General features: G+C 39.3%; 1 protein-coding gene across 5 annotated transcripts; it reads right to left on the bottom strand.

The window, feature by feature from the left end:
• Positions 1-28,635: 28,635 nt before the first annotated feature.
• Ca1 (carbonic anhydrase 1) lies at positions 28,636-104,607 on the bottom strand. 5 transcript variants are annotated; one of them, XM_040741980.1, is made up of 10 exons: positions 104,476-104,607; positions 103,269-103,397; positions 63,109-63,243; positions 38,071-38,130; positions 37,446-37,643; positions 35,891-36,009; positions 33,151-33,246; positions 32,525-32,587; positions 29,833-29,988; positions 28,636-29,083 (listed from the first exon to the last, which is right to left on the bottom strand). In XM_040741980.1, exons 4-10 carry the CDS (start codon positions 38,105-38,107, stop codon positions 28,967-28,969), a joined length of 786 nt encoding a protein of 261 aa, XP_040597914.1. In that variant the 5' UTR covers positions 38,108-38,130; positions 63,109-63,243; positions 103,269-103,397; positions 104,476-104,607; the 3' UTR covers positions 28,636-28,966. The 5 variants fall into 5 exon arrangements, with proteins under 5 accessions (XP_040597914.1, XP_040597915.1, XP_040597913.1 ...); XM_040741981.1 differs by lacking the exon at positions 103,269-103,397 and adding an exon at positions 42,238-42,457; XM_040741979.1 differs by lacking the exon at positions 103,269-103,397.
• Between the last annotated feature and the right edge of the window lie 6,123 nt (positions 104,608-110,730).

Here is a 110,730-nt window from a genome sequence, read left to right as displayed (position 1 = left end):
CAATCAAAGGTTCTGCTAATGCCGTGCCACTACATAGAAGCACGTGGGTAGAGAGCTGTTTGGTCACCAGCCACAAGAATTGGAGATGTGAGCCCTGTTGATTCTTTTCCTAAAGACTTCTCCACCAGTGATGGGGAGAGGGGCCTAATCTCTTTATCTCTTCACTGTGAAGATCCACTACATGTGCCAATTGCACTGAAAGGAGTAAAGACCATTACCCCAATATTTTAATCAAATTAAGCAAGCTTTATTTTCTTTCAGACAGGACTGTCTCCCTAAAGTGGGGTTTGAAAGAAAAGAACTAAAGGAACATAGGAGAAAGTTGGGTTTATATAGCTCAAAAAACTGCAGGGCTAGGGGTTTTCCAGCAGTTGGAGATTTCCAGAGGCATGTTGGTTATATTAGAACTGGGCAGAACATCTCAAAATTATTAGGCAGAACACCTTATCGGGGTGGGTGTAGATGAAGACTCAGGTATGGACTAAGTTCAACTCCAAGAAGGTTCACATTACAGTCAGCTCAAATTCTAAGACATTGAAACTTAAATTTTATAGAAAAAAGAAATGAACTTATTTTGACTTGTAACAAGATGGCTACTGATTTTAAGATGGAATCAGGCTGGCTCATCACATGCCCATATAAAAGCTCCTTTGACTACGACAGAGCTGGCCAATAAGAAGCCCAAGCCACCAGCCAATGGTTTTTATAACTAATATAGAGTCCCTGTGTTTATTTGGGACTGAAAGAGCAGCAGTGAGACCAGTCGGGCCAGGAAGGTCCAGCAACACTCGTTGTCACATACATTGTCAGTAGGGTTCCCTAATTTTAATAAGCTATAAAGTAATTCTTCCTACAACAATGGATCTCAGAGACAGCTCTTTCAATATGCTAGTATTGAATATGTTAGAATTCTTTTATTAATCCTTATAGCTAGTTGTTTCTGTAGCCCTACTATATACAGATGATAAAAGGGCTGAAAAAGAAATCAGAGAAACATCACCCTTTACAATTGCCACAAACAACATAAAATACCTTGGGGTAACGCTAACCAAACAAGTGAAAGACCTGTATCGTAAGAACTTTGAATCTTTAAAGAAATAAATTAAAGAAGCCCTGAGAAAATGGAAAGATTTCCCATGCTCTTGGATAGGTAGGATCAATGTAGTAAAAATGGCAATCCTGCCAAAAGCAATCTACAGATTCAACGCAATCCCCATTAAAATCCCAGCACAATTCTTCACAGACCTTGAAAGAACAATAATCAATTTTGTATGGAAAAACAAAAGACCCAGGATAGCCAAAACAACCCTGTTCAACAAGGCAATGTCCGGAGGCATCACCATCCCTGACCTCAAGCTCTATTATAGAGCTATAGTCCTGAAAACAGCTTGGTATTGGCACAAAAATAGACAGGTAGACCAATGGGATCGAATTGAAAACCCGGGAATTAACCCACATACGTACGAACATCTGATCTTTGACAAAGAAGCTAAAAATATACAATGGAATAAAGAAAGCATCTTCAACAAATGGTGCTGGCATAACTGGAGACTGGCATGTAGAAGAATGTGGATCCATCCATGTTTATCGCCATGCACAAAACTTAAGTCCAAATGGATCAAAGACCTCAACATAAATCCAGCCACACTGAACCTCTTAGAAGAGAAAGTGGGTGGTACCCTTGAACGAATTGGTACAGGAGATAGCTTCCTGAGCATAACACCACTAGCACAGACAGTGAGATCAACAATTAATAAATGGGACCTACTGAAACTGAGAAGCTTCTGTAAGGCAAAGGACACAGTCAGCAAGACAAAAAGGCAGCCCACAGAATGGGAAAAAATATTCACTAATCCCACATCTGACAGAGGGTTGATCTCCAAAATTTACAAAGAACTCAAGAAGCAAGTCTCCAAAACATCAAAGGACCCAATTAAAAAGTGGGCTGCAGAACTAAATAGAGAGTTTTCAATAGAGGAGTCTAAAATGGCTGAGAGGCACTTGAGAAAGTGCTCAACATCCTTAGCCATCCAGGAAATGCAAATCAAAACAACTCTGAGATACCATCTCACTCCTGTCAGAATGGCTAAAATCAAAAACACCAATGACAATTTATGCTGGAGAGGATGTGGTGAAAGAGAGACACTCCTCCATTGCTGTTGGGAGTGCCAACTGGTTCAGCCACTTTGGAAATCAGTATGGAGATTCCTCAGAAAAATGGGAATAAACCTACCACAAGACCCAGCAACTCCACTCTTAGGCATATATCCAAAAGATGCCCATTCATACAACAAAGATGTCTGTTCCACTATGTTCATAGCAGCTTTATTTGTAATAGCCAGAACTTGGAAGCAACCTAGATGTCCCTCACCTGAAGAGTGGATAGAGAAAATGTGGTACATCTACACAATGGAGTACTATTCAGCAGAAAAAAGTAATGGAATCATGAGATTCGCAGGCAAATGGATGACACTAGAAGAAACCATCCTGAGTGAGGTAACCCAGTCACAAAAAGAGAAACATGGCATGTACTCTCTCATATATGGATTTTAGACATAGATCTGGGGAGTGCCAGCCTACAATCCTATGGCCAGAGAGTCTGGGAAACAGAAACTTCATTTAGTGGCTGATCGAAGAAGAGGCAGACTCCCTCGGTTAAGTACTGAGCTGAACTCAAGAAAGCCAGTAACAGAGAGGTAGGATTGATGATCAAAGGGATTAAGACTGGGCTGGTTTAACCCCCCAGAAACAGCTGACCAGACAAAGGTTAACTCTTGAATCCCAGGCATCAGCCTGGGAAGCCAGCATGGGACTGATCAAGACCCCCTGAATCTGGGTGTCAATGAGGAGGCCTAGGGAATCTATTGAGCCTTAGGCAGCAGATCAGTACCCATCCCAAGTATACACACGGACTTTGGACTCCCATAGAACAATGTGAGGTGCACTCTCACCCTGAACTCTTGGGGAAGGGCCTAGGCCCTGCCCTATATGAAATGACAGACTATAGACACCCCCATGGAGGGCCTCACCCTCTCTGGGGGAATGAGGGGATAACGGGGGGCGGGTTGGGGGGAGGGCACGGGAGGAGGGGAGGGAAAGGGAGAGGGACCTGGAACTGACTTGTGAAGCAACCTTGTTTCTTATCTAAATTTAAACTGGAAAATAAAAAAAAAAAGTATTCATATCAATGAGTCATTAGTGTGGTTCAAGGTCTCCGGCTTCTGCTACTCCATCAATACCAGACCCTCACTGGGTCTCTTCTTAGATATGCCGTTGTTGCCTTGTGTCATGGCAATCCTGCCACTCTGGATCTGCAGATCTGCCCCTTCTAGTGCTCTAGCAGTTCTTAGATGAGATGGATGTTGTGGTGGACCAACTCATTGCCCAGGTTCTGGGCCCGGGTGGTAGTTGAGTCGGTCAGCCTGCCAGGTTTCCCTCCTCATCACTACCAAGGCGAGCTCTCAGTCACTGCCCTGGCTGGTTCACCTAATGCAGCAGGCAGAAAGGAGTGGGGCCAGTCCTCCTGCTTTCACATCACTGGGGCTGGCTCGGCCATGCTCACACCACCCGGGTTAGCTCTACTGTTTTGCTCAGGTGAGGTGCAGGGCCTGCTCTCCCAAGTGCCACAGTCGGTGAGCGGGCAGAACCAGCTTTCCCACTCTCCGGCTCCTGAGGCCTGCTCTCCCATCTGCCACAGAAGGCAAGGAGCAGGGAGGACATCTTTTCCCTCATTCAAGTCTCCACAAGGCAGACGGGGGTGAGGGGCGTCAGCTCTACTCCTCTCACACCTTCAGGGCTGCCTCACCTGTGCCCCTGCCAACTGGGCCAACTGGAGTGTGCTGCCCAGGTGAGAGACAGGGCCTGCTCTCCCATTTGGTACAGGGTCAGCTCTGCCTTGTGAACCTGGAGGCAGCGTTTCTTTCCTCCCTCTCTCTTAAGGACAGTGGTTTTATTTTCCTAACTAGTGTTCTAGCACCAAAGCACATGGTAAATACGAACAGATTCTTATTTCATGAACAAAGTTTTCTCTTAGTCATTTGAAATAGTGTACAGATTGCAGTATAATTACGTTTCTGTTAGTTTTGTGTTTCCTATATATGACTGGCTGGGCATAGAATTAAAAGTATGTTAGGATTTCCTTTTGTTTGGAACTTTTGGTGTAGACCAGGTTGGCCTTGAACTCTCCAGTGATTTTCCTTGCCTCTGCCAGTCGAGTGCTGGTATGTGACATCACCCCTGTCTCTCTAGCAGTGCCAGCACATTAAGTGCACAGCTATTCTCATACTCCCTCAAAAGATACCAAAGCTTAAGCTGTTTTTGCAGCCATCACTTACATATGTTTACAAACTATTTCCAGTTTCCAGTATCATTTCAATACCTTGAACTGCTGTGGATTTTTTTTTTGTACAACATAACAAACACATTATTTCCTGACACCATACCTATCAAAACAGCATCATGATGAGAGACATATTTCGAGAAGGGATCACAGGAGAGGATGACAGAGGGTGAAAGAGAACCTGGAGTACAAGAAAATTTAGTCTAGCAGCGATTAAGGTAGCATTAGCAGGAAAAAAACTACCAGCTGATTTCTTTAAAAAGGAAAAGGAGGGTACATGGACCTCCATGTTCCATCCTCATTGTAACCAGAAGGTGTCACTGTTGGCTTATAAAATTGATATGTTCTAAGCCTGCTGGACAGGCCGATGGATAAGGGAGGAAGTGCAGATTTCTAGTTCTTTCCAGACACCATTTGCTCTTTATTGATTATGTCCCCAGGGAGTGTTCATTCATGCTCATTAGTAACACAGTCACTCACACTTATTGTCATATCATTCTTTTGTTCTCATCTCTCTCCCTCTGCCTCCTGCCCCCAGGTGCATCTCCTGGCCACCATCCTCCTCAGGGAGCAGTCTGCCACCTGTTCTGCTACCGCTCACTCCTCTGGGTACCATACTGATCTCTCTGGACCCTGCTTCTGCAGCCACCAGGGAGGAGAAGGTTGGAGAATAATTCAACAGTAAACAGCCTGTGCAGCCTCTAGGGGGTTGAGGGTGGGGAGGCTTACTAGGTGAGTAGCCTGGGTGCTGACAAGGTCGGGGACCCTTCACCTGCACCCTTGTAACTGCATAATCGTTCCCCATGTTTTCTACACATGGAAATGAGACTTATTTTTGAGCCTTGGCTCATTTAGGGAAGGCTTCTTTCTCGATGTCTCAAAGGGTTCCTCTCATCACCCATTCTCCTGTCTGCCATACTGTGCTCCTGTCCATTCAAGGTGGCAAGTCCAGCTCCTCACTTTTCTGAGATCTTGCCTTTCTGTCAGAGTTCAAAGATTGTATTCTAAGTAGCCTGCTGCCTTGCTCACCTCACTGCTCCCCCAGGATCCCATCCACACAGTTCTACTCCTTAAAAGACATTTCTAGAATTAGAGAAAGCTAACATACACATTTCTGGGAACCTGATTATTACTTTGTAATATGAACCCTCTGAAACTCAGGTTTTTCAAATAAATGTCTTTTTTTGTGATTTGAGAGGTCTCTGGATAGGCCTAACTCACCTTCAGAGGAGAAACCCGAGGCCAACCATGAGCACCATTGATGGAATTTTTGTAAATTTATTTATTTATTTACTTACTTACTTGATAAATAAATGCTTTTTTTAATGTGTAGGGGTGTTTGTCTGCATGCATGTGTGTGCATAACTATATGCCTGGTGCTGTAGAAAGTAGAAGAGGGTGCTATACACCCTGTAAAAGGAGTTACAGATGACTGTGAGCCATCATGTGGGTGCTGGGAATTGAACTGATTTCGTCTGAGAGAGTGGTCAATGCTCTTCACCACTAAGCTCCACCTCCCGTTCCCTTATTGAATATTTTTAAAGGAGGTTAATAGTAGTGGCTGTGACAGACATACTGATTCTAACCAGAAGGATAATGGGTAAAACACAAGGGCTGGAAAACACCACCACATTTTCTTACCATCTCCAGGCCTCAGTTTCTGATCATAAATGGAGGATAATAGTGACGGCAATGCAATTCATACACTTTATGTCATGTTACAGAAGGGGAAGTTCTTAAAGGAATTGCCATAGTGCTTGAGATGCTTAATAAACATGAACTGTTATATTTGCGATGAGTGTATGCTGCCAATCAAGGGGTCTGCCACCAGATCCCTGTTAGTTGACATTCAGTACATCTCAACAGATACTAGAATTCTGAGAAGGTGGGTGGGTGGGAGATTGATCTCTTAAACATATAAGCACGGGAGCATACCTTGAATATCAAATTACAGTCAAGCCAGTGCTGTCAAATCTGCAAGGCTTTGATTAAGCTAGTTAGACCTCGGTTGACGAAGCATGATTTGCTGATCTGACCCATCGAAGTTGATGTCAAAGGAGATGCTGATACTGTAAACCACTGCTTCTGGTAGGGAAAGGAAACAAGTGACTCTATCTCACATGTTATAGCAGGAAGGGGAGATAGCAAAGGGGTGCCAGCAAAACTAAGAATTGAAGAAGCAAAACACAGGTCAAAATCTAATGTCTTACTGTCCACATTGTCTGTATGTCAGGTGACATAAAAATATGGATTTTTCCCTTCTCATCAAATTTTAAGTCAATTTATGTGTCTTCCCAGTTTTCTTTTAAATCACATATCCAGAGCACTTGTCTAGGGGAGAATAGGTAACGCTACAATAGAAATGCCGTGTGCACTCAAGGAGAGTGGAGCTTTTGTGAATCACGTTAGAGATACGAAAGGGGAAATACTGCCTTTGGCAAGTATTAAAATAGGGCGGGGACCCTGGGAACAGGCCTGTCTGCTGAACTGTGGACCCCTGCATCTGATCTCGAGGGCTCTACTTAGAAACAGCACTCTTTGTCCTTTTTATGCACTTAGCAGTGTAGGGACAAACAGGGTTGAGAAAAACAAAACAAAGCCAACCAACCAAACAACCAACCAAACAACCAAACAAAAAAAACCAAGGAGATGGTCAGTTGATAAAATCTCATCTTGTTCCTTTGGTTTCCAAGCCATTCCTGAAGAGTTTTTACAGTTAAGCGTAACAGATGGCAGCATTACAAATGGAAGCTCAAATTCATGAGGCACTGTTCAAAGTACAGGAAACCTAAAACATGGGTACCACAAGGAGCCCCATTCTACAGATGACAATGCCACGGAAGGTCAGGCTAACTGCTCAAAGCAGCCATCCTGTTAAAATAGCATTTCTGTTAAGTAGAAGTATCTATTTATAAAATAGCATTGATAAGACTGGTGTTCTTTTTATCTACCGTCTTTCTGACCTTCTGAACTTGACATCCTTTCTCTGGTTTTGTGCACTCATAGCACTGGTGTGATCTAACTTATGTTAGACAAAATTGCCCCTTTAGCACACAGGACAGGATGGGCCAGCGGCTATCTCACTCTTCTCTCTGGTGAGATGTTCTGAGCACCTCTGAGAAATATCCCGAGCTCCTTTGTGGAGCAGAGATGTGTGAGGAGCACAGACACATTCAATTTCCTTACTTCCTTACTCTTCCTTCTACAGCAATTTCTCTGTAAAACTTGAAATTTAAAACCAGTGTCTGTGTTTGCTGCATGCACACTATTTTGTTGATGAGAGGAGCCCATAGAAAAATCTTTCAGATCTCACTAACTAGATTATTAGGTCTCAAATTCTGGGACAAATGACTGAGGAACCTATTTAACACATTATAGCAGATCTGGCCAGGTTCTCCCAGCATCCCTCAGTTTCTCCCTGCCACAGTGCCCTCTGCCTGGCATACACTACCTCCTACACTAAAATTTCCTTGGATGCCCTTTTCCTTATATAATCCAACCATTTTGATGACCTAGCTGAAAGGTTCAGGCATTACACTGGTCTACCCTGTTACCTGGCAGGATGCACTCAGGCAGTACTCTGGCCAGCCCAGAGTTCTGAGAGAACCACGCAGGTGCAAAGGACCCCTTTAAAGGACTGACCCCTGCCAGCTTACGCTGTCTTTTTCTCCCCTCTTACTCTCATCATTTCATCCTCTCTCTTACTCTTATTTCTCTCTCTTACTCTCGTCTTTCTATCTCATCCTCTCTCACCTTCTCTCTCTGTCATGTGTGTCTCCCCCTTTTGGTCTCGCTGTAATAAACTATGGTTAATAAGCTCTCCATGGCTTGTGCTCCATCCATCGCGTTGGTCCTTATTCCATATTTAACAACACTAGCCCTTTGTCTATTCCTCACCATCCTGGACTCATGGTTTGGCTCTTCCTTCTCCCCTCCTCCCTCTTTCCACATGGTCTAACCCAATCTGGTCATGGTCATCTAGACTCTCCCAGATGTCCCTGACTCTTCCTATTATCCACAAAAACCTTTCTTCTCCACCACACCTAGAGCTACTCATGACCTTTTCTTTTTGTTTATTTTTTCATTCACATATGAGATTTACAAATCTTTCTTTTTTTTTCTATCACCATAGACAGTATTGCTATGAATGACTTTCATAATCAAATTTTCCCATTTAATATTTCTTTACCTGGAATTTCTCAATGTAGATTGAGGTGTAGAGAGCACAGACATTTGTGTGTGAAGCGTAATTGGAAAAGTTGTCCTGCTTAATGGTGCTGATGGTCATATAAGTTCCCCACATCCCAACAGTAAGGGATTTGAAAACTTAAAAAGGGAAAAAAATGAGCTCTAATATATGCACAAAAAACCAAAGCATTAAAAAACTAACAACATATTAGTACGTTTTGATCAACCTAATTTAAAGACAGATTGAACCAAGTATGGTTGTGCACATTTGTAATCCTCCCACTTGGGAGCCTGTAGGAGGAAACAGTGTGCCGCCATTAACCATGTGACTTACTAGAGGTGCACACAGATGAGGTAATAAAAGGTCGGTTTACCGCACCACTAACCACACCCACTTTAGGCATGACTAAAGACGTATACGGACGTAGGCGGTGAACTACGTCACTAGCCAGGCCCACTTTTGGGCATGGCTAGGGGCATTACAGAGGAAGGTATAAAAGACTGAACAGCGGAAGTCTACCTCTCTTTTCCGGCTTTCCGGCTTTCCGGCTTTCCGGCTTTCCGGCTTTCCGGCTTTCCGGCTTTCCAGCTTCCAGTTCAGTGGTGGAAAACTACTCGGCTCATCTGGGTTACTTGTTTGTCTCTTGTGAGTAATTTCTACAATAAATACTTATTTTTACTTTCAGTAAGTGTGCCGTTTATCGTTGCAGCATCAGGAGCCAAAGAAAAGAGAATTAGAAATTTAATGCTAGTCTCAGCTACATATCGAATTTAAGTCCAGCCTGGGTTACATGATCCCCTGTCTCAAAAAGCCTAAACAAACACATTATTTAAATTAAAGTAGATAATTAAAGTAAGTAGCTAAATAAAATAGGATAAAATAGAAGGAAGATTAAACATCTTACTCCAAAGGGAGTCTGACTGTGGCTAAGCCCACTTAAGGACACTGAATTCCCATTCACTCAAGGTCTGCAGAGGCTGAGAAAAACCTGTCTCTGAATATGAAGTACACCAAGGTAGAACAAGTACCACTATGAAGGGTGTTTAGGGACTGCCTAGAATATAAGAGACCCCTTGCTTGGAATTTCAGGGGCTGCCACAAACCTGGGGACTAGTCTTCCCATTTGGCATGTTTCTGAAATATAAATAGGAAAGAATTCAACTGGTCTTGCTCACTCATTGGAGAAATGTTAATGTATTTAATTCTTGCAAGTAACAGTTTCAAAATTACCAATGACAAGAAAAAATGAAACAAGAAACAATCTTTTGTATGTCCATTTCCTATACCAACAACTCTTACTATTTCATCTTTCAGGAATTTTAAGTGGTGAAACTCTGTTATGTTGAGAGATCCCAACTCAACATTTTTAGACCCCTAGTGACTAGCCCATCACAGAGTGACTTGCCCTTCTGCCCTCTCCTGAGAAACCTGAGACCTCAAGATAAACTTAAAAGATAACATTCCTTGATCCAGAAACTAGCTCACCACATCCCTGCTCAATGTTTAACTGTACAATGCCCAAAGAATGCTTGCTTGAGATAACCTTCCTGTTAAGACATAAGCTATCATTTAACTTCCTTATCCTTTATGTTTATGATGTTTGCCTAACTCCCCCATTCGGTTTTTCCCTTTTAACCCCACCCCCACTGCAGCCCCTGCGAGGGTCATGAGCTCGGCCCCAGTGCACTGGTTCCCCGAATAAACCTCGTGTGCTTGCAGCAAGAAGGTCTCTCTTGAATTATTGGGGTGTCGGCTTATCCCGAGACTTGAGTGAGGGTCTCCCACTCTGGAGGTCTTTCAATGTCTTGCTCTAACAAAGTTTGGATAACTTATTTCCCTTTTTAAGAGTTGGACAAGGCAAGGGGAGATCCAGTAAGGGACAAGCTGGATGTACCTGTGTATTTACATAGCCTAGCTGGAGTAATTTATGCATACTTAGTACTGAGAAGTGTCAAGTTGGCCTTCCTCAGCTGTCATTTCTGCCTTCAAACTCAGCAGGGAGGACAACAAGCTATTGTTCTACTTCCTCCTTGCCTTCAAGTGTCATCACCCAGGCAGGGTGGTAGCAAATGGCTGAGGAATGTCATACAGTGGCTGAAGGTGCTAATCCGGCTTCTCACAGAGCAGAGACATTCAGTCTGTGGTGACACATAGATGTCAACTTTCAGGTTGGAGCAAGCAAGGGCAGATTAAATAGTAGCTCTGGAAGACACTGGGATTCTAATCAAAGCAACTCATTAACCTTTTCACAGAGAAACGTTTGCTTAAGCTTGATTCTGTCTAGGATGTAGAACTGATTGCATGACTGAGCTACCACTCCTCAACCAGAATTTGTGAAAATGACTCTAGAAATTGTGTCTGCAGTCAGCCCTCACCATTATGGAACACATTGCTGGTGGTTTCCTTGTCTGCCGTGCATTTGCTCAGGATTCTATCAACAGAAAATCCTGAGGGTCGGGCTTGTAGGCTGGAAGCCCTCTTGGTCACAGTTCTTGACTCTTCTTCTTGGACAGCTAGCCCTGATATGTGGCTCTGTAATCAGCCAGTCAACCTTTTGCTCTCTGACCCTTGCTTCTGCGGCCTTCGCTGGCTCCCTCTTCTCTGTCTCTTCTTCCCTCCTCTCTGCCCTCTTCACTTCCCCCTCCTTTGTTTTTTCAGTACTGAGGAACTCCACTACTGAGATGCATACCAAGTCCTTTCTGTCAGTATTCTGAGAGGTCTTGTTACATCGTCCAGACTGTAGCCCAGGCTGGCCTTAACCTGGCTATGTAGCTCAGGCTGAGCTTCACCTTGCTATGTACTCAGGTAGGCTTTGGTTTTTCAACCCATCTTTGTCAGCCCCCTGAGAAGTTGGAGTTCCAGGTATGTGCATCTATGACCAGCTTCATTCTCTCATTATTTCCTTTTAAGGACCACCACCAGAGAAACCTGTTTCAGAACTCATTTTTGGAGCTTTAACTCCACTGGGCATTCTTCATCTCTGCTTTGATTGGTTTGGCTTATAATCATGCCTGCTGCTCTTGTTTTTACAGCTCCCACTCCTTGTCTGTGTATTTCATGCCTACAGCTTCACAAGTAACACAGCACCCAGCTGCATCATCGCTGGATGAATATTTCAGAAATAGTGCATTACCATAAGTAGATTATTCATTAATGAAAGCAAACAATGGCTGTTTCAAAATATTTGTTATCTATTTACTTCTCTGCCCCTTCCTTAGTTCTGGCTGTGTTTCTGGTGTTGTGATGGGCACTGGGATAAAAAACAGTAGGAGAGTGTTTCTGATCCGACAGGGCTCCAAAACTCCTTTAATAGAGAATAACAAACAGTGAAAATCATGTTTAAGTATTATTTTTTAAATGGAAAAATACTCTTAGTAAATTTAGTCTTTTGCATTCAATTCCACTGTATAGTTACATTTTAAAAGTTTAAGAAGTAAAAATAAAGAAAGTAGCTCTAATTTATTCTTCATACTATTCCAAGATGTGTTTACACATCAAATCTTTTCTCTATCAGCAGGGACACAGAACCTGGTTGTTCTTGCAGGATGTGAAGCATTCAGATTCTCTGTGCTGTGCCATGGGCAGCTGTCCCACAGTGTACTACACTGCCATGAAGAAGAGCACACATATACATGCATATGAACACACAAATAAACACACACATACACATGAACACATACACAGATACACATTTGTGGATGAACACAAATACAAACTCATGTATGCATGCATACGTACAGAGATACTTACATGTGCGTCATTAGAAGCACATGAGCATACACCTGTGCATACATGCACATTACACATTCACATATATGTATGCATTTGCTTACACAATATACTCTCACACACAAATAATACACATGTACACACATAAACACATGCACACATATGTACACATACATATAAGTAGTGTAAATCTAGAATTTCAGAGTAGCAACAGAGGAATGGTGTCTCTGCAGCCACCTTGGCCACCTTCTCATAGAGTGAGAAAGCCCAGCAGAGCTCAACAGGAGATGCATAAGAAAGGCGTGTGGTGAGCTTCAATTTCAGTACTTGCCTATCTCTTGTTCTTGAGGTCAATAATTGCTTGAATTTCCACAGGTTTCTTCATGTGATGCAAGGAGTCCAGTTATTAATGACCTGAAATAGTCAGCTGGCATCTTGTAAAAGTCAGAGGTCAGGATTTTGTAAAGATCAGATGTCACTACAAAAACAATTTGTGCAGAGATAACAATTATTCCACTTTGCAAGGAGACACTCAGAGGCACATAGCCAGAAGACTAAAGAGATGTCCAGAGGGAAGATTCTTAGTGTGTGCCTACAACCTGGAGGACACTAGTTATTCATAAACACACAGAAAAAGGGAACTAAACCCAATAAGCTGAACACTCTTATGGAAGCTGGATACATTTTCTGTGTTGTATAGAAGTTAATACTCTAGAATAGCATGGAACCCATAAGGAATTTAGAATTTTCTTCCTTGAAGATTCCTTTTTTTTTTTTTTTTTGGTTTTTATGAGACAGGGTTTCTCTGTATTGTTTGGGAGGCTATCGGTCCAGCCTGGCCTCGAGCTCACAGAGCTCCACCTGCCTCTGCCTCCAGAGTGCTGGGATTAAAGGCGTGCGCCACCACCGCCCGGCGAAGATTCCTTCTGTATCTTAAGAATGATCATTTTTCAGATGATGAAAGACTTTCCAGGGGCTTGTGGTTCCATGATATGCCTGACAAGGATGCCGGCCTTGAATGTTTCACAGAAACAAGTCAGCCCTGTTGTAGATGGTGTGCGTGGCTTCTTCCCTTTCTGTACATGGGAGCAGGTATTGGCTCCTCTTCTGAGTCACATAGCCAGCAGATGCAGGATGCAAAGGAGAGTGAGAAGAGGGTGGTAGAGAAGCTCAGCATGAGCTGAAAGAGGGCACTGATAGCGCAGGCCAGCCCCCAGTCCTTCTGTGATGTTGCCTTCACTGTTCCAGTGTGTCACCTGTCTTCCTTAAGCATGATTCTAAATCATCTGATGCTTCTGGACGCCATTTTCCAAAGACGTGGAATAAACTCGATGGAAACTTGCTCTACTAACCTGAGATGTAGAAGGCCATAAAAATTGATGTATGAAATGACAGAAGAGGTCAGTTTGGCCTTGATAACTACCGACTGTCCAGTGGTAATGCAGACAAGGAGTTACGTTTGAGAGCAGAAGACATCTTTTCGGAACAAATGTCCAGAAAAGGCCTCAGAATATGCCCAGCACAGGCTCCACCCTCATTTTAGTAAAAGTTTTTAAAACTGCCTGGCATTCTTCTGTGAAGAATAAATGGTCCTAAAAGATGCCTCTATTCTAATCCTCAGAATCTGGAAACACTTTGCCCATCAAGCTTTGGCAGGCTTTACAGAAGATGTGATGGTTATTCCCAATGAGCAATTTGATCGATATAGAAATCACTCTGGAACCTCTGGGAATTTCTGTGAAGGATTTTGTCGATTAGGTCAACTTAGGTAGAAGACCTACCTACTCTAAATGTGCACAGCACCAGTCCATGGACAGGGGAACTGATCTGAATACAAAAGGAAAAGTGAGCTGAACACCAGCATTCATTTCTATCAGCTTCTTGATTGTGGATGCAATGTGACCAGCTGCCGCATGCTCCTGCTACCATGCTTTTCCCACCATGATGAGCTTTACGCCATCAAACTCTGAGTCAAAATTAATGTTTCCTTCTTTAATTGCTTTTACAGATGGGAATAAAGAGTCGTACTTTGAGATACCAGAATACCTTCAGAATATACAGATAAGTTAGTCAATATAACTACAGGAATCTTAAAGTCAAATTTTTCCTGACTGTAGTCAGATAAAGGAACGTGAAGTCAGAAGCAAGCTCAGCAAGATGCTGAATCATGTGCCTTGAAGATGAAAAAAGCCAGCCATGAGCCAAGGAATGCCAGTGGCTTCTGAATCTGGAAAAACCAGAGAGACAAATGCAACCCCAGAGCCAGCCAAGAAAATTACACCACTGATGACTGATTCTTGCACAGAGGCAGCCCTGTGCGCCTTCTGACCTACAGGGCTGTAAGACAATGAGTGTGGATTGTTTTAAGGCACTGGGTTTGTTGCAAGTTGTTATGGAAGCAATAGGAAATTTATAGAGGAATGCATTATAAACCTCTGTCTTGAGTCTGGCTTATACCACTGGCGTGGTTCTCATTTTAAGGTATAGTTCACTTGAAGGAAATTAACCCTCGACAAGTTATAGCCTACTGTCTGCCTCTGTTTTTCATGCTTTGAGAAAAGTATTTTTCCTTTTGCATTTGGTTTGCTTATCTAGCATGGTATTTTTGAGTTTATTTGTGTTGTAACATATATGAGAACTCCCTTTATGGTTGAATAATATTCTACCAGGATATATATTTATGTGTACATATGTATATATATATATGCACACACACACAGACACACAGACACACACACACATATATATCATTTTGTGTGTCCATTCCTCTGTTGACAGAAATTTAGGTTGATTATGTCTTTCAACTATTGTGGACACTGCTGCTTTCAATTCCTTGAATATGTATCTAGAAGAAGAATTTTTATGTCATAAGGAAGTTTCCTGTTCAGCCCTTTGAGGACCCATCAAACCATGATCTCTAGTGGCTGAACCCATTTTACATTCCTACCAGAAATGTATGAGGGCTTTGAGATTTTTCCATGTCTTTGTTGGTGCCACCTTAGTAGTTTACTTTAGTTATTTTTGTTATATTTCACATAAGTGAACTTTGAACTTATAACAGCTTGAAAACTTTAACTACAGTGAGTGGGAACTGCTCACCTTTTCTTTCTCTTATGCCGAGTCTGGGTTCTTGCTGTCCTTCAATTTCTCCCAGATCTGTGCATATTAAAATACTGTTAGAGTCTTAATAATGCTCCCAGTTACTCCCTGATCACTGCTGTTACAACTCTTGTCCTCTTTGCAAAAGCACAGCATCTAGGAGCCACTTGACAGGGAAAACAGTATAGATAGAGGAAAGATATGGTTTATAATATAGAACAAGGAAGGAATATGTGCAAGGAGTTATAGGCTTATAAACAGTGACAAGGGTCATTGCAGAGAAGAAAGGATATATACTTTCACAGAAAGGAACAGAGGATGTGAGCTCAAAGCCAACATGCCCATGACCTGTGGCTACATGATAGTACAGAGGACATAGATAAGGAGTCTATCCACACTACTGGAGGAGAAATGATCTTAGGGTGCTAGTTCCTAAATCCCTGCTGCAGCAGGAAGCCCACTTCCCACCAGCCTCACCTGTACAGTTGATCAGATGGAAGTACTCAGTACACAGGCTCATGAATATGCTTGTTTGTGAGATGTAAGAAGGCTATTTTATCAGTGTTCTTTTTTACTTGGCAGATGCTCTTGATCAAAATGTTATATCCCATGTTTGGTTGACTTTTCTTGAGCAGAAACAATTATTGCATTACAACAAAAAAGATGATTTCATTATGCAAGAGTATTCCTCGCCATCCCCAGGCTTGGCTTTCAAAAGGAAAATATTTGGCAATAGCTTGAAAATATGCATATTCTCTCTCTCTCTCTCCCTCCCCATGTGTGTTTGTGTGTGTGCCTGTGTGTAGCTGTGTGTGTGTGTCTGTATACACCAATGGCCCATACTGTGTGTCTTCCTTAATCACTCTCTATCTTGTTTTTTTTTTTTTTGAGACAGGGTATCTTATTGGACCCAAAGCTTACCAATTGGACCAAGCTGCCTGGCTAGTGAGCTCCAGAATATCCAGAGAACTCTAGTTACAGATGCATGTTAAGCATAGGTACTGGATATCTTACTTCAGGTCTTCATGGTTGCAATGGAAACACTTCACCTACTGAACCGTCTTCCCAGTCACCAGAAAACAGTTTTGGCATTAAAAATTAACTTGTAGAAGTGTATTAATTGATAAAGGAGATTGCTCGTAAATTACTGACAAATAAAACAAGTGAATTACAGAAGAATAAGGTAAAATTTTATAACATTTATCTATATAGTCTTTTCAGTTTATGACATAGTTGCACATTAGCTTTCTTTTTTCTTTTTCTTCCTTTTTCAATTTAAGTTAGAAACAAGCTTGCTTCACATGTCAACCCCTCCCCTCCTCCCCTGCGCCCCAACCAAGTCCCCCAGTCCCCCCACCCAGTCTCCACTCTGATTCCCAGGGAGGGTGAGTCCCTCTGTGGAAGATTTCCAGAGTCTGTCATTTCATTCAGGGCAGGGCCTAGGCCCTCCCCCAAGAGTCCAGGCTGAGAAAGCATCCCTCATTGTGGGAAGCACAGCCAATGTCCATTAGTATGCCAGGGATAAATTCTACCCAAGGCCCCATAGCTTTCCTAGGCCTCCTCACTGATACCCACATTCAAGGGGTCTGGATCAGTCCCATGCTTTCCACACAGCTGTCAATCTGGGGTCCAAGAGCTCCCCGTTGTTCAGGTCAACTGTTTCTGTGGGTTAAACCAGCCCTGTCTTAACACCTTTGCTCATCATTTCTCCCTCTCTATTACTGGATTCCAGGAGTTCAGTTCAGTGTTTAGCTGTGGGTATCTGCCTTTGCTTCCATCAGTCACTGGATGAAGGTTCTGTTTCCCAGACTCTCTGTCAGTGGGATTGTAGGCTGGCAGTCCCCTGATTCATGTCTAAAATCCATATATGAGTGAGTACATAACATGTTTCTCTTTTTGTGACTGGGTTACCTCACTCAAGATGGTTTCTTCTAGTGTCATCCATTTGCCTGCGAATTTCAAGATTCCGTTTGTTTTCCCGCTGAATAGTACTCCATTGTGTAAATATACCACATTTTCTCTATCCACTCTTCAGTTGAGGGGCATCTAGGTTGCTTCCAGGTTCTGGCTACTACAAATAATGCTTCTACGAACATAGTGGAACAGACGTCCTTGTATGAATGTGCACCTTTTGGGTATATGCCTAAGAGTGGAATTTCTGGGTCTTGTGGTAGACTGAGTCCCATTTTTCTGAGGAATCTCCATACTCATTTCCAAAGTGGCTGTACTAGTTGGCATTCCCACCAGCAGTGGAGGAGTGTTCCCCTTTCTCCACATCCTCTCCAGCATAAACTGTCATTGGAGTTTTTGATTTTAGCCATTCTGACAGGAGTAAGATGGTATCTCAGAGTTGTTTTGATTTGCATGGCTAGGGATGTTACACTTTCTCAAGTGGCTCTCAGACATTTTAGACTCCTCCATTGAGACTTCTCTATTTAGTTCAGCCCCCCCCCCACCCACTTTTTGATTGGATCCTTTGGTGTTTTTGGAGACTTGCTTCTTGAGTTCTTTGTAAATTTTGTAGATCAGCCCTCTGCCAGATGTGGGGTTGGTGAATATCTTTTCCCAATCTGTGGGCTGCCTTTTTGTCTTGCTGACTGTGTCCTTTGCCTTACAGAAGCTTCTCAGTTTCAGGAGGTCCCATGTATTAATTGTCGATCTTAGTGTCTGTGCTCCTGGAGCTCATTTAGCTTTCTGTACCTCTGCTTACTCATATATTTGTTTATACCTTTTTTGTTGTAAGATTTGATGTTTTTTATTTTATGCACATGTGTGAGTGCCTGTATGTATATCTGTGTTCCACATGCATGCAGTACAGAGAAGAGCGTTGGGTCCCATGGAACTGGAGATGGTGTGAGCTACCATGTGGGTTCTGGGAATAAAACCTGAGTCCTCTTGAATGGTAGCCAGTGCTCTTTCATAACCTCTGAGCCATCTCCCCTCCTCTCTCTGTATAGTTTAAAACCCCCTATACATACATATGTGTGTTCTTTTGCAATACCATAAAGAAAAACCTTAATACTGTTTTTTGTTCAGTGTTATTTGTTCAATTTTTATGATACTGGTATTTTTAAGTTAAACTATGCATATTTTAACTAATAAATATTTTGCATTCATAGGATGCAATGAGCTGTTTTGATACACTCATGAATTGTTAGATAGAATTTAATTGTTTAAAAAATCACCTTTAGGCCTATTTGTGTTTTATTAATTTTACATAATGAACTTAAGTTACAACCCTCATTCTCCACCACATATTTTGAAAGCTCCCTTATGGCAGCAACTTCACAAGTCCGATCACAAAGAGGAATAAATTTCTTGCACATACGTCTTATCATACCCACGTTGCCACATACTCAGAATAGTATCTGGAAAGTCTATTCTAAATTCTTTGAGACCATAAATGTGTAACTCTGCAGTAGTTCAGCAATGACAAATCTTACTAGTTAGGCTATAGACGTGGAGTGTTTTTGGTTCCCACACAGGATGTTTTTTCCCCCAGCCTCCTTTTCAGCCCAGATGTAAGGGTTCCATATTTCAGTGTTCAAACAGGTATCACCACCTACATTCAGAGACTGCAGCAATGATCGTCAGCTTTTAAAAATACTGTTAAGAACACAGCTCTTGCCAACACAATTTGTATTTACAGATGTCAGTCAAGTGACCTTAGTGAGAGCTAAAGCATTAGCTCAGAGGCACTTTCTGAAGCATCCAGTCTTTAAGTTGCTTTGACGTCCCCACATTGGCATTTTACATTTTGGGGGATGGTCTATGCCATAACATCGTGGTGTTCACAGATGACATGATTTAGCAAGTGCTGTTATGTCCCAAGTCATGAACAGTGGTATGGTGTAAGATCTCCATTCCTTATTCAGGGTGCCTGAACATGGGTGTCAGTTAGGCAGCCTGGGCAGTCTATTGGGCCTCTGGCAGTGGAACCATTATTTATGCCTGGTGCGCTAATGGGCTTTGGGAGCTCATTACCTATAGAGGGAAACTTTCTTTAGTCTAGATACAGGGGAGAGGGCCTAGGTCCTGTCCCAAATGATGTGACAGACTTTGATGATCCCCCATGGGAGGCTTCATCCTCCCTGAGGAGTGAATGTGGTGTGGAATGGGGGATGATGGGGGAGAATGGAAGGACAGGAGGGAGAGGGAACTGGGATTGGTATGTAAAATAAGATTGTTTTTAATTTAAATAAAAATTAATTTAAAAAAGACCACCATTCCTAAGTTTACATATGTGTGTATTTTAAAGATCTAAATAGAAACATAGAGATCACATTTTCACAGTGTAAACATTTGTAAAGTTAAATGTTTTATTGGACTCCGGGTCTCACTATGCATTCCAGGTGGACTTCAAAGTCATGACCCTCCCTTCTCAGCCTCCTGAGTGCTAGGATTACAGGTAATTATCACCACTGCTAGCTTTAGAAGTAATTTTTGAAGTTAGTTTTGAAACATCCTCTAAAGAGGATGAGTTGAGTGGGTATTCTGTCTCTGTGTTTTTGGATGCTCCCACTGAAAGAACTAAGAAAGAACCAACACAGATCTGATACCAGGCCGTAGATAGAGAAAGGTGCTGGAAAGTGGAAGTACATGCAAATAAGTTTGACTCTTTGCCAGATCAGATTGGGAGAATGTAAGAAATGAATATTTTTTAAAGGTCCCAGAAGTTTTATAGTTAGGGAAAGACTTAGCAAACTTTTGTGAGGGATTTGTTGAAGTGCCCCATACCCAAATCTCACATAAACTGAAAACAAGTTTTCTTTTAGACAGTATCTACAGTTAATAGGCTCACCAAACAATCATAGACCAGGAATCTAAATATAGGTTTTTTTATGTTTGTCATCTCAACATATCCCCCTGACCCTACTATGTAGTGTATGTTAACCCTGAACTTATGATCCACCTGCCTTAGCATCTTGAGTGCTGTGAGAACAGGTGTCCTACCATGCCCAACTAATATTTTAAAAAAAAGCTCTTGTTAATTTATACACAAGACAGCAAGGCCAGAGATCTGACTAATCTGAAAGCTGTTTTTCTTTCCTCTCATTTTCTCAAGTATAATCTGATGTCTTCCTTTCTAGTTGTATGACTGTGGCAGGACTAATTCCATACATGAAGTTCAGAAAATATGAAAGAACACCAGTGTATAATCTATATCACCTTGGCTTTCTCCTGTCACTCTGCTGCATTCTGTGCATATTTTCACTAACCACATTTTTTCTTCCCCAAGAACAATAAAATAGCCAACAATGAAAAAAAAAGGAAGAATTTTTATTGACAAATATACTGTCTACATCAATAAACAAATATTTATTAATGACCTACCATGTATAAAGCAGCAAAACATAATAACATGAAGAACAAGATCCTTGGTTTCATGGGATCTCAAACATAGGAGTTGGGTGAGTGTCAAGGAGTAGGTAACATGCGGGTATTGGCTGTTCTCTTTCTCTTCCTGGAGTGCCGTTATTTAAAAGCTGAAGATTTTGCTTGAGCCTGTGTGGTTTTGGGTCTATGACTATTGTGTGCAGTCAAGGTATTCTTACAGTATATACAGTGACTATATAAGGAGAGGATAAATGTGGATGGAGCACACAGCCAACAACTTAGTGCAGGAAGCATACATTGTACCTTGAGTTTTGGGACTGGCTTCTCTTTTGTCTTCCTTTCAATCCTATAAATCCATCTAAATTTTCTGCTGGTAAATAATCACTCTACAGATTTGGTACAGCTCTGTCGTATTTCTAATGCGACGTTGCCATCCTGGCCAAATAAATATACATAAATTATGCACTGAGCTTGCTTCCATGGGACAATCTCATTGACCTGTGTCTTTCGAGGGTTCTGCTTTCACATATCCATTTCCTCAATGTGTTGAGTATAACATTCAAGATCTTATGGCTTAAAGCTTAGGACCCTCATATTTCAATGTTAAGTAGGTACATACATTGACCAGTTTCATTTCCTATTTGAGTATAAAGTCCATGGTGTAAAAGATACTTCAAGAGAAGTTTATACATTTGACAACACAAAAACACAATGTCAACATCCTCAAGGCCCATAAGATTTTTTAAATAATATTTTACTCTAGGGGTAGGATGTTTTTAATTTGTTCTTAGAACAAAGGAGCATTAAGTTGAATTTTTTGTTGTTGTTCTAAAAATGACTCAGAAGAGTAATTCATTTTCCCTTACACCAGTGTAATTCTCATGTATTTTTTGTGCCCCAGGGCAGACACAATAATCCTTATAAAATACTTCTGTATTCATGGCCATTTTATTTGTGTTAAGCAATAAATTTTACATTTTTGGATATACTGTGTTCTAAATGTCCATTGGTTTTCCATTTAGCTTTCAAATACATTTTTCTCTTGAAAACTTTTAGAGCATTGTGTTAATTTAAGACAAATTATAATAAAGAAGTGAAACTACATTTTAATTATGTATGTATGTATGTATATATGTATGTATGTATTGAAAAAAGTGACTACATCTCAAAAAATGTTGGAAGTAAGGGGTCAGATTTAGCTGTTAAAAACGGGAATTCTCATTTTGTTTTAGTGTCTATCTGTTCCGAAACAAACTCAAGAGCTCACTAGATCCCCAATTTTCTCATGGTGAAATCAAGAAAATAATTATGTATAATTCATAGGATATCTGCGATGGTCAAATGAGTCATGGTTGGTGTAAAACACAATGAAATCTATTACTAACTTTACTTGGGTATTTATTTATCAACCAGTTAGCACTTGAAATGCAGTCACAGTTCTGAGTATTTGTTAATATTAAGTTATCTATTCCTTTATTGAATACCATAATATTAAAAACATTGTAAGGTAGGTGATTTTATAACCTCTAATTTAAAGATATAGAGGTCAAGGTGCTAAGAAGTGAACTATTCAAAGTTAATAGATACCATCATAGAAGGGTATGATACACACATTGTCACAGCACTGTGGAGGCTGAGGCAGGAGGATTGCATCTTCAAGGCCATTTTGGTCCATGAATGGTAAGATTCTTCTCAGGAACAAATAAAAATGGAGCCAAGGCACTATCAGAGCCTAGATTTCAATGGGGAACTAGTATGCTCAAGAATTCACGTTTCTATTAATTATATCAGTTTATTTCACTCCTACCTTATTCCAGGAATTGTCATTGGCATTTGGGTGACAGGTGATGAAACCTCTGCTCTTGAGAAGCTAATTTTTGAGATGAAAATATTTGGGAATAAGCAGTCCTTGCTATGCTGTGCATCAGTGGTTGACTTAGACTGGAGTCTCGGAGGCAGTCCACAGCAAACTGAAAGTCTTCTTACCATCTCTGAAAAACCCAGTGACTGTGGAGTGCAGTGGCATCTTGCTTTGCCATGAACCTGTGGTGGTGGCCCCACCCTATGCGCGTGGCTTCAGGTGTGCAGATATGACCTCTTATTAGGTAGAGGAGGGGCTGGTTCACTCTCTTGGGTTGTGATGAGAGCATTGGAAGGGCAGAGACTGCATCTTCTGGAGCAGGAATACCGAGGTGGTTATTTACTATTATTTGTGTAAGTGCTTCCCTAAAAGCACTTATTTTGGGTCTGGTAGACTCAATTAAACTCAGCCTTCATTTGGCTTCCAACGTGAGGCTATGTGGGGTTAAACATCTGTGGGACAAGGTGGGACAGAAAACTCCATCTACAGTCTACATTGGAGCCAGTATGAAGGGAGATCTGGACCCTATATGTTTAAAGCTTTAGACATGGTAAGTCAGTTTTCACAAAGCTATTCTTGTAGTGGTTAAGAATAAACTACAAATTTTATATTATTAAAAATTAGGTCATATAAAAACAACTGATTTTAAAATTAGTGGGTATTTCTGTATGTTTTGAAGGTCTGGAATATTTGGGAAAAAGACTAAAGAAAAATTAACAATTCATAAATAAAATTAATTTACTTCACAAATATTTTTGGATTTTAATAAAATGATTAATTGTGATATCCTTCACATAATTTGTTAACTATTTTTTTGTTTGGTTTTTAAAGACAGGGTTTCTCTGTGGCTTTAGAGGCTGTCCTGTTACTAGCTCTTGTAGACCAGGCTGGTCTCAAACTCACAAAGATCCACCTGCCTCTGCCTCCAGCGTGCTGGGATTAAAGGCTTGTGCCACCATCGCCCTGCATAATTTGTTAACTATTGACAGGAATGTCCTGACTGCCAAAAATACACTTGTGTCTAACATAGTATAAAATCTTGCTAAGTTTGGTGGCTCACCCAATGCTAGTGCTCAGGAAGGGCACTAGAGATCCAGGAATTCAAAATTTCCATGGGTACATGGCCAACCTGCACATGAAACCCTATCTCAAAGCAGACAAACGCCAAAGTGTATAAAATTTTAACAAATTTTGACAAAATATCAGGGAAGCATGGAAACAAAATTTAAAATTCTAAATTCTAATCCCTTCTTTTTTTAAACTTTTTTGTGGCAAGTTTTCATGCATAACTGTTTTGTAAGAATCTATTTGCAAATTTCAGCTTGCATATATGCCAGCAAATAAGAGTGAAGACTGTCGCTTGTTCTTGCTCAAACACTCTTACTACAGATCCTCCCCCATTCCCAGCCTAGTTAGTCTTCAGCATCCATGTTGGTGCAACCCAGTAACCATTGTGTCACTTAGTCATAGGTTGTTATTGTTTTTGATTTTTTGTTTTGTTTTGTGTTTTTGTTTTTTCACTCTTAGGGTTCTTTACTCTTTTGGCCCTTTTGGGGGTCCACAACCCAACACCCAAATACATATACATTGAGACTTACTACTTATAAATGTCTGGTCTTAGCTTTGATTAACTTAAATTATTCCATTTATCTTTTGCCTCTGGGCTTTTACTTTTCTCTTGTTTATGCATATCTTACTTTACCTTTTACTCTATTACTGACTGTGTGGCTGGCCCCTAGCATCCTTCTCTCCTCTTGCCCCTTCGTTGCTCCTTCTCTAAAATTTCTCCTCCTATTTATTCTTTCTGTCTGCCAGCCCTACCTATCCTTTCTCCTGTCTTGCTATTGGACGTTCAACTCTTTATTAAACTATCAGGTGTTTTTGACAGGCAAAGAATCACAGCTTCATAGAGTTAAACAAATGCAGCATAAACAGAAGCAACACATCTTTATATCATTAAATGTTCCACAGCATAAACAAAAGTAACACACACCTTAAAATAATATCACACAACATCACAGTTGCCTTTTGTTCCCAGAATACAGGTCTAGAGAAGTGCAGAGGCCTTTTATTGGAATCTGATCATGTTAGCCACCACAACCGATATTCAGGTCTGTTATGCTGGTCTGAGTGCTGAGAGACAGAGGCATCATAGATGCCTCAGTGACTTTTTCGTTGTTTCATTATGCTGTCTTAAGGACTTAAAATGCAGCATATAGCCTGAATCTCTCATTGCTTAGGTGTGAGGATCTATGCAGCTACTACCTGCAGGAATAAGGGCTGTTCTTAGTTGAAATAGGTATTTGTTTAGTTTTGAAGGAGATAAGCATCATGAAGCCTGTTACTGATAATGTAGTGTGAAAGACACCAAAGTACATGATAATATAATTCAGGGACTACTGGACATGGCTCAGTGGGTGGAATACAGTTCACTTGAGGGAAGTGGTAAGAGATAAGTCTGGAGTGTTAGGTTGGAACACGTAACAGGTCTTAAGGGCAAATTTTAAGGAACTTTGGATTTGCTTCTCTTCAAGAAGGAAATGAAAGGCCTTATACACAGTAGTTATTTAAAGTGGACTTCAGCGGCAAGCATAACTAAGAGTCCGGTAAAATTAGAAACAGATGAATGAGTTGGTGTGGATAATGGACTTTCGGGAGCAGTGACTTCTTTCCCCAATGACGACTTAGATGCCAGAAAAACAGAGAAAGATGCTAAGCCATATTATAGGGAGGTAGGGGTATTGTGATTGTTTAAATGTGTGTTATAGTGATATGTGTGTGTGTTATTTTTATGTCTATGGCAATTTAACCTCACCATAACTACCTTGGTTTAACTGAGTTCATTTGTATACAGTGTTTTTTAAACTCTGAGTTACAGAATGGTTATGTTCTTACAGTGAAAAGACTGATTCTCTCAGAGTGCCTGCGTACTCAAGTTCTCAATGACACTAGTTTGGTGATGTCCTTTGCAGTGTGAGCTACTCCTTGAGTCCAAGTTCATTTCACATGTGTTAGTTCATAAGCATCTGGATTATCATGCTGGCTACCCATTAGCTTTTTATGTGTGTAAAGTCAGACATTGGCTTTCAGTTACCTTTGGTAAAATTCTTGTCTATGTTGCCCAAGGGGAACATTGAAATTCTTTTCAAATGCTTTAAATGGATTGTGATATTACAGAATGATGCTTTTGTCCTACAGAGTGCTGAATCTGACTTAACTTAAAATAACTACTGCGCTGTTTTTCTTTGCTTCATTTGACCTTGTGTAACCTTCAAAAAACTGACTAGGAACAGATTTACAGAAAACAGCTTGAACTTGACTTAGGAATTTTACAGGGGATCATTTTTCTTGTCCTTTTGAAAGCCCTTCTTATTCATGCTTATTATATCTGTGTTCTCTTTACAGCTGGGCCAAATGCATTACATAATGCAAATTCAATTGTAATGGTTTCTAAAAATGCTGCCTTAAATGAAGGGTATGAGAAGGCACACTGTGACTCCACATCTGGTCAACCCAACCAGTACTTCCACTCTGGCTTCCGTATCTACTTCTGTAGACATATGGACTTATTTTTTGTTTTCTTTTTGCCTGTTTATGTATGTAGTATATGTGTATATTCATGCATGTGTATATGAATGCTTGGATATAAGTATATATGCACATGTATAGGTGGAAGCTGGAAACTCATGTTAGTTGTCGTCATGATTGTTCTCCACTATATTTATTGAAGCAGGGTATCTCATTTGACTAAGAGCCTGCTAGCCAGCTATCTTGCTCAAGGATAATGGATGGTCACCATACCTACTATTGCTTTTATGTGGCTTCTGGGAATCCAGACTCTGGTCCTCACACACAGCAAGTGCTCTATGTTCCGAGTCATCTCCTCATCCCAGGAACTATTTTATTTTATATTAAAAGATAGATTTTCTTCCTCAGTCACTGTATTAGATTTATTCTCCTATTACACTGCTCATCGCAGGAAAAGAGACATCAGTAGATCATCTAGATTAGCAGTTCTCAACCTGTGAGTTACAACCCTTTTGGGGTCGCATGACTCTTTCACCTAGGAGCACTGCAAAACATAGATATTTATATTATAATTCATCACAGTTGCAAAATTGCAATCATGAGGTAGCAACAAAAATAAGTTTATGGTTGGGGATCATCAGTACATTAGGAACTGTATTAAAGTGTTGAAATACTAGGAAGGTTGAGAGCCATTGATCTAGATCCTTCGATTGTGGAGAAGTCACACTTGTTAAGGAGCTGACTCTGTCCTGAAAGGCCAGATGATCTGGTGGAAGCACATGGTTGGATACACAGCAGAGGAAACCAAAGTTGAAATAAAACCATTTTTCTAGGCCTTTCAAAGAGTCCCAGGGAATTTGGAATAAAGACCAACCGCCAAACATCTTAAAAGTAACAGAATCCTGGCAGGATGTTCAATATTCCACCCGAAGTCAGCAAGCACAGAGGGCACAGAATGGAAGGGAAGTGAGTGAAATCCTCCAATGGTCTCCTCCACGATGACTGCTTTATCAGTCACTTTAAAGAAGCACAGAAGCTCCGTGAGGTAACAGTAAGGAAGACAGCTTCCTGAGAATATGCGGCTTAGGGGAAGCAGATGTGTCTCCTGTAACATTTTTTTATCTTTCCTATTATGAGGCACACACACACACACACAAATAAATTCTGGACTCCATGTTAACCTTAAACAAGCATAGAATCAAGTCATTTCTAGGTGGTTCATATGAGACTTATTTTAAGATTTCTCATTTTCCAGAAAATGTTTAAAACATAGATCCTGAGCATCCTTTCAACATGAATATCTCCAGTTAAGTTATATTCCTTTCTCTTTGGTCCTTGGGACAGCTTTAGACTCAAAGTGCAATTATTGGGGTTGGAGAGATGGCTGTTTCTGAAATACATGCTATATAAGAAGAGGACTTGACCTCAGATCCCTGGCACTCACAGAAGAACTGGATATGGTAGCACCGGGCAACAGAGACACGAGAACCCTGAAGCTCCTTGGTCAGTGAATCTAGTCAAATCATTGAACCCAGGCCACGTTCAGGAAAAGACCTTGCCTCAAAAAATTGGAGGGAAACTGAGGAACACATCTGATATTGGCCTCTGACCTCCACTCACACACCTGAACACACATGTGCATACACACACACACACACACACACACACACACACACACACACACACACCATACACATTCAAACAATAAATATGGCTCACGGTCTGCAGTTGGCTAGAAAAATCCCTGAGATAATGCCTATCTCCACTTACGAAGCACTGGAATTATAATTGTGCCAACAATTAGTATTCAGGAATCTGTACTGGCCTGCCCTTGGGGTCCTGACAGGATATGCCCTCAGCTGCTGGCACTAAGAGCACCATCTGTGCCTATTCACTATGTTCCCTTTTATGCCTCCACCTCCCCCTTGCTCCTCTTTCCTATCTCCTGATCTCCTGATACTTCTGTCCCAGGAGGCTAGGCTAGTCTCCCCCACTTTTCCCCTTCTTATGACCCCTTTCCCTAATAAAAACACCCTCTGCTTGAACTCTATCATATGGCATCTTTCTCTCTCACTGCTTTTCTTAAGTTAAAGCAATGACTGTATTTTTCATGTGGGTTCTTCAGATTGAACTCGAATCTTCGTACTTGAGTAGCAAGAACTTTACTGACTGACCAATCATCCCAGCCCCTTTCAGTTTTAAAACAGAATATCCAGACAAACTGATAGGTTAGAATGGCAGGAAAGCACTGGCCTTGACGGAGAAAGAATGGGATGCCAGAAGCACTATCTTCCTATAAAGAGGACATTTTTTTTTGTATTCATAGAGCTCAGATGAAGCCAGTGTTGTGTTAACATAAAAGCCCTAAATCCAGAGGCCATCTTAAGTCAAATAGATGAGTCAGGGTTTCATGCCTGGCTGCTCTTAGCTTATATTTGAGGCAAAAACAAACAAAACAAAAAACAAAAAAACTCAAGTAAGTCATTTAAAATTTATGACTGTGAATGGAGGAGAAACTTAATGGTTTTAATAAAATGCACAATAGACAAAAAGAAAGAGATAATGCTAATTTATTGGTTCAGTAAAAATGGAAAGAGGAGAAAGAACAAATACTTTAACTGTAATTATCTTATGAAACATTCCACAAAAGAAGGTGTATTTAAGCACAAGCACATATTTAAAGATTACAATGGGCAAACATGGATTATTTGCATTAAGCATCAGGAATTAAAATGATTGGTTTTTTTTAGTTCTGTGGATTAAATTTGCAGGTATGCTGTCTTGCTAGCACTAACTGAAATAATTTTGTTTCTTCAAAGTGATCACATTACTGGATGATGTCTCCAGAGGGGCCAGGTCTTGATGGAGGACTCCTTGCTGGGCCTCAAAATGAGGCTGTCACTGTTCTGCCCTTCAGGGGCTGGGTTGGACGGTGGTTGGTCAGAATAGGAACAGCCGCCTCTCCCTCTGCATTTGACAGAACACTGCGGAGCTGTGCCAGCTGTGGGGTGAGACATTTAAAGGATGAAAACCTGTTAAAGTCCCAGAAAGCACTTTGTTCCCAGAGAACTTAATGCTCTGTTGCTTAGAAAGCAGTTGAGGATAGTGGCTGTGTTCTTAGTGGGCAGGAAGTGACTGCACTCATTTCCCTGCCTCTGCACAGGTATTTTGCCTAAATGAGGCATAGTTGGCTCTGTCAGAACACTCGTTTTCTCTTTGTTAGCTGAGGAGGTTGTGTAAATGATATGTTATGCCAGCACTCCTTAATTTCATGTAGCTTCTCCTTTGGGAGGCTGTTGTTAAGACTAGATTGGTTAATTCATGCAAAGGGCCCATAGTAGGGCTTGGTGTACAAAGCATCAGTTAACAAGGGGGCACAATGTTATGAGAAACACAAGACAGCACAGGAAAGTAGCTGTTCCATCAGTCAGCATCAGCATATTTAGAAATAATAAGCAAGAAGGCACTTTGTGGCATATTTTAAGACTTTAGCTAGAAAATCTGAAACAATTTGACCAGCTGTTAAGTTAGGTCGAATGAGAGCATGATGAAAGTTCCCAGGAAAGTTCACTGTTTGTTCCAGACATTGGAAGAAACCTCCTAACAAGTGTTGGGTTTTCTTTATGAAGAACAGCAGGGATTCAGAACCTCATGCATTTATTTCTGCATACAGTAAAAATAGTTATTGCATGGGCATTTTTTTTGAAAACTTGGGATCCTTCACTAGAAGCAAATCCTTTAAGTTGGTACCTGCTCAGGGCTGACACTGATGCTCTCCTTGCAGATGAACCAGGTGACACTTTCATGAAGAGGAGGGTGAGTCAGAGAGCCAAAGTAAGTCCAGTAATCCAGGGTTGAAGGAAGGAGACAGGATGGGTCAAAATTTTTGAATGGGGCTTGTTTCCCCTGGGAACAAAAGCAGTATATATTATGCTATAAAATGTATCCATATATCCTCCCTTATATTATACCTAGAGATTTTAGGTGCATTAAAATTTTATACTATACTTGCTTTATGACAGATATGTTTTTGAATATGAACAATAAAAAGACAGAAAAGGTGGATAAGAAGAAAATCCTTAAAACTTTTCTGTAATTTACATTTATCAAAAGACACTTAATATTCATTAGGAAACATTTCAATTTTTTTGGATAATGCTCCATCCTGTTCTAGGGGCAAAGGCCATAATTGCATTTACTGTTACTTATTCCCATGATATATCTAGGATCAATTGTTATTTTATAAAGAAAATGAACTGATATTTGTATGGTAATTGTTTTATGCAACCGGTTTTGCCAGAATTCTATATCAATTTCATTTTTCAGTTGATTCTTTAAACTTTACAGGTAAATACAGTTAACATATCAACACATGATGATAACTTTGTCTTTGCTTTCCCAGTACTTAGCTTTATATTTTGTTCTTTATTGGTTTAATGGTTAAATTTTTAACTATTATGTTAATTGTAATGGTGGTAGACACTGTACTGTTTTTTTTCTTAATTACAGTAGAACAACTTCAGTTGGAGAAGCTGGTGATAAGAATTTTCATATTTAATCTGATCATACAATGCTTCTACTCAAAGATGTTCTGACACTAAGTCATCCACATCTAGAATGAGCTCTACTTGTTTAAAAATATGACTTTATCAACATGCTATTGTAATTGATTTGCTATAATTTAAGTTATTTTAGCCATTCTACTAGGAAAAGTTGTGGTACAACTTTCCTTTTGTAATCCTCTTGATCCAATTTGGATACTACTTTTCTTTAGACTGACAGGAGTTTTCTGTCTGTTCCCTCACCTGGGCAAATGTTTAGTTGATACTGCATGATTGATCCTTTCTCTTTTTCATTCTTTATTATTTTTTACATGTTATGTGTGTGTGATATGTGTGCATATGTATATGTGTGCTCATTCACATTCACATGCAGGCATGTGTGCAAGTGTGTGAAGGACTGAAGTTGGTGGCTGGAGTCTTTTTAGATTGCTCTTTACATTATTTTATATGCAGGGTCTCTCAGTTGAATCCAGAGCTCTCAGCTAAGACTAGTCCAGCTAGGCAGCTGGCTCAATTGATACTCTGTCTCTGTCTTCCAAGCTCTGGAATTACAGGTGAGACACCATACACACCTGGATGTGAGTAGGTCCTGGGAATATAAACTTTGACCATGATATTTGTATGGCAAATGCTTTTTTGTTTATTTGCATGACAAATCTGTTGAGCCATCTACCCCACTTTAAAGGCTGAGTAAATTTTCTTATAAATTGGACTGAGTATGGAATTTTGTTTAATAGACATATTTTATTGTATTTTCAAATTATTCTTAGAGTTTTGGTCTATTTGGTTTTTCTTTTGGTTCATTCTTACAATTTTGTGTTTTCATGAATATCACTTATTTTATCTGAGTTTTCAAATTTATTGATATACTGTTATATTGATTCAGAAATTTTCTTCCACATTTATACTGTATTTTCTAAGCTTTGAATAGAATTTCTTACACTTATTAATAAATTATCTTATGCATCTATCTGTAGGCATATGTAGGTGAATACACATGTGAAGGTCAGGGGACAACCTTCAGGAGGTAGTTCTTTCCTTCTACTGTGTTGGTTCTAGAGGCTCAAGCAATCATCTTTACCTGCTGAGCCATCTTGCCAGTCCCTCTAATAGCATTTGGTATTTGTGCCAGTTTTCCTTTACCAAAGCTGCCCAAATCATTCTTTTTTGCTGCTGTTTATTCAATAGAATAAAATGTTCATTTATTGATAAAATAGGGTTTTGTATTTATCAGTCATCTTACTATTTTCTGCTTTTATCCTCACTATTTCCTTTTAGTTTTATTTTTATATATTTTTGACACTTGGAGTAGAGTTTAATAAATATTCCATCTCTCACTTTACCATATGCTTACTCAAAGTTCTTTTCTGAACTCAGCATAAAACAAACTTATTTTACATAAAAACACAGTAGTTCTTCACACTGTGAAGGAAAATACCAAGCCACTTTGACCTTAAGAAAAAGGAATTAATATTAAAACAGTAGTGTTAAGGATGGGCGTTTCAGAAAAATCCATTAAGGGTTTTGCATTTAGTTCAGATCATATTTCTCAAATAGGGCTCTTCATGTCCATAGTTTTGCATTACTAAAGGAATCAAGATATTCCTTTTCATGAGACTGAAAGTATCACTAGTGCATGATTTAGCAGATCTATAAGTGACTAAATAACCTGTCTAATGAAAGGAACAAGCACCATGAAGACAAATTAAAAATCAACTCTTGCATCAGGCTCTCCAGTGAGAGTAAGCTCTCCATGGCACCTTGTGGCAAGTTGGCTTCTCCACCTGTTTTCCTGTTTCCCATTTCAAACAACTGGATGATTTATGTACTTCTGTTTGTTCTTGTTTTCAGAATTAAATTAGTTTACTTCACTTATTTACCTTAGTTTTAACTGAGTTTAAGGCATCAAGCACTTTCTGCACATTTGGGTTGGCTGGACCAACCTAGCAAATTAAAACAAAAGGAAAGAAAATATGAGTTGATTGTAATTAATAAAATACTCTTTATTCAAAATTTAATTTTTCAATTATCATCAATAACTGAAGAGAAAGATGTGGGATTTCTATCTGTTTCAAGAGACAAAATTTCTGAGGAATGTACTTTTATGGGATCTTATACTCTGCCAATTTCTCATCAGGCACAATAACTGACAAAGTAGTAAACAGAAAATATGTCTTAAATTTAATTGTGAACAAGATGGCCAATGGAATGTAACACAGACTATAGATGTTTACCAAAACAATGACACAAAATTGCACAATCATTTTTATCTGTTACGTTAGTCATACTTGATGCATTTTTGCTATATTTTGAATAAGTGTTTGGTAAAAGTCACCTTCAAATACTGTGATCTCAATAGTTACTTAGTCATTCCATCTTATCCAATTTAATGATGGCTTTCTTCAGAGCATCTCTTCAATGATAATATAAATTTAAATGATAAGAAGTTCACAGTATCTACCATTTTAAAAATCAAGTGACAACTATATAATTAACCATGACTCACCTTCAAAAAAACTCCAATGATTGCCATCCCATCAGTTTTTGTGAAAGCTTCAGTAACACTGGAGTATTTTCCAGAATTCCAATGAACTATGTGAAGCTAGAAGTGGTGGCATGTAATTTATTATTAATATTGATGCAAAGGAAAAGACAGAAGATTAATTACATGTTAATTTGTTATATTTAAAATGTGTTATGGTACAGGTGGATAAAAATCAATGTGAACCCTCATCTTGCAGGCAACTAACTTTAGGATAAAAGATGAAATCATTTTCTCTCACATGACACAATTTTTTAAAGAAGCCCCTTGTCTGCTGGAAAGCTTGGGCACATTGGTGTCCTTCCCAAACCCCCTCAGTCAAATTCTGCAGCCTAATCTCTTGGTGGAATTTTAGATTTGTACATCCACATATGCCCGGATGTGTTCTTGATTCTGTTTTGATATCTCCATGTGAATGTCTAACGGATATCTGTGGAGTCACCTGGCTAGCAGAAAGCTCGATTCTTCATAACACATCTGTCATTTTCTTCTCTCAGGAAAGGTAATACGGGATGCATAATTGCTCAATCAAAAAGTACCACAGTTATTACATATATCGGTTTTACACATTTATCAGCCTTCATGCCTAGCAGAGTATGTACCTCCTCACTTGGTCATAGCTAGGGGGTTTTTGTATTAGTTGCTGACTTCCTGGAATTTCCTTCCTTTGTCTTTACAATTAGGACTGAACTCAAATGCCAAACCTCAGTGAGTTGATTATACAATATAAAGTTGTCACTATAACTCAAATCTATTCTTTTCATGCGTTTATCTGATCTCTTCTTTCTCTCTACCCCATCACTTTCCTTCTTTTACCTCACTTTTAAAAACTTTTTATTTCTCTACAAAGTGTAGATTCTGACTCAGTTATTTTGAAAACTAAAATCTAATATATTTATAAAGGCTCAATAAATAGTTGATAAATAGAGTAACTCAAACACTCATTTTGAGACAGACAGCTCCTCAGTCCTCATTTAAGCTTTGTCTCATCGTCATTTATTCTTCCCGTTCACTGACAATTCTTTGTAAGCACTCACACTGCCATTTAGTACTATTTGTTTAATCCCACAATTGATTCACATGTTATCTCCTCTGCAAAACTAAAGGTAATGTTATTGAGCACTTATGATGTGGAAGCTGGCTTAAGTGTATGAGGAGATTGATGCTAAAGTACCAAACTATAGACGAGAAAAGTTACACAGCTAATAAGAGGCTTAGCTTGACTCCATGGAGATCAAGGGAGGAACTTGCACTTGTCACCCGTTATCTGTACTACCTCTTGAACCTGGTGGTTGCCCTACACAAGTTTTTGGGCTGAATATTAGATAACATGTTGAACTTTTTGACTAGATGTTTTTATCATTGAGTTATGTTATTTTTCTCAATTTAGTTGAGTGAATATAATCCTTGATTTAGATTTCATGAATATTTATAAGCATCCTTCCTAAAACATAATACTTTAGGCTTCCATTCCACTTTAGTCCACCTTCAGTTTTGCAGAGGTGAAACCAGGAATGAGTTTTTATAGTCTTCTGCAGCACTAAAAGGTATTATTTAAACTTTACAATATAAAATAAAACAAGGTATAGCTGTATTCAACCTCCTAGCATGTAATTTTATCACAGTAAACTACATATATTTTATAACCTCTTCTGCGAGAAATCTCTCTTATATAGTTACTTCAATTGGTATTTCAGATACAGGCATAATGTGCTCATTGAAGGATTTTCTGATAAAAACAAAACAACAACAACAAAACTCACAGTGGGAATATAATAAGCAAATACTATAATTATCCATCAATCGGGCTAGCTAAATAAATTCTGATAAATTTATACAATTGAAATACCAAGCAGTTATTTTTAAAAGAGGTGGTATTATACCTTCTGACTTGGAAAGTGATGACAATACATTGATAAGTGGAAAATGCAAGTTTCAAAATCATATGCATTATAAGGTTCATTTTGCCAACTTAAAACTAAAAAGGCCATTTCATCTGTATGGAGCCATACTTATATACACACACTGTGTATTCACACAAGTAGTGAAGAATTTTATCTTGTTTCTTCAAAAGGTGAAATTGTATAGTCTGATGCATGTGTGTCCGGTTTTTAAAGGAAATGTAGATATAATATCTAGGAACAAACCACAAATTTCCCTGGGAGGGAAGATCAAGAGGTGACAGAAAGTGGCCTGTAACCAGAGACTTAAGCTTCCTGAAATCATTAAATCTCAGGTGTGTGATTAAAGTCCAGTGTTTGTGCTGTGTTACTTCAGTGCTCCTGCCTAGATATGCACATGCCATCACTGTGTCCACATTTGAGAAGTTAAGGAGCACAGCGGGATGTCCAGTGCAGTCAAAGAGTTAAAGAATGGTAGAACAATCCTTGAATGGGGCAAGCTCTTAAAGTTTCTCATTAACTCTCACCTACAAGTTCAGGGTTTCTTTCCATAGAAAATTATCCCTCAGGTTGGAGAGGATGGCTCAGCCATTAAAGGCTAGGCTCACAACCAAATATATAAGAAAATGGTCCCTCTACTGCAACATATGATGTGCCAGTGTTAGATTTTAATGGATCTATGTATGTGTCACACAAAGACCAGCAAGCTCTCCTCTTTGAGATATTCTAACAGTAGCTTCTCTAGTACCAGAGCTGTTTCTGGGGTGCGCTCATGAGCTTCTCTCAGTAATATATCCCATTACCTCTCCAGAATATTTGACTCCATCCACAGTATGCTCGGATCCATGGTCGTCTGAGTTGCCCCAGTGAAAATGGAACTGGGTGAGCCGATAGCTATCAGAGAGATGGCCGCCTTTCAGAACTGCAAGGGAGGAGCGGTACGGTCAGACAGGTGATCTCTAGTTCATCTTTGCTATAAATCAATGCTCCATTGTGTTGTGTGAGATAGCAGCAAGCACCAATTGTTGCCAGCATTTTGCTTTCATTGCGTTTCCCCACTACACATCCTGATGATGACACCCTTATGGATAGTGACTTCCCGATTATGGCAGCAGCAGGATAGCTCATAAAATACGCACAAATTCCACCAAAGGAACCACAAGTTTACCTATTTATGCTACCAAGATGATATTTCAAAGTGAATAAGCTATATGATCACAGAGTTTTCCTTGGATTTGAAACTTTCCATTAATTTGAAAGTTTATTTCTTACTGTGTGGATAGTATGCACAATTTATATTAATTAAAAATTCCCCATCACCTGTTTTTTTTTAAATAGCTGTTGAAGACACAGCAATGTAGTTTGACAAATTTGTTGAGACCCTCTGGCAAGGGACCAAAAGATACTGCCTGTGGGGCAAGGCCACTGTAAAAACTTTTGCTCTGAATGACAGCCCATCCTGGGCAGTTTGTCCAATCATATGATTTCTTAAGCAATAAAGACACTAGATGTAACTCAGTGTTAACAAGGGGCACACCCCTAATGTACCTAAAATTTAAAATTAGAAAATTAGAACCTTGTAAGAAAGTAGGGAAAGCATAGTATTTCACATCACCAGAACTCTTACAGAACAATCCCTTAACAACTTATTCAATAAATATTGATGAAAAGCTGACCATGAGGCAAGAAACATGCCAGATTCTCAGGTATGAGGGGAACTCATGCATCACCTGTTTCCTCATTAAGCTCATCCACTGTCATCCCATTTAGAATATCTCCATTTTGGTTTCATGTTCATAATTATTTACTCACTATACTCTTTTGGAGAAAAGTTGCTTCTTCTGAGATATAAGGATAAAAATCCTGGAATGGCCAGAATATGTCAGATGTCTCATTACGAGAAGGGTTGTGAGAAAGCAGAGCTGAGAGCTCTGCAATCCATCTTACAAGTGGACACAATGCCTCCCAGCCATTGGATTTTCAAATACAGAAACAAATGTGCAAAAATGCACAGGATAGAGTGGTGTTTCTGAAACTACTCTGACTCTTTTGACTGATCTCGGAACTTTCTCCTATGGGGTTGCTTTGTCCAGCCTCAGTATGAGTGCCCTTGCCTTGTCTTTCGAATCCTGTTTTGTTGTGTTTGGCTGTTGTATCTAGAGGGCTGCTCTTTTCTGAAGGGAATTGGAGGTACCTCTGGGAGAGATAGGAGGTGGGGGAGGATCTGGAAGGAGTGGGGGGAGGAAAAACTGTGGCTGGGATGCTGAGATGTCTTGTATGAGAGAAGAATCCATTGTCAACAAAAATCCATTTAGTAGATTCTAAGGAAATAAGTATCATAATTGTCTTTGGGCTCACCAGATTGGTTATCACTGTCATCAAAAATCACTTGGAAGGAATGTCCCACGTTAACAATTTCTTTGGCAGTTGCAGGATTATAGGAGACACTGATAGGCTTCAGAGAGTTGTCATGTTTGGCTTCACTGGTTTTAATATCAATAGGAGACTGGTTGTTTCCATTGGCAATGGGATACAGCTTGCTCCATTGGTCAGGACCTGTCGGAACAAACATGTCCATGTAACCACAATTTTACAGAATTCTTCATTCCAAGTATCAGGACGTCACCAATTTGCTTATTAGATTATGGTTTATCCAGGTGTATTAAATGGCATTCAGTGCTTGAAAATTATCTTTCATTACTATAGTAATAAACAGTATATCTAGCAATAGAAACAATTCAGGCCTAATTATACTGTCTGTACAATTATAGTATAGAAATAGTATGTATAAACTAAATACATTTTGTAGATCTACATACCCAAAGACCAGCTACTAAAAATACATAAAAGGATATTGTAATTATTCAAAAATGACTCAAACCATTTACCTGTTACTATACAGTTAAGTTAAGTGATTAGTAAACTCAATATTAGAAATAGGAATAAGCTGCTATTTAGATACATGTAAAAGAAATACTCTTACCATTTTTGCCATCATATCCCCAGTTTGCACTTGCCATGATATTCTATTTAGTTTTTGTTTCTGAAAAGAGAAATGATACGTGGAATAACCAACTGCACTTGCCTCTGCAGCAGAGATCTTAAGCAGCACCATCGGTTTTTATAGAAACTTGTCTGCCTGTAATAGCACACTGTTTCATCATCTCTGCTTATCAGGAAGTATACATATAAAAATAAATGGTATTGTAAAAATGTATCTATGGGGTTAGGTTAGCCCTGATTGTTTTATTTTATTGTAATATAAAAATGAAATAATCAAAATCATAGATGTTATTAAACTAGTCTTGTTCTTCTATGTTTGTGGAAGACATGAATGAATATTAACTGAAGCTTATGAATTTTCTAGAATAAAAAGTACCTTGTGCACTTACGATTTCTAGTAAGTTTACAGATGGATAACTAAACAATGTTAGTAACAATAATTTAATAAGGAAATAAATTTGCATGGTTATGGACTGAACTGAATGAGTCTCATAGTGTTAATTTAGAATCAGGTAATAGAATCAGTGATTAATTATTAGTAACATAATATTATTCTTAATGACACCTTTTATAGAAACACAAATATATTTTATAGATAAATTCCAAAGAACTTGTCAGAATGTGAGACATTCTTCCAATGTAAACTTTTAGAACAATAATAAAAGGTCAGATTAGAGAAAGGTTCTTTATTCTGGAGAAATGTTGGAATTCATAAATGGGGAAGATTATAGTAATATGAAAGTTGAATATGGTGTAATATTTTTCTACCTAGAATAAAACATGTCTTCTTTATAGTTCTCTGCAATTTATGCACCGTTTTCATATTGTTATGTTTTATTATCATACATATAAATGCTATAAGGTAAGAATTACCATTTTGTAGCTAAGGGATGTTAGCTATACAACTAGCAAGATATCAGGATCCCAGCCTCTAGTTTAGTTGTCTCCTTCACTCCACCCTGGGTCAAGCATGGATTCATGATCCCTAGTTCTGCTAATGGGTACACAGTGCTCATAAGCTCAGTCCGTGCATGCACCAACGTGAGAACTCAGCTTGCTCACTCGCTCACTCATGCACCGTTGAGTGGTGAGAAGCTGCACAACCCTTTCCAGAAAGACGAAATGAAGCTGACCGGTATATGTCAGGATTTGGCTAAGCCCTTCTTTCATGTCTCCAAGTAATGTACTTTGGAAATAAAACCATACCCATAAGCTTCTGAAATAATGAGTTCCTTTCTTCCTTATTTGCATGCAGAACTGTCTGAACGGTCATGACCTACAAAGGAAGACCTACAGACAAACATGTATAGCGAGGCCCAGGGGTCATGCTGTTGCTCTTTAATGCTGATGACTGTGTTCTGCTTCAGGAGAAAGTGGCCAGTAGCTTGTGGATATCCAGAGGGCAAGGAGACTACAGTTACCACCCTATGATCTTAGTAAGTATTAGGAGGCACAGCTTGAAAGTTACCTTATTCTTATCTAAATTTTTATTTTTTTAATCAGATGAACAACATTATGGATTTTTCAATACAACATCATGTTTTAGAATACATGTGCATTATAAAAGACAAATCCAGTTAATGGTCACATGAGCTAGAGTTGATTTTTTTGTGTCAATAGTACTTAATGTCCACTCTCTTTATTTTTAAGAATATAATCCATCACCATTAACTATAGTCACCTTGCTCTACAATTCCTATCTAACAGTAATTAAGTATCTTTTATTCATCTCTTTAAACTTAAATTGAACTACAACATTAATCAATGCGTTTGAAAAGGAATAGCATTCTTGTATTATTACATGATGATTCAGTATAGGAATGACTTAACATTTATATGGTATGGTAATTCACTTAAAGTTTTAGGGTCAAAACTGCCTTGACTCTTACCTTCATGACCCTTTATTTTATTATGTACTCAGGGCATGTTCAAGTGTTCTCACAAGAAAAGAATTAGAGAGAAAGAGAGAGATGTAAAATTTAATAGGTTTCAACCCTAGCACTACTCCCACTTACTCTTACATTCATTAATTTCTTCTCATAAACTGACTCCCTCATTTTTTTTACATGTAAGATAAAGGAAAGGTATTTAATCTTTTATCCACAGGATTTTAATCCAAAAACCTTTTCCATTGTACTTTCCAAAGATTATAACTTTTGCATTGCTTCTGCATTCTGACAAGATGCTCAATCTATACAGAATTTGCTCTTCTGAACAGCTTATTTCATGAAACCATTAAATGTACATACGGAAAAAAAAGCTTTTTGCTTTTTCTGATAGACTGTTCTGAAGGAAGCCATATGCTCCTGAAACTTAATCATCAATCACATTTTAGAAAAGCAATGCAGAATTACATAAGTAATTTTTCCTAGAGAATTGTCTAACTGATAATATTTAGAATATTCAAAAGTGCTAAAAGTTTTCCATTAATAACAACTAGTGCACAGTATATTCATGCTGCACATTAGCAGTGGGGCTTAGAAAAGAGTACTCTTTATTGAATGGTATCAATCTTTGGGGCCTTTAAAATAATGATCTCATTCAATCTTCATAGCAGACCTTAGAAGTTAGTATCAACTCTTGCTTTTATTTATTCTGCATGCTGATGATTGGATCTATGACCTCATATATACTAAGCAAACTCTTGTGCCAAGTTGAAATCTTCAGTCTTCTTTTCCTTCTCTTGCTTTTTTTTTTCCCGATGGACTCTCACTACGTTGCCCAGGATAGTTTGGACCCATTTGGTAACTCAGTCAAGTCTTGAACTTGTGGCTTTCTCCTCAGCCATCTAAGTAGCTGTGGTCTGGCTATCAATGACAGTTGTAGCAAGGACATTCATGAAGCAGGACCAGCATTTGAATTAGTGTCTGGTTATTCCCACAGCCCAGGTATGTTCTGTTTTTTTTGTTTATGCTACAGCACCATCTTTCTCAGATGCATATAAGACATTTACTTTAAGGTTAGTTCATGGGTCATCACATTATTTATTGAATGATTTCACTTTGCTGGGTCCTTTAAAGTAATGGTTCAATTTACATTAGTCTCCTAGAAGTTAGGTTACACCAACTAACTCAAGGAAAATAATTTTTAATACCTGAAAACGTTTTCTTAAAAAAGCAACATCATTTAATGTTTTACAAGGTCTTAGAGTTGCATATTACCTGCTTTTAAAGGATACTAAAATGCTTTTTAGAATTTTAAAATTTTATAATTTTTTTGTAACTTCTTAGATGAATATTTTCCTCTGGCTTTACTTTATCATTTTAAAAGTAAATCACAGGCTACATAATAAGCTGTAATGAACATTAAATTTAAATTTGTAGTTAAAAATAATTTCTTGGTATTTAAGAAATAAAAAGGATAAAGAGCTTCATGCCTAGCTCTAGCAGTGACTTGTCAAATGCCACTGGAAAGAAAAATGCCTATCTTAATCCTAAGACCAAGGGCAACTGCCTTTCTAAAGTGTGTAGAATTCTACAAGGTTGCATGACTTTCTTGGGATTCAAATTGTGCTGGCCCATTATCAGCTACTACGACAAAAGAATTGGAAGGCTTCAGTTACAAAATGAGGTTTATTTGGGTTCATGGTTCTGGAGGTTCCAGTCCAACATAGACTGTCCCATTGTGTTTGCTCTGATGAGACGTGTCATGATAGAGTGTGTGGTAAGCAAATATCTCACTTAAGAGTCTGAAAGCAAAGGGGTAGAGATCCAGCAGTGTTCTACAATCCTCTTCTAAGTTGTGCCCCAATGAGTGGAGCGTTTCCTGAGGCCAAGCCTCTTAATGGTTTTCCCTAATTCTCCATAGGTGTCTCTCTGAGAATCAACCTTTTGATACATGGACTGTAGATGGTTTCAGTATCCAAACGATCAAACACGTTTTTGTTTAAAATGATTCACACATTTCCCAAATCAAGGACTATTATGCTGACATTAATTTCATAATGCTCCTTAAATTTCATGTCCTTTCAGAAATAAAACTTTTGATGTTGCTGTGACAAAATCAGCCTTATTTTGAGTGAATAATTGGACCACAGAACATAGCAATATTAGCCAGGACATTTCTGCATTAAGATAAGTGAAAATCATTATAAAACAATTTAAACGGCTTATCTGAATTTAATATATTGGTCTTTCTCTTCACTTACATTGGAGACTTGTTGCTAACTTTGTTCTTCAAATGTCCATCTCAATGTCTTTGATCTTGTGGACCTGTCTCCTGGAGTCAGGACTTTCTAAGGATCCATGTTGCCCTCTCACATTTGACTTTCAAATCCACCACTGTGTCTCTCCTTCACAATTCTCCACTGTGTCTCTCCTGTCCCAGTCACTCTGCTATACCATTCTATATCATTTATTTTGTAGTCTCTGTAGCATTAGAAATTGTTTCTGGTCACATTCTGAAATCAGCAGATTTACTTCAATCTCAGATTTTGGAGCCTGCTTGGCTTCAGACTATTGATACTCAGCTCATACCTGAGAAAATGCTCTAAAAATTGGAAACCTCCAAAACCTAAATCTTTTTGTTTCCACCCCTTCTCAGTCTTTCCTTCATTTACTGGCCTAGTGTCTGCAATGATCACCTAAAGAGAATCTCTGTAAGGCCAGGACCTTGGCCAGTAGTGTTTCACCGCCATGTTCTCTCCCTTTAGCTTCTGGCAAAAAAATGGTGTTCAATATTGGTAGACAAAACAAATGAAAGGTTCCTTTAAACCTCAGTTATTTTATTTTAATAAAGAATTCAACGGGCAAGCTGTTCATAGGGCTGTCTGATCTAAACTCTGGGGTGTGCAGAGAGTGGATATGTGAGCATGGGAATGAGCTTTGTTGAAGGTGAACTCATGAGCACATTTGGACTAAGCAGAAAGAACCTTCCCCTCACACTTCTATTAATGGGAGGGTGAAGTGACCAACTGCCTCTGTCAGTCATTTCTGGGAGTGTGAGAACTTCGGTTCTTAGAAGTGTCAAATACTTTGACACTTTGAGTGTCAAAAATTTTTTTTGCACAGCAATTTTAATTTTTATAAAGTTCAACTTGACATTTTTGTGTGTGTGTGAACTTGTTTTTTTTAAATTTATTTTTCAGTTTAAATTTAGATAAGAAACAAGGTTGCTTCACAAGTCAGTTCCAGGTCCCTCTCCCTTTCCCTTCCCTCCTCCTGTGCCCTCCTCCCAAGCCCCCATTATCTCCTCATTTCCCCAGGGAGGGTGAGGCCCTCCATGGGGGTGTCCATAGTCTGTCATTTCACACAGGGCAGGGCCTAGACCCTCCCCCAAGAGTTCAGGGTGAGAGTGCATCTCACACTGTTGGATGGGAGTCCAAGAGTGTCAAAATTTAAGTCTTCAATTATAGTTTGAATTTTTATCCTGCTGAATTGAAAAAACTCCATGATTCTTAAGGTTCCTGGTGCTATGACTAGTAAGACAATTTTTAAAGATCCCACCCCGCTGCACACACATGTATCTTAGAGCATAGCACTTTTGAGGGCAACTTTTAAATATGGCAATGAATTTTTAAAAATCAGTGACCAACTCAGCTCTACAAAAGTACTTTAATCCACAGCCTTAAGGAGTTAATAGTATCTTGTAATTTCGTGTGCATGAAAACTTTAAAACTTAAATATGTTTAGTTACTGTCATGTTCACTAAAATAACACAACTGGAAGGCCCTCTGAGAAGAGAATTTATAATAATTTAAGATAATAACCAGAAATTTCTTCTTTGCTAACTCCTCATATTTATCTTTAAAGCTGAGAAGTATCATTTGTATCTTATCTTCTATAGCTGATTAGGGAATTAATACGCCCTCCAACCAAATAACATAAATAAGCAATATTTTCACAGCAAAACAAGATATGTGCAATGCTTCATAAGCCATAAAATATATTTAAACCACCAAATGAAGCTTTGAGAAGTTTAACTTTAACTCTCAGGCAAGAGGTGAAGTGATTGCATGTGACCTCAAATCCAAACAATTACACAACAGATTTGCTTACCACCGCTTAAACTAAATGGCACAAGCTAATCTAAAAGGAGATAAGCTTTCAAGTGTAAATATAAGGAAGGCGAAGGCCATTTTTGTCAGTGATTTCTGTCATAAAGTCTTTCATGTACCTCTTTGGGGTTTCTATCTCAGATCATCTTGAGATTAAAAGAAAAAAGTTCTGCTGTCCCCCATTACCTTTATTAGCTCCTGAACTCTTCTGTCTTATCATAATGGACTACTATAGTACATTTGGAATTAAATTTATCTTTTCTTAAATCCCTTGTTTCTTAATGTATAGTTTGCAGAAGACATGGTGGTGATAAAAAAGTGCTCACGTGTGAGTGGTATTCGTTCATTACTTTTATGAAAAGACAGTAGCTAGATTGAGTGATTAACAAATATCAAGTGTGTTTCATAAGCATTGGTAGCTCATTAGCTGTATCTGGGAACTATGTGAACAATCCCCCCATCTATTTTCCAAGAGATATATTTAAGTAAAAGCAAGTTTCTGACAAAATTCCTCACTGGACATACATATATTATTATCAAGCAGGTAAATAGAATACACACCAATATTTGTGTACAAATACATATAGTTTAAATGCAAATTTTCCATATGTCAAGAGCCACAGAGTATCTAACAAAAACCCCAACACCAGGCATTAGAAGCTTCCCTTTGAGTTACTGGTCATAGTTATCCAAGAGACTCTGAAAACATTATAGGCAATTGATGTTGCCTTTGTTTGCCTCCCAGAGGTGAAAGGTTAAGTCCCTATTGCTGAAGACACCAAGAACTTTGGACATAGGACCCATTGGACCTGAGCTGGATCTGATCTAAAAGCTCCTCACTGGGGGCTAGCTTTCATGGTATCAGAAGTAAAACAATCCATACTTCTACCCAGCTGTGGTGCTTACGAACCACAGCAACAATCAGCATGGCACGCACACCTTAATGTTAGCCAACAGCTCTTTTTTTATCATTTTTTATTTTAATTTTAAATAGCTTGTTTTACATGTCAATCCCAGTTCCCTCTCCCTCCCCTCCTCCCGCACTCCCCTTCCCCCCCCCTCCCACCCTATTGCCAAATCCTTCCCCATAGGGGATATCTAGAGTCTGTCATTTTACTCTTGGTAGGGTCAAGGCACTCCCCTAAGAGTCCAGGCTGAGAAAGCATCTCTCTTTGTGCTATAGGCACATGAAGACAGTTTGTATACCAGGGATAGACACTGATCCACAGCTCAGGGCCCCATAGGTTGCCCAGGCCTTCTCACTGACACTCACATTTGGGGGGGTCCAGATCAGTCCCATGCTGGCCTCCCCACTGTCGGTCTGGGGTCCAAGAGCACTCCCCTGTTCAGATCAGCTGTCTCTGCTGGTTTTGCCAGCCCATTCTTTGCCAATTTGCTCATCACTCCTCTCTCTCTGTCACTGGGTTCCTTGGGTTCAGTTCAGTGCTTAGTTGTGTGTTTGCCTCTGCTTCCATCAGTCACAGGATGAAGGCTCCCGGATGGTTATAGACATCAAGTTCATTATCAGGAATGGGCATTCGAGGTGGTCCCTCCACTATTGCTTAGCTTGCCAATTGATGTTATACCTTTAGATCACTCGAGGTCACTCTGGTGCCTGATCTGTATTCGATCCTATGATTCCCTCTTCCCCCTATTCTACCCTGCCAACAGCTCTTTTATTGGATATAAAGCCAACTCAAAAGGATGGAAATTGGGACTGATATTGGAAACTTGGCAAGCTACCTAGGGTTAGTAAAGTGATGGGTATTGGAAGAGAACTGACAACCTCACTTTAATATACCAGCATAATCCCTAACTAGATTCCCCATATTTATCCTTATACCCACAGGTATGTATGACTTTCACCCCCATCAAGGAAACTTCTACTTGCAACAAATGGAGGCCATTATAGAAGATTACAATGGATCAAAACACATTGGTTATATCTACAACAAATGGGTCATTTTGAAAGAGGGGAGAGAACGACTGCTGTGAGATTGTGTCTCTTTGAGATGTCAGAGAAGTTACACCTATGAAGTCTCACTAAAGGCACTGCCCAAGCAAAAACTTGAGCAAGGATAATACCAATAAACATGCTAATTGTATAATCTTCTGAAATTTTAAATGTGAATGCAACCTAACAAGCTGCTTAAAGCTACTGCTGCTTCTACTTCCCTGTTGTGATATAATTTAATCCTTCATCAGTGGTTCAGAAAAATATTTCTCCCTTTAAAAAGAGTGAGAATGGAATGATTACAAGTGCTTTTCAGGAAAGAAATTTTCTTTTATGCAGTCCCATGAAAGGAAGCTTTGAGTCACTGTAGCTTTACTTGTATGACCTTATTTGCTATTTTTAAGTATTCTGTATAGTGAAAGAGCAAATATCAGTATTTTCATTTCAAAATGAAGGAAGAACCCTTCTTAGTTGAGAGATTAACTACTTGTTAAATGTGGGCTATACACATCAGACTTAGAATCTCATCTTCACACTATGTCAAGAATTCTTTTCATCATCATGAGATACTGAAAAAAATTAACATAAACAACCTTTCTTCCATTACAGTTATTTCATTATCACCAAAGAGTTTGTTTAAACAAGGAGCTACCTCAGAATGCTCACTGTACTTCCCTCATGAATAGGTCACACAGACTCTTGTCCCCTCTTTGGAGCCTGGTGTCCTTCCTGGTCCTGTCTGTGAATATGAGTCCTCCTCTCCCGCAAAGGAGCCTACACTGTACCCAGACCCAGAGAGCCAATCTGTTGCTTGCTTTTCTACCCAGGTTCCCTCAAATGCTCACACTGCCTGTGATTTTTGTGTAGAAACCAAGCACAACCAGATTCCCAGGGTAGCTTGAGAGGACATTTTTCTACTGTTCCACAACATTTTCTTTAGTTCTTCCAGGTCTAATGGTGAGGTGAAGGACAGATACTTCCCCTTCTGCTTCTTGGACAGGTGGTTAAAACACCACTACGTTTATATTTGAGTCATTACCGAAGACAGCAGGAAAGATTTCCCTTCCCATAGCTGACAGCAAAGTAAACAAGTTTAAATGAATGACCTTTCTGAGCCTGCTTTCCTTAGGTAAAAGTTTACTTGAAGGAAATAATTTAGTTGATAATGTGTGTCTCTTATTTTGAACTTCCTGTTTTCCTTTCAGTTTTTTTTGTAAGCTGTTCTAGACAAAGGAACATGTATAGCATCTATATTTTACTTCGAAACAGACTTAAATATTGGTTTCAGCAAGGAATGCTTGGAACTCTCTTATATGTGTGAATCCTCTGTGCAGAGAGCAAACGCTGTTTCCTTCTTCTTTTATGGAGTCATATGTTCCGAATAAGCCATGTAGGCAAGAGTTCTCAAACGTGACTTGGAGACATTGGGTTTCTGAACTCCAGGGTTCTGGGAAAGGTATCAAAGGACAATATGCCCTCTACATCCCCTGGGGACAGCATTTGACCTGTCCCAGAATTCCTTAATGTGCAGTGCTTTGATAGTGCAGTAATATCCTTAAGACTATTTCCAACTTTGCCTCTGATGAGTTGGTAAAGTTCCACATAACCTTTGTGCAACCTCCCAAGGATTACAAAAGCGGGGACTGATGCTGGCTAGTGCCTTCATTTTCCATCATCACCCAGGAGGCAGCCGGAACCAGTTTGATGAGAAAGAACTCCAGGAAAAACAGCTCTCAGGTTCTTGTCTGTGTTTTTAAATGGACACCCATGGAACCCAGGGGCCCAATTTGATAAGAACCATGTTCCCGAGAAAGTGGACCTCATAACTATGGATCTCTTGGGACACAAAAGACTGTTTTTATATAGTGGAGTGACTTGATCTGGGAAGATAAATTCCTGGCTGTGTTCTCAATGCCTCCTGTTGGTAATCCCCAGGGGAGCTTGCTAGCCAGGGCTCACAGGGACATTTTTACAATGAGGTCTTTTGTTGCTCCTGTGCAGGGCTCTGAAAATTCTCGTAAATTCCTCTGCAGAGCAGGGTAAGATTGGACTATGTGGTTGCTCACAGATGGCACCAGCTGTAGCTGCTCTTTTCTGATTTGTTGTTTCAAGAATTTTCTCTGTAGTCCTCATTCAACTTCAATTGCTGATGCACATGGTTTTATCAGCAAGGGCCAGTGGCTTCTTCCAAGGCAGCACCATCTCGTTGTAAAAAGCCTCCCCAGGTATAGGCTGATTGAATTGCTTATTTCAGTTAATAAAATGTTTTTGAAAGAATCATTGTAGCTTTAAAGCCAGAGCCAAAAAACAGAGTTTTGGTGAATTATTCCAGATCTTTAAAGTAAGGGTAAAGTAGCAAGGAAAGAAAAAGTCACCATTATTCAGCAGTATCTAGATATGATTGAATTTGAAGGAAAGGGGGATAGTGTGTCTTTTATTAGATCAAATACTGACAGCAACATTCTGGCATGATGGACATGCCTTCTGCATGAGATGAGTATGACATCCTCTCAAAGTAGAGCCCTGGGAGCTACATGCCAACCATAATAGATGTGACCTTTCAGTACTGTGGCTGCTGGCACGGCCCTGGTGTAATCCTAGATCACCCATTTTTCCATTTGGATGCATCTGAGACTGACAGAGCAGGTGTGTGGCCCAAAGTAACTGATTTATAGTCAGCTTTCAGTCTCTTTCCTGCTTGTCTCTTCCAAAATAAGCTGAAAAATCTGCTTCTTTTCACTGCTTCTGTGGAGGACCTGGAGGCAAGAGTTGTGGTATTCCTGATGCTTCTGCTAACCTGATGTGATTTGGATCACTTGCAGCACTGCTGTCAAATGCTACACCACAAGTAAATCTGGAGCTTCGTCCTACAGAGGACCTGAACCGTCATGTGTAGACAAGCAGTCTGCAGTGCATGTCTGTGGGGGCACTGTCTCAAGTATTGCGACGTTTAGGGGTTGATTTTGTAATTCAGTGACACTACCAGGACACCTGCCTGCAGAGATGTACCCAAATCACCCAACATGGAGAAAGCTTGTATGTAATTCAATGGCCTCTGGCTTCCTAGGATAAAAACTTAGGTCATATAGTAGTGAAAATGGAGAAGGAGACAATCATATTTGCTGTACCCTATGCTGTAAGCAGGGAAAGTGTTTAAAACCAGTGTAGGGCACACTTCAGGCCTGTCTTTTCCTGAAACTGACTTCATGTTAGCTTGAGCACTGAACCCACATTGGTCTCAGTTTTGTCTTGGACCACCAAATCTTTCTGGACCTTAGCCCTGCTCTTTCAGCCATGACTCTGACCTTGCCTTTGTTTGGATTATATACAACTCTTATGACTGTATGCCTCAGGATTCAGGCTCCTGCCCCGCCTGCCTCCTGCTTGCCAGGTCAATCCAGCTCTGAGGCCAGGACCCCTTATTCTTTGTATCCCAGGACCTGTTAGTGGCCATAGTTGAGTTCAGGCAGCCTAGGCAACTCTTTGGACTAGACCCTGAGTTTATGCCAAGGAAGAAAACTGTGTACATGGATCTAAGCCATGGAGGAAGAGGGCAAGCCAACTTGTGCTAGGAACAGAGGGCATGCTAAACTCTCCAGTGGTTAAAAAAAACCTCAAGGGATCTTTGGCTCTTAAAAGGCATGCTCCAGAGAAGGGAATGGAGTCTGGTGATACCGATGGCTTCCAGGGGCAGCTTTGTTTTGTGCTCACTTACCTACACTTGCTCAAATTACACTAATAATCTTAACAGGGAGGTGAGAGTAGTATATGGATTTTTTGTGTACTAGGAAAATCATGTTTAACGAAAAGTGATACAGATAGCTTTTTCCAATGACAAAGCTGGACTCATCTTCTGTAGTCACCCTGAATAACACTTTTTAGTGGAGAAGTCCATTCTAATTTCCAGAAAAAGTGCTAAGATGGAAACGTTTTTTTTTTTGAGATAATCTTCCTTTCTTTAAAAACACCTGTTTCTTTCCAAGTGCACATAATGAAAGAAAGCCAATTGCCGCAGATGCGGAGAGAGGCACTTTTAAGTCTTTGAGAATAGACTCAAGCTGTCAATTGCAAAGACAATAGAGAGAACTGACTGGAGGAAACCACGGATTTTGTTGCTAACCACTGATTTGGTGATGGAGGGAAGCAGGAGGAAGCAGGAGACGAGAGCTGATGTATTGCTGCCACGCACTCTAACACTGCTTCTCTGATTAGCGTGCTCTGAGTAGAAGGCACACGGTGAGTCACTGCACACTTAGCCTCAGGTCTGCAGCCATGAACTAAAGAACAGACTGAAATACACATGGACACCGAGAACTACTCCAGAGAAGCTTCATCTGATGGCAGTACCAGATAAGTCACCAGTAAAAAAAAAAAAGAAAAAGAAACCTTCAAAGGCCAGTTTGCAGGAGACCAAACACATTTGATGTGCCTACTCCTATTTATAGACTTAACTTTATTTTTAAAAAGATACATGCGAGGCTGGAGAGATGGTTTAGCAGTTAAGAGCTCTTAGCAGCAGACCCAAATTCACTTCCCTGCCCCTATGTCCAGTGGTTCGTAACTGCTTTTAACTCCTGTTCCAGGGAATCTGATGGTCTCTTCTAGCCCCTGAGGGCAGATGCATTCATGTCCACATACCTCCCCCAACACACATACACATAATCAAAAATAAAACAAGTCTTTCAAAATAGCAAAAAAAAAAACCCCACATAATCTGTGTCAGGAGCAATGACAATTGCTGTAAACCTGATGATCCTAGTTCCATCTCCAAAGCTCCACACTGTGGAAGAAGAGAAACTTGTGCTCTGACTTTCATTTTTGCACCACGGTGAGCATTTACTTATACATGAGCACACATGTGCGCGCGCGCACACACACACACACACACATTCAATTTTAAAACAAAAATTAAAAGCACATATCTTTGTAAAGCACCTTACTTTCTTATTGTAGCTTGAAACCTAGTGCATAGTCTGAAACTGGGCATCTGTCAATGTTAAATTGTGACAAATCTCCTCTTCTGTTATGAAGGGTCAAGAGTGCATGCATGGAGTGGCTTCTTGGCTTCCTGTAGCACATGATGCCTCCAGTATTTGACACTATTCCCATGACAACACGCGAACTCACTATATGACTCTCCCTTTTGATGGTAGGCGTGGAATACATGATGACGTACTTCAGGTCTGGGGAAGTAAGATTTGATCCTAGAAAAAGGGACTGAGTCAAACTGTGTTTTTTACCACAATTAGGAACTTTAAGATCACACTGACCTTTGCCATATTACACTAGTAAGAAGAGAAGCTCTTCCAGATTTAACCCTCGGAATGTGTTGGCCTAACAGTTTAATTGTACAAGTAGAAACAAATATTTTAGCCCGATTGGACCTCAATTCCTTTACTTGGAAGGATTGGTAATGGTGTGGAAAGGGCCTGGTGAACATTCTTTTAAATGCTGACCAATTAGTTTTCTGGAGAGTTTCAAGTAGTTTACAGACAAGACCCTATCTTGGTGGCGATTACACTTTACTGTGCACTTATACAGGAAAACAAGAGCAGCTTCTTATGCACTGTGGCAACTTCTCTGAATGGAATGACAAGGCTGAAGAAGACTGGCAACTTTAAGGGCAGAACAAACAGGCAATTCAGAGAAAAGAACCAGTGAGGAGGTGAGGCTTGAGGCAGTGACCCGGCAAAGGAGAGGTTTCTCCTGCCTGGGACGCGCCTCTTTTAACATCACATGGCTAGTTCCTTTTCATCTTTCAGATTTTAGGTCTAGTGACATTCCTCCAAAAATGTATTGATCTCATTATTTCTCCATCTTTGCCAGATTGCACCTACTCATTATCTCAATTTATTTCTTCAGACCATCTTATGACTGTCAAAATAATCTTGACTTTTTTTTGGTAACTTGTTTATTATGTGCTTTTCCTCTTTGGGAAAGAGGATTAAAGTTTTATGTATTTTATTCACTTATTTGGCTAAAAATATTACAGAAATGAGACCATGTAAAGAGCCATAGGGAGAAAAGAGCACAGCACACCAAGCATGATGAGTTGTTGTGGTCTTGCAGTTGCTTCTCCTGAGTCCTCTCTCCTGTGATTTCCTATATCTACTACTTCTAATGTTGGCTCTTGGGTTGGATAATGGGAAATAAGCAAACAATGCAAATACAGGCTTGGTAGGTGCTTGCTTAGAACAAAGGAGTCATGGGAGGAAACCTGCTCTGGTTCCATCTCTTCTCAGTAGGAAATATGGCTGGGATATCAAACACCAAGAGTCCTAGCTGTGTAAGGAAAACTTAGAACCCTCCCTTCCTCTATGACCTTCTAACTAAATTTAGCTACATCAGTAAGTCCAGTTAAAACCAATGGAATGATTTACTGACCCCACAGAACTATGATCAATTAGAAGAGGGGAGCGTAGGAAGTTCAGAGTTCAGAGAGGCCAATATGAACCTTGCCCATGCAAAGCCATTTCATATTACAAATTATAGGAAGATATTAACTGATTTAAAAGGAAAGTGTTAGGATCAAAGAAGCTGGTTAGGAGACTATTTCAGTCATCCATTGCCACTGAACTAACAAAATATGGGAGAAATTCCAGGATCAGGATTGTAATGACTTCAGAGAAGCTCTGGTGCCTTTTCTAGGAACTTTCTTTCAGGAGCCTAAGCCTCCATTAGAGCTTTTAATGGCTTCTGGTGACTGAACCCATGTCCGTACATGTTAGACAAGTGCTCTACCACTGAGATACAGCTCCAGTTATTGAGCCTTCATTTAGAAACCTGGTCACTATGCTTGGGAGATCATTAGAAGATGTAGAATAGCACCCAATTCGAGAAAAGACACATTCATCTCACTATGGGAAGAGACCTGAATCTCTGAATAAGCAATACAGTACAATCATGCATATCATCCCTGTCCTTTACAGATCAGAAAATCGAAGCCAAGGTGAACATTGACCTGTATTCAGGGATTTACAAAGGAGAGGATGGATGGTAAATTAATTTAGGCTGCCTAATTGGGGAACAGGTTATGACCAATGTAAGAAATCGTATGGCTCTGGGTTGGAAATATGTGAGAATGTTGATGATATGGGACAGACACGACATGAAACCTGATAGTAGAGTTTAAAAAAAAATGAAAGGAAAGAATGGATTTTATTGGAAAGCACTCTCACCTTAGCCATATACTCTATTCTGTATCCTACCCCAAATAATGTAAACATCTGTAACAATCTTGACAAAATATTTGAAGACTCATACCTCGCTTGTCTGTTTTTCACACTTACTTTTCTTGAACCTGATTTAAAAGAAGGTTTTTTTTAATGATTTTTCTTTATATATGAAGATAGACCTCAAACACATATTCTGAAAAAGAGGGACTCTTGATAACATATCAGGTGTTAGACAATTATTCAATGAACTGAGTTTTTCAGAAAAGTTAACACATTTTGAGTATTAATTTCAAGGGCTTTTTAAAAATCCTTTCTTACTATCTCATTTTCACACAGTGTCTTCTGAAACCTATTGAACAGAAAATTAGAAAGAAAATGCTAATGGTGATCATAATTTAAAAGGAGATAGTTTTTATTTTAAAAGAATATTTTTAAACATGTGTTTTTATTGTAGTTTATGGCCAAAACCAAGAAATGTTTTAAGTATCAACCAGTAGCAAAATGCAGAAATGTATTTGGCATTGTTGCATTGTGGAATATAAACAGAGTCATGTGAATCAACACAGAAAAAAATCACAAAATTTAATCTATCAAAGCAAGTTACATTGGAGAAATACATATTCTATAATACTAATACATGAAGTTTAAAAACTCTTAGCTGTAAACAGACAGATTTTAGGTCCTTGTTGTGCAGCAATCATATAAGCAATGTACTTGAGGAAAGTAACCACCAAGTAAAGGCAGCAATGACTGCTTCTATATAGGAAAAATGGGAAGAAAAGGAAGGTTCTCAGAGACTTCACCCTAGACAAGAATGACACTTTCCCATCATGGTAATAATCTGCCACACTGAGAGAAAGCCCACATCAAAGAGAATGATATCAAAGGCTTAACAGGAATGTCAGTGGAGAGCACATGTCCAGAGTTCTTTCTGAGCACATGGTCACGCTGAAGAATTTCCAGAGCCTTCTGGGTGAAGGTCTGTGGGGCAGGGTGGGAGGAATATCTAGTTGCAGGATATCAGTTGCCATCAATCAGTTACTTCATTTTGTAGACAAGGTGTAGGAAATTCAAGGAACATTTAAAAATAGAACAGTCTAGGTCAGCTAACTCATAAATAAATGTAAGATTCCATGAGGTGCAAATGATCATAGTGGGACATTTCTTATTTTACATGGTAGAGAAGATTCAAGGAAAAGAAGATGCCAAGTCTTGGTTTAAAAGAGAGGTTGTCATGGAGCTAGAAGAGAAGTAGGAAGGGATGCTGGAGAAGCAGCCTGGCTTTATTAAGGTCATCTTATTTTCTTTATGTATTTAAGAGCCTGTTAGAAGCAGCTGTAGTGGGATGTCACACACCGAGGACAGCCTAATGGCCAGCAGGGTCTTTTCAGAGGCACATAGTCTGTCTCTCACCTGAACTTGTTGGGATAGTCTGGGTCACACATATACTTTGAAAACTCAGTTCTATCTGGTTCAAACATGTTTGTTGGTATTGTACATGATACACTAATGAGTAGGCAAAATTCCTTGGAGGAACATGGAGAACGAACGCTGATGTTCCATGAAGATTATGTTTCCTGGTTGTATCATTTGGAGGAATGAAATTAAATAAACAAACAAAATACATAAAGATACAGGAAGAACCATTTGAGCCTTAATAAATCATTGTCAGTATTCCGTAGTTCTCTAAATCCTTCCAGAAAGATCAACCATATGAGATTTTCATCATTTTACTTCCTTTAGCCCTATTTATTTGACATATTCACTAACTTCTCCTATTTAATAGAAAATCAAGCTCAGGTAGACCTTATTCATAAGATGATAAAATAACATATGTCTATATGAAAGACACTACTGACCTTTATCAATCTACAAGGTAATCAAAATTGTTCTGGTCACTCAGTGTTAACACTTTAAAGGAATAAAAGTAGAAGATAGCTAAGTTAGCAAAACCAAGTGTAAAACCCAAGGCTTGGCTCACATACTCCTACTTGCCCTTTCAATTTTACCTTTGCAAATGGCATTCACATCATTCTTCTTTCTTGAAAAAAACTCATAATCTTTTATGAATATTTTCTTTCACAAAACCTACATATCCAAGAGCCAGCAAGTTAGTGGCCTAAATTCATCTCCTTTCCTGCTATCTTCTACCTCTGCCTGCAGCTCCACTAGATCCTGGGAAGATATTCAGGAAGTACATGTGTAACTCAGGCAATCATAGATCTTTCAGAAGAGGAATTTGTCTCTCATAGCAAAACAAAACTCCCCACAGAGGGCTTGTGTACAAGGGAGGTGTGGCTACAAGGTGAGGTGAATGCTAGTAACCACTGTGATTTTGGTCCAAGGGGAGAAGGGTCTGAGCTTGTGAGCTTTGCCCTTGGAGAATAGATTATGACAGGAAATGGTTCTGGCTCATGATTGGTAATACCCAATGGTAATGATCTCTCTGAATGAAAGTTGGCAAATCTGAGGATTCAGGACAACTAGAAATCATTAAGCAATGAGCGCACAATAAAAGATAAAAAGTAAGACACAGGTAAGGAGACAACATATAAAACACTTTACAGGATCAGTGAAACTCAGTGGGGCTGTCTGTGTTAAGGTTCATTCAGATACCACGTCTTCCTTTTGTCTGTAACCCAGGCTACAAGTGCTACTTCTCCAGCTATCATGACCCAGAGGTTTGTGTTGGTCATGCAGTGACCTCTCCCTGGGCAGGAAATCTACAGCTGTGCAGCCAAAAGCTCATGGCAGATCATGCAGATGTAAAGGAGTAACATGTTACTAAAACTTCAGTGGTGTTAAAAGAATACAAAATCCTTCTCTTGATATTTGTGAAAATCACAGGTCTGAAATGCATCTTACCAGACTCAGTTCCATATGTTGTTGGACTCTATCTTTTCTAAAGGCCCTAGACAGGAATGTTTCTTCCAGCTTCTAGAAGTTGTCTGCATTTCTGTACTCCAGCTTCAAATCCAGCATCTTAGAATCTTCTCTCCTTCTGCTTTTTACCTTCTTATAAAGAATCTTCTTACCTCAGCGTCCCTAACTAAACCACATTCTGAAGTTCCCTTCCCCATGTAAATTATAGTCGAAGGTGTTGGGGATTCCCCTTGGACATCTTAAGGGCCACCAGGGCACAGAGGGTATTTACTGAAGGATTCATAAAACTATGATAGAGATTGGAGATGGGGAGTAGATGGGGTACTCTATTGAAAATAAATCAATGAGGGGACAAGAGTTGAAAATGTTTGGATGGTATATTTAGGATATGATGCTCAAAGGAATTAACTGAATTTTGATTGAAAAAAGACCTAGATATTTTATGCTAAAACACAGAGATAAGACCAAGGGTTTGATTCAGCAGTAGTATGTCCTTAGAAGGTGAAGGAAGGACCCTGGGTTCAACTCGGCAACCAACCACTTGACTAACTAAATGGTTAAATAAAATGTGAGTGTAATTGTGGGAAGGGCAACAGGAAAAGGAAGTGATAATTGGGATATAATGATGAACTAACAATTCCATTACCACCATGAATAGCATTCTGATCTTTTTCAACTGAGTGTAGTTAGTGTAACATGTCTATCCATTACTCCATCTGATTTTTAGGCAGTCTATATAGCATACTATTTGAGGAAAATATCATTGCTAATGTCAGCAACTGATGCATGAGAAATGACTAAGAAGAACTGAAAACGTTTGTTTTGCCAAAATGATTGCCAATAAAACAGGTTGTGTGGACTATCCACTTTAATCCCCCTATGACACAATAGCACAGAGGTGAGTCAGTAGGATTTTCAGTTTTATTTTATAGGTGCTATTATGGCTACAGAGTTTTGCTTAGTCACTAGGGTCACTATTTTGTCGCAAATCCATCACTACAACTTGATGACACAACAAGGACACATTTTTTCCCCAATACTTGTTTTTGGCAAGGCGGAGACTCATTAAACTCCAGTTTTCAAAGTGAATTTCAATATAAAATTGTCATTCTAAGCTCTGGGGCATCATGAACAGGAGAGCAGCAGAGTAAATACCTCTGTTCACACAGCTGCAGAGTGATGCCAGGAGCACCACCAGCCAATCATTGTAAAACATGCAGAATCACATCTAAAGGGCATCCGTAAAAACGTCTTCAACATCTATTTAGCCCTCCTGTGAAAAGGTCAGCATGATGGGAGTGACTTGTCTGTACTCAGGCCTCTTATCTCCAAGGAGACATGTGATTCTTTCCTTCTGCCTTTGGTGTCTCTATGAACAGGGTCACTGTGATGGAGAGGCAGGTCTAGACCCACAGTCTGGGGATTCCCTGTGTCTTCCTCCTCTTCTTTATGCTCCAAAGCATGAAGACTGCCAGTTTTATCTTCAAAGACCCCCTGGTACTCTTCTTCCCTTCATTTTCCCTTGTTGACATTGCCACTTACCTTCTGACATCAATTCACAACCTAACTGACCAAGCTGCCTGAGCCTTTGTTCCTTTGATCCGGCTCAAGTCCTACTGAGAATAATGATCCTGAAACTCAATTCTGATTGCCTCACTAGCAGTTGCCCTGCAAAACCATGAACAGCAGCTCTGTCAAGTACTTTAAATCCATTCTTTTAGAATATAGTGGGAGTTTCTTCCTATGCTTGGTTTTTCCAGTAAAACAGGACTTCCTGTCATCTCTAAATGTAATCTGCATGCTTCTCTCTGCCTTCAGGTTTTTAGTCTCATTTACTCTTGTGCTGACTAGCATCCTAAATACATATTCACTTTGGAAAACATAAGGATCTCTTACATGGTGGGCACAGTAGTGCTTTATTTTCTATGTGGTAATTCCAGGATCCTCTGAAAACACACGAATGGCACAAAAACCTATGACTACCGTTTCCCCTTTTTATGTGCATTTACGATGTATTTATAGTTTATTCACTAGGCATGATGCTAGAAAAAGCTAATAGTAAACTAAAATACTATGTTGTCATAAACTTTTGTGGATACTTATTATACTGTCATCATTATTTTTCCTCCTTGAGGTGACATGAATAGTACAATATCTACATGACGTGCTGCTCTGTTAGTTTAGGTCATTATGTTAGAGTCACTTGAGGACAAGCCTTGCAATTCCAAGTAGTCAATTTGATACCAAGAAGCCTACTAAGTGACTAGTTGATGGATGGTGTGCACAGCCTGGGTATACAGACTACAGGGTTAGTCCCATTCCAGGAAAAATGAGAAGAAACAAGAGTTTTTTTGTTTGTTTCTGTTTTCACAACACTGAAAATAGTGTGTCATTTAAAACTTATGAATTTTTCATGTCTGTAAATTTCTATTTAATATTTGAGGACTGCAATTGGCCACAGGTAACTGAAACAGTTCTAAGAGGGGAACTGTTGATGGGGGAGCCAGATAGTATTTGCTTAGTGAAGGCATTCATGAAATTTATACTGTCCCAAGTTGAAAGTTACCTCCTCATTGCCACTGAATGTTTTGCATCGTTATGACACTTTTCATATTGAAGCCATGATTGCATTCATGCATACACCTCTCTCTCCTCCACATGAAAAAAATTGAGATTAAAAACTGAGTTTTATCACTCTTAGGTGTCTTGTATTATTCTTCATGTATAGCCTGTGCTAGCATGAATGAGTGAGTTATTTTTGTTTTGTTCATTTATTTCATGGCAACTAGTGAAAATATGAACAATTCATTTGGGCCCACTCAAGAATAAAAGTCACATGGACCTAGAAGAGTGGATTATTCAGGTGCATAAAATAGTATTTGGATACACTAAGCCAAGAGAAATCTCATCACTGGAAACTGGCATCTTAGTACACCATTTTCAAGAAAAAAATATATCCTCTCACAACCTAAGACTCAGTCTAATCTTAGCACCAGAAAGCTGAAACCTCCTCACTGGAGAATAAGTAAGTTTCAATTTTTAATAGATGATAAACTGTCACAGAACTAGGAGTATCAAATGAGCCCAAGCATTAACCATTTTTGAGAGTCAGCAAAGGGGCATGTGGGGAGAGGGTTAGGGTTTGGCCTCCAGTCAGGTATTGGCAGCAACAACTGCTCATGTCTATGAAGGCAGCCCTTGCTCTCCCTAGTCAGAGAAGAGATTGATGTTACAAGCTTTAGTAACTAAGAGCTCTCAGATGAGTGGGAATGGTGGATAGTCTACCAGACAGGGTAACTGAGGAGGCCTCCACTCTCTTCCGGAGATGATTCAGAATGCTATAGAGCAAGGTGATGAGTTGGGTCATTTCTGATTTATAAGTGGACCAGGAAATTTCAAATTGAATTACAGCATTGAATCGAGAGGCTACATTGCATCTATTAAGACAAAAAATGGAGGTCTTCCTAGGGGCTACATTTGAAGGTACTACATTTCAGAGCACTATGAACAAATTTTATGCATGTAAATCTAGAAGGAGCTGGGTTGGGCTCTCATAGGAGATGATGAAAGGTGAGATTACATGAAGCTGAAACTTTGCCTGACCTGATAAACCTCAGCAACTTAAGAAAGAGAACTTTGTCTGTCTGCACTCAGCCTCACTAACATTATCATGGCAAAAGGAATTTCTCACATCGCAGGCTGGGCAAGCCAAATATGGTCTTCATGCAGCAGCATTCTGTACTTGAGCTTACACAGGCACGTCTGCTTTCCAAGAGTGTTTCAGAGAACTGGGATACGGCTTTGTGGATTTTTATTCTTTCTTTTTGAAATTTGATATACTTTGAGTATTGTTTCAAATTCATCATCTCTTTACTTTCAGTATGATCTTATTAGTTTGTTACTAAGCAGAGGGTGAAGAACTGAAACCACATGCTTGGATAGTAGCTAAGATATTTGGAAAGATGGCAGTGTGGTTGTACGCTCACGACCCCTCTCCTGGCCAGTGTTCCACCCAAAAGATTCAGATAGTAGAGCAACAAGCTCAGTGAGCATCGAAGATACAGCCTCAAAACCAAACAGGCATGCACCTTACTCTTTTAGACTCAGGCAGAAGACAGGAGCACCTGGATGGGTGGAAGACTGATCCATTAGCTCTGGTAGCAACTAAGAGTCCCAGCTCCCTGACTGGGTCCAAACAGTAAAACCAAGGCTATCCTTCAGCCTGGAGAAAATACACCTCTCAGTTTTTAGTGAGAACACTAATAGCCCTTGAGAGGAACTGGAACCCTGAGTCAAATTGCTGTCTGTCCACACTGCTGAGAACTGGAAGAGCCCACCACGCCCCTCCTTACTAGTAACACTAGGGCTTCAGTCTACCTCCCACAGATTCAGGGAGGCATTTTGACTCTTAGGTGAAATTTTAAATGATAACAAGGGGAGAAAAGATAACCTTGTGCACCCAGGTCAGGAAGTGCAAAGTGGAAAATTGGAAATTGATATTTTTCCATATGGAAATCCAAAGCACACAACACTTCCTTGAAAGAATATTTCTAAATTATAAATTGACATAGAATAGGACCTTCACACCTCATTTTTAGGAACCCACTAAAATCTAAAAGGAGTAAATGAAGATAAATATGTCAGAATGCCAACTGTGTTACTGACATTCAAAAATCTCATGGGGGTTGGTGTGATAATTCAACTGGGCTTCTACTAATTTAGATGTAAAAGGTTAGTTTCTGAGTACTCACATACAGTGATCCTGTATTTGAATATAAAGTTTTCTGCACATATAAGTTTCTCTACTTAGTGAAATGAGAGTCCACAGATAGACACAGTCAGGTTCTATGGCCTTGAAAGGCCCGTGATTAGAAGGAAGGGATGGCTATTAATTTTACCTCATTCACATCTGAGTTATCTGATGGTTATAATGGGCATATATTTGAAATATTTGTATATTTTCTCAAACATCTTACATTTAAAAACATAAGAGAAAAATAGGTTTCTATGTTTTTTTTAATCTACTGATGTTAGTTCAGATGCCACTCAATTTTTAAATACCACTTTGTTGTCTCATAAAGCAACCCCAGATTTTTCTCCAAACAAGTCCTTCTTTATCTCCCAAGGGTATCATCACTATCATCTAAACAGAATAAAATGAAATTTCTTCTCCATGTGTGCACTGGAACCATCTGGAAGGTTGTGAAAAGCCACTGCCCCACTTCATCGTCAAGGGAAATAAGTCTGGGTGAAGACTGGGAAGGTGTACTGGTTTCCCAGTGAAGTTGGTGGTGCTGGCCTCAGGATAGTACTTACAGAACCACTGCTTTAAAAAATATTTTTAAATATTTAAAAATATCCCTTGTGACAGAAATGGCTAAAACTTCTAGAAGCAAAAAAAACTTCATTGACAGGAAGTCTTCTATTGTTAATATGACCCCAAAGCTAAGTGTTCAAGACACGAGGCTACAGAGTGTTCACTATCGTGTACCTCAGAAACCAAATCTGACTTTCTGTGTGGACTGGTACCATTTTCCTGGAGTAAGTTTCAGAGAAAGGATCCTTTTTACATCATACTGTGTCTACTGGGAGGTTCAGCAAAGCTTTTCCTTCAGTTTGGGTTTGATGCTATTGTTCGACACCATTTCAGGAGACCTAAAAGTACTTGCAAGCAAAGTAGCCTCCTCCTCTCCCATGTCCTCAAATCCTAGTCTTTGGGCTCTTCCCATCCCATTATATTGTACAGTATAATTGCATGGCCATTGCAGATACACTTTCAAATTGTATGTTTACTTTGTGAAAGCAATTGCTTTAAGGAAACCAGAGGTCAAACTTGTAGTTGGTTAACAGATCTGAGAAAAAGAGGCTTTGCTCTCCTCACTCATCTTGCTTGCTCCAAGCTCACTGTTTCTTAACACTGTCTCTTAGCTATTCTACTCTGGAGAGGACCAAGCTTGCCTGGATGAATCTAACTTACTTTTGTTCCCAAACTAAACCTCCCCGATTTTGAATATTTAACCATCTTGATACAAATTCACAGCAGGTTATTAAAGGGAACATAGCTTTAAAAGATAATTTCTTCCCATTCAATCTGTGTTTTACATGGACGTTTTTAAACTCAGAAACCTTCATGTAAGGGAATACACTTCCAACAATGGAGTGTCACAATCAGTTGCAGCCCAGAGAGAAAGAGTATCAGAGCAGTTTCCCAGTATACTCACATCACAGTACATCAGCTTAAGATGCTGTGAGAGCTGTGCTTGTGACCATGGGAGCTATGCTCTCCTTTGAAAGACTCCAAAAACATCCCTATTTAAGAAGGAAGTGAGTGTTACCCTACATAGTAAAAAGTCATCCTTATGTTGTTATCCCAAGAGCTGGACCCACGCTAGCCTATTTCCTACAGCTAGAAGTAACATTTAATTATGGCTAAGAAACCCTTTGGCTATAGCTCTGTAAGTAGAGAGCATGATTACAGTTCAACAAATAGCCAAGGGTAATATGGTTAAGTTAGGTTCTAGGGCCTTGTGGCTAGATCAGAGGTAGGAGTGTAACAGGTCAGATCTTGTAGAGAAATAACAGAGTGCCTCTCTTTTGTAATCAGGACTGGATGTGAAGGGTGAGGGATGGATGTTGAACTCTCTAAAATGGCTATATTGTTTTATAAAACTAGCTCTTTTATATGTACAATCTATAATTTATAAGCCAATCAGGTTTCATTTTTCTTGTATTTCTTATAAAAATATAAATATGTTTATTTTTACTAATTACCTTACCTTGAAAAATCCAAGACCATCTTAGCTTGGCAGTGGGAATCATGACTATTTGCTTTGCTCAGACTACATTAGATATCTGGAAATAAGAATGTTCATGACCATGACCATAACCATCAGGGGACAGTAAATCAGGGGAAGTCACACTAAGCCTCTAGACTCAGAAATGTCTTTGGTAGAACAGAAATCATTCACATTATTGAACATATTTACAAATTTTGGCAGTGTTCTATTTTACCTTTGTAAACAAAAGGATCAAGAGCCCCTTCAGGGGTCTTTGGCAACTGCTTCAGACAGGAAGTAAAATATTCTGCCTCACTTTTAGAAGCACAGAACTCAGTAAGAACTGACCAGTTTACCCTTCTGGCTTGACCTAGAAAAGGAGAGGAAATTTTTATTTACACAGACTGAATAGAAAGTAACCCCAATCTCAAGAAAATGGCAATTACTGTCAAAATTTATGGCAATTGGGCTGGTGAGATAGCTTAGGGATTACAAATAGTTGCTACCCAACCTTGACAACCTGGGGCCCACAAACTCTTTCAAGCTGGTCTTCTGACCTCTACTTATACTCTATAACATGTATGTACACCCTCCACATACCAAATACATGAATACAGGTAAAAAATTTATAAATAAATGACACTGCACTTCTGCATGTAAAGATACATTATCACTCATGATTTTCATTCTTACTTTTTTCAGTTAATATTTATTTGGATTGTTTTTTCTCAGATAAAAACCCAAAGATAAACTAAACTATAAATGATATATAAATCAAAACCTTTGTTGTACTCACGTAGATCTATAAATGTGTTTTCATTTGAGGTCACAATTCTATAATTTTTGCATGCCTGCATCTAGATCCATCTAGAAGAAAAACTTTCTAGACATTGAAGGCTTTCATATCACATGCACTACTAACTAGCATCCCAAGTCACCTGAATCTGTGGCACTGATCACGTAGGTTCTGCCCATTGCAAATATTTGTCTCAGGCCACACCCACAGAGATACTGTAATTTATAACTTTATGAGAAAAATAAAAATCATTTTCAGAGCACAATTGAAGCTGCTTTAGGGAATGAGAGCGATAAAGGGTTTTCCCATATTGATAAATATTTCATTGCATTCAGTGGATTACAGAACAGCAAGGCTCTGATATTGACTTTCAGTTCGTCTTCAGTGAGAAATGCCTCAGGGATCACTATGGTCAAAAGAACATACTCTGGGTTTCACAAATTACTTTATGTACCACAGCAGTCAAAGAATACTGACTGTGTGTTAGGCCATGAGCTACTGTAGATACAATTATGCAAAATAGAGGTATGAGAACAAGTAAAAGTGAAAGACATGTTTTTCTAAGTATGGACTAACAGTTTTGCAAGTATTCTTTCAAAAGACCTTCAAGAGAATCCTAGAGACACATCTGCCATTCTCCTTGTTTTACAAGAGAGAAAAAGAGCACAGGAAATGGAGTCAATTGACCATTTTTTAACACATTTAGTGCCCACCTGAATCTGTTGCATGTAAAGGATTGTTTTGCTGGGGTTATCCCTAAAAATACAACTATCAACAGTTAGATAGTTATTACAAACAGCAACAACAAACACCAAGCACATTCTGGAAAACAGCAGGCATTGCCTGTGATTTGGAAGAGTAGAAAAGCCTGTTCATTCTATCAGGGATATAAAATGGTACAGCCATGGTGCAAATTGGAAGGCAATTCCTCACCAAATTCTAACACAAGATTACTACCCTGCAGTTACCATTTGGAAATGTACCTAAAAGGAGTGAGTGGAGACTTCAGATACTAGTGCACATTAGAACAAACCAGTGATTTCTGCCAGATACATGAGAAAGTGAAGTGTGATATATATATGGCCTTTAAAAGAGGGAAATGCACTTCAGCATATGCTAAGTAAAAGTAAGCCAGGCCCCAAAGGACCAACACTGACACTGCTCACATGTGGACCTGGAATTACCACATTCACAGAGAGTCATCACCGGAGTCTGGGGAAAGGAGAGATGGGAGTTCAATGGGTGGAAAGTGAGACTTTTGGAGAAAAACGGTGGTGAGTGTCACACAGTAATGTGAATGTCCTTCATAACACAGAAATTTTTAGTCAGACGTGTTTCCCAGGCAAATTGAATTGTATCACATAAGTATCAAAATAAAAAAAATAGTGTCTGTGAACCTTAGAAATTAGAGCTAGATAAGTATCATTCTCAAGTCAGCGTCCTCTCTCAGGATTTCGGTAATGCTCGTAGTCTGTGGAACTCCACCTGACCCAGGAAGTACAGCAGTTGGTAGGCAAACCAGATGATAATGACCTTGACTAGGTATATTTACAAATTTGATGTAAGTATGTATTAGTATAAATATGTCTGTAGGTGCGTTAGGATTATGGATGTAGACTGAGTACATAGTCCACAGGCTTAAACATCGTATTTCAGAATGACATCGTTCTGCCGAAGTCTGTTTGCTTTCAGCACTCTATTGCGCCACCTTACATAATTATGAAGCATTAAAGTAAGGTAAGGAGAATCAGTAACTAGACGGAAAGGAACATAGGCAACTGTGCCGAGGAGGCTGGAGAGTAAAGGGCCCAGTTAAGGCTCACTCTGACCTTAATTGGAAGGCATGGTCTTGTTTTATGTTTTTATTAGCACTTTCAGAAAATTAACACAGCCTCCTCTGCCTCCCAGCACAGGTAATTTTGTGCCTGGTCCATCTGCCTACACTGATCAGTACTGACACAAAAGATTCATTTTTTTCCTTCCTTCCTTCCTTCCTTCCTTCCTTCCTTCCTTCCTTCCTTCCTTCCTTTTTCTGTCCTCCCTCCTTTACTTTGTCTCTTTTATCCTTTTCCTTCCATCTTTCCTAACTTTTTTCTTCTGAAGAGAATAATTACAAGAAATGCTCTGAGCAAATAGAAAAATTAAAATAATTAAAGTAAACGTTGGCAGGAATGGATCTGAAAATAAAACAGGGGGTTAGAGAGATGGCTTAGTGTTTAATAGCACTTGTTTTTGCAGAGAACCAAGGTTTGATTCTCAGCACCTAAAAGTTGGTTTACAACTGTCCATAATTCAGTTCCAGGTAATCAGAGGCCCACCACAAGCATCAGACAGACAGACAGACATACATATATACTTACATATATAAAATAAATAAATCTAAAATATTTTTAAAAGGTCAAAGCATTTCCATGGAAATCTCACGTGCTCTAAATGAGCCCCATGTTCCATCTAAGAGAACAGAAAGACAGCTCAGGCAAGATGGAGGACCTAAGGCTGGTTTTGAGGCCCTGTGGAGACTTCGAAGAGCTATTGTATGGGCACATGCCAAACTAAATTTCAAAACAGGATTGTAGCAAGCAGTTAGCTGCAGAGCAGTGAACTTGGTATACATTTACACAACACTATAAAACAAAACATCCAAAGGATAGTGCTTATTATGCAGGAAACGGTCAATAAAATAATATGATTGTTATCTTATCAGTTTGCAATATATAAAAAGCTTACAGGATCCAATAATAAAAAACAGAGTTACACTTGAACACCAGAATGTAAACAGATTTTTATCAACTAGATTAGAGTAGGACTTAAAAATTTGGTAAAGATCTACAATATGTGGAAAGTTGTTATTGAGGATGGTGTGTCACATGCCACCCTGTGTTTTAGACCGGTCACCCTGGACATCCATCGTCTCAAGTAGGTCTCTAATCTTCTCTAAGTTTTTTATTGACACTTCACCCTTGACCACAATTCTCAGTACAGTAACCTCAAATGTAGGCTCATAAGTCCCTTCCCTTCACTTGAGTGATTTTGTAATCCTAGAAGAAGGGATAGATATCTAAAGGAATGTTAAACCCATAGAGTTTGTGTTAGTTAAGTTCAAGAATTTAATGTTTACAATCACTGAAGCAAGCCATTAAGGTTTGGAAAGCCTAGAAATGCAAAACAGAGCCTAACATGTCAAAAAATTAGATGAATGAGAGCCAGTGAACTGGATCAGCAGGCTAAGGAACTTGCCACCAAGCCCTATGACCTGGGTTAGATCCACAGGAAGACCCTCATGGCAGAACACCTGTTAAGTTGTCCTCTGACCTCTATGTATGTGCTGTAGCATGCTCCACTCCTCATCTAAATATTAAATAAAAGTAATTTAAAGGGAAAATTAGATGAATGAACTACCTGGTTTTCGTTTTTAAGAAACAATACTGTTTTCTTGTCTCTACACAAGGCTAGAAGCCACATAATTAATATACTGATCTTGTTTTCTTTTGGCTTTTTGAGACAAGACCTCACTGCATATTCTGGGCTAGGTTTGAGCTTGAACTCCTGCCTCAGCTTCCTGAATGCTAGGATTACAGAATTACTGCAGCATACAGAAATTGCTCTATTTTACCAACATTTCCTTAACTATTAACATTCCTTTGCCAAATTCAAGTTTGTAATAGACTAACTTGAAAAACATTTGGGATGCCTGAGAGGTTATGATAGACTAGATTTGTTACTTACATAGTTTATAGTACTTAAAAAACTTAAGTCTATTAGTGACATTGGTTGGGGAATGAGTGTTGAATTAACCAAGAGATAAGTGTAACTAATCAATCACATCCCTTCCCCAAATTTCAAGATTTTCTAAAGACTTGTTCATTAAACATAAAGCTTTGTACCTTTGATATTGAGAAATAGGTAGAATTCTGTTTATAGATGACAGACAGAACCCTGTGTTACTTACAGCTCCAGAGAAGACTGCTGGCCAGGCCACACAGTGGATTCCTCCTGAGGATAAGTACAGCAATATGGAGGAGTAGGAAGCAGCCTATATACAGTAGGCAGGGTGGGGTAAGGTAGGGGCCCAGGTTCGCTGATTTGAATAATACTGGTGGTCTGTGGGGTTCAGTGACTGCCCCAAGTTGTCTGTTGCCTGACCTAAGAATGATTAGGGTAGATAATAATGGGCCCCACAACATGAGACCCTGATAAGGGAAGTAGTTGGGGTGTGGACTTAATCAGCTATTCAAGAAAAGAAACTGCCTTGTCACTGTCAGGGTCTCAAAACAACTTCAAGAAGTCTAGGAAGTAAAGAAGCACACACACACATAGCTCTATGTGATACTGAGTCCTAGATATCTTGATATCAGTTTCAAACTCAATTACTTTGGAAATAGTTGAGTGTTTTGAGTGGGAGGGCCTCCTGAAGAATACGGAAATAGTTTCTAGAATGGAGAAAAAACAGTCACTTTTCTAAGATTGAATAGATGAGCACAGAAAACATTCTAATGTGACAGTCAAAGAAAATGACCAAGCAGAAACATGAGGTAACTGAAGCTTGACTGGCAGTTAGTTTTAGTATTTGGTGTTGGGCAGGTAAGTGAGTCAAGTGAGCCTTCATCATCATTTTGCCTAAATTACAGGTTTTTTTCTTAGAATTATAGAGTATGCTAAAGATGCTGGTTTGGTATAAACTTTGTTAGAGTGGACCCTCAGTTGGTGGTGTTAATCCACAGACAAGAACAACTAATGTTGTTTATATCAGCTGAACTAGATAATAGAGATTTGATGACAAATTTATTGTCAACTCTATTTGCTGAGTTTTCTGATCTTCATGAAGCAGGTCTAGTAAGTGTCATATTTTAGACACATGAGATCGCAGAGTTTGGGAGGAACTTGTTGGTTAGCACTGATGATATTCAATGTTGAGTTAGAGCATTGGTTCCTGTGGCAATTCTGGCATGTTCCCAGGCAACAATGAGGAACACTTTGACAGTTAAGGGACAATTGTGACATCTGGCTGGGTGGAAGAGCAATGAATGGTATTATATGTGGAAAGGCAGGAGACACTAGGGTGTTTCCACATGGCTTTATGTTTGAGGATACTGGAATTACAAAGTAGAGGAATGTGTAACTTTGCTGTGTAGCCACAGCATAGTGTGCTGTCATCTTTAGGTTGGATGATTGTACCTCATTTTATAAAGATTGTGTATGAAGGATGGAAACATAGGAGCACAAAATTTCTGTGACTCCTGAGAAAGCACAGACATATCTGTTGGAAGAAACATGAGGCCCACTTGTCATGAAGGGGCACCCCAGATATAGGGAGGTGGTGGTTTGAAAGAAGTTTTAGTTTCTCCACATATTGCATTTCTATGGCAATTACCAGCTTGGCTACTATGTGGTGTATGATAGAAGGCCACAGGAAGATAGCATATTAAACAGCTTTGTAGCAGATAACTTCAGAAAGATGACTTTGTATTTTTGGATGTCTGTTTAAATATTCAAAGTCTATAACGATTAAGTTTGAATTTTACTGTCTGTGTAGTTTTTAAAATGCAAGAGGGCAAGGTGCTTTTAAGAGAGACTGGGATAGGAATAGGGATAGGAGATATAACAATGACGAAGTTACGGAAGGATAAATGAGACTGAATGACTTGAACAGTAAAATGCCAGTAGAATTGTTCTGTGGCACCAGGGAAACACACAGTCTTGCAGCCTTTGGTGTGTTTATCCATTAGGTAGAAGAAGGAGGTGATAACAGCAGGAATCTTCATATTAGAAGTGTTATGCAAACATTAGATGTGGTCCCTTGGAGGTTTAACCTTAACATGCAATACTGTCAAATTATGGTCGCAGAGAAAAGAACTTGAAAGTATACAGGATCATAGGAGAGACTTAATTTGTTGAGCACACAAACTGCAATGTCTGGAAAGTTACCCTGTTTGGTGAGTCCCACATTTTAAATAAAATGGGGCTCAGTAACCTAATGGGTCACTGACAGTTCAAAGTCTCCTGGTAGTTGTAGATGTGACAAATTCATCACTAAAGATAAGTTTATGATCTCAATGGTGTGGTACTAAGGATGCCTTCCCACACAGAAACCATGAATGATATAATTTTGTGGCTTATGTTGTTGCATCAGTCATTATGTAGAGGCAGAGCCATTTGTAGAATCCAAATGCACTATTGGGTTATAGAAATTTGATTTGTCCTTTTAGTTGTAGACTTGTGGGTTTTTGGAGTTGTTACAGCTGTAAATGGACCCAGTGCCAGCATCTGACTGACACAATTTTAATCTCAGTCAAGAGTACATGAATCTAAATGTTTTCAACAATACAAGGTATTTTGTGGGTTAGTGAGGAGAGGTTAGGCTGTACTCAAGATTTTAGATCACACAGTGTAATTTGTGTGTGTATGGTGAGTAGGAAGTTAGGAAGATTGCCTGTTAAAATATCACTGGCTGAAGTTGGAGCTCTTACATAAGCCTATAGATGACTTCATTCCTTCAGTCACTTAGACCTTTCATCTCAGGTATTGGTTAGTAGTGATGGGCAAATCTTGAAAACATTTAGTTTTAGCACTTTTACTAGCCAAGTGCAGAAGCCACAGAATTTGCTATATCTTGTTAAAACAAGGGCTTATTTGGAAATTTTGAGCCTCTAATTCCTATCACAATGAAAGGAATCAAACCAATAACAAAATCAAAGTTCACTTGGCCTGTGAATCATGTAACATTTTATTTATTGTTTGGTATTATTTTCTTCTGATAGGAATTGTCACTTAAGTTATCAAAAAAAGGTACAAGATTCTTCTCATGGGTAGTTCATGAGCTACTATGCCAGGTTTCTATCATTACTTTATGATGGATTTGTTTTTCTTTCTCCTTGATAATCTATGCTTTGTGGAAACGTCTGTGGAATAGTAACTTCAGTTTCTTTGATAGAGTTAAGTAGGGAAGTGAGACTAATCATCCATCCCTTACAACGTGAATAGTAAGAAAGTTTGGGGGATGGTATAAATTTGGGTTCAATTGAGTCCAATAACAAGTGGGTGCAGTTTAGCCTATATGGCAGTATATTATTACTGGGATGTCTTGATCATTGGTGCACCCTGTGATGGTTAATCTTGCATAGATGTCAACTTGACTAAATATGGAATCAAAGAAGACATGTCTATGCATTTATCTGTAAGAATATGTCCTCTTTTCACTTCCAGATAGTCTTTATAGTATTAGAAGACTCTGTATAAGCTACTATGAGAACAGTCATCTATAGTCTTAGAGATCCATGGACTCTGTGAACTACAGTAAAGCCTGGTGTAGAAAGATTGAACCCTGGGTACAGTAGTGAAATGAATGTTAAGTGTATGGGTGCAGTGTGTGACTAACTCCTCTCTGATTAGTTGTAAGGTCAACTGCACAGGAACCGTGCCTAGTACTGTAAATCTGGCCAAGAACCCATGTTTGAAATATGGACTCATGAAGGGAACCTACAGCTATTATTCTGATAATGAAAGAATTATCAAGCTACTCTCTAAATTCATATCTTTCCCTATAGGTTAGTGCAGCTCTCAAACCTCATCAGAGAAGTTTCATTGTTCAGTGGACAGTGGTTACTGTAGACACTCACAACTGGTCAATGTGTAAAGAGTATCAGTAGAGTCCTTAGCTACAAATGAGGCATCTACGCTACCCCGTCAAGGCTTAGGGATCATCATAGAAGAGGGGTCAAAAGACTGTAGGATTCAGAACTCAGGGAAGACAATAGTAAAAACAGTGTCATCTGGACATGGTGAGGCCACTGCCATCATGAACTCACAGAACAGGGGCTGCCTGTATAAGGTCTGCACAAGATCAAGCCAGTCAACATTCCAGCATAGCGAGGGAAGGTATTCAGAAGCTTCAACCCCTAGCCAAAGATCTGTGGATTAAAGATCTGGTGGAGGGGGAGTCTGTTTACTTTAAGAGTGTGATCCCTGATTGTTCTACTGAGGTCCAGAGGGTATCTCATTCCCAGGAGGTAAAAAAGAAACAGACACAAAGTTGGGTGTGGGTAAGAAGGTGGGAATGTATCTGGGAGGTGCTAAGGGGGAGTAGACAGTGAATATGATTAAATTGCATTCTATAAAAATTTCAAAGAATTGACACTACTAAGCTAAAATATGTTTTAAAAATATTCACTCTGGAGAGGAGTAATTGAAAGGAAAAGACTTTTGCCTGTCAGCCCTCCCTTCTATGGATAAGTGCTTCTATTCTGAGGCTACTGCTCTTTCCATCCTTTTTTGACACTGGAGCTAAGCTTCTTTGCCCTGACACTGTAGACATAAGATCTGTGGCTCTCCAGGAATCCTTCAGGTCCTCAGTGCAAGACTATGACTGCTGAGATATCTAGCCTTGGGGACTGAACAGCTACTGGGTCCTCAGCCTCTGGGGTACACAAAAAGTCATTGGACTACCTATTTTATATCCTCTAAGTCAATAAATAACATTCCTTTGTAATAATTCTCATTCTATCCTAATACTGTGCCTTAGATGTGCTGTTCCTAGGATGAATGGAGACATGTGGGATCCAGACTTTAAGGTATCATGTATGTGTGTGTGTGTGTTTGCATTGACTGGACCAAAATCTACACTGTTGGTTACTGCCATGGAATTTAGGAGAAGTTGCCAGACTTTGAAGTTAATGCGGTGTGATAGACCAACTTATTGTTTGGAGTTGGGACACTGAGGTCTACCTGAATAGATGGCCTTTGATGATTCAAATTTGGGAGAATAGCATAATACAATGTTGGCAATGAGAAGCCAATCAATATGTGATCTTGATCACAATGGTTACTCGCCACAGCCAAGGTGTTTAAATATTTCATAGGCAGATGGGGAGAAGTCCATTAATACTGTGAAGAAGGCAAACTTGGACTGGCAAGCCCAGTAATTAGAACACACTAAAGCATACTGGCCAGCTCAGTAACTGTGTTTTGAAATTAAGGAATATTGAGCACAGCTACTTTGATGGGAAGACCTTCAGTGTTTATATCGCTATGATCACTAAGGAGCCTTCCTAAATTTGACTTGGTCTTAGTAGATGCACTTGGACTATCAGAAGGAGAATTTTAGTTCTCATTACTACTTTTAAAATAAACCATGTCAGGAAGAATGTTGTCCTTCTGTGTCTAGATTTAACTGGCGTTGTGGAGTTTCAAGTGTCTTAACTGGGACAGATAAATAAATGGGCTATTCTGACAAGGTCAACTCATAATGCTGTAGATATTCATTAACTATGGATGGCTTTGTGATAGTATGTATTATATATAAAAACTAAGCATGTAAATTTTGTGAAATAAACACTGTTGTTTCAAGAATACATCAATTAGCAAAATAAGGGTATGTATATAAACAGCATAACCCATTTTGAAATGTCTATGATCAAAAGACATGCATCATCAGATCAAAGTGGATATACAGGGGGAGTATAACATCATAGGACTTGGATGTGGAATGTTGTGCAGTATTTGTTTACACTGTAAACATGTGTCTCTGCCTAAGGCACCTTCTGCTTGGTATAATAAAGAGCTGAATGGTCAATAGCTAGGCAGGATACTTTAGGCGGGACTTATGGGAAGACAGAGGAACTCAGAGGATTAGCATTGAGGTGTACTAGATCCCAGGAAGACACTGAAGATGTCAGACATACAGTAAAGAGTAGAGGTAGCCAAACCATGTGGCACAAAATAAATTAATAAAAACTGGTTAATTTAAGTTATAAGAGCTAGTCGGACAAGCTTAAGCTAAAGGCCAAGCTTTCATAGTTAACAATAAGACTATGTTGTTATTTGTGAGCTGGCAGTCCCATCATGAAGGTACTGCTACAGCATACATTATAAAAATAATATGAGGAGGGAGGAGTTAAGAAAAGTCTTTTGGCCAGGCAGTGGTAGTGCATGCCTTTAATCTCAGCACTGGGGAGGCAGAGGCACGCAGACCTCTATGAGGTTGAGGCCAACCTGGTCTACAGAGTGAGTTCCAGGACAGGTTCCAAAGCTACACAGAGAAACCCTGTCTCAAAAAAAAATACAAAAGTGTTTTGTGAGGATGCTAATAATTTTCTCTACACTGAGATACAAGTAATATGAACTACTGCACCAGAGGAAAATTCAAAGTATAAAATATAAAGAAATAAAACATCCCTTCAACTTCAAGGAAAACATAGTGTATTGACAGGCAGATACAATGTGAGACACTCACTAATTCTGTGATGGATGGAATCAGGGCCTGCATGACATGGGTTTTGGAAAGCTCTTGTCAGGAGACTCATCTGGACATTTACCAGTTAACTAGGTGAAAGGGTGAGACAGAGCAAAGGTGATCCTAGACAGAATACAGACACACAAAAACCGTGAGGGGAGAGGGAATGTTTGAAATCTTGCAAGTATACACAAGATAATGTTTACCATGTGCTTGCTCCTTCAGTTATTTACCAGGAAACTGCTGTGAACCCAGCACTCATGAGTATAATCTGAATTTCAGGACATTTGCATTCTGCCTGAGATGGTAGAACTGGCTGGATATAGTATTCAAGTCCAGCCTTCACTAAGGCCCTGCTCTTTCCCTGTCTTTTCTCCTTCCCTGAATGCTACTGGCAGGTTCTTAAGTTAGACAGAGAGCTGGAACAGATGACACACATGCTTGGAGATTATGTTCCCTGAATGACATCACCAGAGTACTTTGAGCTTGCACATAATGCTTTGATGGCCTCTGATACTCTTTGGCTGGTTCAGCCATGACACCTGTCCACAGACACTTTAAAGAGAGAGCAGTTGCTCTAATAAGTTTCTGAAATAGCTGAGCTCTGAGTATCAGCTTCAAACATGAACAGGCAACATTTTAATGGCCCACTCGTGTAAATTCCATGGGCAGGCTGGCTGAAGGTCACTTGAGAAAACATGAGCAGGCTTGAGAGGGTTTGATCTGAGAAAAGTCTATGTATTGGGACCACATGCTCTAGTCAGAAGTAATGGCTCTATATAGGTTAAGCACTAGGTAGACTGTACAGAAGCAGAAAGGTCTAATCCAAGGCACCAGAAGTGAAAACATGGTTCCAAACTGACATAAATTACATGCAAATCAAAATCTCCTGTGTGAGAAGCTAGATTAAGGATCATTGTATCATCAATTATGAAGAGGATTCTGACTTACTCCTATGATTTTTTTCTTCATGTTCTTAGTTATTTACACAATGATTTCTTCAGTGAAAAATGTGTGGACACTTGAATTCATTTTTATACAAACTTAAACTCTAAAATATAAATTCAGGTATATTTTCAAAGAAGTTTTTCCAAACTTTTCCTGGAGGTTCTAAAAACTAGGGTTAAAATTTTAATTGACTGAAATGCAGTCATATTAATTCCAAGTTTTCTCTTTTAAAAATTCTGTCTCTGAAGCTAGGCCTTGGTGGCGCACGCCTTTTATCCCAGCACTTGGGAGGTAGAGGCAGGAGGATCTCTGTGAGTTTGAGGCCAGCCTGGTCTGCAGAGTGAGTTCCAGGACAGCCTCCAAAACAATACAGAGAAACCCTGCCTCAAAAAAAACAAAATAAAAAAATTCTATCTCTGAAATATTTTTTTCATTCTCTGAATAGCTTTTAATCACTGACTAGAGCCAGATTGAATCACAGAAGATCAAATACAGAGACTACCTGTGTGTAAAGTGCATTCACCTATTAGTTTAATTTAGCAATGATTAAAACATTTGGGAGGCAATTTATCCTACACTAAGATCATAATGCTGGGGGACTACCATGGCAGCTTTCTTCCCACCAGCAGGAGCCAAGGCGCCCAGGCAGCCTAGTCTCCTGCTCTGCCCACTGGACTAGGTAAGCCAGGGTCCATTTCTGGGCTGCCTGCCTGTGCTTGGGGACTGTCACAGCGGCTTCCATCCCAGCAGCAGGAGCCAAGGTGTCCCAGCAAGCTGGTCTCCTACTTCACCCTCAGCAGAGTGTGAACAAAATCAGAAATGTAAAGGGAGACATAACAACGGACAGTGAGGAAAGCCAGAGAATCATCAGGTCATATTTGGAAAGTTATACTCCAAAAATTTGAAAATTTAAAAGAAATGGATAATTTTTTGGATAGATATTACTTACCAAAATCGAATCAAGAACAGATAAACAATTTAAATAGACCTATAACACCTAAGGAAATAGAAGCAGTCATCAAAAGTCTCCCAACCAAAAAAGGCCTAGGGCCAGATGGCTTCAGTGCAGAATCTTACCAGAAATTCAAAGAACAGGTTATACCAATTATCCTCAAAATATTCCATGCAATAGAAGCAGAAGGGTCTTTGCCAAAATCTTTTTATGAGACTTCAATAACATTGATACCCAAGCCACAGAAAGACTCAACTAAGAAAGAGAACTTCAGACCAATATCCCTCATGAACATTGATGCAAAAATACTCAATAAAATACTGGCAAATGGGATCCAAGAACACATCACAAAAATCATCCACCATGATCAAGTAGGCTTCATTCCAGGGATGCAGGAATAGTTCAACATATGAAAATCCAGCAATGTAATCCACCATATAAACAAGCTGAGAAACAAAAAATCACGTGATCATCTCACTAGATGATGAAAAAGCCTTTGACAAAATCCAACACCCATTCATGATAAAGATCTTGGAGAAATATGGGATAACAGGAACATACCTAAACATCATAAAAGCTGTATACAGCAAACAAACAGCCAACATCAAACTGAATGGAGAGAAACTTAAGGCAATTCCTCTAAAATCTGGAACAAGACAAGTCTGTCCCCTCTCCCCATACCTCTTCAATATTGTACTTGAAGTTCTAGCTAGAGCAATAAGACAACAAAAAGAGATCAAGAGGATACAAATTGGAAAGGAAGAGGTAAAACTTTCAGTATTTGCAGATGATATGATAGTTTGCATAAGTGACCCAAAAAACTATACCAGGGAACAATTACAGCTGATAAACACCTTCAGCACAGTGGCAGGATACAAGATCAACTAAAAAAATCAGTAGCCCTACTATATACAGACAATAAAAGGTCGGAGACAGAAATCAGAGAAACATCACATTTTACAGTTGTCACAAACAACGTAAAATACCTTGGGGTAATGTTAACCAAACAAGTGAAAGACCTGTATCGCAAGAACTTTGAGTCTTTGGAGTCAAGATGTATGGAGTAGGAAGCCCGGAAACCTCTCCGGAAAGAGAAATACTTAGATTAGCAATTATGGGATAAATACTTAAGTCAGAGCTAGCCAGTAAGAAACAAGCAAGGCCAACAGCTTCATAATTAATATAGCTTCCTGTGTGTTTATTTGGGACTGGTGCGGCTCTGGAACTAGGCTGGCGGGAAGGCTTCTCTCAAGGAAAAGGTTTCCCTTTACATAATGGTGATCAGGAGTGGGATGATGAATTTCCACGTAGAATGACAAAAGCTTTAAAAGAATTTTAGAAACAAAAGAACGGAGAAAAACATGGCTTCTTGGTAGCAGCATTTTTCTTAGGTGGGCTCTGTTTTGCTAGCAACAAGCAGAGTCACGCTGCTTGCTTAAGGCAGTCATCCTGACTCAGCATTAAAAAAAAAAAAAACAGCAAGGTTCTTTTAAGAGGCTCTGCTAACAATTGAAAGATGTGTACGTACAGCTGAAAGTGAAGTGGTAGTGACCACATCTCCAAGCTGGCAAGCTTTTGCTGGATGTCAGCATAGACTGTGTGCTGGAATCACGCTTGCGCCCGCCATCTTGGAAAAACTGCAGTTTAAACAGCCGCAGTTTTAACAGATAAGACACATGGCCAGAAAAACATAAATATTTATAGTAAAGTCAGGGTTGGGTGAAGAAAAACCTCTAAAGGTTTACAGTGTGTTTAAAAATATACGTAAGATTGAGAGAAAAAGAAACGGCATGGTGGTAAACAGAGAAGCCGGCTGTGGTGGCGCACGCTGGTAGGATTTGCTGCAGAGGCAGAGGCAGGCGGATTTCCAAAGAGAAACCCTGTCTCAAAGAAAAATAAATAAAAGTAAAAGAAATAGAGTAATAATAGATAAATAAATAATCCACGTAAAGATGGAAAATACACAGAGAGTCTGGATACTATACTGTACGCTATTGTGTTTTTCAGTTTTTCATTGCTAAGGAAGGAACAACTACTAAAGTACATTTGATTATAAATGCTGCTGAATTAATTCAACTTATATCTTTTGAAAATGCCTTGACTTCATATTGGGGAAGTCCTTTGTCAATAAAGCACTGTATGGCCAATAGGGAATCTAGATAGGAGGGACTAGGAGTCCAGAAGGATTCTGGGAAGGAGAAACACAGAGAGTCGACATGTAACGCCATGGGGTAGGAGCCCAGAACTATTCTCCGGTAAGAGACATACTTAGATTAACAATTATGGGGTAATTGCTTAAGGCAGAGCTAGCCAGTAAGAGACAAGCAAGGCCAACAGCTTCATAATTAATACAGCGTCTTGTGTGTTCATTTGGGCACTACAATGAGGCAGAGCCCAGGCAGCTGGCGGGGGATAAACCAAAGAGGCTAGCAAAGAAAAAGCTTCACTTTACAACTTCAAAATTTAAGTATAAGGATATGTTACTTGGGAAAGGAGATTTTGTTTATGTTTCTACAGAAAATGAAAAGCTGAGGATTCCTTCCAGGCTTCTGTGGTTTGATGAACCAAGACCCCCGGAAGCAGTGGGCCAGGTGTTTCAACAATTGAGAAAGCTAAGATGATGAAGCTTTACAGACCACGAAAGTAAGGACTTATACAGGTTTCTGAGTTTTGTCATGATCCCCATGATATGAACAGCACCCCCTTCCATCACAAAGCAGTTTGGAATGAGCTACGTCCTAATTCCCATCTTGTTTATAAATCTTTGCTTTCATTTAAATGGGGTTGTTTATAATTAGCTAGTGATCACAGCAATCTCTTTTTAATGGTAAAAAGGGGAATTGTGGTATGGGTATGGGTTTTCATTTATTGAGACAAATTCAAGGTCAATTTTGGGATGTGTATATTTCTCCTCTTGATTAAGTATTGTGCTTATAATCATCTTTTAAAACATAATGCATAATTGAATACAAACTATAGATAGTTACTTATAACAGTCAGAACTTATAGTTAGGTAAGTTAGATTTTCTAGATATACAGAGATATATTTGAGATACATAGTCTTCAAACATTTCAAAGACTTTCAGAAAATGGCATTTAAAATGGTTTAGGGTTTTTTCTTGACAATGAGAAATGTCTGCTTCTGGCAGCAGCAATTACATCTGAGAGGAAGATGGGCATCTAAGAAACTCGTTATGGAGTTTGCTTTCAACATGACAAGATTAGCCATTTGGGCAAGAAACTGCTCTTGCCTAGACTGTTTGACTATTGCTGTATAAACTGGATATGCAGGACCCACAGGAAAATGACTGTTAAACTCAAATAGTCACTCATGGTTCCTGCTTCATGGAAAAGTCTATGAGACTTTCTGCAGGACACAGAAAAATGACTGACAGACTGCCAATGCAGATGGACAGTTTTGAAATTTCCTGCTTTGCTGAGAAGTCTTCCAGATGCACTGTGGCCTATGGGCTAAAGATGGATGCCCCAATGTTACAGAGGATCTTTGGATGACTGTCCAGGTAGCAAGATGTCTCTGTCAATCCTAGTGTTTATATATTATCCTTCTGTGGTCTTTGATGGAGTTGAAGACAGTTATAGTTTTCCTTAGTTATGATAAAAGTTAAGCTACATATAGAACTTTAGACTCACAAGGATGGGATGAATGATATTTTCTTTAAATCTTGCTAAATATTGACATAATATTGTAACTGTGTTCTTACTTGATAACTGTTCTGTTATATATAATTTGACTATATTAAAGTCAAGACCTTTCTTTTTGTTTAAACAGAAAAGAGGAGATGTTGGGGAAGTCCTGTGTATTTGTCAATAAAGCACTGTTGGCCAATAGGGAACCTAGATAGGTGGGACTAGGAGTCCAGGAGGGCTCTAGGAAGGAGAAACACAGAGAGTCAAGATGTAACGCCATGGGGTAGGAAGCCCGGAAACCTCTCAGGTAAGAGAAATTCTTAGATTAGCATTTATGGGATAAATACTTAAGTCAGAGATAGCCAGTAAGAAACAAGCAAGGCCAACAGCTTCATAATTTAAAAAAAAGAACTTTGAGTCTTTAAAGAAGGAAATTAAAGAAGAGACCAGAAAATGGAAAGATCTGCCATGCTCTTGGATTGGTAGGATCAATGTAGAAAAAATGGCAATCCTGTCAAAAGCAATCTATGGACTCACTGCAATCCCTATCAAAATCCCAGCACAATTCTTCGCAGACCTTGAAAGAACATTTCTGAACTTTATATGGAAAAACAAAAAACCCAGGATAGCCAAGACAACCCTGCTCAACAAAGCAACGTCTAGAGGCATCACCATCCCTGACTTCAAGCTCTATTACAGAGATATAGTCCTGAAAACAGCTTGGTATTGACACAAAAATAGACAGGCTGACCAATGGAATTGAATTGAACACCCTGAGATTAATCCACAAACCTATGAACAACTGATTTTTGACAAAGAAGCTAAAATTATACAATGGAAAAAAGATAGCATCTTCAGCAAATGGTGCTGACATAACTGGATACTGACAATTAGAAGACTGCAGATAGATCCATGTCTATCAACATGCACAAAACTTAAGTCCAAATGGATCAAAGATCTCAACATAAATCCAGCCACACTGAACCTGTTAGAAGAGACAGTGGGAGCTATCCTTGAACGAATTGGTGCACGAGACTGCTTCCTGAACACAACACCAGTAGCACAAACATTGAGATTGACAATTAATAAATGGGACCTCCTGAAACTGAGAAGCTTCTGTAAGGCAAAGGACATAGTAAGCAAGACAAAAGACACCCCATAGATTGGGAAACGATGTTCACTAACCTCACATCTGACAGAGGGCTGATCTCCAAAATTTGCAAAGAACTCAAGAAGCAAAACACCAAAAGGATCAAATTAAAAAGTGGGGGACTGAACTATATGGAGAATCCTTAGTAGAGGAGTCAAAAATGGCTGAGAGACACTTAAGAAAGTGCTCATCATCCTTAGACATTAGGGAAATGCAAATTAAAACAACTTTGAGATACCATCTTACTCCTGTCAGAATGGCTAAAATCAAAAACTTCAATGACAGTTTATGCTAGAGAGGATGTGGAGAAAGGGTATACACCTCCACTGTTGGTAGGAGTGCCAACTCATACAACCACTTTGGAGATCAGTATGGAGATTCCTCAGGAAAATGGATATCAATCTACCACAAGACCCAGCAATTCCACTCTTAGGCATATACCCCAAAGATGCCCATACAACAAGGAAGTCTGTTCCACTATGTTCATAGCAGCATTATATGTAGTAGCTAGATCCTGGAAGCAACCTAGATGCCCCACAACTGAAAAGGGGATAGAGAATATGTGGTATATTTACACAATGGAGTACTACTCAGTGGAAAAAAAAACAATGGAATCTTGAAATTTTCAGGCAAATGGGTGGCACTAGAAGAAACCATCCTGAGTGAGATAACCCAGTCACAAAAAGACAAACATGGTATGTACTCACTCATATATGGATTTTAGACATGGATCAGGGGAGTGTCAGCCTACAATCCCAGTACCAGTGAGTCGGGGAAACAGGGAGGTTCCCAAGATATATGCATTATACCCCAGAGAAGTGAAATGAGGCAGGATCTCCTGAGCAGATTGGGAACATCGGGGTAGAGAAGAGGGATCCAGAAAAAAAGAGAGGGGGATAAGAGGAGGGTAGAAGAAGTTATGGGGGAGCTGAACGTTTGAGTTGAGTTTAAGAATAGAGGAGAGGAGGATGAGAGATACCATAATAGATGGAGTCATTATATTTTTGAGGAGAGAGCTGACCCTAGTGAGATTTCCTGAAATCTACAAGGATAATGCCAACTGGCAAACTAAGCAATGGAGGAGAGACTACATTAATAGCCCCTTCCTGATGATAAGGTTGATGACTACCTCATATGACATCCTAGAACCTTGATCAAGTGATTGATGGAAGCAGACATAGATATCCACAGCTAAACACTGAACTGAACTCCTGCAACCCAGTGACAGAGATGGAGGAGTGAGGAGCAAAGGCGTCAGGACTGTGCTGGTGAAGCCCACAAAGACAGCTGACTGGACAAGGGGGAGCTCTTGAACCCCAGACTGATGGCTGAGAGGCCAACAGGGGGCCGATCCAGACTCCATGAATGTAGTGTCAGTGGGGAGACCACAGAAATCACTGGGGCCTTGGGTAGCAGATCAGTGTTTACCACGGTTTATGAATGATCTTTGGGAGCCCATTCCACATGCAGGGATGCTCTCTCAGCCTGGTCACATAGGGAGGGACCTAGGTCTTGCCCTGGATGAAATGACAGACTCTGGAGATCCCCTCAAAGGAGGGCCTCACCCTCCCTGGGGAATGATGTGGGGATTGGTTGGGGGGGTTAGGGAAGAGCTGATAGAGCGACAAGGGAGGAAGGGTGGGAGAGGGAGCTAGGATTGACATGTGAAGCATGCATGCATGTTTCTAAGACATAATTTATTTTAAGAAAAAATTTAAAAACATAAGGAAAATAGATCGCAATGCTTCAGGTATGTAGTACTAGGATAGAGACTTTTTGATGTGATATCATTATCCCAAAATTAGGGTATCATCCAAGCTAATCTGATTCCAGAATAAGTAAAACCAAGCCTTTAAAGACAAAAATATTCTTCCCATATCCACAATGAAAGGAGAGGTAAAAGCTGATTGTCCAAAATAATTATTGTGAAGGCTTCCATGTCTACAGGCGTACAATCAGTCTTGCTCTTGGCATCAGTGACCCTGCTTTAGAATTCAGATGAAGCTCTGATCTCAGATTTTAACCTACCATTTGGAACTCTTTGTCAGGGCTAATGATGCTGTGATCTAAAATCCCTTATCAGTAATGATGTCACAGATGAGTGACTCCACCTGCAACTGAAGTCTAGTGTCACAGGACTTAATATCCAGTATCATGTCACCATCGGGCCCATTCTATGGCTATCTTGCCTTTGGAAATGAGAGTATGTTCTTATATAACATCAGTGGTTGCTCCTGACAAAAAAGAAACAGGTGGAAGATCTATCAGCAGATAAATGACAAGTTAAAATAATCTCAAGTAAACAGTGTAGGAAAGGACCGTGTGTGTGTGTGTGTGTGTGTGTGTGTGTGTGTGTGTGTGTAACTCTATATCATTAGCTAAGTCATACACTGTTCATTGATAACGTGTTGACAAGTATTACTTGAAGGCAATTCATCTGATAGAATGATAGACTCCTCATGAACCAGCTGTGGCTGTGGGCCATTGATAAAGATCTCAGATTCAGTTTCCTTATCTGTAAAGTAGTGGTTATACAAAGCAGCTGCCCAGAGTTGCTTCTGAGGTTTAAGTAAGGTAAAGAGTTGACATAATTAACACCAGGCTGGGATCCACAAGCATCTCAGTCAACTAGAGCTACACGTACTTTTCTACGTTAAAAGAATTGGCATATTTATAGGCATAACTTTTGTGATGAAGCTATCATTTTGTCTAAACTATTTATTTAGAAGTGGCATTTTTTCCATAAATAATTATGACTTTGAGGTCAGAGTTCATGTAAAGACTGAAGAACTATTAACTTCAAATTTGTTTGTGATTTAGTGATTTTCACACAATTCTTTCCTCATCTTCTACAAGTCTTCTGAAACCCAATACATTTGTTAACAAAATTTTGTGCACTTTTAATTTAATTTTGTGAATTGTAATTTTAACCAAAACTCTAATATATGCAAATAATGCTGTGCTATACACACATTCACATTTAATACTGTAATAACTTTTTGTTTAAAAATTAAAATAAAAAATTAACTAAGATTTTTATTTATGTGTGTGTGTGTGTGTGTGTGTGTGTGTGCTTGCATGCCACACTGTACATACGGAAGTCAGAGGCCAATTTTATGGCATGCATTTCTTTCCCTTTGCTTTTACCTGTGTCTTAGGGATGAAACTCAGGCCGCCTGGCTTACACAGAAAATACCTTTACCTTCTGAGCCATGCTCCAAGCTCTTTTTCAATTTCTTATTGTTTGAAACAAGGTCTTGCTGTACAGTCAAAGCTAGCATAGAATCTGCTATGTAAAACTGATTGACTTTGGACTTCTGGTGGTACTCCCATTTTATCCTAACAAATGCTGAACTACAGGTAACTGACTCCACATCATAGTGTGTTTGTATGCTGTGGTTAGCTTCTTTTAATTGAAAAATAATTGTCTGCAGTTATAAAGTATAAAATGATGTTTGATCTATGTATAAATTGTATAATTAATTAATCTAGCTAACAGTGAGAAAGCTAAAAATATATTCTTGAGAGAAAATTTGAAATGCCCAATGTAGCTAGCTATAGTACCAATGCTGCACAATGGAGTCACAAAAGTTACCTCCCCAGTCCACTAGAGCTTTTGTGTTTTTTAAGTGACATCTATCCATGGCACCCTGTCCCAGAAGACAAATAACTCCATTTTAATGTTCTGTTTCTATGCTATTAATGTTTTTAGAATCCATTTGTATTATCTTATTACAAATGTCTTTCTTTACTTGTATTGTTTCACTTAGCATCACACAGTTCCATTCATATTGTTGTGAGTGACAGTATTTCCTTCATAAATAGTCACATAGTATTGTGTCCTGTACTACATTTTAAAATGCATTCATTCATCAACACTGAATTTGTGTCAATACCAAGCTGTTTTCAGGACTATATCTCTATAATAGAGTTTGAAGTCAGGGATGGTGATGCCTCTAGACGTTGCTTTGTTGAGCAGGGCTGTCTTGGCTATCCTGGGTTTTTTGTTTTTCCATATAAGGTTCAGAAATGTTCTTTCAAGGTCTGGGAAGAATTGTGCTGGGATTTTGATAGGGATTGCAGTGAGTCCATAGATTGCTTTTGGCAGGATTGCCATTTTTTCTACATTGGTCCTGTGTTTTAGTTATTTTGAGTAGTCTAAATTGAAGAGAGCATAGTGATTTCAATTTCTTTACAAATATACTTAAAAATGGAGTTGCTAGATCATAATGTAATCAAAGGTGATTTGAGGCACCTGTCCACAATTTCTCAAAATAACTGTCCTAATTTACATTTTGCCTACAGTGTCCTGTATAGTTTCATCATTACCTCAAGTAAATAAACCATTACAAAAGTTACAAATTAATATGCTGAGTTAAGTGGCAAAAATAGCCATTTAACATATGTAATGATACTCATTACTCCATTGAAATAGAAAAGCAAGACAAAACACATAGAAATCAACTTGAAATTATGAAGTATAAGGGGCACGAAGTGATATTTGAACTAATTTTGATGAGATGGTGCCCTAAAATGATTTAATTCTCTCTAGATTAATTCATAAGCATAATGTAATTTCAATAAGATAATATTGTGCACAGAAGAAAAGAGAATGATGAACGAAAATATTCCATAGGATGCAGAAAATGAAAGGCAATGCAAATACCTAGGAAGTCTTGAGGCTAGCCTATTGTAGTACTGACAAATAAGCAAGCACATCAGCCAGAGAAACAGAACTGCTTGTCAAGAAACAGACTCAGGTATGTCAGCTGTGGGGGGTGGGAACGGGGTTACTACTAATGAGACTGACATATTAAATCATGAGAGAAAAGATGGGCGTTAAATTGCCTGGAAGATAAAACCCATTTTAGAAAAGATGCAGTCAGATCAGTCTTCCATTCCTCACATAAAGTATATATCCAGTGGCCCAGATATTTGGAAAGAAAGGACTGAAGAAAAGAAAGAAGAAAAGGAGGAAGGATGAGAGAATCCCTTTCTTGGTTTTTGTCCCCAGCAGCAAGCACCTGTTTGTTGAGTGCAAGTCATCTCCTCTCACCTGCAGTCAGTTTTTTCCATTCTCTTAATCAACACAATAAGGAGATTAATGGAATTGCTGGCCCATTCAAACTCCAACCAATCAGCATCCCAAGCAGTCAGCCCTGTTTCAGCACCAGTGTGCAGAGACTGAGGACCCTATTGCAGATGTTTCCCTGCTTATGCACCAAGTGGAACCCTATCAGCAGTCCTTTCTGTGTCCAAGGACAGAAGCAAGAGACCCAATCTTCACCCTAAAGGAGAAGAGCAGAGGGAGTCACCCAAGGGATACTTAACCCCCAAGAAAGCCTTTGTAGTCAGCTCTGGGACCCGTTTTCTACTCCAGAAGTCATAATAATTGTCAATAGACTTTACTTTTACTTTGCTCTGAGCTATTTTCATGTCTCTGAATTCTTCAATTGAAAAAGAGAAAAAGAACCCTCCACCTAGCTGGTATCAAAAAGAAAGCAGGAGGAAAGAAGGGAAGAAAGGGGCATTTAAAATGTATGAATTCTTTTACATCTAAACTTAGGAAGACCTCCTGACTGATGTAAAACATACAGGTAATAAGAAGAAAAGATGGAAAATTTGGCTATGTAACAAGCCTTCAAAGAAGGAGAATTAGCTTCTCCTGAGGATGAGCCTCTTACTTAGTTGCCCAATTTAAGGTGGTCAGCCCAGAAATCATATACACACAGACAACAAAAACGGGCTCAATAGGATGAATTTACCTGTTTTTGAATATATATATTTGACACACACACACACACATACACACACACACACACACACACACACGAGAGAGAGAGAGACAGAAAGACAGCACAGAGAGAGAGAAGAGAGAAAAGAGAGAGAGAGAGAAAGGGAGAGAGGGAGAGAAGGAGAGAGAATCAAAATATAAAATTTAAAAGAACTGGAGTGAAAAAAAACTTCAAACAATTCTATGTAACAGCAGAGAAAGCCACATTTTTTAATTTAATTTACTATAATCATGAAAATAGAATGGCAGCATTTTAACATTTCCTTGGGTTGATGATCAATAACACCTGTATTTTTCAATTTTTGAATTCTTCAATCCTCAGTTCCTTAAGGAATATTGAAATAAATACCAGGAAGTAAATTTGTATTTTTCCAGAATAAACTCAACCTGACACTGTGTTATATTTATAAAGAACCAACTATTGTACAACGTTTAAAATCATAAGACAGTTCATGTTCATATTTCTCATTTTTGACTGAAGAAAAATTTCATTGTGCTCATTTTGTGTGGTTGTTGATGGGGTTTCTGTATTTTTCTTGTTTCCAGAGTACTCAGTGCCTAGTGAGTGTTTTGTTGATATGTTACCGAAGACAAACTGTACTAGTTGTTTGCCTAGCTTTTTGACATTATACCAAATTTCAGAAACTTTCTAAAGAGCAAAGGTTTATTTGGGATTACAGTTTCAGAGGCTGAAGTTCAGGATCTTGGCCTCATTCCCTGGAGCATGCAATGAGGCAGCCCAGTATGGTGGGGGCTCCTGGTATAATGAAACTTCCCAATTTGTGCCCAAGGCACAAGAGAAGGGGGCACAGCAGGAGCTTATCTGCCTCTCAAGATTATTCCCAGTGGCCAAAGACCTCCAATCAGGTCCTATGGTGCCACCCTGGGAACCAAGTCTTTAATAGACAGACCTTTGGAAGCCACATAAGAAAAAGAGATGTCTATTTACTTCTCTTAAATGAGATGCATTGAGAGCGTGATTCCCTACTCTATAGATTTAAAAAGGTCAGTGTGGATTCCAGAGCTGGGCATTTATAAAAACCTGTTTCTAACAAAGTACTATGTCTTGCCGAGGAACTAGCACTTTACATTGTGTTCTTAATTTACCATAGTATAGATTTGATTGTTTTGAAATGGTCTCATGTAGCCCAAATTGGCCTCAAACTTAAGTAAAGATGACCTTGAACTCTCCGTCTTCCCTCCTCTACCTCCCAACTTCTGGGATCACAGGCAAGCGCCACCACGCACAGCATTAGGACAGCAGTAGAGCTTTTCCACATCATGCCTTGACTTTCTGAAAAAAACAGAACACTTCTTCGGTGACTCCTTCCTTCTGTCCCTCCTTCCCCCTCCTCATTTTCATCCCTTTCTCCCTTCTCTGTTTGGACACTGATAGACTAAGCTATATGCAAGAACTTAAAATGTGCATACAAACATTTGTGTATATATGGTCCTATAGCAACTTATCTAAGTATAATATTGGAAGATTTCTAGAAAATAATAAAATTTATACTCAAAGATGTGTTTAAGACAATGACATTTCTTTTTGTCTATTTTTAGTCATCTTGAGTCTCTCAATGGCTACCCTTCTCCTTATAAGCCCTTTAAGAAGCAGTAAGCTTAAGCAGATTCCAAAATGGAAAGGGGCTGTTGTGAACACCATTGCTTCAGAAAGCAGAAATAGAAAGAGCTTTTTATCTCCATTGACTCAGCATAGTAACAATGAAATTAATCCATTCAGGAGTATTTTAGTCAAATAGACTGAAGGGACAAAGTTCTAGGCTCCAGTCAATGTTTAGGATACACTTGGCCAGTGAATGTTCTTAAAGCTTTTGTCCTCTAGTACTCGAACCTGTGGCTTAAAAACAAAGGTAAGGAGGACCAGTATTCAGAGGGATGAGTTCTGTTTTGCTGGAGCATACACAATACACTCAAATGTTCTGGACACGTGTATCAGCTTTGTACTTGAGGATGCCTCTGCTACCAGTATCCTAGAGATAAGAGAAACCAAACTTATGAAGAAAAGAAGAAAAAGGAGAGGAAGAAGATGACAAAGAGGATGAGGAAGAGGAAAAAGAAGACAAGTAGGAAGAAGAAGAAAAGGAAGAGAATAAGGAAGAGGAAGAAAAGGAGAAGGAGGAGAGGGAGAAGGAAGAAGAGGAGAGGAAGGAGAAGAAGAAGGGGAAGGGGAAGGAGAAGGAGAAGAAGAAGAAGAAGAAGAAGAAGAAGAAGAAGAAGAAGAAGAAGAAGAAGAAGAAGAAGAAGAAGAAGAAGAAGAAGAAGAAGAAGAAGAAGAAAGCTTCAGAAAAATCACTCCTGTCTGCCAGGAACTATTCAGGGCATTTAACAATGACACTGAGAAGATAAGGAAATATGGGGTAGGAACATGATGACATAGAAGGCTGTCCATAAATGACGAGCAGAGCATGCTCTTCTCTCTACCCTGGATTATAGAATCTTAGTGTAAGGAAAGGTCACTTCAGATCCCTCTGTCATTAGCTGGTGAAGGAGCATCAGAATAGATGCTTTGTATAAGCATCATAGTGGCAGATAAACTATAGAGTGCTGGGCAAAGAAGTAGCTTTCTGCACGATCATGTTTTTGTTATTAAATATAAACTTCATGGAATATGTGGATATATTTTATTCCTTTTTAAATTTAAATTAGAAAGAAGCTTGTTTTACATGTCATTCTCAGTTCCCTCTCCCTCATCTCCTCCCCTCACCCTCACCAACTCCCATCCCGTCCCCTTTCTGCTACTCAGGGAGGGTGAGGCCTTCCATGGGGGATCATCAAAGTCCGTCATATCATTTGGAGCAGGGTATAGACCCTCCCCTCTGTTCTAGGCTGAGAGAGTATCCCTCTATGTGGAGTAGGCTCCCAAAGTCCATTCGTGTACAAGTGATAAATACTGATCTACTACCAAAGGCCCCATCGATTGTCGAGGCCTCCGAACTGACATCATCATTCAGAGGGTCTGTATAAGTCCTATGCTGGTTTCTCAGCTATCAACATAGGGTTCATGAGCTCCCCCTTGTTCAGATCAACTGCCTCTATGGGTTTCTCCAGCCTGGTCTTGACCCCTTTGCTCATCACTCCTCCCTCTGTGCAACTGGATTCACAAGTTCAGCTCAGTGTTTAGCTGTGGGTGTCTGCTCTTCTGATTCCATCAGCTACCGAATGAAGGCTCTAGGATGCCATATAAGTAGTTATCAATCTCATTATTGGAGAAGGGCATTTAAGGTAGCCTCTCCACTATTGTTTAGATTGTTAGTTGGGGTCAACCTTGTATACCTGTGGACATTTCCCTAGTGCTACATTTCTCTTTAAACCTAAAATGCCTCCCTGTATTATGGGATCTCTTTTCATGTTCTCCTTTGTTCTTTCCCTGACTCTATCTTCCAGCTCTCTTATGTCCTTCTCTCCTCTCCTTTTCTCCCCTTCTCTTTCTCCCAACTCCCTCTCCCCTCCTACCATTCTCCCAATTAGCACAGTTGATCTTGTCCCTTTCCCTTCCTCTGGGGGACCATGTATGTCTCTCTTAGGGTCCTCCTTGTTTCCTAGCTTAGATATTAGGATAGCTGTACCTGCTTGCTTCTTAGGGCCATTTGATTGGAAATTCTTTTCCCAACCCTTAACTGTGAGGTACCATCTGTCTTTGTAGTTTAGGAGTGTTTCTTGTATGCAGCAGAAGGATTGATTCTGTCTTTGTATCCGTTTCGTTAGCCTGTGACTTTTTACAGGTGAGTTAAGACCATTAATATTGAGGGAAATTAAGCACCACTGAGTGCTACCTCTTGTTTGTTTTGGATTTGGTGGTGTTTGTGGAATTGTGTGTGAATTTCCACCCATTTTTCCTTTTGGCTGTTGGTAAAGTGGGATTATCTATTGCCTATGTTTTTTTTTTCCTGGCTGTAGTTAACTACCTTGGGTTGGAGTTTTCTTTCCAGATCTTTCTGTAGGGCTGGACTAGTGGATATTTATTGTTTAAATCTGGTTTTGTCATGGAATATCTTGTTTTCTCCATCTATAGTGATTGAAAGCTTTGCTGGGTGTAATAGTCTGGGCTGGTATCCATGGTCTCTATGTGTTGGCAGAATATCTATCCAGGACCTTCTGGAGTTCACAGTTTCAATGGAGAAGTCCATTGTAATTCTGATAGGTTTACTTTTACCTGTTACTTAGCCTTTTTCCTTTGCTGCCCTTAATATTCTTTCTTTGTTCTGTATGTTTGTTGTTTTTGATTATTATGTGGTAAGGGGGACTTTTCTGTGGCCCTCTACTTGCTGTTGTGTAAGCTACTTGTTCTTTCATTGGCATGTCTTTCTTTAGGTTGGGAAAGTTTTCTTGTATGATTTTGTTGAATATGTTTTCTGCACCTTTGAGGTGTGTTTCTTCACCTTCTTCTATACCTATTATTCTTAGGTTTGGTCTTTTCATGGTTTCCCATATTTCCTGGATATTTTTTGTTAGGGATTTCTTGTACTTAAGATTTTCTTTGGTCAATGAATGTATGTCTCCTAGTTTATCTTCGATGCCTGAGATTCTCTCTTCCATCTCTTGTATTCTGATTGTTATGCTTGCATGTGTAGTTACTGATTGTTTACCGAGCTTTTCTATTTCCAGCATCCCCTCAGTTTGAGGTTTCTTTATTGTCTCTATTTCAGTTTTCATGTCTTGAACTTTTTGAATTGTTTCCTTCATCTGTTTGATCATTTTTTCTTGGCCTTTCTTGCTTCTTTTAAGAGATTTTTTTGATTTCTTGGTTTTTTTTTTTGGTTTGGTTTTTCTTCCATTTCTTTAAGGGATTTTTCTCAGATCCTCTTTGAAGGCATCTATCATTTTCATGAAGTTGTTTTAAAGGTCGTTCTCTTCTGCTTCATTTGTGTTGGGATGTTCAGGTCTTGTTGGTATAGAGTTCCTAGATTCTTGTGGTGTCATATTGATTTTTCTGTTGTTGAGTGTATTTTTATATTGTCTTCTTCCCATCTCTTCTTCCAGTGGGTGTAGGGAGGAGTCTCCTCTCCTGGTGTGTATGGATCCAAGGTTCCCTTCTGGTGTGTGTAAGCAGGTTTAATACTCCCATGGCTCTCCTCTTCCTGTGGATGGAGGAGGGACTAGTACTGGGGTCTTGGCATTCTCTGGGTGGGTTGGACTGCTGGCATGGTTTTCCCAATGGACAGCCTCCAGACTTCAGATGGTTCCCAATCTGGATATATTAACTTAAATTATACACTAGTAATTTTATAGATATACATATGACCCAATAGAAATGTTTGCAGTGTTTCTAAATGTTATACATTGAAATCAGTGGGTACTTTGACCCCAAAGAGGAGTGAACTTTTACTAATGATAATTACAATTTATCTAGTGAAAGAAAATACCTAGACATCAACAACTAAACATGAGAAATGTAAATAAATTTAAAACCATAATAAGTTGAATATGTTATTTACTTGTTCAACAAACTTTTTGAGTTCCAGTAACATACCAGACTTGAGTTATATACTACTAATCTGACTTGAAAAAGGTTATTACTAGAGGAAAAAGCATGCTAATTTATGATGAGAATACAATGATTTTGCTGATTTGACAGTGCATTTTTTTAGTAACAGTGTCTTAATTTACCTAAGAGCATAAAAGCTATTCCTGGCCTGTGAAAAATGAGGAATGTCATGAGTCAGGAGGAAACTCTAAAGTCAGGAGATATTAAAGGGCATTCTGGCTACAGTAGCTCAATATCTTGTGCGGAAGCAATAAATATCAAGTCAAGTTGACATCAGTCAAAATGGGGATGTATTTTTAAAGTATTGTGACACTCAGGACCCTAAAGAAGTCTGAAGACCCAAGTTCAGAATAGAACAGAAAGCAAGGAGACAATGCCTCTTGGTGCTGTCACCTGTGACTGAGGAGACACCTTGGCTAGCAGGTCTGCCACTTTTATCCTACTGGCTAGCCACCATTAGCTCCTCCTGCAACAAATGCCCTTTACCACTGCAATCCAAGAACCATTTCCGTTTACCACTGCAATCCAGTGCTGTCAGCCATAGTGGAAGTGGATTTTACATTATCCTTTTCCTTTTGTCTCACTTACTCCAGAAATAAAATCCTGAGAAATGATTATGATTTAGGTAAGTGGTTCTCAACATTCCTAATTCCACAACGTTTTAATACAGTACCTCATGTTGTGCTGACCACAAACCACAAAATTATTTTTATTGATATTTCATAACTCTAATTTTGCTACTGTTATTAATCATAATGTGAATATTTTTGGAGATAAAGGAAAGGCAATAACACTGCTCCCTCTACCTCTCACAGTGAGAAGCAGGGTTCCTTAATGCTCATATAAGGAGACTTTCTTTTTATTGCTATATATTCAGGAATATTTAAAAGGAAGATTAGAATTCAGGAGAGAAAGAAGGGGCCTGTTCCTTTTTTGTGCACCCTCCAGTTACAGGCACTCCAGGAGTGGCTGTTTATCCTCTCAGAGGCAGAGTCAATTCCAGTTATGAGTTATTCTCCTTCCACTAAATTATTCACAGCCACAAAACAAGCATGGCTCTTGTTTTTATTTTCATTTGTTTGACTCCTACATGAAATAACATCTAAAACTCTAAATATCTTAAAGTTTCTGAGTTATGAATATGAGGGTGTGACCTAGCTTGACAAGAAAGGAAACTGTAGTCTGGGTCTGGGAGAAGAGTCTGGTGATAGGGACTCAGTTTCCATGTGGTGCGTATTCCATAGAAATCTTTCTGAATTAGGGAGGAGGCTTTCAAGTTGTTTGTTAGCATGCAGTGCTGGTAGTGCATTATGGGAGGAACTGTCGGGCAGGGTTAACTTTAGAGAAAATACTGGAAGACTGTTGCAGTAATGCTCAATTGAGGGAAAGCAAAGGTGGTTTAAATGATCAGAAATTCATTTATTCAGAAAGAGAGTTTTGAAGAAAGAGCAGAAAAGAGAGGGTGAGGTAAAAATTCCAAATGTGTTAGGGGTGCTTTTGAGAGTTAGATGCATAAACTTGTGAGCCTATGAAGTGAAGATGGAGTTGAAGTCAGACATCAAGAGTTTTGATGTTAAACAAGTCAGGTTGTGTATTCTCAAAGGTCAAATGTAGGTCCAAGTAGTTTCCTTGAGGCTTTGAAGAAAAAAATGCTAACAGAGACTTGAGTGAGTCAGGAGAGTAAGTCAGTGAACAAAACTAAAGGGTCGGAGTGGTAGAAAAAGTGGGAAAGAAGTCAGGATTATACAGAGAACAGCTGGAAGCCAGCCAGAGCAAGGCTGTGAAGCTCTAGCTGGGTTGTGCAATTCGTAGATAACTGCTGACCTTTGAGAACACAGATCCAGAGGAGGAAGACTCCAAAAGTCAGTGTGTGGAAGAGTGAACCACAAGGGAGCAAGTTAAGTTAGTGGAGCTGGCCCATTGTTTCTGGGGGAGAAGTTACAGAGAAAGATGAAATCTCATGGTTTCAATTTATATCTCTCTGGTGTCTAGGGATGTTGAGCACTTTCAAAAGCATTTATTGACTTTCTTGTCTTTACTTTGAGACCTGTCTGTTCAGTTTACTAACCCATTTACTGATTGAAAGGTTCTATAATTTTTTGAATATGTGGAGAACTATGAATGAATCATTATTCATTACCATTCATTACTGGTGGAGATGTAGAGAGATGTGAGGCACCACAATAGAAATCAGTATGGAGATTCCAAAAAAAAAATAAAAATAAAAGCACCATCTGACCCTGCTTTCTCATTCCTGGGTATATACCCAATTGCTTCTAAGTCCTGCCATAGAGATACTTGCACATTCATATTCATTGCTGCCTTCTTTTAAAAACATGAATCAATCAGCCTAGATCTCCACTCAGAAATACAGATACTGTCTGCTTTCACTCACATGTGAATCCTAGATATTTTTGTGTATATATGTATATGGTGATACATGTATATGATATGAAACTAGAAAGGGGATTATGGAAGGGCAAAAATCTTAAGAAAAAGGTTGGAAGAGAGAAACAAAAGAATACACATGACATGTAGTTAGAATGGTAGCTACTGAGAGGAGTAAAGAACCCAGAAAGAATGGACAGAGGAGGGGTAGAGTAAACAAAAAATGTACATATGAAAAGGCTATAAAAACACCCATTACTTTATATGGGGAGTGATAGTTAAGAAACAAATAAAACTATTAATGGATAATGAAAGAGGGAGAAGACAGGAGATGAAGAGAGTTAGGAGAGCATAACTGGAGAATTTCTGTGTTGGGTTTTTGGTTTGTTTTCCTGCTGAGAAGACATAGGTGAAGAGGAATTATTAGTGATATTAAAGGGTATCTGTAGATTATGTTTTGTTAAACATTTTTCTCTCTCTATTCAGAATCAAAGAAGACACAGAAAAGAAGAAAATAACTGCATGGTGGTACCAGATAATGGAAATGTCTCATCCCTATCATCCACTTTTCTTTGGAATCATAATTTGGGGCAACAGATCAGGGTGGGAAAGGAAAAGATTATGATGAACAGGGAAAGATGTAAGAAAGGCATTAGTAGAAGATTGCCCTAGACTAACATGAATGAAGTCTTATCTTTTACAGAAGAAGCAGGGATATTGGGAAATACAAAATGAAGTCAACCAACTGGAATACAGTTTGGCCATTTCTTTGAACACTAAAGATACTATGATCATCTGATCCAAATAATTGTCTTTGGTATTTAACAAAATGATCTGAAAACTTATGTTACCATGAAAATTATCCGCTTGGGAGTTTTGAGGCATCTCCTTGTCCAACTTCTTCAGGACCTTTCATGAATCTTCAGTGTCTTTGGAACAGAGGTGACTGTTTTGCCAGCCTACCATGTTTACAAGGCAGAAACTATTGTAATGTTTCCTGAGGTGATTGTGATCATGAATATTCTCTGTGAATTCACCTAACTGAGATAGACTAAGATGCGTCTTTACTTAGCTGCCTGGGGGTGGATGCTTATATGTCCAAGGTAGCATATTCTCGGGTGGCTGTCTCTGCTCTATGTGGACACCATCCTCCACCAAGGTAGCCTAGGCTTGCTGTCATGGCAGCAAGTTCCAAGAGAAATGAATTCTACACAAAACCTCCAGAAGACCCATGGTGCAATCATCATCACACCACATTCTATAGTCAAAGCAAATCACTAACCTGGGAAGATGTATAGAGCAAGTAAAAGACATAGTCATATGGCAAGGTATGGTGGATGAGGCAGGAACAGATAGATGTCAGCTATGGATCCAGTTGCTATGTGGTAATATAAGAGTATGTGTCAGAGGAATGACAGGTCTTGCAAAATTATATAGAACCACAAGTCTTATAGATGGGAATGGAAACTGTATACTGGTAGATAATGAGAGGCATGGAAGATAGAGTCAGAAAGGCAACAGGTTGGCATCTCACTTCAGGAAAATAACCTTGCTAGCAATAAAGTATGTGAACTGGAGGCATCCAGTCTTTTCCTTGTAAACAAATATCTGAGATGGAAACCTGCATAGTTATCTATGTATTTATATCCTATCCCATTCCAGAGAAGATATGACTCTTACATTTCTCCCGTAGTTACTTTCAAAATTGTATTTATTTATTCCCTCTTTGCTGCTAGAAAGAATTTCAAGCAGCTCTTTTGAATTCTGCCCAAAGGCCATCTTGGAAGAATGTCATGATCTGCCTTAACTGAGCTATCCATAAATGAAGCTCCAGAGCTCCCAGCCAGAAATATTCCTGGAGGCAAAGTAAACAGAGGTGAATTTGCCTGCTTCAAAACACATGTAAGCACTTTATTTAGAACTCTGATTCCATTATGGCCGAATGGAAAGAAAAGCAGGGGAGTTCAAAAAGAATATTGACCATTCCGGCTGTCTTAGAAAACACTGCAATGACTTCTGCTTTGCATGAACCAAAATAGGCTGCTAAAAATGGTCGTCTGTCGGTGGAGCAAAGCATAGATCGCCAGGAAGGCCCTTAGAGACCGGAGAGTGGCTGGCAAGCAAGGCTGCTTTCCACCTATTGTTGAAGTGAAGCAAACTTGACCAGGCCCTGTTTGCTTTCTTCCTGTGCAAGTGAAAGCCAAGGAAACCAAGAGAGGGTGGGATACTTCTGGGTTTTGTGTGCGTTTGTCGTCCTCAATATTACTAAGGTTTAAATATTTAATTACTTATTTATTATTATCTTTGAACCAAGACGAAATTTATCTTTAAGTCAATTATAGTCAAGTTGAGGTTAGGAAACTTTATCCTTCTATCGCCATTCACCTTCCACGGGTAACCAAATTTGAGCTATGTAGGTCTGCACTAAGCACGTTCTCTCTGGCTGCCGAGAGAACGGTGTAGCCTTGGGAGTTGTTTGTAGATAAAGGCCACAGTTCTTATGCAGAGCTGGTGTGTAACCATGAACTAAGTTCTGTGGAGTCACCGGTAACAGCAACAGTGTTGCTTTCTCTTTGGTTCCTACCGCTTGCCTCAGAACCCTGTTCTCACTTCTCCAATACCATTTCTTGAGGCTCACTTAACCATGAACTTCTGTTATCTACATAGCAGGCTTCAGTTCTGGAGTATCCCAAAGGTAGGCTGCATGCAGTGTGGTCCCGGGCTTCAATATTTCACGGCACATATACATGATTTAGATGTCTTCTCATTTATAGAGATGACGCCAACGCAATTGATATAAAAGCCTCCACTTGCTGCTCGGCTGTGTCGTATGCTCAGCATCTTAGAGTATTTTTTAACGACATATCCTTCAATAGCTCTGACTCCAAAGATACATTATACAGTCATGGGACTGATACTAATGACAGATCTTCTCACATCAGCCATGGGCTGGTGTTTTTCCAGTTGTGATTTTTTGCGTGTGTGTGCATGAGTGACCAGTTATCCACAGTCTACCCTCTGTTCTCTTTGATTAGGGATGTGAACTTTCCAGATGTCTGGCCTAGGTTAGGATTGGTGTGTGTGGTTGAGCAACAGTTCTCAGAACAGAACTGAACACTTTGTGTAGGGACCATGACCATGGGGAACACATTAGTGTCTGACATCTATAAGAATGATGCTGGCTTTCAGAGCCGCATCTTAACTCTAACTTGGTTGGAGAGCCACTTCTTGGGACACATCACACAAGAAATGAGACTCACTACTGCGTTTATCCCAATACTTACTGTACTTGTCATGCTTTCAAAATACGCTGAAGGCACTTGCCATGTTCTCTAAAAAATTCTGAGAAAAAAACTTTAAAATGATTTCATAAGGTAATGTGCAGCAAGGTTTTGTCTTTTGTGAGTGGTGGAGACTTTGCTTTTGCACATAACTGGACTCAATTACTTTAAAGTCACATATAACTCGGTGTTCTTTGATTAGCAAGATTTTGTAGTTGAGAATTCTGTAATAACTAATATTTCCATTATGATATGAACTACTGGAGAGATAGCCAAGTGGGCATTAGAGCACCACAGGCCAGGTTTGATCCCAGCTCTTCCAGTCTATAGGCTTGTGATCATGAACAGCTTATTTCCTCCCTCTCACTTGCATCATTTGCTGAGGGAGTCTGAGGGCTTACCCTATACTGTTGTGAGAGTCACAACCAGGCTCGAGATGCTGAGCAAATAAATGTTCATGTCTTTCATCCAGCCTCCCTGGAGAGGGTGCCACTCCCAACCTTTGAACCATGTCCACACTATAACTTAAGGGATAATTCTAAAATTAAAGGGATCTTATATTCACCTTAATAAAATTACCCATGATAAAAATAATCTTTGCCCACCAATAACCTTAGGTAATATAAAAATCCATAACTAATGACATGAGTGGTTCTTTAACCTTCAGATTTTGGGGATTTTTTAAAAATCTAATAAAAATTTCCTTCCTCTAAGGTAAGTAAACCAATGTTGGTAGGTTGTTTTCTATATGTACATGCAAAGTATTGAATTTAACATCTGACAATTTAAGTTTGTTTTTTTTAAAACTAGGTGAAGTTACTTAAAAGTTGTCAAAAAGCAAGTCACTCTAGTAGTATTGAACTGTGGACCTCATCGTAATAAAACTGGTACCTTGTTTTAGAATGAGTTGTGCTATGTTAGGGAGATTAAGAATGGTCAAATTAGAGGGCCTGCTCAAACGAGGAAATTCTCCAGAGGATGTATGTCTATTATAGCATGTTCATGATGGAAGTCAAAGGCCTTTTTAGAATGTCATATCTCTTGGTGGGAGAACACATCTTCCACAGTAAGCACATGGAAAGATATTTGATGAGGACTGGAAAGGGGACAAGAATGTGTGGAGGTGTTAGAGGCGGAAGAATGGCACACAAGAGACAGAGGGCCATTTGACCCCGCAGAAGAGCAGGTGCTGTGTATCACTTTGAAGTGAAACTTATGATGACATGATTTCCATGGGTGAAGTGCATCAGGAAAATACCTCTAGTTGTTTGTGCAAGTAACTCTTACTGGGAAACAAATCACACATTGTAAAACTGTGCCCTCCCATCTGCCTGCTTTATTACTTTCTCTTTATTCTTCAAAGCACTGATCATATTTATTGTGCTTTGTAATTTATTCATCAAATTTTAAATTGTCTTTATATCCCTTCACTAGTCTGTAAACTTCCTGAGGTGAGGGACAGTTTTAGTCACTTTTATATCCATGACTTTTTTCTAGAAGGCATTGGTAAATGCCCACATGCATCAGGTCTCTGAGGATGCAAAATCATGATTCTCCTTAGGAAGCTGATTCTATTTTATAAACAGAGTTATTAGTTCATTGCATAATTGTGAAATAGATGGAGAACTCCACAGCTGAGAAATACCATCTCAATGTATATCTAAAAATATCCTTCTCTGGAATGCTGTAAATTGATTTTGGGACAATTTTTGTGCCCTTTGTTTCTTTGCCTCTCACCCACTGTAAATATTATTGTTATGTCATATCTATCTTCATTTGGCAAAATGAAAATCATAATGAGCCTATTTCACTGTATGAGTTTAGTCTCCGAGAGGAACTAAAGGGAAGAACAAGCATTTGGAGCAAGAAGGAAACATAAACAGAGTTGAGGATTCCTTGGATGCTGGAAGGCATTTCCCATCTGAATCCCACCCTCTTCTCTGTAAAAGAACAGAACAATGAAAAGGAACTGGCTACAAAAAAATTTGAGAATTTTATCATTCAGTAAACATTAACCTTTTAATAAATTATTCTAGTTGAAGAAAAAAGTTTGGATTGTTGATTAAAGAAAACTCTAAATGTGCAATGACATATAGATACAGGAATTGAGTAGGAGTGTGTAGAAATAAGACTTATGTAGGAATCCTAGGATTCAGAATAACCCAATTATTATGCAAACATCAAGGAAAATATTAGTTCTGACTTGGGTGAAATATAACTGTGGCAAGCAACATATTTATGACTTTTACTAATCTAATATTTTGAAAGACTTTCACTGCTTCTTGGAGCAGATGTTAAAGTTTTAAGTGGGTGAAAGGAAAGCAACCAGCTGTCAAGGCGACCAAGTTTTAGACTGTGAGAATTGAATAAAAGGAAAGGACTATTTTTGCTTGTGAGCCTAGCCTTTAATGGCTGAGCTATCCCTCCAGCCCGAGAAAAGAAACAGATTATAAGGAAATGCAATGGGCAATTTTATGTCAGCAAGTGAAAAAAGCAATTAAATAAAAGTATTGGCCCCAGCTAATAAATTGTACAAAGCAGTTAAAGATCAACTAATAGCTCTCATTTAAAACTCATACAGGCCACCTACATCATGATATGGAATTCAGAAAAGCAGATAACAAGAAAAATAGACATAATATTTTATATGGAGATCAAAACCACAATGATTTATAGTTTCTCACTACATAGGAGAGTACAAGAGAAACAGAGAGAAAACAACAACAACAAAAAACAAGCCTGTACAGTTTTACCCCAAAATTTCAGCATAGATTTCCCAATGATTCAGGAAACCTCCTCTTAGGAACACCCAGAAGAATGACAGTGAAGAGAGATTTAAGCAGACATCAGGATTCAATGAAGTGTTAGTAATGATGATAATATGATTAATAATAGTAATAATAATAATAAAAATACTCAGTACTTGCTTACTTCTAGACAGGGCAGTGCTGGATAGCTTGTCTGCACAGTGATGATGAGGGAAAGTTGGAGGGTTGACCAACCCAGCTGCCACCCAGGACTAGAACCAGGGCTACAAATTGTCCTACCCCAACATGTACCAAGTCTGTGAACTATTTGAGCATGTGAAGGGGAAAAAAACCTACATATCCAAAACATCAGGGTCTCTACGACACAGGACAACAATAGGATACCCAAGAGGAAACCCAGTGATGGTATAGCAGAAACCAGGGGCCTGGAACCAGACCAACAACCGGAGACAATGAGCACTTGCAAGTAAAGATGAATGGACTAAAGGGTTAACTGTGTGACTCAATGAACCACACTATAGCTTCAATGACAAGATTCTTCTCCTTTTGTTTGTTTCTTTTTGGTTTTGTTTTTCTTCTAAATTTGGTTTTGATTTGGAGGAACAGTGAATGAGTGTGTGGATGAGAGAGTAGATGAGAGGGGACAGGGAGATAAATGGGATCAGAATGCATGACGTAAAATTCACCAAGAATTAATAAAAGTTTAAAAAATAAAGAAATAAGCCAAATGTTCATGAAGTGATGGTGTAACAAACAATAAGTATTATCTCAGCAAAACCAAAACCAAACCAAACAATCTATAAAGTTCTTACACATAATGAGCATAATGAAGCAAGAAGAAGAAGCTAGGCAGAAAGTGTCATGTTTGTATAATTCAGTTTATTTTAAAGATCCATAATTGGTCCTTGTACAAAGACCACAGCGAAAGCCACTAGTTCTGGGAGTGGTCAGAGTGGAAACAGAAAGTGACAACCTAATGGACTTGGGTTTCTTTTTGGAATTATGAGAATTCTCTGTTATTAGCTACTAGTGATGATTTTACATATTTATAATGTCACATAAAGAATGGATAAAGCAAGGTGTTTCTGAACAATGAAATATTATTTGACTGTTGGGCCCATATATTTTGGAAATCTACTCCACCCTGCTGCAAGTTCAGGAGAGCCTAGATGTCTATTGTCTTTAAGATGTCAGCTAATAGCTGCAGAATGTCCTGGTCTTGGTGGAGAATGGCTTCTATCTAAATAACAATAGACTTGGGCTAGGACAAGTTTATACCCACCCTGAAGGCTAGTAATATGTGCTGGGGTCAAGTTCCAGAGGCTTGAGTATGTGTAGCAAAGGAGTATCTTTAGGATTAAGGGAAATGAGTGTTTTCAGTCCTTATACATAATAATAGATGTCTTCTGCCATTATTCCACATTTGGATGGTTGCTTAAGATGATGCATCAATAAACTGGGCTTTCAGTATTAACTGATTGCCCTCCTGTTATGATCAGATGTCTCCATCTTACTTTAACACCACCAGACAGCTAGTGTTCCCTCATCCACACTCCCCCACTCAGGAAAGGACCCAGGGACGTTTGGCTGGCTCTGACTGGTTCCAACCACAGCCCTGAAGACATTCGTCCTCGACATTTGACCCTAAAATTAAATGAAGTACTTATAAATTTTGAGTCCTCAGTACACCTTGAAAGATGGACACTAACTGAAAGAATATAGTCATAAACATGACCAGAATAGCTAAATTCAAAGAAAAAGAAGACATATGACTGTCTTAGAATGAAATACTGAAAGGAAGTGCAAATGATCAATATCAGAGAATATTCTGATTTTAAATTATGATAACATTTACACAATTTTGTGAGGATACTCAAAGTAACTGAATTACGAAGCTGAAAAGGGTAAATTTTATAAGATAATGGTTAAATTCCAATAAAAATAGATACAGCCATTATTAATCCCAATAGCAAATCAATGAAGAATAGATGATAGTTGAATAATGAAGGTTTCTCATAATTGGGCTAAAAGAACAGATGCAGGAAAAGATATGAGCAATGTTTCTTGTCCAACCATTTTGTTTGTTTGTTTTTGTTCTTGTTTTGTTTTTCGAGACAGAATTTCTCTGTATTGTTTTAGAGGCTTTCCTGGAACTCGCTCTGTAGACCAGGTTGGCCTCGAACTCACAGAGATCCGCCTGCCTCTACCTCTCAAGTACTGGGATTAAAGGTGTGCGCCACCAACTCCCGGCCCAACTATTGTTTTATTTACTTATTTATTTAGATAAGTATTTATCTGTTTAATGCTTTAGTTGCCAGCATGAATCTGGGGGAGTGGGGCCTAAAACTAAGATGAACTTTAGCTGCACGCAATAGACAACTTTATTCAGAACGTCAGATAATTTATACTCTAGGACAAGACACATGTGGCAAAAACATGTTTTTCCATAGAGGCATATGAATAACAACATTTGAAGTAAATTCACACCTATGTTCTATACCTGGAAGGAGCATGAAAACACACTCCATGAACAATTCTATATTGTTGAAGACTATAGTCTTGTTTTCTTGGAATTTTCTCACAAGTGCTCAGAATTCCCTTTGCACAACTCCTTCCTTAAACGGTGTTCTTACAGATATCTGCTATTACTTCATTGAAAGTGCCTGCTTTGTTCTTGGTAATGGAGGTACAGAGGTCAGAATGAGACAGATCTCCATGGAGTTAGTCTACTAACTAAAAAAAATGTGTTATTTTTAATTAGAAAAGTTCACAGAGGTTAAATAAGCTAGCAATGACAAAGTGAAAATGTCTAACTATTGTATGTGACAATAAAGACCAGGCTGTTTCAGTAGGCCATGCTTCCACATGCAGCATGCTTATATCTGAGACAGTTATGGTATAGCTAAGGAGAGTTACAGAATTAAATCACCGTGTACCTGAAGCAGGAGCTTATAGTGATCTCGTTTCCAGCATCTTCACGGAGTTCTTATCCTGGTTGCATGCTAGTCAGCATTCTTATTGGCAACATAAATGAAGATACAACCACATTTGCTATTGACACAATGCTGGAAGAGACAGTTAATACACTCACGGAAAGGAATGAGGATTCACAGAGATCCATCAGACTGGAAATTAATACAAGGCTCAAGGAGAACTGGATTAACAGGAATTCACATGAAAAAAAAACTTGGATATTTTAATTGACAGCCAGCTCACTGTGATCCAAAGGTGTGAGCCAAAAGAGCTAAAGCACTCTTATCCTGTATTAAGAGAAAGACAGTATCCAGGAAAAGGAATGCAAGTGCATTTCTGGTCTCTGTTGTTGTCAGATTCTGTAGAGTTTGGCTGTGCAGGCAGCCATGTATAAGAGGAGCATCAACACGGTGGAGTGAGTTCAGAGAAGAGGAGTCAGAGCAGTGGAATTGTCATATGAAGAGCAGCGAGACTTAGCTTGGAAGAGCATGTGCCACATAATGGGAGGTGGAATTGGGCGAGAAAACCAGAAATGGTGTTTTAGGGTTGGTGCATTATTCTAATTTTTTTAAGTTTGAGGGAACCAGAACCCATGAGATGGTGATATAGAATTCTTCTCATTCAGTATTTTCTCATACCTGCAGGAGGGGGAAATGGACACAGCACGGGCAGGTGGGACAGTGACACAACTATTCATGGGAACTACTGAAGAAGAATCTGGGTGGCCATTTAACATTGTTTGATGGACATTCCTGAACTTCCTTAAGGATTGGTTCAAGTGACCTGAAAGATCTTCATGAATTTTTAAAAAGCAAGAACAATAAGTAATTTTCAGGATGTCAACTAATATTGTTGTTATCAGCCTCACAAGAGTATATAAAAACCCTGCCTGAAGCTAAACGAACCCGGCCGGTAGGAAAACACGTCACCCCAGGTCCTCCAGGCCTTGGGCACTTGGAAAATAGCCACCTGGGGTCCTCCAGGCCCTGTCTGGCAGGAAGACAGCCAGGGGTGCCAGGTGCCTTGTGGCGCCAGGCATGTGGGCCTTATTTCAATAAGGAAATATGTAGGGAGACATAGAGAAACAGAATGGTTCCTGCGCTATGGAAAGACACAGAAAGGAAGAAATGAATGTGATGAGGAATGGGCAGACATTGGATGCCTCCTTACCATCTGAATCCTTGGTGACAGCAGTGAGGAGTAGACTGAGGGGCAGGTCGTTTGCTACTTGGGGTCACGATGATGATGTTAGGCAGGGCTACTGCCAAGGGCCATATCAGGGCACCTGGTCCTACAGTAGCCAGGATCTATGTTGGTATCCATGGTTCCTGTTGCCATGGAGTGCTGTGCTGATTCCAGTGGCCTGGGCTGCCTCCTTGAACCCTGTTTGGGTTCATGATCCACGCTGCTGCTTAGGCTATACTGATCAGAGCTGCCTTTGGGACTATGTTGGCAGCAGCATGTGACTATGGTGACAACCAGGTCTAAGCTGCTGCCAAGGACTATGTCTCGGTCCCTGGTCCTACCACAGCCGAGGTCTGTGTGATGCCCGTGTGTTACGGTTCCACAAAAGGCCACATGAAGCCTGAGGTCTGGGATGCAACCTGTGGCCTTTTTTGTATTCAAGGGTCATATTGCTACCAGAGCCATCCTGACTGGATTGCCATTAGGAGCTAGGACTATGACTGGGTGACCTGCTGTCTGAGGCCATGTCTGGATCCATGGCCCATCTGCAGCCAGGATCTGTGTTGAAGTCTGTGGCCCAGGTTGCTACTAGGGCCTCGGATCTGGGCTGAAGCCTGTGACTTGGTTGGAGTCTGAGGGTCATGCCACAGCAGAGGCCATACAAATACCAGTGGACTGCACAGGATGAAGATGAGGGTCATGTCTGGGTCTGTGGCCCTATAGCAGTCAGGGTTTGCATTGAAGTTATGGGGCTTCTTTTGCCACTGGGAGCCATAAGGATGCCCAGAGTCAGGTCAGCCACGTGAGTCCAGGTTGGTATCTGAGGGCCAGGATGCATTCAGATCTGAGTGGCCTATACTGCTACTTACTGTCTTGGTGACATCCAGACCAGAGCTGCAGCTGAGGGCCATGCCAGGGTCTGTGGTCCTATTGCAGCCAGGGTCTGTGCTGATGTCCGGTGCATCTGCTGCCATTGAAGACTGTGTAGACACCTGAGATGGAGGGCCGTGCTTATGTCTCAGGGCCATACTGCCAGAGGAACAGTGATGACAGCCAGACCCAGTCAGTGTCTAGAACCATATCAGGATCCATCGTTGTACCATGACTGGGTCTGTCCATTAAGCTCATTTGGGTCCTGCATTGCCAGCAAAGGTCACATAGAGGCCCAAGGTTAAAGCTGCAACCATTCCTACCTGAGTGGCCAATCCTTCCACTCAGAGCCAGGATGTCCATCTGGCTCAAGCTGTTGCTGAGGGCCATGTCTGAGTCCATGGTCCAGCTACAACTGGGGTCTGTGTTGATATTTGTGATCTGCATCACCTCAGGAGGTTCTAGGAACCATGTGAAATGAAATCAGAGGGCCATTCTGAGCTGGCCATGCCCTTTACTGGCCCTGGGAAAGCTTACTTGCCTCTTGTTGGATTCTACACAAAAGAGCTAACTTCTGCATGCTGAAGAGATAACCCCCACCCCTCACTATAGACCAGGGTGAACCAGCTCTGAGGATATGCATGTAGGGGAGCTGACTCCACCCTTACCCAAAGTGGGTGGCCTCAGGGGCCCAGATGCAAGAGCTTGGCTGCTATCCAGACGCACAGCCAGGTCTTGGGTTGACCCACCCTAGCATCTACCTCATCTGGGACCTGCTGGAGCTGATGAAGGGACTTGTCCTTTAGAAAGACACCTACAAGTCTCCAAGACTTGTGTTAGCCACTGCGTATCCCAAAGGAGCTCTGATGGAGATCCAGCAACAATGGTGTACCAGAAGCCAGAGGCCTTGAACCAGACCAGTGACTCAATGCAATAGACATGTTCCAGTGAAACTGATGGGGCGGAGAGGTACACTATATGGCATGCCGAAGCCTCTATTGCACCAGGACAAATGAAAAGGAACTGGAGAAGCAGCAAAGAAGGAGAAGCAAAGAGATTTTCTACTGCTGTGGGTTTTGTTTTGTTCTTGTTTGGGTTTTTTGTTTGCTTGTTTTTGCTTTTGCTTTTGTTCACTTGTTTGCTTACTTTGATTTGGTTCCTTATGTGGTAGGAGGCATGGCAGGGATGATGGGAACTGGACAGAACTGGGTGTATGATATGAAACTCCCAAAGAGTCAATAAAGAAGTTAGGGGAAAAAAAGGGAGTTTATAAAGAGCTTTTACCTCTGAGGAAATTGAGACTTTGACTGAATAACTTTCCTCAGGACACATGAAGCAAACACAGGCTGTGGAATTCTGGCTATACATAACAAGTTCTCTCAAAACTCTCACTCTCCATGGCTTTCAGTGTACCTAATGGGTTGACTACATAGGGAGAAAATTGAACTTGAACTCTGTATGCTTAGAATGAATATAAATGAAGACTTGTTGCGTAGAGAACTTCTAAATAATTCAAGGTCAACTAGAAGCCCTAACTCTGTGGAAAGAAAGTGTCTTTCAGCAGAATTTCAGGATTCTCCGGTTCAGCATTTAAAATGGCAGATAGCTTAGCTCATATCTCATACTTGGATCATTTTAAGAAAGAGAATGCCAGAGTACACAAAAGCAGATAGCCTGGTTTCAGATTTTCATTCCTGAATTGGGATTCAGTATGCATGCCATGCTAGCAGAAGCCTAGCAGAGAATGGATGAAAAAAGAATGGAAATTACCGTATTCACTCACATTGTCAGGCAATTAATTTTCTGCAGTGTGTGTGATTTTATTTTCCTGTTCATAGCAGTTGAGCAACTGACTGGTGTTTTCCTGTAGACTTAAAACTATGTGTTTAGTTTAAATTTTTAGGCTCCTACACAAAGTGTTAGCCATTGTTAGAGAAAAGTGGTGCCATATCACTTCAGCAAACGCCTTTCTCCTTAATTGGTGTACATTCATTGGGTTTTATAAGAATATTTCCATACAATGTATAATGTACTTTTTCCGTATTCCTCCCGTATACCTCCCCCTTCACTCCTTTCTCTCACATCCATCTCCTGTCAGTTCCCTTTGTTTTTCTAGGAAGTTTTGTGTCTACATTCCTGTCACACACACGCAGGACTTTGTGTAACCATATAAAATTAAGAATCCATAAGTGTGATATAACATGCTGTATTTGCTAATTCTAACTTCACTTGATCTGATAATTTCTGGTGGCCCCAATTTTTTTCCAAATGACATAATTTCATTCTTTTCAGCTGCAAGAAATTATATTGTATACTTACATGTTTTATTTATTATTTATTGTTGATGGGCACTTAAGTCGACTTTATAACTTATCTTGTTAGTAGTATTGCAACAAACACTATGTGCAAAATGTCTCTGTGATATGTTCACGTACACTACTTCACGAACACATCCAAGAGCAGTAGCTAGATGATATAGCAAATCCTTTTTAAGCTTCTGAAAGAGTCTCTATGTCCTGTATTGAGGTCTTTACTCAATTTTGTAATTATTTTCTATTCAGGATTAGAGATGGAAATCTCATTTACTCTTCTACATGTAAATATCCAGTTTCTCATTACCACTTGTTGAGGAATCTGTCTTTTTGTAATGATTTTTTTTATTTTATGTGCATTGGTATTTTGCTTGCCTACATAAGTGTGTGAGGGTGTCAGATCTCCTGAAAGTAGAGTTACAGGCAGTTGTAAGCTGCCATGTGGGTGCTGGGAACTGAACCCAAGTCCTGTTTTGGGTAAGATAAATCTCAGTGTAGTTTTAATTTGCCAGTGCTCTTAATTGCTGAGCCATCTCTCCAGCCCCAAATCTGTCTTTTCTTCATGTATGTTTTTGGCATTAAAAAAATCAGGTGACTATGGCTGTGTAGGGTAAATTATGAATCGTCTCCTCTATTTCACTGACATATGTGTTTTTCTGTGCCAGGACCCTGCTGTTTTTCTTACTATTTTCTAGGATAATTTGAAATCAAGTATAGTCATACCTTAAGCATTGTTTTTTTTTTTTTTTTGCTCAAGATTGCTCTGGCTATCTGGGGGGTCTATTGTGCTTTGAATTTTAGGATTTAGTTTTCTGTTTCTGTGAAGAATATCCTTGGAATTTTGATAGGGCTTGCATTGAATCTGTAGACTGTTTTGCTATTTCCATTTCCCCAGTATTGATTCTTTCTAGTCCATGAGCATTGGCTGTATTTTCATGTTCTAGTGTGCCCTTCAGTTTCTTTCTGTAGTGTTTCACAGTTTTCAGTGTAGAGAGGTCTTTCTCTTCTGTAATAAAGTATGTTTCAAGGTATTTTTAAGCTATTGTAAATAGCAACTAAAATTTTTTCTTCGGTGTTATTTGTTATTGGTATGTAAGAAGGCTACTGATTTGAGGGTGATGATTTATTTGTATACTGCTGCTTTGCTGAAAGTGTTTATCAGTTCTGTTAGCTTTCTGATGGAGTCTTTAAGAGGTCTCTTCTGTATAGAATCATAGTATCTGCAAATAAGAATCTGGGTTATTTTCTATTTCTATTTCTTTTATTTTCTTATTGTTCAAATGAAGACTTGCAGCACTATAATGGGTAAGTGTAGAAAAAGTAGGCTTTCTGGTCTTATTCCTGAAGTACTTTTAGCGCCCTCCTTTACTATAACATTGGGCATAGGTATCTCACATATAGCCTTAAATATTTTGAAGTATGCTTCCTCTAGTCTTACTTTCTTCAGGGATTTTTTTCATGAAAGGTTATTAGACCTTTTATTGAACAAAATAACTTTAGAATCATGAAACCATAAATAAATTCATTCATTCATCCATTCATCCTGTGAAGTAGTAGACAAATGGAATAACCCTAGATTTTAAGAAATGGAGGAAAGAACGTACATATGAGGCTCTTGAGAAGTAAAAGGTACATATACAAATAATTCAATTATTGTAACTCTGGGTCCATATCCAAAAGAAATAGTGTCTTTACAGAAGAACCAATTGCACCCATTTCATATGTGTTGCTTCAGTCATAGCAATAGTTGACAACATTATAATCATAGAAGTCCATCTGCAAATTAATAGATAACAAATTTGTGGTATATACAAATGAAATATTGTTTAACTAAAGAAGGAACTGTATTCTGTCATTTGCTCTAAAATAGGTGGAAAGTAAATTCCCCATAATCTACATATGTGAGTTTTTCTAATAAACCCATCTGAGTGTACAACAGTAATTACTAGAATCTGGGAGATATGTGAAGAATTGGAGAAAGCAGAGTATTGACTAAGAACACAATTATAGAAAAAGTGAAAAGCATAATGTGCTGGCTGTAGTTCACAACAATCTACTATGTTTTTATAAATGACTACAGCAGATAGTCTCAAAGACTTTAATCACAACATAATGATGAAAAGATGGAAGTAATAATTACTGTGACTTACCAGTGCATATGGAAGCTGTATTAATATATTCTACTCACAAATATGCGCGATTATTACATGCTACTCAAAAACAGACATTGAAATGGATGAAAACTTTGACAGAAGGTTGATTTTTATGGTATATTTATGCATTGACTTATCACACTACATGCTGTCAAACAAGTATAGTAAGTACTAGAAAAATAAATCATAAATGGGAAGGTCAGGAAGGGAATTCTGAGCTTGTTATTCTTAAGCTAAAGCTAAGTGTTAAAGAAGAACCGAGCACAGAGAACTTAGGAGAAAATCATTTTGCATGAGTTAGGAAACTTCAAAGATCCTGCAGCAGAGACATTACAGCCACCCTGAGCAGGTCATAATAACCTGCATTACTAGCCTTGTAGTATGATGCCAGTAATGGAAAAGATGTGGAGCTTGCATTTAGATACTGGGATGGGCCTCATCCTTGTAGTTGATGATATAGGTGCTTCGCCTATACATGAGAATTCTGGAGACACTGCTCTGGTTCTACACACTCTCCAGAGAATTTTAGGGTATTTCAGTCTTTTATTAAAGTCTGGGACAGAGTAGTTCCTTTTCTCTGGTTTGAGAGACCAAGCCAGCAGTTCAGGCCACTCAACTCTGCTTGAGGAGTTCAGGCTCTCACTCTACTGCCTGTCCCTTCCTGCATTCCTTCCTTTCCTTACTGTATGCTACATAATTATCTGACATCAAACAACATATGCAGTTCTGAACAAAATCAGGCCCCAATTTATCTCCATGAAATTTTCATTTAATTAGGAGCTGGTTAACCAGAATGAAATGTATCTAATTTTTGTTTCTATTTTTCTTAGCTAGTACTTATTGGATATCTATTAAATTGCAAGTATGTTTCATATATTACATTTTAAATGTTGTGTTAATTGTAA

The sequence above is a fragment of the Mesocricetus auratus genome, unplaced genomic scaffold (assembly GCF_017639785.1).
Source record: "Mesocricetus auratus isolate SY011 unplaced genomic scaffold, BCM_Maur_2.0 Super-Scaffold_6730, whole genome shotgun sequence".
In the NCBI taxonomy this organism is placed as follows: Eukaryota; Metazoa; Chordata; class Mammalia; order Rodentia; family Cricetidae; genus Mesocricetus; species Mesocricetus auratus.
This window is presented reverse-complemented; position numbering and strand designations above follow the sequence as displayed.

Excerpts from the sequence above, each read along its gene's own strand:
- Ca1 (XM_040741980.1), bottom strand. The coding sequence starts at position 38,107 with ATGGCAAGTGCAAACTGGGGATATGATGGCAAAAATG. Across the intron at positions 37,644-38,070 it reads GGGATATGATGGCAAAAATG|GTCCTGACCAATGGAGCAAG; the intron begins GTAAGAGTATTT and ends TTGTTCCGACAG. Across the intron at positions 29,989-32,524 it reads TAAACTCAGTTAAAACTAAG|GGGAAACAAGCCCCATTCAA; the intron begins GTAAATAAGTGA and ends TTTTGTTCCCAG.